This window comes from Carassius auratus, linkage group LG28B (genome assembly GCF_003368295.1).
Source record: "Carassius auratus strain Wakin linkage group LG28B, ASM336829v1, whole genome shotgun sequence".
Classification (NCBI taxonomy): Eukaryota; Metazoa; Chordata; class Actinopteri; order Cypriniformes; family Cyprinidae; genus Carassius; species Carassius auratus.
Window position 1 is genome coordinate 5,030,328 of NC_039293.1, and position 117,054 is coordinate 5,147,381.

At 36.1% G+C, this 117,054-nt stretch overlaps 3 protein-coding genes across 4 annotated transcripts; all 3 read right to left on the reverse strand.

Moving 5' to 3' along the window:
• Positions 1–2,711: 2,711 nt before the first annotated feature.
• On the reverse strand, positions 2,712–5,428 carry LOC113067615 (uncharacterized). The gene is made up of 3 exons (XM_026239969.1): positions 4,592–5,428; positions 3,919–4,232; positions 2,712–3,515 (listed from the first exon to the last, which is right to left on the reverse strand). Exons 1-2 carry the CDS (start codon positions 4,911–4,913, stop codon positions 3,925–3,927), a joined length of 630 nt encoding a protein of 209 aa, XP_026095754.1. The 5' UTR covers positions 4,914–5,428; the 3' UTR covers positions 2,712–3,515; positions 3,919–3,924.
• A 4,552-nt stretch (positions 5,429–9,980) lies between these two features.
• On the reverse strand, positions 9,981–12,487 carry LOC113067617 (phosphoinositide-interacting protein-like). The gene is made up of 2 exons (XM_026239970.1): positions 11,824–12,487; positions 9,981–10,790 (listed from the first exon to the last, which is right to left on the reverse strand). The coding sequence occupies exon 2, from the start codon at positions 10,712–10,714 to the stop codon at positions 10,316–10,318; it is 399 nt and encodes a 132-aa protein (XP_026095755.1). The 5' UTR covers positions 10,715–10,790; positions 11,824–12,487; the 3' UTR covers positions 9,981–10,315.
• Positions 12,488–31,642: 19,155 nt separating this feature from the next.
• On the reverse strand, positions 31,643–111,788 carry LOC113067836 (protein shisa-6-like). Of its 2 annotated transcripts, XM_026240315.1 has the most exons (9): positions 111,378–111,788; positions 109,813–110,630; positions 98,073–98,227; positions 86,942–87,034; positions 83,920–83,988; positions 42,633–42,695; positions 40,484–40,504; positions 38,397–38,522; positions 31,643–32,962 (listed from the first exon to the last, which is right to left on the reverse strand). In XM_026240315.1, the coding sequence occupies exons 2-9, from the start codon at positions 110,355–110,357 to the stop codon at positions 32,337–32,339; spliced, it is 1,698 nt and encodes a 565-aa protein (XP_026096100.1). In that variant the 5' UTR covers positions 110,358–110,630; positions 111,378–111,788; the 3' UTR covers positions 31,643–32,336. The 2 variants fall into 2 exon arrangements, with proteins under 2 accessions (XP_026096100.1, XP_026096101.1); XM_026240316.1 differs by lacking the exon at positions 40,484–40,504.
• Positions 111,789–117,054: the final 5,266 nt, after the last annotated feature.

Below are 117,054 nucleotides of genomic sequence, written 5' to 3' on the forward strand. Positions count from 1 at the left end.
TCTTTGTCCTGAGTGAGCAGGAGTAAGTATTCTGATTAATTATTTTGTATAGTATTTTAAAATGTAACGCCAGTACGCCATATTAAGTTAATTGCCTGTGAGCTTCTCCTCCTGTCTGTACGGTAATACGACAGAGAGTCGAGTGGTTATGACGCAATCGTTAGCCTATTTTTTACAAAAACTGTTTATACGGGGCCATAATGTAACATAGAAGGTAATGGAGCCCTTTATACATTGTCGTGTATCTTTAGAAATAAATAATGCATGACCAACATGCAGTGTGTCAGTAGATCCCAACTGGTTTTGCTTCAGCATCCAATGTTTACATTAAAACATCAAGTATTCATTGTACCGAACAGAAATGTCTTTAGATCTGAACACTGAAATGCAATATTAATATCACCATGATTTACATAATCTGTAACAGACCTGTCAAACTGTTTAGAAGAAGTTTAATCATGTGACAGCGGAGTTCATACTGACACCTGCTGGTGTGGATGCAGCATTATGGAAACCGTCAACCATTATCTATTTATACTGCACACAAAAGGACTTATTGGGTGTTTACTGAGATACGTGTAGTATTGGACTGGTCACATGATCTCAACCTGCTGGACGCCACGACAGGGAAGCACCGTATACAAAATCAGAAAGAGAAAACACTGCGTCATGCTCACAGGGAGGATCTCTCACGCTCACTGCTGATGTTTGGCCTGGCGTTTCCAGTTCATCTGGTTTCCAGAAACACATCTCTGACCAAAACAAAAGACTTTGGAAGACAACACCCCAGTCGTCACTGACCAAACAAAAACTTAATTTTATAAATTAATCTTATGTGTAACATTCACAATAACCACAACATCATTTTATACATAAATTAAATGTAAACAATTAAATAAATAAAAAAATAATTTAATTTAAATGTATGCATTTAGCAGACGCTTTTATCCCAAGCGACTTACAGTAGTGCATTCAGGCTATACATTTTTACCTATCATGTGTTCCCTGGGAATCGAACCCACAACCTTGCGTTTGATACCAATTGAGCTACAGGAACACATTATACATCAACATTATACATCAACATTTTTTTTCTGTTCTTAATGATTACACGGGTTATAATAACAACAGTTTTTGTAAACCTGTAAATAATGGCTGTGGACTGTGGAAAATGCAAGACATTAATCATAAATCAATCATTCGTTTTCAGTAGAGTGCAATAATCATAGTGTCTATGGTCAAGCTCAGCACTTGAGAGGTTCACCTGAGGTTTTCCAACAGTTTCCATAAAGTGCATGACAGGATCTTCCAAAAAGAGGCAGGAACTAGACATGATACTCAAAAAAGAAGTCTTTCACGTTCATGATGTGATCAAAAAATGGAAGATGTAGTTGAAGTAGCTGCATTTTTGGATGTCAAACTGTCCAGTTCTTTGCTACTAAAAATTCATTGACAGGATTTATCTTCATTCTCATTCTTGAGATCACTGTTAGAGTTGAATTTCCCAAGACGATGATGATGAAACGGTTGACTCCAGCAGGACTTTAAGAGACACGTCATTCATTCATTCTGTCAGTCACTTCCCAGAGTCATTTAGTTTTGAAGTTCATTTATTCGACGTCTCCAGTCTATATTCCTCCTCCGGTCCATGCTCACTTGGGCAGGAGTTCACGGTATGGCACTGTCAGGTTCCCCAGGTACCAAAAGATCCAAAACACCAAGCTAAGGAAGATGATGATCGGTCCGGACAGGACAAACAAATCCCAAAAACTGATGGGAGCAAAAATGCCAATGAGGAGGAGAACTAGTCCGGCTACGTCAAACAGAATGGCCAAGAAGAGAAAGAGGAAGCAGCGTCCCACTCTTTCCTTGCAGTCCATCTTGGAGAAGCTCAGGTGAGGAGAGCAGAGGGACGTGTGGCAGGTTGATGAGCCTGAAGAATGAATGACAGGAACGTTCGCTCCACAAGACTTTCAGAAAGCAGCTCTCCCACATTCTTGCGCGGTGCATTTCTTTGACGGCTGGCATGCAACCACCAAAACAAGTTCAACTGCCAGCCGAACACATACTGAAAATCTCAAGACTTACTTTAACGCATATCCGCCGTAACAGTGGATCTACTAAATAAACTCTTGAGAACAGATTCGGAGAGACGTCAAACACAGCTTCGTCAAAGCACCGGCGCAGATGAAGCATTACCAGTTTTGCTGAGTTGTTATCTCAGTTACGTAATACTCAAACAACCAGTATGAGATGAGTCAGAAAAAAACACATTGCACATTTCAGGAAGTCACATGAATTGTGATTCAATTTGAAAATTAACCCTAACACTCAGAGGTTAGGCATTAGATCAAATCACTAACCGTAAGCAAAAGTGACTAATCAAACATCACTAATGAACCAAGAACAGTACAGTCATATGGGTGAAATGTGCTTTAATCGTGTATATCTTTGATACAAACTGAAAACAGCTTTAACTTTAAACACATTTTATATTGCATTGCTCACAACAACAGCAGCTAGAGTGTAGTGAGTCAAAGAGGGAGTGTTTAGTCACGATTTGTTTGTCATGTCAAGATGACATTTATATTTACATACATCATCCATTTTTTATACATGTATACATTTTTATATATATATATATATATATATATATATATATATATATATATATATATATATATATATATATATATATATATATATATATATATATATACGGGCAAAATATATTGGTAGAAAAGTTATTTACATTAGTTTTAAAACATTTTAGAAAACATTTTGACCCTGTTTGTATATTTTGAAATATATATATACATACACCTATGTAAAGTTTTTAAATGTTCGCTTGTGTACCCAGATGAAGCCACAGGTCCCATGTTTAAACTCTCAGTCCTCTGTGTTTGCTTTGGGACTGGTTCGGTCGCTGGTGACATCACTGAGTGTAACAAATGAAATGGCTTGACTCTGGAGGAGTTTGCATGAACTCTCAGCTTTCACTTTGAAAGGGAAATGCATTCCTACAATGCATGAGGTGGTGCGTGAATTCACAAATGAGGATGTGCAAAAAAACAAGGGCTGTACCCGGGTAGCTCTTTACACCAACAGAGAATATCACTGATAACAAACACAACACAAGTGGACACAATGACACACAATGAATGTCTATACATCAGACAGTATTTTGGCCATTTTGAGATGATCAACATTCGGCTGGTGATGTTGAAGCATTATAAATTCTTCTAATGATTTTTTTGCAAGTAGAGTTCATTTCACCAGTTTGGTGTGCATTAAATGTATTACAGTGTTATATCATCCACCCTGCTTTATAGATATCAAGCCATTGAGAAACTTCAACCCCCATATAAACACAACAGACGGTTGTGTTTCACTACATTTAAGCAGTTTTACTAAAGTAATATTGTACCATTTCAATTGCACGCAGTTTCTCTAAATGATGGCAAAAGTTTGAAGACCATTGAAGGTTCTTGGCTGTTCAGTCATTATATTAGGACCTAGAAAAAAAAAGAAAACAAGCTTCTTAAATTTTTCATGAGAATTCACGAATGAATAAGAGAGTGTGCTTTAATTTTTAAATCCATATGCACATCTAAAATGGTTATTAAAATCAAGCGTGATGTTGTTTAAATGATAAATACTACAAAACCAATGCATGCAAGACTGTACATAGAAATACTGCATGTATACAAGAAGTATGATCTTATGCAAATAATCTAAATTGTAGGTTTAGATTTGCAGCTTATCTTGGTAAACAATTACACACCAGTTCAAATAAAACACACGGATGTTCATTTATGAAAATGTCATGTGCATATCATGAAATTGTAAAGATCGAGTCACATACTGGGAGTTTATTCTGTTAAATTGAACGTTATTGTGCTGGTAGTTTAGAGTTACCTCTTCTCAGAGCCGAACATCAATGCTCTCTGGCTGATCGTCTGGCGTCTCCTCCTGAGCTTGATCAGCGTCTGCTTCAGGACCGTCTTCTGACCGGCTCTGGTCTTCTGTCTCCTCTGGAATCGGTTTGCAGGACTCCTCGTCCTCGTACCCTTGGTTCTGGTAGCACATGAACTGATCATCATCTGACTTTTCTTTGGATAGTTCATCACATTTGATCAAATCCGACTCGGGATCTTTGTGTCCTGGGAAAAAGGTGGATTTCCCCCAAGTTACGTTTCGAAGGGTGGAAGCTTTGCTTCCTGTTCTCTCACCTGTGTAAAAATAACAGATGAGCTTCTATTATTAAATCAATATACACAAATAAAAGAATAAACACAGACTGGTAATGGTTATTTAATCAGTATTTAATCTTCTTTTTACTTATTATCCTGAAAGAACTAAAAAAAAAGTGTTTGAGAGTGGCTTTGTATCTTTAGGTTTAATAGACGACTATTTTTATTTTGAAGAACATGTTTGATTTAATAGGATTTTTGACTTTCTATATGGATCTTTGTATATATATATATATATATATATATATATATATATATATATATATATATATATATGTTAAATTCTAGGATTTCAAGTGGGTGTTTTAGCATCTGTTAAATAATAAAAAGCATCTCACCGGTGTTGTCCTTCAGGTGTGTTTTGGAAAGTCTCTGCGTGAGCTTCCTCGCGAGTTTTTTGACGCTGTCTGCGGCGCTCGAGCTGCGCGCCAAACCTTCATCCTTCACCCTGATGTTCCCCACATACCACATGATCCACAAGGCCAGGCTGGCGAACAGGACCAGCGCGCCGGTGTGGATGAGGAAATCCCCGTAAAACACGCCGTGCATCTGCACGTTACCGAAAATCCCGACGAACAGCAGAATCACACCGAGGATGTCGAAGACGATCGCCATGACGAATAACGGCAGGCAGCTGCCGATGGACCTCAGCGCCAGCATCTTCAGGAGGAGGAGGAGGATGCTGCAGCTCCCGTCGCTAGAGGAAGAACTGCCGAGCTCAGGTGAGACGCACCTGGCGCACAGGGAGGGAACGCCCTCGTGACGTCACGAGGGCTGCAAGGCTGCTTACAGGGGGGACTGCGATGAAAATCAAATGGCCTTACATCTTATGTTTAATATATTTATGCAGTATATAGCGTGTAGTCTACATCTCCATTCTGGCTCTTAACCCGTTTAATCCCAATTATATCCCAGACACGAAAATATCCAAAATGATGTGTCATTATTAACCCTTTGAAATAAACAACAATAATAATATATTTATTTTTTTATTTTTGAACAGTGTGTGAAAATTTGTGTTTTGCGTTCGGTCACAATTAATGTGTGTACTGAAATAACATTTCTGCAATCATAAAAGGGTTAGATATCTTAGCCCAACAACTTAAACTTTTTGATCACATTATATTTACATTACATTTACATTTATTCATTTAGCAGATGTATCACTCCCCATATATACACTTCTGTTAGTGATATTGCTATAGGTGTAACGGTACGCAAAAATTACGTATCTGTACGTACCTCGGTTTTAAAGTCACGGTTCGGTTCATTTTCGGTACAGTGAGGGAATGAAATGCAAACATTAAACTGCAGGTTGTTTATTACTATAAACTTTTTTTTAACAATTTGTTTACACTTTTTTAAAGTACTTTTAAATAAAATATCTATAAAATAAAATAAATAATAATAAATAAAATACTGCTGCAAAGTTCTGCACTAAATAAAATACTCTCAGTCTCAAACCAATATAATATAATAAAATATAATGAAAAATATATAAATAAATAAATAAATAAATATGATTATAGTGCAGCATTACCAATCCCATCTTGTAGGCCTGCTCATATTTTAAAAAAAATAACTTTTCCGAAGTGTAAAGTGCACTACCAACAGTTTTTAGACCTGCTCAGGTTTCGTTATAGCGTTGGACCGATCGGAATTAAGAGCAAAGGTCTGTTTTAATGCCGACGGTAGCTGCGTTTGAATTACAATCATTTTTTTTCCTAGTTGTAGTGATGTTCACACTCTCGTGATGCCTTTTGAAAACCTTAGGCTGGTGACACACTGGCATATTGCAATTGTCTTTACTGTTGACGGTGTCCTTTATCAGTAGGCTTTATATTTATGCTCAACATGAAGTATAGATATTGTTGTCGTGAAGACAAGATCCTGGTCTGTCGGCGGCCTCCCTCTGTCACCTACAGTAGCAGCAGCGCGCCAGCGCCACGTCAGTCACGATTCTGGTGTATAAAGACACAGAAAACGCAAAGCAACTAACACGCAGCAGAAACGCCACACTCACGCCACGCAGCCAGTGTGTCCGCCATCTTGTAGCAGAACTTCACTTGCGTTAGCATTCCCATTGACTCCCATTCCCTTTTTGGCGTCACTTTGACGGCGAATAACTTTACATCTGAGGCGTTTAAAGACTCTGTTTGTCCATTATTTATTTCTAAAGATACACGACAATGTATAAAGGGCTCCATTACCTTCTATGTTACATTATGGCCCTGTAGAAACAGTTTTTGTAAAAATAGGCTAACGATTGTGTCATAACCACTCGACTCTCTGTCGCACAGTAAAGAAATTACCTTACAGACAGGTGGAGAAGCTCGCAGGCAATTAACTTAATATGGCGTACTGGCATTACATTTTAAAATACTATACAAAATAATTTATCAGAATACTTACTCCTGCTCACTCACGCCAAAGAACTCCCCGCTCAAGCTCGCCGTCTCTGCAAGATTAACGATGGCAGTTTACATGCACAGCCACAGCCACAGATTTACATCTGTCAGACAGGTTGCTGACGTCGTCAAGCTTCGTTTGAGTCTGCGCGTCAGAAACGGAAGTGCTAAAAAACGCTAAAAATGGGCTTCACTTGTCTCAATTGAGTTCCAATGGGGTCGCTGTGTCCATTTCTTTTACTGTCTATGGGCGGGATTTGCACTGAACGCGGAGACTTCCGCCACTTAATATGTTCGTTTGGAAACACGAAAATGTACCTATTGTTCCACATACAAAATAATGCATTCGGTCATTCGGTACACACGTGCACCGTACTGAAAGCCCTGTACCGAAACGGTCCGGTACGAATACACGTACCGTTACACCCCTAGATATTGCTAAACAAAATTGAATTCCAAATTTGAAAAATAACCATTATATTTCTGAGATGACGATGTAAATTTACAAATTTCATATTGCAGCAGAATAGTAGCCTATTGTGAAATTTTGCGGACATAAAAGGTCCACTGACTGTCCATTAGGCTATTATTAGTGTAGAGATTTAGAAAACATAACTTCCTAAAAGGGATCCTATTACGTTCTTTAACAAAGTCTTGATTTTGTTTTGGGGTGCACTAGAACAGGCTCTCATACTAGGTTGTTCGAAAAACACATTATATTCAATGGCTTGAAGAGTTCCTGTATCGAATGAAGGTCTTCTGAAAAATGAGATTTGTTGTGATTGTTAGCTGGGGCGGTGTGTGTTGTGATTGGCAGCACTCAATATACATTGTAGTCCAAACGAGTTGTTAATTGTAGTTTTTGAAAAGTGATTTTGGTTAAATAAAATATCTTCTTTTGAATAGGACTTTGAGTTTTGAAATTTGCAGATCTTTTATATGCTCAAACAGCAACATTATAGACTAACTAAAGTTGAAAAAGTGAAAAAGCTTAATAGGACCTCTTTAAAATTAGTAACTTTCAAGCAGTTTTCTGTTGGTAAATCCGTTGAATTCCCACCTCCACAGAAAACTCCCAATTGCACGGATTCCTATTTGAATGATTTCGCCCATAAATTTCTCTGAGTAATGGTAAATTTGGCCACACTGCACTAGATATCAGAGCCCATATTCACAAAACATTTTATCTTAACACTAATAGTTCTCCTAAATAGCAGTAAACTTTTTTTTAGCAAAAAGTTTTCTCTTAAAACCTATTCACAAAGCTGCTGAGACGAACTTTTACTAAGGAATAGAAATGTGTTCAGCTAATTGGTACCAGTGAACTCTTAACCCCCCCCCCCCCCCACCAGCTCCCGCATCCCCAGGTCCTTCCACTCCCTCTCCCAATAACAAACTGTGACCTGCGCCAGACACTTTGTGGAGCATTGGTTTGCTCACTACCTCATTCAGTCTCTTCAGTCAGTTTAAATAAATAACTGCTCTCTGACCTTTTTGGCACTTTAATCAGACTGAATAAGCTCTTTTGTGCCACAACAATTTTATCTGCACTGTTTGTTTACTTCACTGGTTTGCAATCTATCTGCCATGTGCCTTGTGCTGTTTTATTTAACTCTTATTTTTTTCTTTACATGCTCTTATTTGTATAGTTGTATTTTAAATTTAATCTGTATCCATCTGTGTTTTATACTCTACTGTCACTGTTATCTGTGTGCACTGTACATGTGGAAGAACTGACAATAAAGCAGACTTTGACTTTACTTCTTGCCCAATTAGTTAATGAAAACAAGGATATAATCAAAAACCAAAGATGATAGTTTTATAAAAGCTCATTACCCTAAGATATTTCTAAAATGCTTACCTCCCGAGGCAGATTACTGGCAACAGTCATTTTAAAAGCCATCTTAGTGACTTAGGAGTCCTCTTCACTACTCCTAACCTTTTACAGATTTAGGAGCTAGTTTTAGAACTAAAATGCTTTGTGAAAAACGTTTAGATAAAAAATTTAGGATTCCTAAATTTAGTACTGACACTCCCATTATTTTTAAGATTTTCTCCTAAATCGGTGTTACTAGCTACATTTAGCCTTAAGATGTTTTGTGAATACGGGCACAGATATCACATATAGACTATGTTGTTGGCTTACATGCCAGTAATAACTCAAGATGGCTTGAGTTTTTTTATTTTTTTTCACATCCTAAAAATTTGCCTGTCAAATGTGGGCTCAAGTCATTCAAACGAGAGATCTGGGTCTGTGTACTAAAGCTGCACGCATCTTTCTCTTCTATTCATGTTTGCGGACTTTAGTTTCTAATCTCTGACACATCCTGATTGGAGGGTAGACTATGATGAGAACACGCAAATTCTAAATATTATTAACCCTATACTAAAAAAGCCTAACAAAGAATGTATATAAATTGCTTTACATATTTCCAGCTTTAAAAAAGATGAAACATTTCTCACAATAAGAATTTGAGACAATACTCAAACACAATTTTAATATTCACATTATGCATGTTTGACCTCAGTTTGAAAGCTACAGACAAAGCAGGCAGGTTAGTCGCCAGGCTGGTTAAGCGAAGCAGAAAACTTTGTAAACGACATTCTAACATTTCTGAAGAATGCATGGTTTCAGACCCAAGGGAAAAAGTCCATCCTTTAGTCTCTGTTTCCTATTGCAGATGTGGAGTCTATCAGATTTTTTGCCCATTTAGTCATCCAAAAACAAGTTATGTTTAATACATTTGTTCAGGATGATGCAGTGATGCAGTATCTCAATTAAGGCAAGACACTAAAGGTGAATAAAATAAAAATATGTTTCCTCAGTTGATTAATTACAGTACATTAAAAGATGACTGTTTTGAATTTGATGTTTTCTGAAATGTTATGTGTAAATATGCAAAAAAGAGTTTCGAGTTAATGGAATGTAATAAAACGGACACTTAAATGTGTGTTTTGGTTGTTTCTCACTATTCTGAAATAGTTTAGCATAATTTATATTATGTAGTTTTTATTAATATTTTGCTTTATTTGCTTTTATTATATTTTCAGTTTTTTGTTTAAATGTTATATTTTGTTAAATATTACATTGAAAAAAATTTGTTAAATGTTTAGTTAATTTATTTTAATTTTTTTGGTAATTTTACTGTATTTATTTTTAATATTACTATTTATGTATGGTTATTCTAATGTTTTGGCTTAAACATTTCAGTTAGTTGCAGGGAGGAAATTTTTATTGTTTTTATTTTTAATTTAATTAGATTTTATATTAGTTTTCATTTTAATTTTAGCAGTAGTTTTGTTGTGTTAATTTATTAAAAACATTATTTTTGCTTATAATTGTTTTATTTCAAGTAACAAAACATGTTTCTAATAGCTTTAATTAATGATAATAACCCTAGTCTGAAAGAAAACAAGCTAAGGAAGCAAAACAGCTCAAAATCACAAAATTGAACAGTGCATAAACAAACAAACAAACAATCAAAAAATTGTTTTGCCTGCAGTGTCTTGCCTTAAAAGGCTATTTCACCCCCCAAAATTAAACTTCAGTCACTGTGGAGGATGAGTAAATGCAGACAAAGGTTTAATGTCTGGGTGAACTATCCTACTATTAAGAAAACTTAATTATCCTACTAGAGAACGATTAAGTTCCCCTTAGATGTTTATTTGAGGCTTGTAGTAACTGCAGAGGTGTTTGGTTGCGCTCTGATCCCTCATTTGTCGTGTGATGGGCATCAAAACCATCCCCACCACCAGCACCATCAGCCCCACAGACAGCAGAGCGGGGCCCAGGATGTTGGTGGCCATCATGGAGAAGCCAGCGAAGTAAAGTCCGCTCAGCACCATCCCGCAGATCAGCACGCTGCCCCCGGAGGTCATGAGGAGGATGGCCTGCCAGTAGTACTCGCAGTGTCCCGCAGCGGGCTGCAGGGTCCAGAAGGTGTCGTTGTGAGCCAGGCTGAAGACCGTGTTCTCGGAGCGAGGAGTGAGCTGCTCGCGGGAATATGAGCGCGGACAGTCACTGAGGGCCAGGTGCTCTGGGACTGATGGCATGTCTTTGGACGTCCCGCACCCCTGCGCCTCACACGGTCTCTGGTAAACAGCACTGTGACGCCTGGTTTGGCCAAGCCTGCGGATGATAATCAAACTGAGATCTTCTGAATTTAAGCATTCAGTCTCACATTCACATAATAAACTAATATAATAATGCATTATTGTTAATGCCGCAGTGCCTCTGTAAAAAAGAAAGTAAAAAATACAACCAAAAAATAAACAAACAAATAAAAGTTGGTATTTGAAATAAAAATTATTCAAAAGTATAAAAAAAAAAAAAACATGTTTAATCTGGGCTAGTTGCCAAATCTGAAATAAATACATAAGAATAGTTAAATGAAATCAAGTAATATTATAGCACAAAATTTAATTATAATGAAAAAAATAAATAAAAAGCATTTCTTGTTATTGAAAGTAAATTAAAATAGACTTCAAAATTAAGAGCAGGGATATTACTGTTAACTAAAATTAAATAAATGTCAATTAAAATAAAAGGAAACATCGTCAAGTCCCGCACCCTCGCTCGGTCATCATCTAGTTTTTAGATGTTGTCCCGTTCCTTCTCCATTGTGCATCTGTGTGATTTAGTCACCTGTTTTCTGGTCCAGCGGGTGCGTCTGATCAGTTACTAAAGTAACAGCACAAACTCTCCTCAACAACACGCCACTCATGTCAAGACCACAGATCTTTAGTTTAATATTTAAAACAGACATTAATAACAGCTATGCTTTTCTTGTCAAACATCACTAAAACATTCCCAACTATAAGACTCTAAACAATGTTAGGATGAATGTAATGCACAGCACAGAAGTTCCAGCAGTCACCCACATGCACTGCTGCTGCTGGAGGAAAATAACTGTGTGTTGAGTTTAAAGAGCACACAGGGCCACACCCTGATCAGCTACTCTACAGAAACAGCCCACGTCTGAATATATCCCACTGCAGTGAACGCCAGTCATGAGCCCACAGCTAGAGGAGGCATTTCTGCATAATGCACAGATTTCAAAACATACACGATAGATATGCAGATCATTTCTGTACTTTAGTATATTGCTGCTCATTGGTTATGAATAAATCAGGTTAAAAAGCCACTGATTGGAAGGTCTTACCTGTCAGATGTGTGTGTATGTGTGTGTGTGTGTGTAATCGTGAGGATCCTCTTGAGTCTGATATCTGTCTGATCTGTCAGATGAGCATCAGTCCTGTCAACTCCTCTGCTGTGAGATGATCCAAGACCTCAGAGGCGTGAGAGAGAGAGAGAGAGAGAGATACAGAGAGAGAGAGAGAGAGAGAGAGGGTAAAGTGCATTAGATGGACACTAAGTGGAATTCTCCCCCCTCCTCTCCTCTTATTTCCACACTCACTCATCCTTTTCTTTCTCCTCCTCTCTCTGTCCATTCACTCGCTCTTTACCATCAAAATATAAAGAGAAGACAGGCAAATGATAGAAAAAGCTACAGATAGATAGAATAGTCAGGAAACCATTAATCAGCGAGGGATTAGGGCAGATTCTCCCCATAGAGTCACTTTCGGTCATATTCTGCTGTTCACATAAAGAATAGTGATGCATTCCGTGAGCTGTATTCAACTTCAGATATGAGAAATGAATCATTCAAACACATGCTTTCCAGATATCTCACACCCTAGTGTTACTGTAGTACTGCCACTAAATATGATTAGATTTGCTCTGTGTGTCTCTGTCCTGAAATATAGATTTCCGTATAATGCATGGAATGGTCTGTGTGATCTGTTATTGAGTCCATCTGCTCTGAAGAGACGGGGGGATGGGGGACAGTGGTGTTACCGTTAAGTAATTGAAATAAAATACATATATAAGATGAAAGACTTCACCTTAAAATAGTAACATTTTGCCTTTGCAACTAACTAAGAGGTTCTTAGAGGACAAAAATATCAACAACAAAAAAAAATGAAAAAATGAAAAAGAAGTTTGTCATAAAGATATATTAATATTTTTTTTCTGCTTTCACTGACAGATTTTTTTTTAATCATGAAAAAAATATTTTTCAGGATTAACCCTGTAAATGCCAGTTTGTTTACATAACGAGATTGAGGTTTTGACACAGTTATGTTTTTTTGGGACAATTAAAGCTGTTTGAAACAAAGCCAAAATAATAAGAAAGAAAGAAAGAAAGAAAGTCCCTAAGCATACATAAAAGTTAAGTGTAAGCAATAAAGTTACTAATACTAAAACTGAAAAAAATAAAGCTTAATATTAACAGAAATAAACCAACAAAAAATTAAACATATACTTATTCTACAACTAAAATAAAGCTTGAAAATATAAAAAGCCAGTTAACATATAAATAAACAATATATAAATATTATAATAATTTAACACTTATTTCCCTTTTAAATAATGAAAATAGAAAGCAAGTACGGATCTAAAAAGTAATAAGTTATGAAGCTCATGCTATAAACCTCAAACAAACCTATTTAAGAAAGACTAAATATTTAACTAAAAAAAAGAATCGGTTAAACAACTTTGAAATGAAAAAGAAATCATTGTTCTAACGGTAATTAAAACAAACAATTTGAAGCAAACACTTCACTGGAGTGAATCAGTGCCGGTGCTCAACACTAGAGGGCAGTAGAGCTGTATTCTTAACCAGCAGCTCTCAATCTAAACCGCGGGAAAACTATGGTCCACTAGTTAAATAAAATCAATACGGTCTGTGTTCTCTCTGAAAGACAGTATTCAGAACACACTTGCTCACATGTGGATCTCTCTCTGTCTTTCTCTCTCTCTCAGACACACATACACACACACACACACACACACACACACACACACACACTGCACACACTTTTACACAGCCAAGATCAGTTGTGAGCAGTTTATCGACAACCTTAGAAATATCATCTTCCTTCCTGCAGAGCAGAACCAAAGCAATAAAAGTCCATCTCTCCATCAAAACGAACCGCAGAACTTTAATGGATCCGTCTGGTCAAAACCCCATCGGAAATGGTTAGTAGACCTATAACCTACATAAAATATTCAAATGCACGCTATAGAAATTTACATTAATATTGATTTAAATATTAAGTGAATTCATTCCCTGAGATTCGAAACAAATAACATATTGTGGGTGAAAATAAAATAGCCCAGGCCAAGGTAGTAGAAGAATGTTCTAAGAATAGTTTTTGGAACCTTGAAGGAACGTTCTAATTGGTTCATTTCAAGATTCGAAAAACAGCTACCATGTTCCAAAACAGCTATCAGTTAAAGATGATTTTAAAGCAGGCGGGCGATGAAACAATGGTGTAAAAATGTAGCCCTAATTTAACGGTAGAGAGTGTCTAAATGTGAAGCGGTGTCCCGCAGAGATTAGCAACATAAATTAAGTTTAGATTGAGTCTTGTGAGTCAGCTCAGGTCTGTGATGATAAAACTATTATGAAACCCTGCAAGCTTATGATACACCCAGGTTCTTCCAGGACTGAATTTTTACCGTCATTTTTTACGAGCCAGCTCATTTTTACGAGCTCTGTAAAACAAGCTGCGGTCACACTGGTCATATCTGACACGGGCATCTCTTATGATGATCAATGAGCTGATTTAAAGCTGCTGGCTGTTTGTTAGGCTCTTGGTAGTTTGTCTTTTTGAAGAGTGATGTTTGCATTCAGACCTGTTGACATAGTTAACTTAATTACATTCATTAATTAAAATACAGTCTAACACGCCGGTCTGTTCCAAACAAGCAGCTACACTGATACAAATGCAGATAAATCCTGAAAAAAAATTAAAAATGAGAGTCATGTTCTTCCTCACCGCAACACGAAAAGCCCTGGAGCCAGACAGACAACTCGATAAATCTGCTTCAAATCAGACAAATCACCCTGCATGCCAGAACACTTCACACCGTGCTTTGAACAAAAACCACACAGACTGAGGAGAACTCATCGATGGACATCTAGATCTGAAATAGGAAAATCTGAAACGGACAAATTTAATCAATAGGTTTTTAGTACCTTTAAAGGCCCGTTCACACCAAAGACGATAAGAATAATAACTGTTCTAGGAGCTCTATGAGAAAAGGGAAGTCCAGATCTCACCAACAGAGAAACATAGTAAATGTTTGAATCACTAATAATAAACAGCCAATCAGAATCCACTTTAAAGAGCGCGAGAAGCCTAAGGAGTGACAGATTTATGCTAAAAACACAAACAACCAAGAAAACGGTCTATAAATCACCCCAAATCATACTAAACAGTGGCTGAAATCTAGTGTGATGCATGGTATCGTACTCCAAATGATGTTGCTTCCTTTAATTTCTCCAAATAAAAGCAGCACTACACATGTCCTTTGTGAAGAAGACAATGCCAGAATGCATGCAATGACAAAAATCCCAAAAATAAAAATAAAAATAATAACTACTATACATAGCTACTTATAACGAAAAGAATGGAAAATAAATGCGCTATTTGACACTATTTGTGTTATTCGCTGTTGTTCTGAATCAGTCAGTTGGATGTTGCCCTAAAATGTCACAGTAGACAGCAAAAGCAGAGGGAGCTCAGATGACTTGTTATTCAGCACTAATGGAGCCAGTGAAGATCACGTCCAGCAGAAAACAAACACTGTTGTCCAGGGACTGAATGTCATCGTTGATCACATTAATAGCACATGCTAATACTCACCGAGAGACCAGCCCTTCTTCTCTCTCGTTGTTAACAGGTGTGGATTCATCATATTCCCTTCCTTTTGACAGGAGCTACTTATTTATTTAACACAGAGTGGGTAGGATAGTGTGTGTGTGTGTGTGTGTTTTAAAGACTGTTACCAAACCCTCACTGCATGGTCCCAGAAGAGCTTTCTCTCTTTCATGGATTTCTTTAACTGAACCCGCTCCCTTTCACTCTTTCAAACGCACATTAACATTTATGACAGCTAGTTGTGCATTTCCTCTTGAGGCTCAATCGATTTCAGTATTGACTCATACCTTCTTTAGTTTGAAAAATCAAGTGAACACGTGACAGTGAAATTTCACAATAAACATGAACAAAATAAGAAAAAGATGAACACTAACAATCCAATGCATTAAACAAATAACCAAAACAAAATCTATTTAAATTTATGTATTTTCTTTCAAAACGAAGTATAATCAATCTTCACAGATCACACGGGGACCTGAAAGCCCCTTTGTTGTTGTTCACCTCAATTTTCATACATTTAAAGAGATTCATAAAAAAAGGCTAAAATGTAATGTATAAAAAAGTTTATTTTGTACATGATCTATTGAAGTATTTAGAAAGTTAACTCACTGTAAGTTTTCATGTAGGGCCAGATTTACAATGAATCAACACGATTTAACGTTTGAGCTCGTCAAAAACAAACAAACAAACGAGGAAGACTTCTAATTACTTTAAAATGTACTGTATTAAGCCAGTACTGTATTTGTATTAAATTGTAAGTAAAATTACAAACTTATTTGAATTGTAAATCCAGTATCATCTAGTAAAGTTTTTTAGAAAGGTCATTTAAAGTTATTTTAATAATATTTACTGTAACTTCTTGTATTTATTTTTATGTGAAATGACTTTTCTTTATCAAGTAAGCCTACACAAACTTCAGATTAAATGTAATTTTGACACCAACTAGCAACCGGAGCAATAACACACAAATCAAAACAAAACAGAATATTTAACCGCTTTATGCAATATTCATTTTTTTTTTTTTTTTTTTTTTTTTTGCAGATGAATTCAAATGTAAATGATGTTTTATGTGTTTGCTCTGACAGTTTCTCGTGTTTCAGAGACTTCACACATCAAGAACCGACAAGCGCTGATGAAGCACCTTGCAGGATGTTTATTTGGTAATGATTGTGTGCTGTGCTATTGTGTCGTGGGGAAACAGCTCATCATCTCTGATCAAACAGCAAACTTTTGAGTCTGTTTGGGTAATTAGTGAACATTCATCTGAAAACCTGCACTAGAGAAACTCTCAGACTCGATTAGACTTTACACAGAGCCACTGTGATGAGTCTTCAGACAGCAAACACTGCATGTTCAACACAATCAGCTTCAAATCAATTCAGTAGGCCAAAGCATTTCAAAAGCAATTTTTCTAATAATATTTCCCATGGAAGCAAGTTTTTAAGAGATGAGAATGATGAATAAAACCTCTGTTTGTGAACCAAAAGCACACTCTCTCTTTTTGACAGGGACATGTTGTAAAACATTTAATGAAACATACAATTATATGACCAATAATAATTTATTCATTCATTGTGCCTTGAAAACTTTCATGTAAACACTGGAAGCAACAAGCAACACATTTTACTGCAGTTTTTGATTCACTGAATGTTTTGTGAATGCATCTCCATGTATTTTGCACTTGTGAGATAAAAGTGAAGAGTCTTTCATCTTTGCACGGTCTCTTTGTCTTCTCTTGATAATATGTTTCTCACCACAAAGCTCACATGCCGGTTTTAGGATTTGTTGCTGGATCATCATTGTATATTTCTATAATAAAACAGATGTTTGACCTCACACAACTGTGAATCTGCTTTAAGAGAAACGTAGCATTATATCACCTGTTCAGCAGTGGATCCTCTGCAGTGAATGGGTGCCGTCGCAATGAGAGTCTAAACAGCTGATAAAAACATCACAATAATCCACACCACTCCAGTCCAGCCATTTATGACGAAAGAGAAAAGCTGTTTGTAAGAAATTAATAGACATTTTTTACTCCAAACATATAGGCCTAGTCCATAATTTAGCTTTCTCCAATGAAAGAGTCGTCTCGTCTGAATCAGGAGAGAAATCTGCACAGATCAGGCACTGTTTACAAGTCCAAAACAGATCTAAATAAATCTGTGGGTGGATTTTGATGTGAGAAGACAACAGGGGGTGAACTTTTTCATCGGAGGAAGCATTATAAGTGACTCATATTTTAACCAGAACAAACGCAAAAAGACATTTCTATGGATTTAATGGATAAAAACTCTTCACTGGTCATGATGGACTGGAGTGGTGTGGATTATTGTGATGTTTTTATCATCTGTTTGGACTCTCATTCTGACGGCACCCATTCACTGCAGAGCATCCACTTCTGAACAACTGATGTAACGCTATATTTCTCCAAATCTGTCCTGATGAAGAAACAAACTCATCTACATCTTCGATGAGGCTGAGGGTGAGCACATTCTGGCACATTGTCATTTTTGGGTGAACTATTCCTTGAACTTGTCTGTTCAAATGATCTAAGACTGACTCATAGTGACTGTAAACATTAAACATACACCACAAAATAACCTGAACATCCTCAAAACACACACTTCATCTTTAAACACCTGAGAACACACCAGTCATCTTCTGAAGCTTTTGAATCCTCCGGATGAGTTTCCTCATTGCGTCTTCCCTCCGGATCCTGAACGTATTGTCCAGCATCTCAAACTGGATCTGAACCCATTGACTCCTGTAACACACGCTGTTCCTCTAAGAGCACAAAGGCCTCTGTCAGCGCTTACCGTGGTAAAGTCAGCCAAAGCAATAAAGAAGAGTTATGGGGCCAAAGACCCCGAACAAGACTCACTTTCTGTGTGGGAGAGATGGAGAGAGTATTACAGAGAGATTCACAGAGCCATTGACTTTCAGAGCATCGGGGCAACAAGAAAATGAACAACTTTACATTGATTTTACCATGGATATGGGTTTTTTCCCTAACTGTGGTAAAGTCAGATTCTTATTGGTTTCTTAAGTATAAGGAAACGGCTAATGTGCAACAACACTGTAAAAAAGCAATTACTTCTAATTAAACATCCAGGGCTTTTTAAAATCACACATGACAACAAATGTAAATGATTATGAATCTGCATAAAAACACATTAGACCAACTATATTCCCTCAGATATCATCTCAAGTAGCCTTACAGAGTCTGCATAAACAATTTAATTTGGATTTAATGCTGCTTATTGGATAAAACTTTGTGAACTCCCATCACTGCATCATGAATAATTTTTTTTTTTTTTTTTTTTTTTAAGATTATTGACTTTATAATGTGATTTTTTTTTTTTTACACTAATATATTTGATTTGCAAGCTGTTTTCTACAGAGGCATTTAGTTCACATTACACATCACAACAAGATAAATAAATAAAAAATAGAGTTGCTGATGATATTTTGCAGCAAATGTTTAAGTTGCCAAATGATAATTTGCTAGAAATCTGTAGTTGCTTTGACAATTTAATGGCTGAAGGAAATATTTGCATTAAGTGAAATAACAAACTGGATAAACAATATAGAGCTCATGAGAACAGAGAGAACTCAAACGCCATCATTTTGCTGCATGGCTTTTATATAATATAAATATATTCAATAACAACAACAAAAACATTTTATAGGCAGTCCAAATGTCACAGTGCCATCACTTTCTTTATTCTTAAGAGCTCTCAAGTTTTACTCCTACGACTTGACCTATAATTTCTCATTCTTGAAATGTGTTTGTCTCTGAAACATTTTTTGGTATAAATGTATCTATGAAGAAATATAAAAAACTGGAGAACACCAGGCTGAAATAACCTTTTTCTGAATTTTTTTTTTTACTCCTACAGAATTTTTTTTTTATAAATTACTTAGAAAACATTATTATACAAATGTTCATATTTGTCTAATTACTGACTTTTTTTGTGTTGCGTTTACCAAATCAGAAGTGTTCTATAGTAAATGTGTCATTTTGTACAATATATATATATATATATATATATATATATATATATATATATATATATATATATATATATATATATATATATATATATATATATATATATATATATATATATATATATATATATATATATATATATATATATATATATATATATATATATATTATTGTAATTTCTTTCTAATTTCTTTTATTTTTATTTATTTTATTTTTTTTGGGGGGGGGGGGGGGTATACATTCTATAGTCTATCATTTTTTTGTACATTATATTGTTTCTTTACATTAAATAAAAAAAAATCAATAGTAACAATAAAAATTTAAACAAAATTTTTTTACTGTAGTAATTTTTTTTTGCACTATTTACTTTTAGTGTCATGTCATTCTGTAATTTTTGTCTCTCTCTCTTTTTTCTTTTTGCATTTATCAAATAACAGTTTTTCCATCGTAACAATTTATGTGATATTTTGTACAGAGTAATATTTTTCTGTGATTGACAGCTTCCAGATGAATTGACCCTCACCACTGGTTTGGGGGTCCAGGGTTGGTGGTTTTTCTATAGTAACAATAAATATGTTATTTTGTTCCCAAATAATCTTAGGCCAACAGCAAACTGAAACTAGCATTTCTTTGTTCCCACAGTTAGGAAATCACAGTTCTAGTCATATTCCCTCATTAGGATGCTCAGTTTGATTGGCTCAAGTGTTTTAATTATATGAACAGGTTCAGCAAAGATCAGTGTTTCAATACTCCGTCCTGGAGTCTGACCTGAGCTCAGTGCATAAAGACTTTTCCAGCGGAGAAGGGTAAAGGTGAATCCCTCGGACTCCCACAGGATTGTAGAATGCATTTTCTCCTTCTGAGGTGAAGAATCGATTCCTCAGTAAGCCCCACAGAAGTTCCCAGCTTCACATTTGGTTTCTCATCTCTATTTCTACACCCACAGGACCCATGATGCCCTGGGAACTGCTGAGACGTGGTCACCCCAGACCACCTTGTCCACAATCAATCATTTGGGTTGCAAAACACTTTAATCTAGAGAAAAAGTTGCAAACATAGCCGTATTAATGATCTGTAAAGTTCTCAAAAGAGAGAGAGAGAGAGAGAGAGAGAGAAAAGAAGAAAAAAAAAATCCCAGAAGTTTGTGACCCATGTAAAATAAACTGAAAAAGGTACATTTTGTCATAATTTTCTTTGCCAAAAAAAAACAGGTTTTCAAATTCAAGTTTATGAAAAGACAGCCATTATTTTTATTTAGATTAGATAAGATTAGATTAAATTTTGTCACTGCACATGTAAGGTACAAGGCAACGAAATGCAGTTAGCATCTAACCAGAAGTGCAATAAGCAGTAAGTACAGAACAGGGTCTACAATATGTGCAATAACTATACAGATAAGTAATATGGACATGATTTACAGATTTCAAATGCTATAAGCATGATATACAGATAGGTGTACTATGAACATACTATACAGATGGATTATATAAAAGTATATGTACATCATGGGCAGAACTATAAACATATTAACATCATTTACACGAGTACAATGGACAGTAAAGTGCATAGAAAATATTTCAGTGTGCAAATGGATTTCTTTGTGTTCCTGGATGAACAGATAGTAGTGCAAGTAATAAAAAGTTTTCAGTTTTTGCTTGTTGTAAATAAATAAATAAATCAATCAATCAGACAGATGTAGTGTTGAAGAGGGGGAGGAGTCTATGTGTGTGGTGTGTGTGTGTGTGTGTGTGTGTGTGTGGGGGTGGGTGGGGGGGGGGCGGGGCAGAGTTCAGCAAGGACACAGCTGTAGGGAAAAAGCTGTTCCTGAATCTTGTGGTCCTTGTCCGGAGGCTCCTGATGCGCCTCCTGGAGGGCAGGAGGTTAAACAGTCTGTGGTCAGGGTGAGAGGAGTCCATGAGAACACTGCAAACTTAATGATGGAGTTGGATCCATGCACAGGCTTGCAGTCGTGGGTGTAAAGGGAGTAAAGGAATGGGGTCAGCACACAGCCCTGTGGTACACCAGTGTTAAGTGTGATGGTGGTGGAGTGGGTGTGGCCTGACCAAACATGCTAAGGTCTGTTGGTTAGAAAGTCCATAATCCAGTTGCGGAGGGAGGTGATAATGTCCAGGTCTCCAAGTTTTGTGGTCAGCTTGGAGGGAATGACGGTGTTAAATGCTGAACTGAAATCAACAAACAACATCCTAACCTACGTGTTGTTATTGTCCAGTTGTGGATTTTGAAAAAGATTTTCAAAAAGGTCAAAATACGGAACAACTGTAATAATAAGTCATCCATGTGATTTACGTACTACAGGATTTAAGTTGAACATCAGCTTTTTGTGAGAGACAATTTTAAGTCATTTCTACTGTTGAAATCCTAAAATATAATTTGTGCATAAAAAAACGCTCGAAACAGCTTACCACACTCACAGTTAAATGCCATATCTAAAATCAGCAACACAATTGGGCATGAACTACCCCATAGATGTTGTTTTTATGCTCAAATAACATTTAATGGCTTTTATTTTGAGTTAGACCAGCCACTGCGCATGCGCTGTCCTAAGCGTGCGTCTCAGAACGCCGAGTGTTTCTATGTTATCAAGAGCTTCTGAGGCAGAGACATTTTCCTCGCACTATTGTGCATTGCACTTTCTCCCTTTACTTTTGTCACTTTCAAGGTAATATGAATGCACCGTACCCTTGCTTCTTCAGCTCAACAGTTTGAAATCTTGCAGAGCAGTTAGTTAAACTGTTGACATGTTTACAGCAGCTGCCTGAATAATAACACATAGCGGCATCTGAATGCAATGTCTCTAGGGATTTATTAGTATTCATAAAGTAAAGGTATTATTCTCTCACTTAAGATAACAGCAAACAAGGAAGTCATTACATGCAAATTCCAGACAGCTGCTCTGATTCATTTTCACAAGTCGCATTTAGATTGGTTGTTGTAACACGTATACGGTGCTGCTTATGGAGGATTTGTGCAGCGCAAGCAGTCTGAGCCGGGTCAAAATAATTACCCTCAGCCCTGTCAGTGTCATATTGCTGGAAGCCGCAACATTTCAGATATCACGCTTTATTATAAAGTAACATTTACACAAAGTGACACGCTGCATTATTCATGAAGTTTTTTTCCTCTCTCTCTCGCTCACCTCCTGGATCTCCAGATCAGAGCCGCTCTGAACTCTGATCAAGATTCACTGGAAACACTCGCTGAACACAAACTTCAGTTTTCTGTTTGCTTATGTTTAACAAAATGTAATCACATTTCTGAGGAGAAAAAAGCATGAATGCGGCCTATACTTTTCGGGGCTGCATAAAGTCAGCAAAAGTGGGATATCAGCTAAAGTGGGACAAATAAGCTTTTGGTGTTGTGCTTTTTTTAAGTATTGCTAATAATGGGTGGTACTGAAATGTTGTAATAACTTCATTTGAATATCAACATTTGATGAGTCCAATGGCATGATTACCACTCAAATGCTGGAAGGTCTGAGAAAGTACACGGTAAGTACCTATTCATAGTTTAAGTCTATAAAATTGTTTAAAATGTATAATAATCAGTATTTCAACCAACAATATAATTTTTTTTGGTTGCACTTTATTTTACAGTACGTGTACTAACATGTGCTTATAGTGTACTTACAGTGTATTTATCTAAGAAAGTTCTGTAACAAAAGGTAACTACATGGGGTAGGGTTAGGTTTAGGGGTAGGTTCAGGGTTAGTAACTAGTTATTACATAGTTATTGTATTTGATATAATAAGTACATAGTATGTACATGAGGAACAGGACTGTAAAATAAAGTGCTACCATTTTTTTTATTACATGTGTTCATGTGATCATTTAATTTTATACAATGATATACATGTCTCTTTGTTCGATTTATGTTCTTTTTATCAAGGTTTGTTACTGTCCTAATTTACCTGAACATGTTAGGTAAATAGGGACAGTAGCATTTACCTAAACTGGGACGTCCTATAAATTAAAAGATAATACAATGAACAACAGGCAGTTTTTACTGTTCAGGTCAAACAAGGGACTCATGAACAAATATCACAAAAAAAAAAAGAAGAAGAAAAAAAAAAATCCCAGCTGTGGATGATTCAGGTAACAACACAGTATTAAGAATCAAGTGTAAACTTTTGAACAGGTCATTTTTAGAAATTCAGCTATTATTTTCTCTTGTGGACTAATATGTAAATGTCTTTAATCTGAAATATCTTATACAGGTCAGCACTAAATAAAAATAGCATGCATTTTGTATGATCCCTCTTGTTTTGTTAAAACAATTAACATTTATATATAGCTATATATTTGAAATTTTTAGCACAACGTGTATATTCGAGCATTTGACATCTATTGTGCACAAACTAACCTCGTACTTTTTTCCCATCTAAATGCAAATGTTTTTGATAACAGCAGGCATCATATCTGTGGCCTATTTACAGTGCTGTCGTGAAGAATTAGAGCTCGCAGGCATTGTTCTCATGTCCGGAAAGATGTATCACCCCACAATCACTGAGTGTAAAGGGACGGAGGCGTTTGTGTTGTGATGGAACAGGACCAGCCGTTCTGCTGCTTTCACATTCATCTTAGACTTGGGCTCTTAAAGGGGTCACACCATGAAAAAAAAAAAAGTTTAGTAAACGTACTGTAAGTTTTGGTCTTACTGTAAGAGCATGCACTGAAACCAATACTGGTTATTTTAAGACTGCACAGAAAGTTTATGCATTTATATCCACATATCCATGCACAAATGTGTGTATATATATCATCACTGTTGTTGCAGTTCAATGTTCTAGCAAATAAATGTACAGTAATATATAAAGCATTATTGAAAAATTATAATTTTTTTTATGACATTATAAAATATTTATGTCAGTTTTTATATAGTATCAATACATTTGGTATGTTGTACCTATTAGCTTGTTTTTTGTGGTTGCAAAAAATGCATTGTTTTATACCAAATATTATTTTTACCATGCCAATTTCGGATTTTTTTTTAAGTACACCATTTATATATTACATTTCTGTTGCCGCAATCAAACATTACAGAAAAAAAGGGCAATGATATGAGACCTCATTAAGAATCACAACTATCCATCTTATAAACATAATTAAAAACTATAATACATGCAGCAGCAAACATCTGGTCCTCATCAGCCGACAGATGCATCACTAAGTAAAGTTGATGATGTTTCCGATATTATGAATAATTTGCACTACAAGACCCGCCTTCCCTCTGAACACAGACCTCAGAAAACACAAACAAAACCGCCTTAGAAGCAGGATCAAACTATCGCATCAAAGGGAAATCAGTGTTCACCATCTGTTACTGAACGAAGACTTTTGTCATCACTTTTTACAAAGCACCTTCAGCGAAACGGCGAAACTCCGGAGGTGTTTCAAAGTCTGTTTTGATGTCCGTATCTTAGCTATGCTAATGTTTAAGCTTATGACTATCTCCTACAGCAGTTTTTTTTTTTAAATGGATCGTAATAATTTTATGGAATTAATTTGATTGTAGCACTTCAGGCCGTTGAGAACACAAGTACTGATCTTGTATTCATGAGAGGAGCTAAACTACAAAGCATCCAATCAGAGACACACAAAACATCTGTAATACATGATACGAAAACCATCCTCCATCAGAAACCAGAGTCATTAACAATGCACAGATGAATAATCTGTGAATGTGTTTGCTGAAAACCATTTTAGTGATTGATCGTATCCTGCAAGATCTGAAATTATATTTAAGTAGGATGGAGAGAAACTCTTTGAAAGGTTTTTTTTTTGTTGTTGATCTCCTCAACATTAAAAGTGGTAATAGTGGCCATCTGGCCATCATGTTGATCATTTAACAGCTCAGACTGAGTCCTTTATGATGTTGATGTCACGCTGACATCCAATAGCTTTGTTCAAACACAAGGCAAAAATAACATTAGTCAGTGCAACCGACTCTGAAATCTGTTTGCAGTCCGAAAAGTAAAAAACCAAACCCAATCCAAACAGCATCTAGTATGTGGTTTAAATGCAGTCAAAACTGAATTTTTGTGAAGTGAATGTGTTTCAGTTTAGATTTGGTATTGTGTGTATATATATATATATATATATATATATATATATATATATATATATATATATATATATATATATATATATATATATAATTTACTCATTACGCTCACATGTGGCTTTCACTACTGAGTGATAAATGAGTGAACGAGTGAGCAGTTTAGGATAAAATGTGCATGAATGTGTAAACAAAATTAATACTTGTCAAGCACCACACACAAATACATTGCTTTGCAAAATGGTTTAAGCCAAACTGCAAAAATAATAGTTCAATCATACATGTTTATGAGCAATATCACACGAGTACCCGTGAGATACAGCTTTATATCAGAATGGCTGTGATATTGTTTACAGCAGTTTGACAGTAGTGTGTAAACAAATAAGGAATGACCACGGAGTGTCTTAAAAAACTTTTTGTATGCACAACTAGTTTCTCAGTCTAAATCTCAGATTAGCACAAGCCTCCATTACTAATTTGAAATATAACTTTAAAATGAGTAATGAAGGAATGTTAAGTTGACAGCTTATTACTGTATTAAAAGCTCACTATTTTGTGAAGTAGAATCAGTGCCGATTCTAGACATCTGGGGGCCCTATGTAAAAACTATGAGGGGTGGAGTGGGGTATGAGTGGTTATGAACGAATTAATGAAACACATTTGTCCATGTTTCACTCTCGCATCGTGGTCGCGGAAAGCGCTTGAGTAACATTGTCTCCTCAATGGCTCGGTATGCAAATACTCCTTTTTGATGAAAGCGATATCTTTGTCATACTACCCTTTCATCTTTTAAGACTAATTTCTGAAGGCAGTGCTGCTCAGTGCATTTGTTGACTGTCCATTTTTTTTATGCCATCCACTCGCAAACATAACTCTTGTTTACTCAGATGTACATCATTGATTACATTACATGAGTGCCCGAATTGTTATAAATATATAGGCCGTTTCTCAGGTTGCATTTGTAGGCTACTGAATAGACTGACTAGCTTGTAGTATCTTGGGAATAAAGAGCTTTTTGTAAAGTACAGTGTTTGTCTTTCAAATGCAGTGAAGTTAAATTTTTCTAGAAAAAAAAAACAAGTAAACTAAAGTAAAGTACAGATACTTAGGAAGTGGACTTAAGTACAATACTCAAGTAAATGTATTTAGTTACTGTCTGACTCTGCTGTTATTCTACAAAGATGCATTAAATTGTTTTTGACTGTGACAGTAAGACATTTGTTACATTTTAATATTCAAAAATGCTATTCTTTTCAATGTTCTGTTAAAAAAAAAGAATGCAGAAGAATAAAATGCATCAAGGTTTTCCAAAAATCATTACTACAAAGTCACACCCGTGGACTCATTATCTTGTGTCATTATGTTTAGGTGTGTCATGTAATTACCCTCATTAATGTTTCCCTTATAAGTTGAATTTAGTTCAGTTTTTTTCCAGTCTCGTCGATGCGTGCATTACATGTGTTTCTGCCTTCTCCCTATGGATTACCACTAAATGGATTATTAAAGACTGTGTAACATCATCTTTCTCATTTGCGTGCTTCTCGTCCGCACCAAACCATGACAGAAGACTGGACCGTGAAAAAGTAAAGTGGTGTGTTTCCCTGCATTTAGTTTTTTCATTTTTTTTTTTTTGTTATGGATGATCCTGCTGTCTTCCTCCTCCTGCTGGAGCAAAGGAGCCTTTCCTTCGAGTATCATACGAAACTATTTGTGGAAATCGACAACCCTACCCACTACCTACTGCGTCTGCACTTTCTACAAAACCAGGCTGAATGATGAGCATAATGATGCTGAAAATTCAGCTGTGATAAATTACATTTTAAACTAGAAATAGAAAACAGTTATTTTAAATACTAATAATGTTTCAAAATTTTACTGTTTTTACTGCATTTTTGATCAAATAAATGAGGCCTTGGTGAGCAGAAGACAAATATTAATTATTACAAATATAGGTGGAGTTTTACTGAGACTGTCTATTTTCTCGTCATTGATAATGCAGATGTTGTAGGGACAAAAAATGCATTTTTATTAAAACATCCCTTCAGGTTGGCAGGGAATAATGAAGGTCTGTAAATACTCAGTACTCAGTAGTTGTGTTTATTCTGTCAGACATGGTGGGATGATATGATGACATGACCGGAGGCAAAATTTCCAGTTTTCAATTTTCTCTTTCCACTCTGACAGCTACTCTATCATGAGTCTGACAGGTGAGTCAATATTACAGCAACTAGTGTTGATATCCGGATATTGACCATAATGAATATAGTCTGATTTCATCACGTAATGACAGTGTGGACAGTCAAAACTACAGATCGAAATCACAAAAAAGTCGGTGCCTGTTGGTAGACAAATCAGGCCTCAAACAGCTGGATGGCACAATTTACTGTTTCTAATAGAAAAGGAGCGACAGCCGCAGTCTTTCAAGTTAACAGCCAATTAAAGGAGGATCTTTCCAGCAGCTGGGAATCTTTAAAAAATGTCCCATATGAATCCTGCTGCTGAAGCTGTCAGAGTGTATCATACACCAGTAGAACAGTTACGCTGAAACATAGCAGGGTCATAAATAAAACCCAAACACAGAAAAACATCAACTACAAGGACAGAAAATAAAAATAAAAATACACGTAGTGATGTCACTGACAGTTTTTTTTGTAAAAGCACATGGAAAAATGTAGATGCTGCCTGGAATAGAAGAAAAGCAAGAAATTGATTAATGATGTAATTCTTATTGGATATAAAATACACTCCATTTCAAAGCATCCACATTTTGTTATATGAGATTAGCACAATAAATTCACTTACCTAGCTTTTCTGTGTGATGTTACAGCAATTTTCTTAACAGCTTAAAAGTGCACATTGTAATGGAACAAAATAATAAAATTGCTTTTAAAACAAATTAAAGATTTAAGAAAGTTAAGAAATGGTTTTCTGTGGTTTAAATATTTTAAATAAATATTGTTATGTTTTATAATTTTTTTTTTTTGGTAATATTATTTTAGGTAACACTTTATGTTGATTGGTCCACAACATGCAACATACTGACTTCAGTATAAAAGACTTTGCAGCTTATTCTAATAACCCTAAAGCTAACCTGACAGTCAACTCTGAGAGTTAGTAGACATGTAGTGTCAAATTAATAAGAATTAGTTGACATGTAGTTGTAAAGTTACTTATAATTAGTAGAATGACTAAAGCGGACTATCAAAATAAAGTGTTACCTTATTCTAGAAAATGCTGCCGAGAGACCTTGTAAGCTTTATAACAACCAATCAAATTAATCCAATTATTAAGGTTTTTAAATAAATAAATAAATAACCTTCACCAAATCATACATTTCTTTAAAACCTTATTTCTTAAGGGGGGGGGGGGATATTTTTCACTCAATATCCTGTTAATCTTGAGTACCTATAGAGTAGTACTGCCTCCTTCATAACTCCAAAAAGTCTTTAGTTTTATTATATTCATAAGAGAAAGATAGTCTGTACCGATTTTTCCTGGAAAAACACGAGCGCCTGGAGGCGTGACGTGTGGGCGGAGCTAAAGAATCACGAGCGCGAGTAGGCTTTTGCGTTGAGAGCGTTTGGAAGCTGTGACATTATCGTGAGGAAAAAACCATCATCCAAAACAAACCATGGCTAACAGTCAGATTCAGCCGTTTATTTATGATCCAGAATCAGATCCTGAGGCTGAAACTGAACGAGAGCAGCAGCAGCAACGACTCGCTCCGAGCGGGGCTCGAACCCGGGTCTCCGATGGGAGGCGGACGCACTAACAAGGAGGCAGAGATATTTGAAGCAGTTTTACTCACCGCCTGCGGTTCCAACACACGATCGTGACCCTTTTTCATTGGGATTGCATCATCCTTAAGAAATAAACGATGTGCAAATCCGTCGTCAAACTGGGCCTTGTTTGTAAAACTAGCATCTTCGAAATGCAGGGAACAAACACAAACACTTGCACAACTCCGTTGATGCTCTGTAAAAATAAACTCCATCCACTGGTCCCTTAATGCTGTTTTTTTTTGGTAATCTGTGCAGGGTTGTCTTGCCCTGGCAACCAAAAACACACTTCTTTTGTGACTTTTCGCGACGCTCTTGCTCTGATCAGTGAATGTCTGTGCTCTCAGTGCTCTGCTATACGGGGAGCGCGCGCTCTTCCGATCCATCTAACGTCACACAGAGCCATACTCGAAAAAAACTTTCTGAAACTTGTGACAAACCGGAAGGAGTATTTTGGGAACAAAAATACTCCTTCAAACGTACAACTTAATTTTTGAAACTTTGTCCATGTTTAGCATGGGAATCCAACTCTTTAACAGTGTAAAAAACTCAGTATGCAAGAAATAGCATTTCACCCCCCCTTTAAGAACCAACAGATTGAAAACAGCACAAATTCCCTGTAGTGTCCTTGTTGTTTCACACAATCGCAGACCATCATCGCTGTGGCAAAGCATCATGGGAATTCCTTGATGGACTCATAATAAGAATTATAGAGAGAATGCTATTAATGAACACCCTTCTCAAGAGTAAACTCCATTTGATTTGGTATAATAGCTTATGAAATGCATATCTTCCATTATCGTTAATCATCCACCACTCATTTTCTTACCATAATTGCTTTCGATTGCTTTTGTCTGTTTGTTCAATGTGTCAGAGATGTTGTGTTGGACAATCAAAAAATGGAAATATGATTCCTATTCAAAACTAGCAGACAATGCGAATGAATGGCTGAATCAACCAAATTTATTCACCATAAGTCTACAAGTACAGATTAGAAAACACACACACACACACATTACTGTACACATTTGTGTCGTCAGATATACTTTGGGTGGGTTGATTATGCTAGAAAATGTCTGAACGGAACCAATGAAAATGCAAAAAGCAACCCAAAACCCACAAAGCTAACTCACTGTTTAACTGCAGCTAACCGAGCGTATTTACAAATCACCTACGCAGAATGAAACACTGTCACAGGTGCACTAAAAACTCAGTGACCGGCGTATCGTAGTAGAAACTCCGAAACCAAACAGAGATAACCCAGCTAACAAAGATACGTTCTAGGAATGTTTTGCTAACATTGCTATTAAGTTTTACAAATTTTATTTCTGAACATTCTCTAAATGTCGAGAGTATTTACCTATTTTTTAATCTTTGTTTCTTGGTTATGCAAACGTTTCAGGAACATTCTATTTTATAATTTTGCAAACATTATGGGAACATTACTTTTGAGTAAATAGTAACATTTAAAAGATATTAGATGAACATCAAACTAAAACATCACAATTTATTATTTTGCAGAGACATTATGGGAATGTTACTTCTGAATATTTGCGGACATTCTAAAGTTCCATTAAAAAAAAAAACCTTTAGATGGGTTTAGGGGGAAAAAAATACACTTTTATAATACATTTTGAGAACATTAACTCTTTCCCCGCTAGCATTTTATAAAAATTACCCAGGCACCTCCAGCGATTTTTATAATTTTGACAAACATTTGATGGCCTCCAGTATATTTTGCTGTATGAATATTTAAATATGCAATACAACAAAATAAAGATCAGAGCCTCTATTTAAAAAAAAAAATCTGTTTTTATTCTAGCTTAAAGCATTCTTTTTTATCAACACTTGAATATAGGTAGGTTTCATAAAAAAATCATAATTCTGCGCAAAAAGGAGAGAAATTTGCATTTTTATCAAAAACTGTGCATCTCTTTACATAAGAGATTGTTTGTTTCTCGTGTGTTTTTGTTCGGGAGGTTTTGTACTCGTTCAGAAGATGTGTAATAGTGCCCCCGAGTGTATAACAGTGAAAACACAAAAAGCCGTAAAAATTCGTCTTTGGCGGGGGTAGCGTTGTCATCTGAATGACGAGATAACTCGTCAATGGCGGGGAATGAGTTAAAGACTTAACTTGAAAAACATTAAGGGAACATTTAATTTTCTTTCAATTTGCTATTCAAAAGTAACATTTAAAAAACATTATGCAAAGATCAGACAAAAATCCAGATTACTTTAATGAACATTCTATAAAGGTTACTGGAAGAAGAACAACAAAATTAGGTTAATAGAGCTTAATTTGAAGAAAACTGGGGAAACATAATTTTTTTTTTTTTAATGTTGCCAACATTATGAGAATGACATAAAAAAAATTATAATAAAAAAATAATAAAACAGATAATCTAGCCAAAATGTTTCAGGAACATATCTTCCATAAACAGTGTATAAATAATGTTTTAGTGCTAATGTTTTGAGAACATTTTGTAAACACCAGATAACTTTAAACAAATGTTCTATTAACGTTTCTGATAGAACGTTTGTTCATAACTTTCCCAGAATGTTCGCTAAAGTTCTAAAAACGATCCCTGTTAGCTGGGAATGTGACAAATGAAAGTAAAACAACGTTTTTCATTTATTGTGCTTTTAAACCCTTTCCCCACTTCGTTATCGAAACGGGACGTGTTTTGAAAAGAGGCACTCTCTAAAGTGCTTACAACAGTTTATATTCAACCGCTATCACTATTGTTTAGGACTCAAGTTAGAAATCATAAATCTATATAGGTTCTGATTTACTGCATGTATAAAGTCAGTGCAGGTTTCACAGCAGTTCTGGAAAAATAGTTTCAGGTTTCTAGTATGGCGTCCATGCGCGAAGCCCTTGCGTTTGCTCTATGTGCGAGACGAAAGTCTAGATCCTTCCCAAGCCGACCCGGAACTGATGGAGTGGAAAGCTTGCGCTGGAAGCGGGAACGGGTCAAGGTGGGACGCTTAAAAAAAGAAACCTGTTGAAGTGGGCCGCCGCGGATTCCTCCAGCTGGATTGTTTGTTGACATCATTCGCTCTCCCGCCTCTCGCCCTCTCAGACAGTTACTTCAGTCTTACTGGCGGTTCTGTACTGATGATGGTGATGTCCAGGGATATACTGCAGGTGGTCCACTGTGTGCATGCGGCGGTTGGCGAACGCCTGCCTTTTGTTGCCCACCTGCGCGCTTTCAACAGTCAGTGTGTTGTAGGACTCATTGCTGCTGCTGGGGTGCGAATGCATCTTCATCATTTTGTAGTGCCGGTCCATGACCGGTGTGGTCGGCACGAACATGTCCGTGTGCGATAGCGCCCGTGACATGGCCTTCTCACGGAAATTGGAGCGCCGCAGGGAGAGCATCTTATCTGGCGAGAGCAGCGGGTCCTGGGAGTGCAGTCGCTCGGCCGACAGCAGCTGCTCCTCCGAGAGGATACGCCCGTGGTACGGGGACAGACCGCCGGTACCGCCGCTATATGATGACAGGCCATAGTCCCGATGTGGTTTGGAGTGGGCGGGTGAGAGCACGTGGTCTTGGGACATGGCACGCTGCACGCGTTTTGGCTTCTGGCACTGCGCCGGTGGATCCACGTTCAACTTGATCATGTGCGTCTGCAGGTTGCCTCCGCGATGCGTCGGATCAGGCAAATGGTGCTTGCGGATGTAATACTCGTCATCCTTGTCACCTGAGGAAGAGAGCAGAGCAGGGCTGTTAACGGTAAAATAAAACGATGGAAAAAACATTTACGCATCTTATTTTTTACTTGTCTCTTTTTAGTTTAGACAAATCTGAAGTATGTTTAAACTAATGTAGCAGAAATGAGTCAAACCAGACAAATCAAAGAGTCTATCAGAGCTGTGTGCATTGAAACGAGAGCCGAACTTCTCAGGAAGTCATAAATCAGTTCTAGTGCCACAAGAACCAAGCAAGATAACCAACCAACCAACTTGTTCACACAACAGCTTTCAACATTAACACCAATAGAACAATTATTAACAATTTTAATTCGAAGAAGAGATTGTCAAATGTATTGTTTGTGATTGGAATGCAACGCTGGACATCACATGTAAACCCAGGAGATCAAGTTAAATACTTGCATTGACTTCCCCCCCCAGCCAGTGAAACCAGACTGAAATTCCTAAGGGGGAAGGGCTTTAAACCTTTGTCTTCACAGAAAAGTCCTTTGCCAGAGAATGGCAAAGAAACTGCTTTTTATACCTTATATATGGACCATAATGAACTCAAAAAGACTTATAAATGAATCGTTCCATTGCTTAACTCCATATTCATTTATGTGTAACCCACACATTTGACTATCATGTATAATCACTTATTGTGTATGTCTTTTGATAACTATAGGATACATAGTCATGTCTAGTATTGACATAATCAAATTTTCTTGCTTGATATTGTCCTGACAATCATTTATTTGTAAAATATATCATAATTGTGTTATAGGAATCATGTCCAAAATTAGATCCTGCGAGGCAAGAACCACATGCTTGGTAAGATAAACAAATGATTTATGACCCCAGACCCAAGACCATATCTGATTGGTCAAGGCAACATTTGAGGGGTGGCCAACAAGGAAGTTTAAATACTTTGGACACGATGTAATTTTGCTTTTAGTCTGCTTTTAGTTCCATCCTTGCTCGTGCTATCAGTCATGCTATTAGTCATGCCTGCTCTTAGCTTTTAGCTTGTAGCTTTGCTACCTAGCTTTAGCTTGTAGCATCTAGCCATGCGGTTAGTCATCATTGTTCTTTGAGCGCGGTTCCAGCGTGCCTGCCTGCTGCTACTATGCCACGATGAGAAGGAACACAACCTAGTCTCGTCAAACTTTATTTCTTTTCTTTTCCGTTTGAGAGTTTCGTGTTCGGAGTTAAGTTTTGTAACGTCGACCTCGTCTGCGCGTTTGAACTCCAACCAGCCACACAACTCCGGCTTCAGCCAACGCCCAAGCACGGGCTCCCCAAGACGTCACTTCAGCCACTACTGAACTTCCAGCCAATCAGCGACACCGGGATACCCCTTTCAACTGGAGTCCCTTTCACAGCAAACGAAGGCAACGTATTCCCAGATATATGTTGTGCTGGTGTATCTAATATAATTTTAACCCCATTGAGGAACTCAGTGCGAGCGCTAATTACGTGATTGATGGTTGTTCGTGTCTATGCAATTTAAGGTATTGCTGTAAACTTGGGATTCCATATTTCCATTCTCTTAAACTCATCTTTCCCTAACTTTCGATCTTCCTGCAACTTGTGTGAATGTGTGTGTGCGTGGTTTTATGTGTTAGATTAGTTTATATGTCTTAGATTTATCTAATAAAGCCTTATTCATATTGAAAAGAGAAGTATCTTGTGTTTTGTGCTTACAAGTTAATGTCTTAAACTGCCGATCTTGTTACTGTGCTAATTGATAGTGTTTTCACTATAGTTTGGATATTAATATCCAGCGCAGATTTGATGTTAAACGGCTCGTTCACTGAACCGCAGGCGCGTCTCCATGAACAGCCGTGAAACAGTGATTCTGTTCAAATTCCCTTTAAGATCTTAAATGATTCCCTTTGAGCTAAATTGACCTGTTTCCCTTACACTAATACTGAACTGAAAAAGAGTGAACAAATTTACTAATGTATTCAAAATAATAAAACACAACAAAAACAATCAAAAGATATATATTGAAGAACATTCACATTACTTGAAGTAAACTGAAACTTAACTAAAATGAACATTTATTTTGTTTCCAAGGGCAAACTACTTAAACGCAAACTATAAAAAAAAACAAAAAAACATCTATGTTATTTGAACTGGTTAACTCATTAGTTATGTGATTAGTTAATTGAAGTTAAAGCTGCATTCGATAAATTTTGACGCTCTAGCGGTTAATAAACAGAACTGCTTGCGTCTTGCGGAAGAACATCATAGTAGTGATGGCCGATTCGTGAACGAATCGTTCAATTTAACCGGTTCTTCTTAGTGAACCGGTTGAACCAGTTCACCAAATCGAACTGAATCGTTTTTAACGGTTCACGTCTCCAATAAGCATAAATCCACAAATTACTTAAACTGTTAACTTTTTTAACGTGACTGACACTCCCTCTGAGTCAGAATAAATCAATATCCCGGAGTAATTCATTTACTCAAACAGTAGGCTACACTGACTGAACTGCTGTGAAGACCGAACTGAAGATGAACACCGAGCCGAGCCAGATAATGAACGAACACGCCAACTGCTGGAGCAGTTCTCGTTCTCGAGTCAAGAACCGGTTGCTTCGGTTTTTGGGATCACCAGTACACTGAACCTAGAATTATTTCTGTCGGATGTGTCCAATTTGAGAACCGATGAGCTGATTCTTGTTCTCAAGTCAAGAAGCGGTTGCTTCGGTTTTCGGATCACCAGTAGACTCAACCGAGAATCGTTTCTGTCGGACGCGTCCGATTTATATATATATATATACACACATATGTAATTTAATTAAGGATACTAAAAAAACCGTATCAGTCACAAAAGAAAACAAACTCAGAACAAACTCTGACTGATAAGAACAAAACTCTGTCCTAAGTTTGAATTTTATGACTTGGAGAAAAAAAGTAAGACTGATGTGAAAGCTCCAGGTCCAGAAACGCTTTTGCTGATGTAAAATACAGCACTAAACTGTGTTTTTATGTCTGTTTCCTCACTTTCTCAGTTTTTATTGCGCTGTTTATCTTTTCCTTGTTTTTCTCAACAATGGCACAGGAAACTCAGAGTCGGAGTTGATGCAGCTATGATGAGTCCCTCTGGATCTGAGTGTGTGTGGGACGTGTTGAGTGTATCGAGGAGCAGATCAACTCAAGAATAGGGCATTTCTCTGGAGATGCTGCAATGTTTTTGTTTGTTTTTTTACTTTACTTACTCATGAAGCAGTAGGTGTTTGGGATGATTGCCGGACTGCATGTGATGTGCTTTATACTTCATTTCAGTTCAAATCAGTACACACACAAACCATTATGACATTTCCTAACACAAAACCAACAAACTTTGATTTAAAGTGTGATTAAAGCTGTGCTTGTTTAATTAAACTACTGTGATATTTTGTAAAATAAAAAATGGTTATTGAGGAATAATAATAAAAATTAAAAGTAAATAATAATTTGATTTATATATGTATTTCTAAATAAAACATTAAACAAAATGAATTATTATTATGAAATTCTTTTTGGTATAATACTATATATTATATAAGTAGCTTCCCTTTTCTTTCTGAGCAGCAGTGGACAGAGACTGCAGCTGCAGATGAATGTGTTTGTGAACAGCTATCGATTCGCTGCTCGACTGTTTATCTTGGAGTTAATGAAGACAGGTTCTGATAGCTGGCCAGCTGCTGGAGTTCAGAATTACCATCACTGACAGCGCAGGCGGCCCAACACGCTCAAAGACCGAGCGTGCCGATGTGAGGCCATGACATTAGACGTGAAAAGGTCAGGCGGACAGTCACGCCGGACCCCAGAGCTCAATTATCTGCTTTAGATCAGTGTACAGTAATGCAATCTTATGCCACAGACTATGAGCTACTGGCCTTACAGGATGAAGTGTGCTGGACGTCCCATCACACGAGGAGCAAGAGTGCTAAACTCTCAGGTCAGCTGCATTATGAGCCACAGAAAGTGACCAATTTAAATGCTTAGTTTGATGATCAATACTCTGTGGTTTAATGCCATGATGTTTGAGAGATAATAAATCTTCAAAAGACGAGATGTGAGATGTTTTGGAGGCTTGTGGAGATCTTTTCTCCATGAGGAACAGTGAACGTGAAGCGTCTGGAAACTAGCGCTCCTCAAAAGCCGGATAATCAGATTTGATGCATTATAACATGATTTTTCTTTAAAATTATGTCTGGATAATCAAGTAAACTTTAGCCGATACAGTCCAACAAGTATTAATATTGAAATATTAGTATAAGTAGTACTGTAAGTTATAAGTGAGGCTATCAATAAGAGTACAGAAGATTGTGAGTTTAACAGGTTTTAACTAGTTTTGATCATTTAGAAATGTGTGTATCAAATATGTAACAGTAGCTAGTATTTCAAGGGTTAATCCTTTAAAATAACATGTTATCTTTCTTCTCCTTATTAAAACTAATTGTTCTCCATTACGGTTCATTACTCTCAGGTCTGCCTCTGGTCGACTCACAGCAGGTGAAGCCCTAAATTACTCAAACAGCACTACAAACAGCCCTTGTGATTTAAGACACCACAAGCACCATTGTTTTAACATCCCGCAGTACAGAAAATCCACATTAATGCTCCAACATGTCTCTTTTTGTGGTTTTTATTCTCTGTCATTTGTGGTTAGTTTGTTGTTGAGATCAGTGTCCTTTTGAAGCTTCATTATTGATTTCTCTTGGTTTTCAATCTTGTCATTTTCTTCATCCGGCTCAGCTCTATGTTAACGCAGCATGTCAATACTTTCGTGTTTAATTTATCCTGCCCTATTGTATTTAATGAAAGCCAGTCAGCTGGTAATTTTTCTATTTAGCAGGTGCTTTTATCCGCAGTGCATGTATAATAGTCACAGTCCCTGTGGAGGCGAGCGTCCTGTGCAAGGACACTGAAGTCACAGCAGATCATACAAACTTTCTCATTTGAGACACAAACCTACTAGGGGTCAGTTTGCAGAGTTTGAAAAAACAGATAAGTCAGTTTTTACCAATTTTCAAAACTCATGTTTTTTCATTATGCATCTCAATGAAACATTGCAGTTGGGTTACAGACAAATAAACAAATAAACTCCTTGTATTTTTTTTTTCATATATTTTGCAAGTCTCTTCAGCTTATTGAGGCTGCATTTATTTGATAAGACATACAGTAAAAACAGTAATATTGTGAAATGTGACTATATTTTAACGATCAAAGCTGAATTTTCTGTATGATTATACTTGTCTTTACTATCACTTTAGTTCAAGTTCACTGTATTTTTGATCAAATGATTGCAGCCTCACTGTTGCAAATCCATCTAATGCAATTCTTGTATAATTTATCATGTGAATTCTGCACATGAATGTATGAATGTATGAAAATGAATCTCTCTGTCTCTTATATAGGGTGGATAATAACGAAGTGAGGAGTATGCACCCAAGTCTGCTTTCATGGCCATCTCGTAGGACGGTGGGAGGTGCGTGAGGTTCTGGAAGGACCTGGAGAATGACAGGTCGTACGGCTCTGTCTGGGATGTCAGGATGTTGTTCATTCTCGGCTTCTCTGCAGGGCAGAAATGAAAAAAAAGAGGCAGAGAGAGAGAGAGAGAGAGAGAGAGAGAGATGAAACACATCCCATATAAGAGAAAGCAGTTCCAGCTCAGTGTATGCAGGCCTCCATGGCATCTGTCTGGAAGTGTGTGTGCTGGACTTGTTTAATGAGGGTGAGTGTTGGTCCAGGCAGCTGCTCAGCCAATAAAACACTTGTTGGGAATGTCGTCCCTCATTTTAACTGGGTGCTCATGGGACTATGAACTGCCAGGCCTGGGATTTGCAGGCTATTTTCAAAGGCTTGTGTTTCTAGACTTGTATATATGACATTTCATAGGCACAAATATACCAGACCACATATACACTGCAAAAAATTATTTTCTTCCACAGAGTTTTTGTTTTGTTTACTAGTAAAAAACTGTCCTGTAGGAGTAGTTCACCCCCATAAGTTGATTTGCTGAAAATGTCTTCACCCTTAGGTCCTCCAAGATTCATCAGATTTGGAGAAATGTATCATTACATCACTTGCTCAGCAATGGATCCTTTACAGTGAATGGGTGCCGTCAGAATGGCATTTCTCATTTCTACAAATCTGAGGAAGAACAAACTGATTTATGTCTTGGATGGCCTGAAGGTGAGCACATTTTCAGCAAATGTTCATTTTTGGGCGAAGCTAAATTCATATCAGACTATCAAAATTAAATGACTTCATGTTTAAATCAAGAATAAATGTCTTCCATTTGGGGCAGGGCTGTGTTAACTGTTTTTTTTTTTTTGTTGTTTTTTTTTTTGCTCAGCGAAGGTTGAAAGTGTACAAATGTACAGGCACAGGCCAAACAGTTGTAGCACAAATATTAAACGTGTGTTGAATACTTTGTTTAATGTTTAATCATGTCTGAAAACAAACACAGGTAAGACTTAAACACGCACTGATGTTCCATACAGAGCACAGAAAATACAAACCAGCACAAAAATGCTTTTTAAATTAAGGTTTTTCTTTATTTGCTAAAAACATAAGGGAAAACATAAGACCTCCTACACCTCATCAAAATATTAAATAATTTTTTTTTAATTGTAATAATTTTTTTTTGTTATTAGAAAATAAGACTGTTCGGTTACCCACATTCTTTAAAATATCTTCTTTTGTGAAATAATTTAATACAGGTTTGGGACAACATGTGAGTGGGCAAATAATGACCTGAATTTAATTTGTGGATAAGTTATCCCTTTAATGACAAACGGTAGCATGTTTAGTTCTGTCACTTTAAGAGCTCCACGCATCCGTTTCTCTCTCAACTGTTTACTTTCAGGTTAGACATGACCAACTGTGTTTATATCTAAAACTTTTGTGTTTTTAACATTATTATATTCAAAATCAATCCGACAAGAAAGACAGCTTAGTCAAGGAATCAGGTGCTGTTTTAGTGTGCGTGTACGTTCTCAGAAAAAGCGCACATCAGAAAAGAACGTGAAAGAAATGCTTAACCGGCTTTAAAGCAGATGCATATAATGTAGTTTTGTGATTGCTCCATGTGCATAACTTTACCGCTAAGTTAACACTGATGTGAATGCATATGGCATTGTACAGTGTATTGAGATGGCGCCAGAACTGCAGCTGTAGCACGATACTATGACATTTCTTCAAAAGCAGACTGTGGAGACATTTTAATTGTCCACAATCAAAATTATAACATTTTGTTCTGCATTTTTCAGAAAACAAGATAAGTAATTACACATCTTAAGTAGACGTATCTAGATTTAAAGTATATTTGTACTGAAAAACAAGACAAAATACTGAGTTAGAAAATATATTTTTGCATTATAGAGACCAACACAGAGAGTGTAAATGTATAGAGATAAGCACAGAGTGACTGCACACAAACACAGACCAACACAGAGAGAGAGTGCACCCTACATTCACAGACATCAAAGAATTGAGAAATCATACACATGTACAACATGTGTACTGCTTACCGTAATACTCTATTCGGTGTCCTAACAAACCCAAGTAAGAAAAACAAAATCAGTAACTTTCTTTTGCATGCTTTTGATTCACGGTGTCACATATTGCAGGATCATTCTGCTTCAATCAAATTCAGAAACATCGAGCCTGTCCTCCAACAAAAAACAACCATATAGCTCGTTTGTGCAAGCACCTTATTACAACCTATATTTACGTTTTAAAGTTAAGCGGCCTCTAGCGGGCGTAGAAATAATGACAGTATCGCGATGCGTCTGTCGTCATGAAATGACGTAACACGTCATTACCAATCAAAACGCACGTTTATTTAAATGCAATGTGTGGACTTTTAACACCGATCTCACTGTATTTCCTACATATTTTACTAGGTAGCTTATTCGTTCGAATGACCACACCTAACCCCACCCCCTAACCCTAATCCTCACAGAAATCATGCTTAATTATGATTTATTGAGCATATAAATTTTCGTGCACATCAGTTCTCTGGGATCGAACCCATGATAGTATCATTACATATCAAGGTATAACGCAATGATCTACTAACTGAGCTACACAAAACGCAAATCAGAGTGCAAATAAAAGAGTACAAAACATTAATATGAAAACAACCTTTTGCCGATAGGGGACAAACGACCTATACGAGCGTATTGGTTGGAGGACAGGTTGGAAACATCCCTATCAAATTTTATTTTATTTTTTGTTCCTGAAGAATGACAAACATGAATAGTCGTGAAAGCCAAAATATTAAACGTCATAGATTAATTTTCATTGTGTAATCCACAATTTTGTAGGCAGAGGTCAAAATGACAATTTTGTCAAATACGATAAGTATAAGCTAAATTAAAAGTGACCCACATTTGATTTGAAATTTAACAATCTGCCCATGGAGATACACTGAGATCCCCATATCTATGGGATTAAACCTTAGAGGACCTTAAAAATGAAGATACCAAAAGAAAAGTTTGTTATTAACCAAAATCTAAAAGCTTATTAAGAAGATATCTTTAATACTGCTTGTGGTACAGGCATACCAACTTTGAAAAAATATCAGTTTTGGCTCTCAGACAGTTAAGATCTATTCAGATGTTTTGACAGAAGTAAATGAGATACAATTCTAGTTTTAACATGATTTGTTCTTAACATAGTCCCCTTTATTATCAGATGTATGCAAAGTGACCACATTTGGGTTTTTTTGACAACTGGAAACGTGTCCAATTTACTCCTGGAGCCATACTGTGATCCGCATATCTCTGAGATTGAACAATGCTGAGCCTTAAAAAGAAAGATCCCATAAGAAATCTTTGTTAAGAACCAAAATCTAGAAAGATATTAAGATATCTTTAATACTTCTTGAGTTACAAGCATGCAAAAATTTGGCTCCAAATTTGGCTCCAAATCTCAGGTCTTTTAATTAAAGTTTTTTTTTTCACTGGAAAGTTTTAGCCAGGGACCTCTGGTGGAGCTGACAAAGCATTATATTAATGGAGTGAGCTGATATCAACTGGTTTCAGTGATATCTAGCACACAAGAAGTTTGATTTAATTGAGTGCATAAGCTAATAGCATTGCCTTTTCACCGCGAGAGATGTGACCGATGTGTGCTTACGCTCTGAAAAGCTTTTTCACTCAAAATCAAATTTAGGAAGACGATATAAAGTCAGAATAAATACAAGTGTGGCTTTTCACAGTCGGCAAACTGTGCCGATCCGATTAGCATACTGTTTTGTTACACAATCCTCCATTTACAGGCTAAGCTTTTAATTTCCTGTCAAGAGGCCGTTTTTTTTTTGTCAAAACCCTGCTTTTTTCATCCCAATCAAATTTTGGGTGTAAGGCGTCTCTGATCTCGAGGGCTGTCGGGGAGTTAAGCATCTTGAGTAATGGAGATTATCAGCGCTCATCTGATGCGGCTAATTACGAAAATCTTTCCTGGCGATCAAATCTAGCTCCATTAATTACTCCAATCTCATATGAAACACCACGCTCTTCACCCTTCACACCATCTGGATGTGGAAGACGCTGATAGTATCGAGATGTCGTCACAAATCAATTAAACTCCGAGCCTCTTTTGAGCGTCAGTTTCATACTGCAGATGACATGAGTGATCGGGATTTACAGGAAACAAAGATATGGAACAACTCACCGATTTTGGGTGTGTGTGACCCGGAGAGATCCAGATGGCTGGTGTAGTCGTGTGGATGGTTATCTGTCAAAAGAAAACCAAGGAAAAACTGGTGTGGTTTAATGTATTCCATACCAATTAATCAGCGTGACAGATTCGGTGCCATTTTTACACGAAAACGCAGCATCCCAGACTCTTTTTCTGACCGGCAGATGCTGTTGGAAGACAGTGTGTCTGTGTTTACATTAGAAAACATCTGTACAGCACCCGGAAGACGAGCAGAAATCCCCCCGAGACGACTCAGGAACAAGCACAGAAAAGTTTTAGAGAGCAAAACAAGATCAAATCAACAAGTAGACTGTAATAACCGCAGCTTTAAGCCCTTTAAACAAGTAAAGAAAAACGAATAAAAGCAATATTGCTCCATTTCTGCTAGACATCAGCGTTTACTCCTGAAACTGAAATGAGAAAAGAAACGAGTGTTGCTTATACAAGTCGTAAAAAGTTTTCAAAATAAGTCTTTTCTGCTCAGCAAAGCAGAATTCATTTCATTAAAAATAAAGCAGAAACAGTAAAGTAGTTTTCTGTGTGAATATATTGTAAAATGTAATTTATTGCTGTGATTTTGTTTATTCATTTTGCAAACAGTTCTTTTAGATTCTTGACAATATTACGTAATTTAAATGTGATTAGTAATTGTGATCAAATTAATGCTTCCCTGGTGAGCAGAAAAGACTTATTAATTATTCAAAAGTTTCTGTGCTGCAAGATAAGTAACAAATTTCAATATTTTAGAAATCTTTTGTTCAATTCATTAACCCCAAGTAAGTCCCAGCAATAGTCATTGACACAGCAATCTCTCTAAATGATCAGCCACAGCTGTGTTGTTATTGTAAATCAATTGATATTCATATTTACTCAGTGTCTTAACATTCAGAGGTTTGGAATTACGCTTATGAATTTCCAAAGACGTGTCTATATATAGCGTCTTGCATTCAGTAGACAAATAAAATCTGTGTTAAATGGGACACGGGGATACTTCAGTATCATTTACACAATTCTATCTCATTAGCAAACACCAGTATTAATATGTGATTAACATCAGCGCGTTTGACCGGCTACAACGCAGTCGCGAATCAACACTGACACGTTTTCTGTTTACAATGATCTTAGCATGAAATAAGTTGGTAAACAACAATTTCGCTCTAAAAAAAGGTTTGGACGTCCTGAGACACAAAGCAGAAAAACATGTCGTGTTTGGTGCTTTCAAGCCATCACAGAGTTGTTGGCTGTCTTCTGCTGTGTGGATTTGAGGGCCAAAGTGAAACAGACAAGCACAGATGATTAGGTGCAGAAAAAACACCGTCCAATTACATAAAGCAATGCTGTATGCTAAACCGCAGGAGCGCTAGCTGCTGTCCCACTCAACCGGCCAGCTTTGATCAAGGGACCAATTATCCCGTCTGCACTTCTCAACCTAAATGAACTTGTTTGGTGCTTTCAGACAAGAAACAGCTTTCCTCGGGCTTCACACGGACACGCGCTTTGCAGCCTCGCTACACAAACCAAACCTGTTTTCATCAGGACTGACAGTGAGGAGAGAGTTTGAAAGAAGAAATATCTCTTTTGCTTTGCATGACGCCTGAAAACAGTTTCCTGAATGCAGCGTTTGTTAAAACCCTTGGAGCGTGTTTCATGTTTCATTGCAGGTACATGCAGAGACGGGATCAATTAGCTTCAAATGGCGATCCCAAACAACTTGAGCTCAGTGTTGACAGAACAACAACACATGCTGTCAAACCCCAGCAGTCCCTCACAGTTTTAGGCCTTTCAAGGGTTTGTGGATAACACACATCGAGCACAGAACAACGGGGACTGTCCACTTGATTTTGCAAGTATTTTTCCTACTGATTTTCTCTGTAACAATATAGCAAACCATTCTTCAATAAAGAGTTGTAAATGTTGAGACACACTAACTATAATATCACTTTAGGAAGCAAACAGAATAGGAAAAGTGTAAAACTCAGAGCTGAAATCCAATGAAGAAAGGCAGATCATCAAAAAAAGGTAGAATGTAAAACATTGACTTTTAGCCATTCTATACTTTAGAAACTTATTTTCATTGCAAAACACTGGCATGCATACACGCTGACGGTCAAAGGTTTGAAATAATGACACATTTAATACTTTTATTCTGCAAGGATGCATTGAATTGATACGAAGCAGAACAGCTGTTTTCAACATTTCTTATAATCAGAAATGGTTCTTGAGCAGCAAATATTAGAGTGATTTCTGAAGGATCATGTGACACTGAAGATTGCAGTAATGATGCTGAAAATTCAGCTTTGATCACAGATATAAATGACATTTTATAATATATTTAAATCGAAAACAACTGTTATAAATTATCCTAATATTTTAGATTTTTTTGCTGTAGTTACTGTTATTATGATCAAATAAATGCACCCTTGGTAAACAGAAGAGACTTTTCTCAAAAACATAATAACACAACACATAACACAAAATAATAATAATAATTTCAATGTTTTGTCCATTATATCAATTCCTGAATTGGATTTAGATTAAAATTGAGGAAGCAAACAGAATGCAGAATTGAAATTCATAAAAAATAAATGAATGTAACTGTCCTTTTAAACCAGAAAAGTTTGTATAGATAGAGAGACAGATATTCAATCTGTGCTGATTTTCTGTGAAAGGCAATCTAATAAAAACATTTTCTAGTCATTACCAAGTAACTTCCTGCGTATTATCACACTAATGAATCCAAAAGTCTGCCAATTTACCAGATCTGAGTGAAGTTTTTCCCTGGGAATTTGCCAATCAAAAAATAAATGAGTAAATGAATTAAAAAGTAATAATTAAAAAGGCCTATATGGTAGGCCTGTCTATAAATACGTCGTTGTTGTTCTTTTTTTAGATGCTGAATAATCAAATCATGGCTTAGGATTTTTGATCATTTAGTGAAAAAAAAAAAAAAAACTGTTGCATGGTGACACATCCTTGACCAATGTTATAGCACTTAAAAAAACACCTTGGCATTTAAAGGAGAAGTTCCCCTTCACCAGGCATCAATTACAAAATGTGCTCTTGTACATGACATGTACTACGCCTTTAAGTGAACCATTCTCTGAATTTACATTTTTTGATGAAGTTTCCCAGGCCTGGTGTCAAAGGAAATGTCAAAGATCCCCTCAAGCGCTGGAAGTTATTTCTACATCCTCTTCTCTCCTAAACAGAGGCTGTTTGCCGACAGAAGTCACAACCCCTGCCCTCTAATTCAGTTATGTGAGACACACGCCGCTAGGTCAGATTCACAGGGGTGTGAATTCATTATACAATCATGCTGAGAAATGAGAATTAGCATTTTAATTTCACAACTTTTACAGTAGAATCCCGACTGCAGAAGAGGGTTAACAGATGCTTTAGTTGCCAACGCATAATGTGATAAATACTGCTTAAAGAAATAGTTCACCCCAAAATAAAAAAATGCTGAAAATGCACTCACCTTCAGGCCATCCAAGATGTAGAGGAGTTTGTTTCTTCACCAGAACAGATTTGGAGACATGTAGAATTACATCACTCATCAATAGTTCCTCTGCAGTGAATGGGTGCCGTCAGAATGAGAGTCCAAACAGCTGATAAAAACATCACAATAATCCACACCACTCCAGTCCATCAGTTAACGTCTTTGAGAGGTGAAACACTGTGCGTTTGTAAGAAACAAATCCATATTCAAGAGGGGTTTTTTTCATTTTAAACTGTCAATTCAGTTCATAATATGAGTCCATAATTCATAATAACACTTCCTCTGGTGAAAAAGTACATTTTTTCCTCAAATCCAAAAATTCATTCAAATCCACTGACATATTTGTTTCTATAATACTTGTTTTGGTCTGTTTTGGCTTTTAAACAGTGAAACTTGATCTATTCATACTTCTCTCTTGATTCAGACAAGATTACTTTTTCACTGGAGAAAGCATTATTACAAATAGTGGACTCGTATTTTAACCAGAAGCAACGGTTTACAGTTAAATTACCGTAATGATGGATTTATTTCCTATAAAAAATGCAGTTTTCTCACTTCACAAGACTAGGATTGTGGATTACTTGTGGATTATTGTGATGTTTTTATCAGCTGTTTGGACTCTCATTCTGACGGCACCCATTCACTTCAGAGCATCCACTGCTGAGCGATATAATGCTACATTTCTCCAAATCTGATGAAAAACAAATTCATCTATATCTTTGAAGGAGTCAATTTCAAACAAATTGTAATTTTTAGCATCATAAAAGTAGTCAGTAATACTTGTGGGCTACAATACAAGTTCTCTGAAATCATTTAATTGTTTTGTCTGAGAAACAGAAGCACATTTCTCTCTCATGTGATGGAGCTGGAAAAGAACAGCATCTCCTTTTGTGAAAATACAAGTTTTGAAAGATATGGGATTGAAACTACTCCTTTAATAAAGCATACAGTGGTGCTGCATATATGAAATATATGTGACATGAATTGTGTGAATAACTCACTGAATCCAGTCAAGGACACAAATGAATCTGGACCTAGAAAAAGGCAGTTATCCAACAGACAGTGACAATATTCCCAAAGGCTGGAACAAAGCCCTTTCTGAAGTGTCCTGTGTGCGGCAGACACTTAAAAACCTGCTGCTGGATGTTAATCAAACGCTGAGAGATCTCAGAAACACACTCCTGCTGACCTGATTAACATGAGCAGGGCTTCTGGGGAATTTATTCATCTCAATACAACACACCGCTCAAAGTATGAGTGACGCTCTGACAAAACGCCACCTTCTCCATCAAATCAGTTCTCCACCATACGGTCACGATTACGGTGACAGAACAACGGTAACCTCATATTAGCTACCTATCATTAAAAATATGACATATTTGTTATGATGACTGGACGATTGTGCTGAATACGGTTCACCCTAACAGCTAAACCAAGAAAGAAGAAATTATATTTTGCATCAGGAGAAAGAAAATGTTTTAGGACCACCAAGTATTTCACCACTGAAAATACATTTTAAAAAATTACATGAATGAATATGAAAAGCTTTAATGCATCCTTGCTGATTGAAATGACAGCAATCAATCAACAACATGAAATAAAAAAATAAAAAACAAATATAATTTTATGCTGAACAAGACAATCATTTACATAAACAAATACACAAAATAATAATAATAATTAAAAAAATCAACAAGATAAATACAATTACAATAACAAAAACAATCACTCTCAGGGTTATTAGCATTACTAAAATGTAAAAACAAAATTAGCATTACTAAAATTTACAATTTAAATATTAATTGCAATAAAATAAACATTAGCTGTATTTTATATAAATAAAATAATATATAAAATACTACTAACTAACTTCACTAAAACTTGATCAAAACTATAAATACTAAAACTTCACTAAAATTAAAATGAAAACAGAAAACAAAAAAACTAAAAATATATTCAAAATATTAACAAAAACTACACTATTATAGCAATGATACTTAAAGTTTCTTAACACAAAACTTATTTTTCTATATGTATTTATCAGTTTAATTTTAGAGTGAAATATGGACATGTTTTTCACAGGATTGCCCATATGTTTGAGCATATGTGTCTGTCTTGATGCTAAGATGTTCTGGGTGTTTGCCAGGCGCTTCTGAGTGGCTTTTAGTGTGTTGCTTAGAGGTTTCTAGATGGTCTCGAGTGAAAAGTGCCCTCCGTTCATGAGTCTCAGTCATATTCTTGTCTCTAAATTTGGCTTGAGTCCCTCCTTCAATGCAAATCCCCAGTATGCTCTTCTACCAAGGACAAAACATGAATCAGATCGTTCATAAAATGAATGGCACGTCAAACTTTATATTCATCTCACAAACACAGCAGGACGAGGAAAGATCTCTTAACTTCACGTTGACACAGGAGCAGCAGCTGTCTGCAGCTTTAAGAGCAAGAGTTAAAGCGCAGAGCTCACATCCAGGCCACTTTCTAAATCTAGTGCCCTACATTGAGTGGTCTGCAAGGGGAACGGGCCGTTTCACAGCTCTCAGCTGGCAACGGGGATCAAACTGCTCTGCAGGCCTTTCACACGAGCTCTAATTTCTGTCCGTAACAGATGGAGGAATCAACACACTTTCAAGTCAAAATCGACCCCGTTTACTTTCTTAATGTGCATTCCTGGTCACACCATGCACAGTTCATCAGCATGCGCTTTAAGAGAGAAAAACATACACGTGATAATCTTATATCACCATGTAACACTGTGCCGAAAACCACCTTTATTTACAAGATCATAGTTTTCAAACCAAGCAGTCCAACAGCCAAACTCAATCCTGTATGTAATCCCCACTTTTGACAACGCAATCAATTCCTGACGGATAAAATCACGTCTCGTCCTACATTCATTCTCGCTGAATTTCCTGTTTTCACCCTGAAAAATTTCTTTTTTTTTCTCGTTATTTCTATAAAGGAGATGCTTTTGATACTAATATATTTAAGAAAGAAAGAAAGAACGATGGAAAATCACACAAAACCACTTAAACTTTACTAATTAATATTTCTGAACAGCAATACAATATATAATACATGCTACCATTCAAAAATTGTGGTCAGTAAAATTTGTTTTTGAAGGAAGTCACTTTTGCTCAACAGAGGTTCATTTCTTGTTAAATGTTCAAATGTAATTTATTCCTGTGATCAAACTTTATTTTCAGCATCATTCCTCCAGTTTTCAGATCACATGATCTTCAGAAATCATTGTCATATGCTGTTTTGCTGCTCAAAAAAATATTTTATAACATTATAAAATGTCTTTACTGTTAATTTTAGTCAATGTAATGCATCCTCACAGAATAAAAGTATTAATTCCTTAAACAAAAACCCTTACCGACCCCAAACTTTTGAAGGCTAAGTACAGAAATGCATTTTATGAACAGCATAATTCATATTCGAGGGCGATACAGGCTGTGAAGCGAGACTAAGCTCTGTCTCAGCTGTGTTATCCGTCATTGGCAGGTCGTGGCGTGCTGGAGCTGGGATCCGGCTCTCATTGCCTTGCTTGTAGAGATAAGCACAGATTTAATTGATGTCTTCCTCAATTTGAAAGAAGTAACATCATTCAAAACTGTGTTTATCTGTACGCAGTGATTTGTGCGACCGCCGGGGTGCAGCGTGAGCCGACGTGACATGACGTCCTGGAGGAGCTTGAGGAGCTGAGATTGAGAAACAACACATGATGTACAAAACAAAGCAAAACAGTCAAATATGCTTCACAGGATACTTGATAAATACTGTCAATATTACAGGGATTTTAAAGAAACGGTACACCCAAAAATTTACATTTGTTGAAAATGTTCTTAATCTCAGGTCATGCAAGATGTAGATGAGTTTGTTTCTTCATCAGATTTGTACGACACCCAGATGAACTATTGATGTAATGCTACATTTCTACAAATCTGAGGACACGTTCAGCTAACTTTTAATTTTTGGGTAAACCTTTCTTTAATACACATTTTTGGCCACATACAATGAGTTCATCTCAACAGGTGATTCACATTTCAAAAGTGAACTCGAGTAATTTCCATGGTTGTCTTCACAGTAAAAAAATAAAAAAAAATAAAAATAAAAATAATAATAATAATAATAATAATAATAAATATATATATATATATATATATATATATATATATATATATATATATATATATATATATATATATATATATATATATATATATATATATATAATAAACAAAAAGATGATTAGAGTATGTTTTACAAGAAAATAATATTTCAGTATTTTGTTGCTTGCCACACCTTTGAAATTCTTTGAAAAATGTTCTAGGCATTTCCAAGTGAAAACTCTTTTTACACCAATGTCTTTTTCAGTGCACATCAGATCTCACTCTTTCATTCAACCAGAGTGTCTCTCTTAAAACGCTTGGCACGCAGAGCCACAAACTCAATCTTGTTCCCTCAACCCTGCTGCTACTGGGAAAAAAAAATGGTCAAAAGATTGCAAACCAAGTGAATGAAGCTCTCCGGCAGCAGGGAATGATAAACTACTTTAATTCTGTGTGGCTTAATCAAAACTTTCCAAACCGCCACAACAAGCTTCCCACTCGGTTAACGGTGCGTAACGGCATGAGGATAGAAAAAACGTAAAGTGGATTATTTTCATGAATTTCTCATTGGCACTAATTTTGTTTGATTAATTGCTTTGCATGTTTCCTCCCAATTAGGCTGGTGTTTGCGGCACGAGGCTAGGCACGAAATATAAACTGCTCTAATGAGGGAGAAATGTCAGGCTTTGTGAAGACGCCGCAAACTGGAAAATTGCACCACAGATCTGTAAATGACTTGGCAATTATGGATTGCCTTTGACTGCGTACTGACATTTCAGTGAGTAGACTTGAATGCATAATTTGCATGCTTACATGCGACTCTTGTTTATTCTGTGATAATCACATGAAACCTGCCAGGAACGTCAGGCTCTCAGGAATACTTCGCTCTGATTGTGAACAATAATATTTGTGCATAACGATGCTAGAATACAGTACTGCTCAAAAGTTTAGTTTTTAAGTCTCTTCTGTTCATCAAGGCTGCACTTATTTGATTAAAAATATTAAAACAGTACAATTGTGAAATATGATTACAATTTAAAATAACTGTTGTCTATTGTAATATATTTTAAAATAAAATGTATTCTTGTGATGCAAAGCTGAATTTTCAGCATCATTACTAGAGTTTTCAGATGCTAGCAACATGCTAAAAGATACTAGCAACATGGCACACTGAACATGTTAAATCATGCTAGTAATATGCTAAAACATGCTAGCAACCTTTTTAAATATCCTAACAAAGTGCTAAACCATGATATTTGCTAGTGAAGTGTTACATCATGTTAACATGCTAAATTATGTAAACTTAAATCAAGGAAGCAAAATGCTAAATAATGCTATCAACAAAATAAAACATGCTAGCAGAGTGCCGAATCAAGTTTGAAACATATAGCTACTCACAACAATGTGTTAACTTATGCTAGTAACATGCTAAAATATTCTTACAATGTGCTTAATCAGGTTAGTAACATCCTAGAAACGCTATACCATGTTAATAAATCATGCTAGCAACATAAGTAAGTTAGCAGTGTTAACTCCTGCTAGTAAGTCTCTGACAACTCATTAAAAGATGCAAACAAAGTGCTAAATATTGATCAATTATGGTAGCAAAATAATAAATCATGCTATCAGCATAGTAAAAGACGCTAACAGAGTGCCAGATCATGTTCTAAACTGACTAGCAATGTGTTAAATCATGCTAGAAACATGCTAACAACATGATAAATCATACTAGTAGTATGTTAAAACATGTTAACATTGTGGTAAATCATGCCATCAGTATGTTAAATCATGTTAGCAAAATACTGAAAGATACTATCAAACTATCAAATCATGCAAGCAACATAGCAAATCATATTGAGACTAAAAACAGTGTGCCAAATCATGTTAGAAACACACTAGCAATGCGTTACATCATGCTAGCAACATGTTAAATTGTGCTGGCAAAATGCTCAAATATTTTAGCTACACAGATGTAGTGTTAAATCATGCTAGCAACATTTTATTGTTTTTTTTTTCTTACTTTTCTGAGTAAAAACTTCAAACTTTTCAAAGTTATTTTAAACTTTCAGACAAGACTTTGTCAGGCCAACATGAAAATGTGAAAAGTTTAAAAAATAAAAAATAAAAAAGCCACAGAAGAGCTAAAAATCTCTCACATTTAGACCAGATTCAAAAAATCTCATTCCACATTGGTCACTCAATTGATCCATACTAATCCAAGTCAATCATAGTATGTTTGATGGCGTCACTCGGGCATCATTTGTCGTCTAGAGATGAACACACACGAGTGAATCTGCTGTCGCTATCAAATATTGATCAAACAATCAATGAAACATCTAGAAAAAACACTGGCAAGCAAACCAACAGCATTCACATCAATAAACCGCAATCAACACCAGTTAGTCCAGAGTTCAAGGAGTCACGGGAAGAAAGTCTGACGGCTTGGACGACTCAGCTCTGTTCTGGAAGACCTCGCAGGATTTAACCTAGTTTGTAAATTTAACACCTTCCACCCTGGAGCTTTATGACAAAAGAGCAAGATGTGTCATTGCTGTCAAGACACTTAATAATTAGTCATCAGGTCCTTCTGATGAGGCTCGAGCTCGTGACGCTTCTGCAGGCAGGGATCTGTACGTGTGAGAAAGACAAAGGAAAGTTGTTTTCTGATTCAGTCCACCTCCGATCCATTTGTTCTTTTATTTTATGCCAACACAAGTCCACTTCCTGATGGGCTGCTGTCACAGACTGCACAGTCTCCCTCATCATTTACTGTAATCAAGGGTTTCCTCAGTAGTGTACACTTTGTCGATTATAAGCGAATGTCAGTACAATACATTGACATTTCATTCTTTGGGATGAATGTTACATACATTCAGATTTAATTTGGATGCACACAAGTATTTCATTCATTAAGCCGTGATGAAGGCCTGTGTGCCACAAGAACTTATTCACCTGGGGCTGGATTCACGAAAATCCTCCCAAGAAATAAATAAAGACATTTCTTAAGATAAATTCCACAAAGTTCGTACATTAACAGTCAACGGTGTCCCTTCAGTAAACTCCTGCACATCCCTCAAAAAAAATCTATAATAACAAAAAAATATTAACAGAATATAATTAAAAATATGACGTTTATATATATATAATATATATATATAATAAACAAACAATTAAAAGTATGAAGGGAAAAAATAATACTTTTTTTAAATATAAAATAATTATAAAATAAACAAACAAATAAATTATAAATAAAAATATGAAAAATGAAAAAATAAAAAAAACACAATGCGAAAATAAAAAAAATAAATACTTTTCCTATTTAGACTTTTTGTCTTGTTTCTAGCCACGAAACAAAAGTATTTTTTGCAGCGCACAAACTATAATAATAACAAAAATATCAATCAATCAATCAATCAATAAGCACAAGGGTAATCTGCAGAGCTACTAGTAGCAAAGCTGAATGGTCATCCATAGAAGTCATATCTGACCTTGAACTGAATGAAGCATGAAGTTTGCGAGCATCTGGCGTCATCTATCTGCTGTAATAAATGACAATCGATTGCTTGGGACATCTTTTAAAAGCTCTTCCCAACAGCTTGCCAAACAGCCCGACGTAAAAGCTTTTTAAAAGCCCCTCACATTCGCGCATGACCTTCCCGTTACGTGCCTCTCCAAAAACGTCTCTTTTTAAATAAGCCAGGTTATCGGCCACCCGCGCACGCCATCTGGTACGAGCCGATTGATTCGTGAGACCTAATCGAGTGTCTCCACGCCGCCCCATCGACACGGAGGAATGGAGCCAATTAACGCAACGAAATCCGTGCGCATGACTGGCAGAAACGTCCAATGATCGTCTCCCGCCATTTATTATGAGTCGTGATTTATGCGCCACTATCAGGCTCCCCGGACAGACGCGTTGTGATGGAGTGGAGCGGCTGGACGAGGAGCTATAAGACGCTATTGATTATCTGCCTGTATTAGTGCAGCCGCTCATAGAGATGAGAGACTCTTAGTGCTTCTCGAACAAACACAAGCACTCCAGCACAGGTGATATCAGCCATTAATTAAAGGCTGCTGGCAGCAGACCAAGACTTTTGTTTGAGAAAGTGTCACTGAAGCACCTTTATTAGCATACTGAGGGAAATAATTGGCATCTGGTGCTGTGGAGTGGCTCGCCGCGGCGAGGGTCACCAGGGCCCGACGTGTTTAAGAAGAACTGTGACGGATTTATTTATAACAATAATACACCATTCATAATAATGCGCTGAAAAAAAATTCATTTCAAACAGTTTAGAATTTAGAAATTGACAGTAAATTTGAAAAATAATTAGAGATTCAATTTGAAAAAAACTGAAAAACTTTTTAGAAAACTTTTATAAAACATTGTTTGTTTACTAAAGTTGAAATTAAATTAAACCTCTAAAATTTAATCTAGGAACAATTAAAATGGGGAAAAATGTAATCAAAAAAATAAAAAATTAAAATTATTTTTTATAAAAATAAAAATGTATTTTGGGAACCAATTTAAAGCTTTTGAAGTGCTGCAGGTGCAGCTGGGTGTTTGTCTAAATAAAAAGTGTGATGCTCCTTAAGCTAACAACGGCAGCTGCTGGGTGGTCTGTGGTGAAACAGATGAGTGTCCAGATGAGCAGCGTTTCTTCGCCTAAAACCATAATCAGCCGCTAAACGCTTAATTAGCCACCAGCGGCAGCTCACACAAACAAACATGAGCGTCTGATTTAACATGACTACAGTCTTACTCTTTCCAGACAGAGCTCTGGACTGATTCATGATTACATGTGATTCCGACCATTATAAATGTTATTTATAAATGTTAAATATAAATAAATGTTCCTGTGGCTCAAGTGGTAGAGCATTGCATTAGCTCGACGCAAGGTTGTGGGTTTGATTCCTAGGGAGGACATGTTAGGTAAAAAATATTAGCCTGAATAAGTCGGTTTGGATAAAAGCGTCTGCTTAAATGCATAAATTTAATAAATGTTTTCTTAATGTTCAAACGTCCAGTTAATTGATTTATCTGTTTTGAGTTTTTTTTTTTTTTTACGTATTTTTTCTTGGTTATACAAACATTCAATTTGATCATTTTGCAAACATTATGGGAATGCTACGTGACTGTTCATTTAGTCGTTACATCGTAACATTAAGAAAACGTTTCATGAACATTGAACGAAAGTGTATAAATAAACGTTTTCTGCTAATGTTTGGAGAACATTATGTGAAAGAGAACTCAGAATCAACATTCAAGTGTTCCCTGTTATCTGGATCTTACCTGATTGAGATTAAAAGGCCTTTTATTTCTTTCCCTGAGGTCTAATTATCAGCCAAGGCTTTTGGAGTATGTTTTTACTACAAGGATTGCTTTTACTTCAAAAGATCAAGTAGAATTTGCTTTCTCTTGATAGGAGTCTTTAAAAGTGAGGAAGAGACTAAAGCGAGAGTTTGTGAGGCATTCATTCAGAAAGTGAGTCCATCTCCATTTACTCCAGAGCCACTGATACAGAGACAAGACAGAGTCAAAGAGCCAGAAAATGAGAAAATAGAGGAGAGCGCTGATGCATGATACAGATACACACAGCTGACTGCAGTATATGCAGAGAGGAGATCCACACTGCTCACGTTAGAAAAGAAGAAATAAAACCCTCGCTAAAGTGATGTCCACCAAACCTGACAAAACCATTCAGTTTATCTGTCTGTCAGACGCCACACTACCCAGTGATGCCTAGAAATCCATTAGTAAGGACCAATCAGACTACCCCAGCAACTGCCTAGCAACAGCTTCAAAACAGAACTCCTAAACAATGCCTCAGCAACCACCACCAACAACCAGGAATCCCCATCAGAACATTCTAACAACTGCCCAGCAACAGCTTCATAACAGAACTCCCCAGCATTCTAAACACAACAACTAGCAGAACACTTTTTCCAGCTTTTGAATGATAACAACATTGACAGCCAATCAGAATCCACCCAACTTTAAAGAGCGTAAGCATTTAAAGCGGCAGATGGCAAAACTGTAGAGTGCAGTAATTATAAACAAAAAAGTTATTGTGCATTAGTGTGGATAATATTTTAGTTGTATCATTCTTGGTGTGAGCGAGCCTTTTCACTCAAAATGTTCACCAAAAAAAAAAAAAAAAAAAACTTTTTTTTAAAAGTAGTTATTTTTCAAATACAATTCTCAAGAAAATATATGGTTATAAAAAAGATAGATAGATAGATATATAGATAGATATAGATATTTACAACAACATTTACAACAAAACTATTCAGTTTTGTAACATAATTGTCAGTATATTTAGTATATTTTATTGTCAAATAAAACTCATTTATATTTTGAACTAAACATTTTAATGAGAAAACAGATAATTTTACATCAGATAATTTGTTTTAGTAACATTTTTCTGTAGCAATATATTCACCAAATATATAAGCCTCAGAAAATAACATTTAAATTTTTTCATTAATTATTTGTTTAAAAAAAAACATTTTGTTTTAGTAACAATGTTCTTTAGCAATATATTTAATTGTCAAATATAAGTTTTATTTATTATTAAAACAGATTAAAACCATATATTTATAATCATTTATGCTTTTAATTGCTGGAAAAGTTATATCTTAACTTTACGACAACCTCAAATTCATACACAAAGCTTTAAAATCCTTTTCATCTCACTCTAAATGTTGCTTCTAAGACTCTATCTCTTTTGCTTTTAGATCATCTCACAGACTCTTTTATTGCAGAGCAAGGAAAATCCCATCTGCACGACACAAGTGCTGTAAAGATCTGGCCCATCTGACACCTGAGATGAACGGATAAACGCACGGCTGTCTGTGTGATTTCATCTGTGTTACTGCGATTCATCTGACCGCGCGCGTCCCCAGGAGTCAAACACCTTCACCAGACACAGCATGAAGCGCCGGCTGCACACGGGCCGCAGATATCAGGAAGCACACGGCAGGAGAAGTCCGATCTCAGAAGAGCGGCGCTCTGAAACGCTCGACTGATAAAGCCTGGTATTTCAGTCTGGCCTCAGGAGGGATGCCGTATGCTGCATGGTAATATATTTTATCTGTGCTTTTCAGAAACAAACATCTCTGACGCAAGGCTGGGCTTCTGCGACCTCGACCATCCGTTTAAACCTGGAAAGACAGCGAAGGACTGATTTCTGCTTTATCAAATCAAGACACTCTACTGAAGCTGAAAGATCACTAATGAATACAAATATCTCAATCGCTTTTCCTAGACACCAGTACCATTAAATGGAGATGTTTGCTTAAGCCTAAAAAAGCAAACAAATCTCACATCACCCCACCGGAGTTTCAGAAGAGATCTGACATTATATTCATATCTGTCAATATACTAGAATCTGTTAACTGTATCAATTAATTATTTCTCAACAAATTTTCAAATTGAGATCTGAACCATGCTCTCCATATTACTGTCAAAAATATCTAATTTGTATAATTTTTTTATTTATCCAACGTTTTTATTTTATTTTATTTATTTTTTATTTAATTTAATTTTATTTAATTTTTTATTTATTTTTATTTATTTTATTTTATTTATTTTTTAAATAAACTGGGGGTAAAAACAAATAGTTTATCGTCCAATATTACAATTAAATGCTTTTCTACAAGCTGTTAAATTAAATTTTAAATAGTGATGAACATTAGACAAATGTCTCTTACAATATTACATTAAACATTATACAATATACAGTAATTTGTTAATTAATTCTTTTTAAATTACAAATAAATTAATTGAAAAATGTTTATAGTTCAATTTTAGAATTAAATGCTTTTTACAAGGAGTTAAAAAAATGGCAAGTATTTTACAGCAAACAATACATTGATATATTAATAATTTTGCACCTTGTTTAATTAAATGAATGCAAAAAGCATTTATATACACACACACAAATCATTTTATTTAACAAGGGAACCTAAAATGAATCAAAAGTGACAGAAACATACATTTATAATGTTGACAAAATTAATAATTACTCTTAATTTTAAATTTCAATTAATAAAAGAACCTGACAATCAAATTAAAGCATACGATAATAAAAATTTATTATTTATTATTATAATTTTTTTAGTAAACTATTTTTAGTAAAAAAAAAAAATATATATATATTTCACAATATTACTCTTTTTACCTTATTTTTGATCAAATAAATAAAGCCTCGGTGAGCAGAAGAGACTACTTTCAAAATATTAAAAAGCCTTATTCTGAACTTCTGAACTGTAGTGAACAGAATACCATACTGTATCTTCAATAAAAAACAAAAAAACATCTAAGACCAATATATTATTAAACACAATACAACCAATAACTCCTTAAAGTCTCCTGAGCTCTAAAAGAGCGACCTCTGAGCTAATAAAAGTCGATATATGGCACACGCATCTCTATACAGGTCACAATGATCTGCAATGCAGTGCCTCTGATCTAGAATCCTGGGCTTCACGTGCTTCACGGCTTCACGTGCTTCTCAAGGGTAAATATACCTGTGTAATTGCACAGGTTAATGCGTGCAGGTGCCGTCGGATGCCGCGCGTTCCAGTTAAACACAACCCACTAATGATTCACTCTCAGACGAGAGCAGAATAAACTCACACACCTGCCGCAAAAGCAACACTAATGGCGTCTCACTTGAACTCGCCGGCTCTTCAGTTCACAAGAAGGCTTTCGTGTTTATGATCGCTGAACGAAGCCGGAAAACATTGCATCCAATCAAATTCCTCGGGCGAAAGCCTGTCCTTAGTGAATGGGTGATACGCTGTGATTATAATCACGTTGGCACACGTCCTAATGGAGGCAGAAGTGCGATGGCATGACTTTCTGGGCGGCTTTTCTCCTTCACTTAAACGCTTCGGGCTGCAGTCTAATGTCAGAAACACAGGCGACATAATAACATGATATGATAATATGATAATATGATAATAATCTCATTACAGAGACCTTGAGCTTTTGTAGGGATGTAAATCAAGCGTTTATCGGCTGTAATCTTTTTTTAAGGATGAAGAGGGTGAGCATGAGATGCTGCAGGAGCCACAGCTGCTCTATATATCGTGTAACATGCTCTTACACTTCTATAAACTTAGATGTGAGGGCTACTGAAGGACATATTGCTGCTCCGGGCTTCTTAGATTGCTGGGATAGAGAAAGAAACACACATAATAAACCAGATGACTGTAAAATCAACTGGTCTCGTGTTGCTTCAGCTCAGTTCAACTCCTCACACATCTCTGATTACATTCAGAGAATGCAGTAAACTTCTCCTCCCACTCCTGACCGTCACGTCACATTAACCGCCCGGCTGAGAGGGGCGCGCAGGACCCCCGCGGCCCCCAGGGGCCTGAGTCGGCACAGTTTACCCTGCTAAATTGGATCTTAAACGCAGATAATTGTTGTTTGGGTGAGAATGCAGGCTTTTCTAAAGCTGCATCGTCCACACAAACCACAGACAGTGATTCATGATCGTCTTCCAGGGATTCACAATTAACCCAAGCTGGTCCTGGTGGAGACTCGGGACTATAAACCACTGCACGCTTTACTTTATCTGCTCTACTTTTACTGTTAGTACGCCGTCGTCATTAGAAAGGCAAGCAATAAACACAGCGGATCACAAATAGGGAAATTGAGCCTCTCGTCATAATAATGTGAACTATAACAGCACAACACGAGAAAAACTGTGCGGCACTGAACATTTCTGCACGGAATGGATTTCTTTGTGCTTTCAGATGAGGCCACTTTCCCAAATTTTGCATTTGGATGATATGAAAGTATATATTATACGTACTCTAATCGTCCTCCGAGGAGATTTCCTCCCGCAGAACTGGCTCAAATCTCTTAAACGAATCAGTTCATACGGCTGACGGCAGGACTTTATCGGCGTGCTGTGAACAGGTTTTACTCCTCAAGGTATTTGAGTCTCAGTATCACCTGCCAAGACCCAGATCCGTCGAGAAAATAACCTTGACATTAGCCAAAGAGGAATCGATGCAGTATTTAGGATCAGTAACAGTGGGTCCTCTGCGTTACTACAGACACTGAAATGAACTACTTTACATGTTTTATGTCACAAAAAATCAAAACTATATAAAAGCCATGTTCGAATAATATAAAAAAAGAGAGATATTTTACAGTGCTGTTATTCTGCGTATATTAACCTGTATTAAACACACTCTCAACCGTCTGAATGATTGTTTTCTTTCATTTCCCATCTGCCTCAGTGTCGTAGGTCTCTATCTTTTATCGTTTGATGAATGACGCGATATAAAGCATGTGCTGTGATAAAAGATCGGGGAGATATTGGACCTTGTGAGATTAATGTCAAACTTATTTTGGAGCTCCCAAGCGCTCGCTGAAGATCTGATGAAACGACTCTCGGCTGGGCCGTTACCACGTCCCACCAGGATGAAGTATTTCTGGATTTGGGTTATTCCACCCCTTCCGACATCCATTTAATGTTTCATTTCTTCCATTCGGTTAACATTAACACTATATTTCATTTCTATTGCCTTTCTGTCAGGGACAAATTCAATTAAATGAGAAAAAAAAGTTGTCACGGAGAAGAATTCGGCCTTGAAATAATGCAATTCTCCGAGATGTCTCTCATAAAGTTCTTTATGAGAAAATAAAAACAGAAACACGTGAGAACACACTGTTGACTTACAGTATGGGTATACAGCTATTAATATAGAGCTGGCCATCAATTGACAGCAAACAGCAGATTATTTCATAAAAATAAATATACAAAATACAAATACTGTATATTAAGATTTACAAGCATCTTCTAACCATCTTAGATTACTTTTGTGAAACAGCCCCAAGATGCAGAACTGAAATTTGAATGCAAATATAAGGAAGCAGAATTACAACTAACTGAAACTGGATGGATGAACGGATAGATAGATAGATGTGGGGTCTGTGAACAGGTTTTCCTCCTGAAGGTATTGGAGTCATGGGGGCCGCTCTCAATATCTCCCGCTGACTCTTAGAAACCCATCTTAGTAAACGGAGCTTCATTAGGAGAGGAACAGGTGCTGGTCTGAACGCTCACAGATACCACACTATAACACAGAAGTGCATGACGTCCGCAGATTACAGCAGGTGACAAAGCTGTGTGCACCTCCTGCAGGGTGTAACAGTTCAGGGTCTTTAATTACTGATGCATCAAAGTGTGAGATTAACTCTTTTAACAGTAGTTTATGTAGTCCTTTAAAAAATAAAAAATAAAATAAAATAAAAATAAAGTGAGATAACACTATTATATTTTAAATTAGTATTAAATAAAAGTGCAATTATTTTATAGTGCACTTAAAAATACAATGCTAATATGTATACTTTATTTCTTTATTATATTATATTATATTATATTATATTATATTATATTATATTATATTATATTATAAACAAGCAGTTGGTCCCAAACTACAAAATCAAACCCTTAAAAAATAAAATAAATAAATAAATAAATAAATAAATAAATATATATATATATATATATATATATATATATATATATATATATATTTGGTTTGGTTATACTTGTTATACTATTATTGTTATTCATATTTAATATTAGTGTTTTATTCATAGTGTATATTATTAAGAATTATTGAATTATTAATGTAATTATATTTTAACTACTTGTATAGTTTATAACAATATTTCTGTTTAATAATTCATTTTTACTTTTATATTTACATTTTAGTTATATACTAAATTTACATACTCTAGTTCACAGTATATATCTAAATTAATTAAAAATGACAAATTATATATATTATTTTATTTTATTTCTTTTAACATTTAACTAAGAAAATGTAAAGTTTTTTACTAGTTCTGGTTTTAGTTTGGTGAACTTTATATAACCCCGCTAAGTGCCTCCTGTCAACAACCATTAGTTGAATAAGAAAACAGGGTGTCAGGCCTTATTTTGCACCTAAGTCACAGACAGCAGTTTTACATAAATTGCTATAAATAAAGTTATGATCATGACTTCACAAAAAAATAAACTGAATGTGATTGTGGTCGTCATAACTCCTGATTACAGCGGATGGGCGTTGAGTGTCATCACGAGCGATGGGAGGTGTTTCCCTCTGGCCAGTTTATGATTACACTCCTTTAGCACCTGCTCATATCTCCACAGACATCAGCCTCCCTGAACACGTTTATCCCCCCGCTGCATGAAGTCCTGCCATCACACCATTATTTCCCCCCGCAACCAAACGCTCTCCACTCTCTTATTTCCCAGAGCTCTGACCCCTGAGAAATCTCATCTCATTTAAAGCAGGCGTCCGAGGTGAAGGTGAAATCTGCGTCATGAATACCAATTTAATCTGCGGCACAGCTGGAAGTGCAGTGCATCATGGTAAATGAAGGCCTTTACCTGCTGCCTGCTGGGGAGAATTTCATAATAGAGTGTTTGATTTGAATAAATGTCTCTCTTGCTCGCTCTCATCCAGCCAAAGATTCACATTCATCTTGTTATGCTTCTGAGATATTCGGTAATAGTGACAAATGTGCTTTGACTCGTGCGGTATGACCACATAGTTGTGCTCACACACCCTCACACACCCTCACACACCTGCTCATTCATCTTAAATATTACACAGCACAGACACTCACCACAAATCTTCTGCATGTTCACAGAGCTGCTTTCTGTCAACGCTCGGTTCTTTGTGTGTGTGTGTGTGTGAATTTGATGGTAAATTTTACTGGTAATATTTAATTATGTCATATTCAACATAAAACCATTATAACATACAAAAACATATAAAAACATTATATTTTTACTTTTTAATGTGTGGAATTTTAATTATGTAAAATTGATCATATTGCTAATTTTGAATAATAACAATCCATTTGTAGTTTTTTATACAGCATGTGGAATTTTGAAGATCTATATGATGATCCAAAATTAATAATGCCATTATTGATTAATAATGTGATTTATATAATAATGTGATTCAGTGTTTAATTTTGATTGACAACATTATGTATTTACTTTTTATATGTGTGGAATTTTGATGATCGATCATTATAATCAATGAAGATCCACAGTTTTGTTACTTGATAATATAAAAACATTAGAAAAATGAACGTTTACTGTGTCTTGTGAGTGAAATAATTCATGGGGAGCAATATTTGTGTGGAGTGTGGAGTTGTTGTCTAGTCACTTGGTTTAGAGTTTACATCCACACTTGTCCTGAAAGGAGAATAAAACACATTTACGCTTGTGCTGCTCTGTGTTTTGGCACAGGGGTGCTGGGTGTTAAACCCAATCTGAAGCTGCTGTTCCTGTCTTTGGCCAAACATCACACCTTCCAGATTTGACTCGCTCATACGACTCTCAGGGGCTCAAAAGTGCCACTCTCAGTCCTCCTGGAACATCCTACTTAAGAGTTCAGATGTTATAATTATTATTTCTGACATTAAAAGCATTTTAGTGCTAATAAATTAGTGTATTATAGTAATACACTACAATACATTTAGTAAAATAAAAGATATAATAATAATAAAAAAATCAATTATTGTTAGAATTTAATAATAAAAGCATGTAACAAAGCAGACATTTCATGTTTCAGCAAATATTTTTTCTTGGTTTAAGCATACCAGTTTAAATAAATATCTATTATATTTTTAATAACAAAAGTGCGCAGTTGTTATATCTTAAATAATTAGAATTTATTTATCTTGTTTTAATGATTCGCGCTGCTGAACCAACAGAGGGAGGGACGGGTGTGAAATGGGACGAGGCTCAGGAGGAGGTTGGACACCCGGAAGGAGGCCGGCAGACAGAGTCAGGGGAGGTGCCCACGGAGGGAGGAGCCAAGGAGGAAAGAGGAGGAGCCACGGTGGATCAGATGGAGGAAGGAGTCAAGGAGATGACTGGGGGGACCTGGAGCATGCGGTGCCAGGTGGGACCCAGGCCACAGCCATAATGGCGACCCACAGTGGAGGGAGGAGCCATGTTGGAGGAAGGGCTGGATGACTCCAGGGGGCGGACCAATGGTGTCAGAGGAGCCTGAAGCAAAGACAGAGCACGCAGCATGCTAATAGTGGGCTGAGGGCGAGCAGAGGGGCTGGCAGACGACAGTGGAAGAGGAGGCAGGAGCTGAACTGAACATAGCAACGGAAGCCCTCTCTGGGCTTAACTCAGGAACAGAAGCCTTCTCTGGGCTGGACATGGAAACAGGAGACCACACAGTGTTGGAATTGGGAACCGGAGCCCTATCTGGCGCAGGACATGGAAACCGCAGGGAACGTGGGAACAGGAGTGATAGAGGGCTTTCCAAGCATCATCCCAGTCGATGAGGCCCTCTTCTATATCCTCTCCCTTGCAGTCCAGCAGTCCCACACCTATTATCAGCTTACCCTCAGCCACGGTGCAGGGGGCGGAGCTCTGGATCGGACATAGACACTCTCCAGACACCAGATGATCGCTTCCCTCCAGCTCAGTCCGGTGGTGTCTGGGAGGTCTACCGGGCGCTAGTGATTAGCTCCGATCCAGAACGAGTTCAGCGCAGCATCGTCTGAACTGAACCGCTTACTCCAACAGGGAAAGTCTTTGCGGGAGAGGGAGGTGAACTTTGTGGTGAAGGAATCCATGGGGCAGGAAACACCGTACACAAACTAAATGATCATAATTAAAGGATGTTTGAATATTTCTAGATGATTAATGAATATGGTCTTTCCTTTTATTTATCCTTAATTAGCTTTATCTGGTCTGGTATGTTCTGTCCTCATTTAGACAGCTGAGTAAACGAGTGCGTATGAAATCTCAGTACAGGACCTTGAGCTAAACCACCCAAACCTCCTCAAATCGTCCTAGTTAAGAGAATATTTTAAGAGCTCCCAGACGGGTTCATTTACTTGCCACAGGAAAATCTCTCTCAAGATGTCAACCACGGGAGACAAGACAGACTTCCAGAGAGCAAGAGTGAGCGAGTTTCAATCAAACGTCAGTGCTATATATATCAACTAAACTACACAATGACATCCGAGATGGAAAAACTAAGTGATGAAGTAGCGACAGAAAGGACGCTGAAGAAAAGAAACTGATGAGTGTCTATTGAAGAACTTCGCTAATGTGCTAATAACTCACACCATGCATTTTGCTGATGGCGGCACAATGATTCGCATATGAAAACAACATATGCTCAAATAACTTGAATAACATGGTTCTGTGCTCAGCTTCTTTCAAGGAAACTGTTTAAATAGAAATCTGCATATTAACCACAAGCAAACAGGATTGATTATTCGAGCAGGAGCCCGCTACATCCCATATCAAATAACTGATAATCAATGTCTCAAATGCCACCCACAGAAATTTGTGTTTCACATATACAGTATATGCTGATTCAAGTGGCATGATGGAAGAAATTGCCCATTTCCCATAATTTCCCATTCCAATTCACATACTTGTGCAGTAATTAATGCGATTTTATAGTATAAACAGTGTGAGTAGGCAAGAAGTGCACTTCAAATATCCAATGATGCACTCATTCAACTGACAAAATCAAGTGTGAAACGCTGGACACTTCATAGGGCACAGCAAAAGAGCAAAGTGTACAATATGTCATTTGTGACACAACTAATATATGCCAAAGATTCAAACATTACAGACAAGGCATTTTTTGTGGTGCTATCTATCTATCTATCTATCTATCTATCTATCTATCTATCTATCTATCTATCTATCTATCTATCTATCTACACACTAAAATAATGTGCCCAACATGATTAATTTATTGATTTTTATATTTATTTACGTATAAATATTTTAATTATTCAGTTAGGAACCACTCGTATACGTATATAGATTATCTGACTAACATTTATTTATTTATTTATTTATTTATTTATTTATGTGTGTGTGTGTGTTTGTTTGTTTGTTTAAAAGGGTTTTTTTTAGTTTAGAAAGGTGTCCTACATTTATTCATCAAACAAACCACTCATTTAGACATAAATAATCTACCCAAATCTACTGATTTAGACAGGAAGAAAGTACCTGTCAAACATGTATTTAAATAAATAAATAAACTAATTATTTACATAAGAAGAAAGTATCTCTATATCATACTTTATGTAATCAAACAGACAGACAAACAAACAAATAAATAGCATTTTGGTCAGATGGAAATTTTTCTGTGTTTACCACAGACTACTTATTTTAAGTAATCTTTTTTATTTAATTATTTTAAGCAATCTTAATTGAAATGACTAATTTATAAACAAACAAACAAACAAACATGTTGTTCAGTCTCTTCCTATCTAAACCAGAGTTTCTTTGTCAGAAAACCAGACATTAGTGGAGAAATGTTTTTTTTTTTTTTTTCATATGATTCAGTTACGCACTATTATTATTCAAATGTGTGTGAGTAGAGCTTTTACAGTATATCCCTTTTTTGAGGATGCTTGATTTGGTTGTTTTTATCTGACAGTGTATGAATCAATCTATCAGCTGTTCCTAATGACCCGTCATACGTCTAAAAAAGAAAGCGTTGTATAACTGCGTTCATCAATGCAGCTGTTCTTTTTCTCTTAGAAGTACAATGTGCTGTTTATTTCTTACACTACAGACGTCAGCACTGGCTCTATGAATAGAGATATTTTTCAAACAGACTAATGACAGCGCTGCTAATGAGGCTTTCTGTGGTTTTGCGAGTGCATAGCGAGCATTAGGGCTTTCCTTTGCATTGTAATCTGCCTTCAGGAACGCCAATTCAAACCCAGCCGGCACTTTTACACCGTAATTTGCTTGTTTTCTACACGACCAGTGCTTTCATCATGCGTCTGCTCACCGCAGATATGACTTCAAGAGAGACACGGTCATTTCACAAGGTGTTGTGCTTTTAAAGCTACATATTGAGAACGCTGAATTATTGGTCTTTGCAGCAAAATGCTGTTGTTTTTAAAGGGACAGTTCACCTAAAAATCTGAATTTTTTCGTATTTTTCCAAAGTCAAAAGTTACTCTTTCTTTGAAACACTAAAAAAATTAGCACTGTTTGTTGTTTTGGTGTGGCGTTTTTAAATCCGGACATGAAAATACGTTTTGACGTAATACTAAACTGGAAAAATGGTTCATTATAAGACCCTCTGAAGCATTTCACTATCCAAAAAACCTCTCAGATTGGACTTCATTGTTAAGAGGTTTCTCTTTCGGCAAACATTTCATTTATTTATCGTATCAACTTTATCCAATATGTAAATTACTGAACCTCAAATAAACCAAAGTAAAATACAACAAAATACTAAATAATAATAATAATAAATTATTCAGAAGAAATCAAAACAAAGTGGGGAAAAAAAAGTTATTAAAATGATTTGATTTCTGAAGGATCACATGGCACTGAAGACTGGAGAAATGTTGCTGAAACTTCAGCTTTACGTCACAGGAATAAATTGCATTTTACAATATTTTCACATAGACATTAAACATATTTTATTGTGATAAAATTTCTAAATTGTACTGTGTTTCTGTTTTTTTTCGAGGTGGCTTATTCGTACGAATTCGTACGACCACATTTGTACAAATTCATACGATTGTTGTCAAATCTTACGTATTTTACGAGTTCGTAAGAATTTGTACGAATGACCTACACCTAACCCCGCCCCTAAACCTAACCATCACTGGGGTTTAGACAAATCAAATCAAATCAAATCAAATCGTACGAGTGAGGTCGTACAAATTCGTACGAATAAGCCACCTCGTAAAATACGTACAATTTGGCCGTGAGATAGCGTTGGTAAACCATGAACAAATCTTAGAGTCTCTTGACGAATGTGTGCACAGTAGTGTGTCTGTGTTGTTGAAAGCTCAGTGTCTGTTCAGTATTTGGGTCGGCACAGATTGTGTCTGTGGGGTTTCGGTTTGTGCTCAAGTTCTGTGAGCGCTGAAGATCATCCTCCTCTCTGCATGACTATCCACACGTGTATCCGCTTTCCTAACCTTTCCACTCATTTTACTTGCTTTGGAGTTATTCATATGTGTGTGGGAATCAGTGTTGGGGAGTTACTAACTAAATGTAGCAATACTACTAACTGACAAGCGTTAAATCACTTGACATCTTATTTCGAGACAAAGCCGATGATGCATTACCAGAAAATACTGCTCTTATTTGATATTTATTAAGGTTTGTTCCCTTTTAATAGCTTGCTAATTTTAGTAGCTACAGTTTAGAAGTAGCTTGCTCATCACTGACTCTCTTTATGCTCATTTCTTTTCAGGTCAGCAGAAATGCGCTCGGTTATTTGCAGCTCTTTCTCAGTTTCAAAGGAATAAGAAGCAGGTATTTTGTGATTGATCTGTAACATAAGAGACAGCGGGTGATGAAATGGACAAGAGGAAGTGATGTAACCATGTGGGACGGACATGCCGCACTGTGTGAATCTGACATGGGGGGCTCTTTGTCCTTCAGTGCACTCATTAACAACCAGTTCTGCGTTGGAATGCATATTTAGCATTTGATATCCAGTAGTGACCTCTTTAAAAAAAAAAAAAAAAAAAAAAAAAAAAACATCAGGCTTGATTGGCATGACGGTCAAAAGGACTTCATCATTTGAATAAAATAAATAAAATAGAAAAATAAAATACAATAAAATAGAACTTTTAATAAGAAATAAATAAACCAAAATAAACAAATAAAAATGATTCTAAACAAAAATACAATAAAATATGAAACCTAAACCTCCAAAATATAATAATCTGAAAGAAAATAAACCATGAATAAATACATAAATAAATACTAATCAAAGCAAAAACACTTAACAAAAAGAAAACTCTTAAAAAAATAATAAATAAACAAACAAAAAATAAACAAAATTTAAAAAAATAAATAAAGTAAAATAAGTCACAATGATACATACGACTCACTATTTCATCCTTGCCAATGATACCAACCGGCCCAATCCCAGGTGACTGACTGCTGAGACGGAGAAATGGTGTGTTTCTACACCCTCAGCTAAACAAGCTGTGCATGTTTTGGGGAGTTTTCAAACACTGAGGACAGAAACATTTCACATCCAGAATGACCTGCTTTGGATGGTCAGCGCGTGGGGCTCTTTGACTGGACACTGATGCCTGCCCCTCAGACCAGGAGCTCAATTCATTTCACAGTGGGAGACGCTCAGGGCTGTGGGCGGAAATCAGCTTCCTACCGCCTCTGTTTCTGTCCCGGGCCAGATCTGTTCAGATGAGCACCTCCTCTGCAGTCAAGCAGAAAAGCACAGCAAATCACTCGCAAAAATACAGGTTATACTGGAATATGTGCTTCCGTGAGCCTCCCTATGCCACAAAAGCTTCTTGAAATTCTTTTTTTTTTTTTTAAGAACTGTTTGCTCAAAAGTTCTTTGAGAAACCAAAAAAAATTTATTTTATGACATTTGCTGTGAAAAGCCCTCTTAAAATCTTTAAGTAGAGATGGGTATCGTTAACATTTTATCGATACCGATACTTATTGATAATGTTATCGATACTATTTGGTGCAAAAAGAAAATTAAGTGAAAAGTTGTTGACCATTTGAAAAAGTTATTGTATTAATGCTGAACTTTAGCAACTGTATTAAGTTCTTCAGTCAAGAGCAGGGAGTTATTTTTGTCTCTGTTTTATTTTATTAACATTAAAGGAATAGTTCACCCACAAATGAAAATTGAAAACGTTTCACCCTTGCCATGATGACTGACTGCGCGCAGACACACACACAGCACATGTGCTGGATATCACACGCACATCGAGCAAACATCGGACACATCATTCAGTGAAGGGAAATGACAAGCAGCAGCTTCTTATTTGTTGTCAACATTGAAGTTTACAGAGATAAAACAACGAAAGTATCGATAACAGTATTGTTTGTCCTGAAGCTTATCGGTATTCCGATATCGACCCAATTACATCCAAAAATTACCGGTTTTCGGCACCCATCCCTACTTTTAAGCATTGCAAATTGATTTTTTTTCTCTTTTTTACTTTCAAGTGTTCCATAGGGACCTTTATTTATTTATTTATTTATTTATTTACAGTGATGCCATTGGAGATCCATTTTTATTTCCCAGTGAACTTTCACTCAACCTACAGTGTGACGTACAAAGAACACAATCTTTTTTCTATGAAGAACCTTTCGTGTAATAGTAATGTCCCATGGATGTTAAAGTTTCTTCATGGAATTATAGATGAAGGGACAGATGGATGAAGGAATGAATAAATGGATGAAACAATGAAGGAAGGAAGGAAAGAAAGAAAGAAAGAAAGAAAAAGAAAGAATGTTAAAGAAAGAAAGAAAGAAAGAAGTAATAATGAATGAATGAATAAATGAATGAAAGGATGGACAGATTTGCTTCTCCAAAGAAATTTCAGTGAACAATTTTTAAAGGAATCTGTCTCTTAAAGGCGTTATATGAAGTTGTTAAAAAGAACATACTTTTGTGTATTTGGTGTAATGAAATGTGTTTATGTTTAAAGTTAAAAAAACAAACAAACAAAAAATATTTTCCACTTAATGTACATTATTGTTGCTCCTCTATGCCCTGCTTTTCTGAAAGGCATAGATTTTTTTCAAAGCTTATCGGTCTGAAAAGCATGGTGCGCTGTGATTGGCCAGCTATGCAGTGTCTTGTGATTGGCTGAATGCCTCAAACATGTGACAGCAACAGCGAGAATAAAAGCTAAACCTTCTTTCATTGCGTGAACATTTGGGCGGTGTTATGCAAATCTTCCCACTTCGTGACATAGACACGTGGGGGCGTGTTAGAACGAGCCGTGTTATGTAGGAGTGGTTGACCCTTAACTTTGATAAAGAATATCTCTTTGGATTTTAGACTTTAGTCTTTGCAACTTTACAGATCTTCTTCATTCACGAAGAGCTTGTAACACTCCAAAGAGAAAGGAAAAACTGAAATCGCATCATATGACCCCTTTAAAATTCTATATTCTTTATTGGCTTATGGTTCCATGAAGAACCTTTAACATCCATGGAATTTTCCATTTCACTAAAGGTTCTTTATATTAGAAGAAGGTACTTTGGATCATTACACTGTTCTTAACACCAAGAAAAAATTATAATAAAAGAACTGAAAAGTTCACTGAAAGGTTCTATAGGGAACCAAAAATAGTTATTTTATTGCATCACTGCAAAAACCCTCTTTTGTAAAAGTAATTTTTAACAGTGTAGTCTGAATACTTAAAAAAAAAAATCTAAAGAACTCTTTTCAACTGTAAACAATCTTTTGTGTAACAAAACGGCTCCGCGGATGTTAAAGGTTCTTCGTGGAATCATAGACATTAATTAAAATAAAAAATACAACTTTTTAATGTTTTTGAGTGCACTAGAGAAACTAAATGAAGGAATACTGCTGATGAGATCTATAGAGCAGCATTATGGAGCAGCAGGAGGAAGATTCCTCTGTCCACAAACTGTGTGCAGAAGATCATTACGACTGACGTCACCTTCACCGCAGTGCAATTACAGGCTGTTTGTGCTGGGGACAAGAGAGGACACTCCTGACAGAAGATCAGCATCAAGAGAAACAGCTCAAAAACATACAGCATACATGATGAGTGATTCACCTTAGAAAACACTCCTGTCCTACACACAGCTACTGAAGCAGAGAAGACTCCAACCGTCATTTCAAACACAACATTTTCCTCAATTTATTTACATCCTCCCAACATCCATTGAGAGCTGTTTTGTCAGTTCACTTTGGGTTTGTTTTCCTATTTTGAGGCACAATCAATCTGTTGGTGGCAAACAAGGGAAACTGCTTGGTATTCGTGACCATTCCTTTGCTTGGAAGCACATTTGTTATTGTCAGACTGTGTTTGAGTGTGTCCTAATGTGAGTTTCTCTGGTGCTGTTGCTGCTTTTTGGAGATAAGCGGAAACTCAAATAATAAAAAAAAAAAGACAAATAAATAGGAACAAAATAAAATGAACAAATAAATATAACTGGCACATTTTGTATCATTAGACGCTGTATGAGTGTATCCTAAAGTGTGTTTCTGTTGCCACATTTTGGAGATAACTGAAAATTAAAATAAAATAAAATAATTTGAAGGATTTTTGCTATTGTCAGGTCGTTTTTGTGTCCTGCTGCATGTTTTGCTCTTTCTGTAACTGGGATTAAAAAAATTATAATAATAATAAAATAAAATCACAAATGGTTGCATGAATGGTGAGGCTTGCCTTGCCCCCCCAAAAATAAAAAAATAAAATAAAATAAAAACCTTTAGTTGTTATCTAACACAATAAAACATTTGCTGTTAAACCAATGATTACAGTTTGCTTATTTTCATTATTTTTTTTTTAATAAAATACACTAATCTGACCAGCTTTATCATCTCTGAAACTTTCGAGGAGCGAGACACTCATAATCAGGCTCTCAAAAAGCCAACTTTCTCTTCAAAAAGTTCAGTTTAGTGCTCTTCATCAGAAAGCTGGCTTCATGAATAATTCATAGCTTTATTAATGAGCTTATGGAGCATAGTAAAGTAATGCAGCTCTTGAATGATGCTCTCCTCTTCTACAAAAAAGCACACCGAATAAGTAACCCGAAATGAATGTGTGCGTTTGCCTGCGCTCAGAATTAATAATTAAACTGCTGACCCGTATGACTTTCAAGCTAAACATCCTGTATATACAAACAGAAATGTATTCGGGGCACGGTGTACCAAAACTTTCCAAAAAACAAATGAACGGAGCACTCGAAACTGCAATTTCACAGCATTAAACGATCAACAAGACACTCATGAAGCTTAACAGAATGTCACGCATCATTATAACCGTGATGTCATAATACGCTTGTTTATTGCCATCTAACGGTAAATCGCTTGTTGCATTCCTCAGTGGACGAGAGCATCTGCCAAATGAATAAATGTTAATGTGAATGTAAATGTGTTGGAATGTCCTTCCCACAATGTTCCGATGTTTCCTTATAGAACATATGGTGATAAAGTCATCACACTCTCCTTGAGCTGAACTCTTCTGACGGTGATGCCACCTCTCAGCAGTGCATTTCACCTATAGACTTTAGCAGAGGAGAGCGGACCGCAGTCTTCAGGATAGGAATTTACATTACTTTCAGAAAGTTTGGGGTGGGTAAGACTTGTAAATGTTCCTGAAAGAAGTCTCTTCTGCTCACCAAGGCTGTATTTATTTGGTCATGAATACAGTAAAAACAGAAATACTGTTAAATGTCATTACGATTTAAAATATTTGTTTTCAATATATGTATTGCTGTGATCAAAGCTGAATTTTCAGCAACTCTTCAGTGTCCCACGAAATTTTAATGTTTCTTAAAAACACACAGCTTTTCACTTCACAAGACATTAACTGATGGACTGGAGTGTGTGGATTACTTGTGGATTATTGTGATGTTTTTATCAGCTGTTTGGACTCTCATTCTGACGGCACCCATTCACCGAAAAAGGAACCATTGCTGAGCAAGTGATGTAACACTACATTTCTTTAAATCTGATGAAGAAACAAACTCATAGCCATAATCTTGGATAGCCTGACCTGAGTACATATTGAGCTATTTTTTTTATTTTTATTTTTGGGTTAATTCCTTTAAGGAAAACGAATTAAACCAATCAAAAATTTACTTTACTATGACATCACAAACAACTTAAGGTGACATCAAAAGGTCACATAAGGTAGTTTTGGTAGCATTGTGTGAAAAAATATTTTGTAACATTATTAATGCCATGTTTGATCAATTTCATGTGTTCTTGTTGAAATATTAATTATTTATAACAAAAGTGACAAACTTCAGAAGATCAAAGTTTTTTTTTTTTTTTTTGAAAATGTAATCATCAAGGTAAGCATTTTTGAATCTGATTGCATATTATTGTGATGATGCTATGCAAAAAACTACTATGAACTACTATAGGCTAATCTACTACTATAAACATTATCATCAAATCTTACTTCTTTTTTTAAGATTTCTGCCATTTTTAGTTTATGAAAACAAGCTTTTAGTTCAATTAAATCTCTCTACAGTCAAAATATATCCCTCTATACTGGTAACCAACTGGAAATATCAACTATGAAAAAAAAAAAAAAATGATTCACTATATCCCATCTACATAACTACGTAACATTTCATGAGTCTAAGACTGTAGATCAGTTACAGCTTCACACACATACTTTGAAACCCTGTACATTTATTCATTTAGTTAGTTTACAACAAAACATTATTTCAGTCTTTGAAAGGACATGTTTAATTCAGTATTGTTTCTTAGAATATTTGTGAAATGTATTAGTAATTTCTAAATGATGTAAATCCTTATTTATTTTTATTTTTTTCAGTTTAGTAAACAGCATCTGTATTCAGCGGTATATGAAGGCTGGTGCACTCAGGATGACGCTTCTGAATTCTGATGGCATGAATGCATTAGTTTATGCTTCTCCTTTCGGCCCATAATGCACCATGCTATCAGAATTCTGACAGCATCAGTGAGCGAGTGTGCGATGATACACACGCATGCATACAAACACAGTCTGATCAGCGGTCTGATATAACACTGTGCTTTCACTGAGTAAATAGTCGTCTCGCTGCTGAATAATGCATTGAAGAGCAGGACGGATACGTCAGACTCCACTAATACAACCACAACTACAAAAATCTACAGTGCAAAGTTTAGATGAATTCAGCGAAGAAGCTTCAGGTTTGTTCACAGGGATTGCAAGCAGAAATTTAACCAAATCAATTCACAACGTTATAGGAATAATTCACCCAAAAATGAAAATTAGCTCAAAATGTACTCATCCTCAGGCCATTCATGATGGGAACACATTTGGAGAAATGTAGCATTATATTACTTGCTCAGCAATGGTTCCTCTGCAGTGAATGGGTGCCGTCAGAATGAGAATCCAAACAGCTGATTAAAACATCACAATAATTCACACCAAGTAAAAAACCTTTAAGTTAAAAACCTCTTAATGATGGATTTGTTTCTTAAAAACACACAGCTTTTCACTTCACAAGACATTAACTGATGGACTGGACTGTGTGGATTACTTGTGGATTATTGTGATGTTTTTATCAGTTGTTTGGACTCTCGTTCTGACGGCACCCATTCACTGCAGAGGAACCATTGATGAGCAAGTGATGTAATGATACATTTCTTCAAATCTGATGAAGAAAACAAACTCATTAACATCTTGAATAGCCTAACCTGAGTACATCTTGAGCTATTTTTTTATTTTTATTTTTGGGTTAATTCCTTTAAAGAAAACAAATTAAACCAATCAGAAATGTACTTTACTATGACATCACAAACAACTTAAGGTGACATCAAAGGTCACATAAGGTAGTTTTGCTAGCATTGTGTAATATTTGAATTTAGTTAAGTGTACAGGGAAACATAACATACTGTTAATAGTGATTTGAACGCCATAGGAACCCCTCTGCATTTCATCTGTGTCCTGCAGGGGGCACTTTATCAGCGTCCTGCATGGCTCCCAATGGTCCAGTGCAGTATTGAGGACACAGGGCAGAGGAACCTGCTGTCCTTCGGACGTAATTTCACACTGTGCTCCCTCTGCGGACATTAAACAGGTCATCTTCTATCAGGAGCTTCCTCAAGTGTCCAGAGCACATTTTCCTACATGACCATTTCAATCACGGCCTCCTGACCTGATACTAACAAAGCAATTCCTTCAGACAGCTGACCGAGGAAAACAGAGCCTGCTTCCTTATCGCTATGCGCCAATTATCAACGTTTTAAAAGGAAATTCTAGATCTAGGCCTAGGTCTTTCTCTGCCACTAAAAAAAAAAAAAAAAAAAAAAACGATGGTTTTGATTAGGAACAACATGAGCTTGAGTGTTCAGTATTGGGTAAACTGTCCCTTTAAGACCCAGTTTGTCATAGAGTTAAAAAAAAAAGTCTGTTTTAATTCTGAGATCAAATTCAAACATGGATTCACTGTGAATAACTATATTTTTGCCTATTATTGACGTCTATTATTCAGCATGTTATTTCACAAATTAGCTGGATATTAGAAATTGCTCTTGCGTGAATGTCAACATAAAGATCAGTTTGTTTTAGTTTGAGTGCAGTCTCTTTTCTGGGACAATATTTCTCACTACTTCCATCCGTATGCAATGTGAAAATACACATTAGCATTCAAAATATTGGGGTCAGTATGGGTTGTTTATATATATATATATATATATATATATATATATATATATATATATAAACTTACTTTTATTCAGTGAGGATGCATTAAATTTATCAAAAGTGACAGTAAAAACATTGATAATGTTGCAAAATATTTATATTTCAAATAAATGCTGCTCTTTTGAACATTATATTCATCAAAAAATCTTGGATTAAACAAAAGTATGAAATAGCTCAACTGTTTCCAACAATAATCCAAAATGTTTTCAGAATATTAAAATGATCTATGGATCATGTGACACTAAAGACTGGAGTAATAATGCTGGAAATTCAGCTTTGATTACAGAAATAAATTATGTTTTGCATTATATTCACATAATAATATTTAACAATAACACATTTTATTACGGTGTTATTTGTAATCAAATAAATGCTGCCTTGGTGACCAAAATAAATTTATTTTGAAAACATTTATAGAAATATATAAAATATAGAAATTAAATAACACTGATTTTATTATTATTATTATTATTATTATTATTATTATTATTATTATTATTATTATTATTATTATTATTATTATTTTTTTTACTGGAATTATAAAAAAAGTAACAAAACACTATTAAATAAATATGATTTTGTCTCATCATAAATAATTTTATGATTCATGAAAATAGAACTTCAATTATATCTGTTCCAAATCTTGTAAGATTAATATATCTGTATATTGCAAAAACTATTCATCAAAAAACAGACTGCTTTACCCATTTGTTATTTCTGAGTGCTATTTTTATACTTATTGGAGCATTAAAGTGTTAGAATAGCAAAAAGATAACGTCAAACACTATTGAAAAAAAAAAACATGGAATCTAATGATATTTTCATCACGTGCAGATCTGATGTCTATTGATATCGTTTCAAATCAATCACATATGAGATTCAGGTAGAAAAAGAGCTGTGTTTCTGTGAACGCTTTACTTTGAACACCTTGGAAGAGGGAGAAGCCTGACTTCATTTTGAGTAGTTTAAAAACATCCAGGCTAATCAATAAACCTAATCAATTGCTCAGACCACTCTAGACGTCGGTCTGGAGTGACATATTTCCTGTTAAAACGACTCCAGTGTGGCGTTCCACACCACAGCCGTCAGAAAGACCACACACAAGCTCATGAGAAACAGACGAGAGCCTCTTGATCTTCCGCCGTGTCATTTAGACAGATGACTTGGAGTGGCCCAGGTCTTTACCGCCTGACGTCTCCCTGGCAACACTGTAAATCAGCATGACAGTCGGTGAGGAGTAAGACAGGTGGAGGTGTCTCTGTGGTCTCCTGGAGTCTCACAGTCCTACAGTGTCTATTGCTGGTGTATCAATATTAGGGCTTATGGATTTCTTTATGGTTTTAATTTTTGATGAACTGATATCAATTCTTAAATCTCAAGATCTTGTGATATTTTTTGAATGAAATTCAATCAGAGTTTCAGGCGCAGAAATGTGTCAATAAACTGGCTTGTAAGCAATGTTACGTAACATTGCATTTACCTCAGGAAAGCCATTCAATGCCCAATGCATGTGTTTGGATAAATCTGTCATGAAAAGGTTATGACCACCATCGTTTCAAAATATATATGTGCATGTGTGTGTGTGTGTGCATAAGAAGCAATATTGAATTGTATCAAATCACAAACTTGTGAATCAAAATTAAATCAAATTGTGAAATTTGTGTAAATGCCCAGACCTTTATAAATATCAGTCAATAAAAAAAGTATTTTAATGTCCTGACATTATTTTGGCATAAAGGCATAAAGCTCTTCAAAGAGCTTGAAATGGCAAAAACAAAACAAAACAATCAAATATTAAACTTTATTGTCAAGTGTTTAGATGTGCTAAATGTTTTAAGTGTGTCTTAAGTATTTGGTAACTACTATTCAGCCATTAAAAAGAGTACATCTGGTATTAGACGTGTGTAGGGCTTCAGAACAGTTGAATGTTTAGGTGTGAATTAATTAAAGTTTTCAGGGTTAAGAACTGAGCGCATTGAAAGAGTTGTTTCTTCTAGACAGCAATGAAATGAAAGAGTGCTGTGGGAAATGCCAGACATTGTTTCTGGGTTAAGAGTTTCAGGGTGCTTGTGGAGTTTGAGGTGTTTGATGTGTAAATTGTTACGCCGTTCAAAACATGGAGTGTCTCCTTTACTACAGAAGATTGATGTGAGCGGCGTTATGTAGCGAGGCAAGGTTACACGACTCTACAGAGCCTGTCAGTCAGTCTGCCACTCTTGGTGATTGACGTCTGAGTGGATCTGACCACTGCTTGGCACTGATCTCTGCATGCCACAGTCTGTTTGCACATCAAAACAGGTGCAAGGCTTCAGCTGATGATAACTGAGATATAACCTTCCTGCTCGCGGGGTCGATTACTCACAGAGTCCTTATAGACGGCCGTAACGCATCTACCGGAGACGTTAAAATACAACACAACAGCTGTAAAACTGTTTATTCTCTCTGACTAGACCAGTGGGACTCACTCTACCTGCAGTGCGTGCATGAATATGAGTATGCCAGGGTTATCATAGCTAACTAAAACTAGAACAATATAATACCGTTCTCACATGAAGCTACGTTTTGTATAATGCTTTACATTTTTTAATTAACATTAAAAAGCTTTCTTTCAGCCAATTGTCAAGGCATCAGTTCTCATTTTCACTTTAAGTTGGGGTAAAATTAAATAACTAAAACTGAAATAAAAAAATTATAAAAACTGTATAGACATAGAAAAAAAACTGAAAATAAATAAAAAAGAAAAAAATAATTATTAATACAAATTAATATTAGATAAACATTAATAAAATGACAACAAGACTCAACAAAATAAAAACAACTCTAAAATCAAAAAGAAAAGAGAAAATATACAAATACGTCTAACTTAAAATATCAATGCTATCAAATATCAAAAATGTCTCTGTTACATATGAAACACTGGGAAAGCGTACCCAAGTAGGGGAATGCTATGGAAGCCACATCCTGCGTATAGGAGGTATTATGTGGCAATTACACATATGGATTGGCCATAGGGCAGTGCTACACATGGAAGTCCCTGTGGTAGACTCAGCCAGCCTGGGGTGAGATCAGTACGCAGCAGAGATGGCTGGGAAGTCTCTGCCAGGGAAAGTCTTAGGTTCACCGAGAGGGAAGCTGTACCATTGAAGAATACACATGTGGGATCACCCAAAGGGGGAATCACTACACACAACACCTAGCCTAGCACAAGGACTGACCTTGGGCATATACACGAGTGCTGGACCTGGTGTCCGGTGTTCCACTATGCCTGAACGCCGAGGGTATGGGAGGAACTTTAACAGGGTTCACAAAATGGGTAACTGAACTGAGAAGCACTCAAGCACAGAGATTATAGAATCTCGCAAACATGCTAGGTGTCGCCCAGCCGGCAGCTCTACTAATGTTTGCTATAGTGTGAAATAGACAGAGCAAAGCAATGGCTAGGTCTGTCTCCTCCCAGAGTAGTGTTTGCAAGGGGATTCAGCCTCATCATGCCTCTAAGAAACCTGATCCCCCTGCTTCCCCATGGACAGGTTGTTCACTGCATCGTGATGTGCACAATCAACAAACTGGTTCCACTTCAGTGCATAGGCGTGCCTCGTAGATGGCGCTCTAGCTGAAGTGATGGTGTTTACTACCGCTGGGAGTAGACCATCATGAACCTCCATATCCTCTCCCAAGACCACATGTGGAGACCACATGTCCGGACCAGTACGTGCTTGTCATGTAGCAGTGATTTGAAGCAGCACAGAGCAAGGCAAACTGCTAGTAACTCAAAGCAATTGAAATGCCACTGCAGTCAAGGCCGCCCAGGCACCCAATGCTGCATGCCCATTGCACAAGGCCACAGCATCTGTGGCAGGGGCATCTGTTGAGACAACAACATGTCTGGACACTTGCACTAGGGGAACTACCACCCGAAGAAAGGCAAGGTCTGACCAGGGGCTGAAAGTCTGGTAGTAGGATGAGGTGACTGAAGTCCGGTGAGTGCCGTGTTGCCATGCCCATCTCGGGACTCGGTCATGAAGCCAACACTGAAGTGGTCTCATATGAAGCACTCGAGCAGAGTCACCACGGCATTCATAAATCTGTTTCTGCATTAACATCTTGAAAGGGAGCCTGTGAAGGGCTTGGTTCAAAATGATCAGGTTAGGGTTGGTCATAACCCACCACCTTTCTTGGGTACAATGAAGTAAGGGCTGTAAAACCCAATCTTCATATTGGCTGGAGGGACTGGCTCTATCATTCTGGTCTTGATTTTCTTCTCGCAAGATGGCAGCGTCATTGTTCAGCACAGAGTTGAACCAAATGCTCCTGAACTAGAGAGAATGCCAGGCGAACTGAATTGTATATCCCAGTCTGATGGCTCTCATGAGTCAATGAGATGGTGTGGGGGTGCTAGACAGGCCCCCAGAAACCGAGCAAGCAGGACTAGGGGAACCATCGATGTACTCACAGTGGGGCAGTGAGGTGGAGCGCAGGGACCCAACCCCGAAGGCAAAGCGCTACTTACCTGTCTCCATGGTTGGACAGGGCCATGTGAGAAGGAACTGGGATATCACTTCCGATTGGCACCGCAGATGGCAGCCAACCCCCTGGAAACCCCCCTGCTCTCTCCACACTCACCATCATGGACAGCACTGTGGCTGCAGTGGAGTTTTTCAGGTTCCTGGGCACAACCATCTCTCAGGACCTGAAGTGGGACACTCACATAGACTTTTTTCACATTGTGAAAAAGGCCCAGCAGAGGTTGTACTTCCTTCGTCAGCTGAAAAAGTTCAACCTGCCACATGCACAGATGGCACAGTTTTACTTTGATATTATTGAGTCTGTTCTGTGCTCTTCTATAACTGTCTGGTTTGGATTATCCAGCAAATCAGATTTAAGAAGACTTCAATGGACTGTTAGGGCAGCAGAAAGGGCATTGCTTTGCACCTGCAGGTAACATACTCAAAGACCTGACACAACCTGTTTGCACTTCTCCCCTCAGGCAGACGCTACAGATCTCTGTGCACTAGAACATCTAGGCATAAAAACAGTTTTTTCCCCAATGCCATCTCCAGCTTAAACTGCTAAGTTATGAATCATTATCTGTGTTCTGTAATTCATTCAGTAAATCATTCTGCATCTTAAATGATTGCCTTTCTCAAGTATTATGTAAATACACATGCATATCTCTTTATTTATACAGTTCTGTATAGAGTAAAATTGCACAAATGTGTACATAAATGAATATACTGTTCCAGATTCATACACATTATTTATGGCTAAGTCTTACCAATTTTATTTTTATTCTGTTCTCCTTAAAAAAAAAAAAATTCCTTGTGTGTTCAAAACTGATCTTTTGTTGAATGTTTGGGTACCACTGGCTGAAGAAACAAAAAAGACCCCCCCCCCCATGTATACATATTTAAAACTATGCAAAATACATCAAAATTACTAAGAATAAATAAAAATAAAAACTGAAAATATGAAAATAAAACAAACTAAAATATTAATAAAATTATAGACATTAAATAACTGAAGAAAATGACAAAAAACAACAAAATTATTATAATATCAACAACAAATATAAATATTTATAGCTACATATGAATACATATAAATGAAAAAAATGTAAATAAAAAATTAGAACATATTAAAATAAAACTTAAATCTGAATATTACAAAAAACTATATATATATCTACATTTTTAAAAATATATTATATTTTATTCTAAATATTATAAACAACTAAAACTGGTGTTACACTGTCCATCAGGCAAAAAGTCTGATCACTTAGAAAGTAGTAGCACAACTTTCCTCATCAACAGTTTATAGCACAAACTCTAAAAGCTTATGGGTTTGTTACAGTCACGAACTATAAGTATGAGCGATAGCTTCTGTAAACCGCACTAATAATGTTTGTTGAAGGTTTGCTGTATAATTAAAGCTCTAATTAGCGCAGGTCAGAGGAATAATCCCAGGGTTTGAATATAGAGGGATTTCTGCTGGTTCAGAGTCAAATGCTGTTGTTAAATTATATGCTACAGTGCATAAAAGGATCACCATGGTAACAGCAAGGAGAAACCCGCAACAACAGTCATTAATAACCCAGAGATACTGTACTGGGAAAAAAAGCAGAGAAATGAACCAACAGCAAACTTACTTCTGCTGCTGCAGGAGGTGAAATGAATCAAAAAATAAATTAATATGAAACACAAGGGAGGACATTAAACCACAACTGCTGCTTTCCAAACAGGAAAACGCCATTTACCCTGCATGCATGATTACAATCAAACTATAAAACACTATATCACGTACTGTATATCTCAAATACAGACACGAGAACACACAACCCAATATTCAATCTGAGCAATTTCAACATATAAAAAAAAAACATCTCAGCATGTCTTCTGCAAAAATTCATACTTTGAAACGAACTAAAAATAAAATAAAATAAACTAAACTAAAATAAAATAAAATATGGTAAGTATAATAAGTAAAATATGAAAATAATAGGATCCAAATACTAGAAATAAATGCTTAAATATTGTACTAAAAATGAAAAAGTTTGGGGATTTTTCAATGAAATTAAATGTAAAGATTTAAATTTACATTTTAAAGATTAAATTTAAAGAAATTAAATAAAACATGCTTAATTTTAATTCTCAGATGATGCTAACCCTGAAACAACAAACAGAACAAACAAATATTACTACTTACTATGCAATCACATTATAATTCCTGTTAATAGTGTTAATCGTCTGGTACATTTAGCCCTGTGTGACATCAGTTTTTATATTGTTTATCAACAGTATACATTTTTATATTGTTTGGATTAACTAGCCAAGCAGACAGATATGAATGTTTATTCATAACCATAATGGAAGTAAGTAAATATTGTTAGCTGATGCTAACTGTCTAGCTAACTTGCTGGTGCTAAGTTGAGGTAATGTTTTAAAATAAAGTCAAAATATTCAACCACCTATATAGATTCCATCTGGGTGGAAAAGAAAGCATGTGATGTTCAGAACATGGTACCTACAGTAATTATCAAAGTGGGAAGTGAGGTCCTCTGGGGGATTTGGCCAGGGCTCTTTTTTACACCACAGATAAGGTTTGAGAAGGAAACAAATCATTATGAAAATATAATTACCGGTACATTTTCCTTAAAATGTTCTTCCTAACTTCAAGCCTTATTACAAAAAAAATTGAGTACTTTTGTACTTTCGCTCGAGTAAAATTGTCCTGGAGTAATATTTTACTATACGTATCAGTACTTTTACTCAAGTAGTTGATTTGTGTATCTTGTCCACCACTGCTTATCACACAGTTGTTTCATAAGGTGCATGGCTTCCAAAAGACTCTAGAATATCTAAACAGCAGTTTTGTAGAGCGCAAGGGTCACCTGTGAGCAGGAGGAGCGTGTGTGTGGTGTTGAAGCCCAATACATACTGTAGGACAGAGGAACGTCCAGGTCGCCCTGCCAGGACAGCTGCCCGAGATCATCTACAGAGTGCTGCGCTGCAGAAGCACAAACACACACAGACACACACATTAACACAGCTCATGCTAACACATGCACATACAGCTGACAAACACCGAGAGGGTCACCGTCTGAAAGTATAAAGTCAACATCAAACAGGCCTTTTACCATTTTAGCATGTATTAAACGTCATGCTTAGATGACATTGACCACATTTGTTACAAAAATAGAGAAGAAAAAAACTTTTTTTTTTTTTTTTTTATCAAATAATGGATGTGTGTGTGTATATATTCAATTTTTTTTTTAGATGCACCTGTAATACTGTATCCACCAAAAGTTTGATTTCAATTTTGTTTTCGTATTTACCATGAATCTCAATCTCAATAATAATATTATCATTGAAAAAGCACGTATATATATATATATATATATATATATATATATATATATATATATATATATATATATATATATATATATATATATATATATATATATATATATATGCCTATTTACTGCTTTAATGCAAAATAAACATTGTCTACATAGATATTTCGCAACTGGTTAACATAAATATACTGATAACCAGCTCAAAAGTAAAGTTGTTTCAGAGTTATTTACATGTTAATGAACGATTTCAAAGGCAAACGTTAAAAATAATTCACAAGAAGAGCGGAATGATGCAATAATAAAGTAAAGCGGCTAGGTTTTTGATTTGACGTCAACTTGAACAGGCTCTCAGCTCAAATCAGCTGAGAGTTTGAGGAGCAGCTCCATCGCCTCTGGAGAGAATCTGTAAAGAAATTCAATCAGGTGGAATTAAACAGGGTGAAGATTAAGGCCAATTTGCATGAACCGCAGGGCTTCGGAGCCAAGTTGAATAAGCAAAAAATACTTAAGCAACTTATTAAACTCTTTCACCTTGAGGAAGCGCGGTGCGTGGGGGTATTAACTTCATCCTCTTTTACAGTTGTATCCGAATCACACGCCATCTGCAAATCTGCCATCAGCGTCGTGCAATTAGCTCAATCAATAGAGGATTCAACACACTGACATCCTTTATTAACCGAGGAAACCACAGTGGTTATTTTGCAGCAAAACAATAACATGTGATGTCATCGGCGCTCGCACTGATGTCACCGATATTCCTCAGCCGGTCATTAATCTAAATGTTATTGCTCGTGAATGTGGAAGCGGGTGGATTATGTTGTTGTAGTGTTAACAATCGGCCCTTGGCGTGCTGATTATGCCGTATTATGTGGGCCGCGCTGATTCACTCAGGAGAGACAATGAGGAGCGGAGACGAGGCCGCAGACGCTTGGCAGCTGCTTTCTTTCCAACAGGCTTCCTCTGTCTGTTAATTAGCTTTAGGAAAGCTGTCAACAGCTCAATCTCCCTCTAGAACACGCACTCGGCAAATGAAACATGGCTAAAAGACATTCGGGGGCTTTTAATCGTGTACTTCTTTTCGGAGGTGAGTGATTGAAAAGGGAACATCCTTAAGGTCTTTGCACATTGAGTCAGAAATTTTCGCCGGATAATTTCTCGTCAAAAACCTCACGTAGTGTCAATCAAGTTTACAAACTGCCTCCGAAACCTTAGGTCGTCACCAAAAATGTTTAAACAGGTTTCGATTTTCAGAATTTTTTACATCCGTAGTAAGCATTTTGAGAGGTGTTTTGATGCAAGATCTGACTGTGTGCAGGGTTTGGATGATGAATACGAAAACCGTATACGAAAATATCAGACTCGGTGTGCAAGGACCTGTAATTAATTTAACACTTTCAACACAAAAGTGTTGTTTTTGTACAATAAAACTACTAAAACTAAAACTACAAATTTTTCAACATTTAAATTTTATTTCAGCTTTATTTTTGAGTAACTTTTTGTAACTTTAAAAAATATATATATATATACGTACAATTACGTACAATTTAGAAATGTTATTTGGCAACTAAGTGAAATAATTACTGAAATAAATACGCATTGCTTAAGTACTAAGATGACAAACTAAAATTGAAATAAAAATAAATTAAAGCTAAATAGAAATATTAAAAACTAATTAAACATTTTTGTTTTAAAACCAAATTAAACGTAAAATAAAAAAGTGTAAATATAAAAATAATGATTCAGTATGAATATAAACTACAACTTTCAGCTTCGTTTCAAGTAACCTTTTGTAAACTTTTGTTCAAAAAATAAACAAACAAGCAAACAAAATAAACACTTGGAATTAAACAAAAAATTGATATGTTCTTTGGAAACTAACTGAATTTTATTTTTAATAATTTTAATTAATAATAATAATTGTACATTTAATTTATATATATATATATTTATTTATATTTTAACGTAATATCTTTTTAAAACCTAAAATAAAACGGGAAGAATAAAAATTAAAGGATAAAAATAAAAGATAATTAAAAAAATTGTATATAAATAATATGTAAACATACCCTTGTAATCAACATGATGTAGTGATAAATTGGCCCTAAAAATATTTGGGCACTTTTGGACATTTAAGTCTAATTTAAATACATCTAAATTTCACTTTTTTCACTTAAACTTATTTTGTTTCTAAAACATAGTTCAAAACATTAACAATAAACATGTTTGATAAAGTGTGACTACCAAAAAACATCTAAAACATTTTGTCTTACTTTTAAACAATAAAGAACATTTAGAAAATTCTTTTAAACCCTACTAGTCAGAATTTTAGAAAAAATTAACAATGTTTTTTTTAAGTCTCTTCTGCTTATAAGGATACATTTATTTGATCAAAAATATAGTAAAAAGAGTAAAACTGTAAAATTATATTTTCTATGTGAATATGTTCAAATGTAATTTATCTCTTTGATCAAATCTGTATTTTCAGCATCATTCCTCCAGTCTTCAGTGTCACATGATCGTCAGAAATCACTCTGATATGATGATTTGCTGCTCAAGAAACCTTTCTGATCATTATCAGTGTTTCTGCTGTTGTGTGATTACCTTTCAGATGGCTCCTGCCGAGCGTCACAAAGCCGGAGGAGATGAAGTTGTGCATGTCTTGCCCACTGCGGAAGTTTTCTTTCCCATAATGCCCTGCAAAGACAGACACAGCAAGTGTTCTTAATGAAATCATTCCTTTATTCTTTCGTTTGTGTTTTACATTATTTCATTTCCTGTCAGATGCACTGTTTCATTGTATGACAGTTGCAATATATTTTACAAGTCAGCAAAAAACTCAATAGAACGACGTGAAGTATAAATGAATGATATATGAACAAACACCTCTGTAAAAACACTCAGAATAAAGACTGGTTTATGTACAGTAAGTGCTGCTAAAAAAATCATTTTGAGAAATCATCCTTTATTGTAAATGAAATCAACAGACTGAAATAGATAAAGTGTAATTAAACAAATGCTTGAATTTGTACAGTATCTTTTATGTTGTCTTTACAGTACAAACAGTCAAACTGTGACATATCATAACTATTTAAAATACCTGTTTTCCATTTGAATATATTGAAAAATTAAAATTATTACTGTGATTCAAAGCAGATTTTTCAGCAGGCGTTTGAATTGAAGTATATATAAGCAATACACTTAAATGTTTTTTTTTTTTTTTTTAATGTTGAATTTCCATTATCCTATTAGCCAAATTGACCAGTGTATAAATAACCATTGGTTTTGCCTGTAGTGTCTTGCCGGAACTACTCTTTACACCCCACATCCATCACATCAGGGCCTTGATTTCAAGCGTTACTGAGAAGTCATCTCAGCCAGCGAGCGATAAAAGGCGCTCAGAGACGGAGGTCAAGACAAGGTGCTGCATTAAGTATTAATGGGACAGAGGTTCTGCTCATGGACTCGAGAGGTTTTAGAGGTCAAAACAACACACTCTCAACACACACACACTCATCTCGTATTCGAGCCCTGCTGGGTTAGAGGACACCGGGAAACTTCACCTTCTTCCTCTGGCCGTCTAATTGGACAGTAATGGCATCCCTGACCAGAGCTGCTGACCTCAAGGTCATGAGATGAGAGGGTTGAGAGGTTTGTGTGTGTCACTCTCATCTAGTGTTCATTCTGTCAGCTATTTTTAACTTAATTTTTATTCCTATGTCAAACACACTATTTTTTTAACCATATTTATTCAATCAATGAAAACTGAGAATATTCTGAAACTCAGAATAATGGTTAAAAAAGATAAAAATGAATATGTTACTCCAAATTATAATTACCATGATTGTTGTCATTTGATAAATGTATTCTTACATTTCATTAGAAGTATTGCACTTTTACTAATAAGCATAAATCAATAGAATGTGGACTCGTACACATAGCTCTGTTTGGGGGATTTGAACTTTTTATATCTGGCAACCGCAAACATGAATTTCGATAAAGTTTTACTTTTTTTTAAATGTCTTATTCTCGTCTTTTATTCTCAATAGTATTGCATGTTGATATAGTAACAGTTATCGCTTAATGACCTTTAGTAAAGGCAAAAAATCATGCGCAAAAGAACATTTTTTGTCATAGATTTTGTTAATGAAATTGACAATACTGTCATCTTATTTAGAAAATTGGTCACTATTTTATAAAGCTTTAGTGAAGTAAACCCTATAAAGCAGGGATCGGCAACCTTTTCAGCATGATATGCCATTTTTTATTTTCCTGGTTAACCACTGTGCCAACACCCCCAAATGAATTCTGTATTTAAACGGTACATACACCATTTTTAATTATACGATAAAAAACAATTTGATGCAAATATTTTCTGAATATTTTTTACACTTTAAAAAAAAAGTGAACAGCAGATACACAATGTGCCATGTGTGTGTGTGACAAGGCCAATGCATTAAAACTGTTCAGTTTAATCAACATTAATGCACTGCTTTAATTGATGCACGTGCACACACACACACACACACACACACACACAACACACATCACTCGCACACAAGGATCTGAGATCGTGCTGTGCAAAAAGTAACATTCAGAAGCTCATGAACTTATAGGTGCTGTCACGCTACTTTTATTAATCGATACTGAATCGCTACATTATATTTCTCAACAACAAGAGGGCAAAATCACTTCATTGTCTGCAGAGAGAGACAGACGCAGACAATTTACCCCCTCCCCTCATTTTCTTTCTCTCAAAATGGCCATATTTGAGAACATTTTTATCACTGGATATAACTTTAGGTCATTTAACATTTCTATCGTAAAACGTATTATTAAAAGTTGACATGTTAAATGATCTGAAGCTTCATCTTACCCCACTCTCTTTAACGTCAGTGAATAGTAAACCCCGCCTACTTTGATCTGATTGGCTGTCTCAGTCATTTTGACATTGACGAGTGCTGTTAGACCGAGGCTTTGATCTAAGTGCAGTGTTTGCACGTGCATCCATGCAAGTTAATTCTCACACTTTAATAGTATTTATAGCTCCTAACAGGCTGTGTGACTATGAGAAGTTATTATTACCTCTGTAATGTACTTCATTATGCAGTTTTCCTTATTGCACGCGTGCCAGTGATTATCTCTCTGCATGCCACTATTGGCACGCGTGCCGTAGGTTGCCAACCCCTGCTATAAAGCCCACTGTATCATATTTAATACCCAAATTTCTAAGGTCTCTAAATGATATACATGATCAAAGATTTGGTGAAAATCTACTAAATGCCTTCTGTCATCTAATTGATAGTTCATACTTTTTGGCAAGTAAAAGTCCTTTCAATTGAATTGAGTAAAAAAAAAGTATATATTTAAAGTTGTCTTTTTGCTGTGAATTCTTTAAAAAAATTTAAAAAGTAAATATTTTTTTACATTTTTAGTGACATTTCACGATGGACACTTACCGGCCTAAAGCAACTTGGCATTCACATGACTATCCATTCATCATTTTTAGGAACATCATATTTCAGACTTTTGGGGAAGGTTTTTTATCTCTCAAAGCTCCGATCATAAAACTCAGCATTTATCATCTTACTAAGACCAATTATTGGGAGATATAGAGTGATGACTGATATTTATATCATTTTATGCATGTAGTTTCTGTTATGATGATCTTGGCTTCTTTGATTTACGTTACAAGCTATAAGGATTGCATCTTATTTTTGGCCAGATGAATATCATCATCTACATCAAATTGCACATTTTGCTCAGTTTAAGTCTGTATTTTCCTAGATGAGCCATAAAAGCCCGATGTATCAAATATAACACACAACATAAAACACATATGCATATTTTCACATTATTCCTGTTTAATAAACTGTTCAAATTTCTATTTAACACGTCAGGTTTTACAATCATCAATGTTATGATGGTTTAAATAGATGAATAACTGATTCAAATGAACCACTTGAATGAACCAATTCACTAAAATGAATCAGAATTCTCAAAGCTGGTGAAAAGTGCTCCTCATAACAGGAAAGTCACTCTGCAAAGTGTTTTTTTCTCAAATCAAAAGAAAACCGAAAGACACACGCACATAAAGAGAGATGCACAGACATGTTATTGCTCCATAAATCAATTGCATGCTGTGCAATTGTGTTGAGACATTTCTCTGTGAAGGTTTGAGGTGGAATAGAGATTACGGTCAATACTAACAGCAAACGAGAGAGAGAATCAGTCTCTAGAGGTGTCAAAAATGCCCTGTTTTTTTTAGGCGGTCTCTCATTTTGAGCCCTGTATTCCCATTTTGTGTTATTTTGTCACAAAAAAAATATTCTTTACTTTTTATATGGTAGCCACCATATGCTTTGTGAAACATCAGCAACTTTGTCTCAGTATTATAATAATGCCCACAATTTTATCTTAATTGTCGCAGAACAAAAAAATGGATACAAATAAGATTGTTCTCAGATTTCGACTAAATACTCAGGTTTAAGCATGCTAGATATTTCATTCAGATGTAAGGAATCACAGGTCTGTGTGGACAATTCGTTCCCAAGTGTCCCTTTCTGAATGAAATCAAAGATAAGGGTGTAAAGATGAACCGGGAACACTCGAAACCAGAGATCAGACTGCATTAGGAAAACCGTAATGAGAACAGCAGATGGGACCATTTGCCATCTTCATTTCTCTTACTCTCTCTTTATTTTTTCCTCACAGTGGCTGATCTGTCCATCAGATCAGATTTTGGTACATTGCTGCATGATGAAAGTTAATATTTGATGACTATCTTTTATTAAAACAAGACCTCGTTGAACCGTATTGTCTAATCAAACTGAGTAAAACTGAATGGATATGCATGCTAATGTTTAATCTGAGAGATCTGCTTCAATTTAGCTCCTGACGTGCATTAAATCTTCATGTCCTGGTTTAAAGAGCCTGAGGCAAGGTTAAAGAGGCCACATCCTACAATTTTACCATCTAATTTTCTAATCTGGTTTCCATTAATAAAGCCAGCACCAAAAACTTCATAATTTAGCATTTCATGACCATTTTCCAACAGACTTTTTTTTATTCTTGCTACTGTATCTATTAAGGAATAGTTGAAAATTTGCCCCAGTTAATGACTCATTAAGTGAAAAGCTATGTTTGTAAACAAATCCATCAAGACATTTTTTAGCTTCAATAATTTAAGCTTCCATAATGCATAATAACACTTCCTCCAGTGAAAAAGTCAATCTCCTGTTATTTTATCACATTAAAATGTGCACATTGAGCTGTTTTGGAGTGTTTCTGCTTGTAAACAGTGCTTGATCTGGGCAGATTTCTCTTCTGATTTAGTCAAGACAATGTTTTCACCAGAGAAAGCAATATTATGGATTATTACATTCATGCATTTAGCAAACGCTTTTATCCAAAGCAACCTACAGTGCATTCAGGCTATACGATTTCTTTTTGTACCAGTATTTGTGTTCTTTGGGAATGGAACCTATGACCTTTTGGGCAGCTTATGCAATGCTTTTCTTTTTTACTACTTCTTTCAGATTTCTATGCCTGTATGCAAATTACCCCTGCTGTGATTGCCTAAACTCTGTATACTGATTGTTCAGTTTTGAGTTCTGAAATCATCCGAACAGTGAACTCAGGAAGGGAAACATACTCTTTCCCATGTGAAAAGTGAAAACAGTGTGACTACAACAATCCTGTCAGCTAATATACCATTTGCGGAGTAACTGCGAACATAAATAAAACTTCATTCAGTGATTCCTGGAATCAAGTCAGCCGCAAAACACTATTTTAAATAAGCATGTAATGCGCTCACAACAGGGATAATTATACGCTTTAAATCAGTGAACACGAGGCCTCGGACCATATCATGCAATGCACAGAGGGAGAAAGGAAATCTAATACAGCATGACTTTCCACCATTAAAAAGCAATTTTAACTCAGCTAGGGGTCAGAAAAGGAGTACAAATGCAAACGCCTAATTCAGTTTATATACCTTGGCATTAATAATAACATTTTCCCCTAGTTGAGCAACAAAAACACATGCAATACAACTGCATAATGGCTTGAAAATAGAGATTTTGGTTTGTTTGAAAGTATATATATAAGGGGTGGTGTTGGCGCAGAGGATAAGACACGTGCCTTTGGTGTGAGAGACCCGGGTTTGAATCCACTGTGAGACACAAATGTGTCCCTGAGCAAGACACTTAACCCCTAGTTGCTCCAGAGGCGTGCGACCTCTGACATATATAGCAATTGTAATTGAATAAATGTAAAAAAAATATATATATTAGGGCTGTCAAATGATTAACATTTTTAATCAAATTAATCCGAATTTTCAGTGGATTAATCAGGATTAATCACTATTTGCAATTACACCTGAATCCTAACCATTTTTTTCTGAAATGCATACCAAAAGATAAATAACAGGACACAGATACATAATTTTCATGTATTGATTCATCAATATGTGGTTCTTTTTTTCTGAATTTCAAAAGTTTAACATTTACTTAGATCAAACTAAGTGATCGGTGTTTTCGTCGCGGCACTCGCAGCTATTTTTTACTATCTTGAGAATTCAAAGATCGATGAGACTTTCCTGACCTGAATAATTTGTCACACTGCGCATGCGTGAAATGCGTAAAAAAAAATTGATGTAATTAATGACAAACAACTAATTAACGTCATTAACGCGCTATTTTTGACAGCCCTAATACATAGATATATATAATAACAGCACTAACCCAAAGGAGAGTGACTGAAGGAGCTGAGGTCACAGTGGTCAACCAGACGAAGAGAAGGACAACCAGAGGAGTGAAAGCAAATCTCCACATGGGGAATCAATAAGAGAGTCCAAAGAGATTGAATTTCTTTCATCCAATTAATCAGATGAACAAACATTCAAATATCTTCCAGTTTGAAGGCTTTTTTTAAAAAACTGTGTGCCCTATTTAAAGGCATTTAATCAATAAAAACAGACATTTTATGGATCACAGGAGCACTTTGTCACTAGCTCTTAGGAGAGGAGAGAAGATCAAACGCAGCAGCATTCCTCTGATGCAGTCTCTCTCTCTCTCTTTCACACACACACGTATGAAGATGGAAAAGATGCCCACCTTAAGCCCACCTTTAGCTATAAGTTTAGCATGTACAGAATCACAATTCATCAGATAATGTGCTATTATAGGAAATACATAGAAATATTTAGTAATTTAGTTGTAAAACTCATCAATGAGGCCTATGTTAAATTTTCCGTGTCCACGAGTCCGCTAGGGACCGCTGTGGTATGTGTGATGTAAAAATCGTTATCAGAGAGTGTGCGCAAGGCTCTGAGCGGACGACTACATGCCTCCCATTTTTTGTGACCACGTGGACCAGTATGCGTGGTTAGTATGCTTCAAAAGCACCACTGCACATGCACAGACTGTGTGAAGAAGCCCGTTGCTACTCGAAGCTGTACAACTCGTCAATAAAACAATATAAAGACAGACAGATTTGCAATAACTCTAGGCAATTGTTTGTTCACATGTTTGTTATGCAGCGGACCATCAGTGTATGTTTTGGCAGTATAAATACAAATAGTCCTCGTTCACGCTCTCTGTGAACGCGTCCAGATTGGTCATGCAGAGAGTATAACACAGACTAAACCCCACTACAGAAAAATTATATTTGGGTAACTACAAAAAACTACAACAACAACAACAACTACAACGTAGTTTTGGTTAATAACAACCAGTAGTCAGTTTTCCAAAAATCACAACACATTGCAAAGTTTCTAACAAAAATAAATAAATATATATATGAAGAGTTTGGTTTCAAAACGCGATAAATAAATATTAGTTCCTGCCCAAAATCTGTATTTTATCTGGTTGTTATTGAATAGTAAATTTAAAATGTTTTGATTTATTAGGTCATATTTTCTCCCCTTTTCCCAAACCACGACAAACGCCAGTCTCCCTTTTTTACAGAATGCGATATATCCTCTCAACCAATCACAGCACACCATTCCACGCACTGTAAACAGTAACAGCCAATCACAGCACACCATTCCACGCACTGTAAATGGTAACAGCCAATCACAGTGCACAATTCCACGCACTGTAAACGGTAACAGCCAATCACAATGCACAATTCCACGCAGTCTAGACAGTAAGAGCTCTGAATACATCCGGAATCCTAATTTGTGTATAGTACTGGTAAAGCTGATACTGTGTATAGTACAGGTAAATCTCCCTTACGTGCTTTCAGATGGAAATTATTCAGATGCATTTAATACACAGAGCCATAGATCAAGCCACACTATATCGTGTTCATTAGATGAATCGCATTCGATTATGAAAGTGATATTGTGTAATGTGACGAGTGGGGTGGGGCCGAGAGCCATGGGAACGGGTCGAGGCCGGTGGAGTCATTGGAAATGAGCAACACCTGCACCACTCACCGGTCTCGAGTCCCATGGAGGAGATCCAGAAGGATAAAAGAGGAGTTACGACAGTGAAGAATGAGAGAGGACCAGGTCTGGGTTTTATTTTGTGTTTTAGTTTTGTTTGTGCACGGCAGTCGTCCGTGAGGGGCTGTCAAGCTGTTTTGTGATATTATTAAAGCTTCATTTAAATGTTCACCAGTTTCTGCCTCCTTCTTCCCGTTTTACAAACTAGATTACGCGTAGCTTGTCAGTGTTAGTGTTTTTATGAATGCCATTTATGTTTTTGTTAATATAGTACATACCTGTAGCACTAGTCAATTAAATTAATGTAACATGGCAAAGAAGAAAGCATTTTTGGAAACAGAATGTAAAGGAAATGTTATTTGGAATTTCTGTGGTCTAATGTGATGTTGTTCTTGATGAAATTTTATTTTATTGTTGTAATTAATTAATGAATTCTGTTAATAAATATTGTTGTAATTGATTAATGACCCAATGAATTTATTTTGGAACCCATGACTGATGAATGTATTTTTAGTCCAGTGCCTGTATATAAGATTAGTATTTACCAAGTTCAGAGGCTATCGTATGTGAATCAACTTACTGTGTTGTGTATTTTCAGCAGTTTCAATATTAAAAATAACTTTCATATTGATTCAATTGATTTATTGCATTTTGAGAAAGAAAAAAGTATCATGGATTTATAGCATTTTGGGAAAAAAATATAAAATTCGATAATAAATCTTTGAAAATCTTTGAATGTTTAATGTTATTATAACCTAAAGATGTTATGTAAAAGTTTGAAATGGAAAATAGTGATTTTCATCTTGCCACTTTCTTGGTAAAGAAGACTAATTTTTACTCAAATTAATCAAAATGGATTTATTGTATATATATATATATATATATATATATATATATATATATATATATATATATATATACACGCAATAAATACATTTTGATTAATTTGAGTAAAAATATAAAGTAATTTGAGTATATATATATATGAAGTATATATATATATATATATATATATATATATATATATATACTGTATATACACATATGTACTTTAATATTATTCTTTTAAACAATATTCCCAAAGAAACATGCTTTCTTTCTTTGCTAATTTTAATTAGAAAAATAAATATACACTGGAGGAATTAGGGTTTCCATCTAATATACTCTAAGCTCTTTATTCAGTATAATATATTATTCAGTATAAGAGGCCATATAGGACTGGGACATGAAAATATACTCCCTAGTAGAAATGACCCAGATTCAGTCAGCATCTGACATTAAAGTCATCAAAGGGTTTGTTTATCAGTCATTCATTACTGCCTTTTTCCTGTTATTTTAATTAAATTACAGGACAAACTTTCTAAATGAGGCTTTAAAGGTTTGAGTCATGAATGCTGCAGTGAGTGAGTAAACTTTAAACTAGCGTCTCGCTCAGACAAACACTAATGTTCAGCACGAATCCCAACAGCTGACCTCATTCAAATACAGCTGCGCTTAGTTTATTCACAAGCGATTTTAATATTGATGTACAAAAAGCCAAAGCACTGATTAGCTCAAACACAAGCGAGACAGTACATCTGCATTGAAGCTAACACTGAACTGGAGTCAGTGAAAACATGTCGACGCATCAAAGGAGCGTGTTTTGATGGCTGTTTGTCTGCGGCGCTCTGTGTGCATGGGGAATTCATTCACATTTGAGTTCTGATATTAGCTTGTATGGCGAACAGCGTGATGTTGAGCTTTTAAAATATGAAACAACACACTTAAGAAGCGTTGTTGGAGAGAGTTTGAGAGAGAAGTTTGGGTCACGGCAGATGTTTCCTCAAACGTACAGATGCAAATAAACTCCTGAGCATATGTGCACACCCACACACATGTGCATATACAACTTCATATTTGCATTTATGCATTTCGCAGATGCATTTATTCAAAAGACTCATACTGCAGTTATGCATTTTATCAATTCTCGCGGTCCCTGGGAATCAAACCCATGACATAAAGTTACTCTACACAAATGCACATTATACAGTAAACAACATACAGAGATGGAGTTTGTGTGGAGCAGCATTTACTGTAAACCAAGCCGCACTGAGACACGGTGAACATAGAAACACGAAAGGGCGAAGGTAGGCGAAAAACAATAAGGCAAAAGGGTAGTATTTATAGTATTTGGGGGAAAAAAGTGTCCCAAAAGTACCCGGATGACCTACTACTTCTGGCTATTTTCTGAAATGTGAATCTGATTGCCATTTTATATCCCATGAGGCCATGGGAGAGGATTTATGAATGGCAGTGGAGCGATGCAACTGACACTGGTGGGTAGCATTACAGTGACAACAGGGTGGATATAATTTTAATGATTATTTTATGATTAATTTGTCATAAACTGTGACTGCAATCTGAACTAAACATTTTGTCTTGGCTGCCGAAACATCCAAGCAAAAATAACAAACAGTCCACAGTCCAACTAAAATAGCTACCTTTAAGGGTGTTCACATTTGGGTTCAATCTTTACAAGAACCAGATGAGATTCTAACCAAATCAAGCTCCTACTAGACAGTGTGGATTTCAGACTTAAATCAACACAGTAGCCTATTTTTTGAACAGTTCATCAGTAATATTCAGGGAATAATAGATGACGTAATGAACATGACGTAATGTTGGTCTAGAATCTAAGTACTGCATACCTGCCATATAGTGGTAGGGTATACAAATTAGATATTACACCATATTATGAACTACAGTCTATTTTTGGGGGTGGTGTTGGCGCAGAGGATAAGACACATGCCTTTGGTGTGAGAGACCCGGGTTCAAATCCACTGTGAGACACCAATGTGTCCCTGAGCAAGACACTTAACCCCTAGTTGCTCCAAAGGCGTGCGACCTCTGACATATATAGCAATTGTAAGTCGCTTTGGATAAAAGTGTCAGCTAAATGAATACATGTAAATATTTTATTAAGCATGATGTCTGTTCCCAATATTGCGACTTTGGCAATTAGAGGGTTAACTCAACATTTTATTTTTTTATTAATAGCCTTTCATCAGCTCCCCAACTCCATTTCCCCATTTTGCAACCAGAATGCTAATTTTCTCGTCCAATACCTATTACACTTTAAATATTTAACCTGTTGCCATGGTAACTTATTTTAAATGTTCGGAACATTCCAAAATGATTTCCATTTTTATGGAATAGAACTAGAGCTAAATCTTTTTTTAAACCACAATTTGTTTTCACAATTTAATACCATACTACATCTAAGTAGGCAGAAGTGGTGGCACCTACCGTGGTTGTTTTTGTTGTGCACCGGTGTGTAGTGGTTCTTGGACGTTCGCACAGGTGTGTTCTCTTTGGGTGAGGTGTCTATAGCCGCGATGTTTTCATGCTCGTACTGTGACACGGGAACGGGCCCCTGCTGTCTCAAAATGTCTGCCAATGCTCTGTGGAAAAAAAAGAAAAAAGTAGAAGTTCATTTCACTGCTCTCCAAAAAAAATAAAAAAATAAAATAAAAACACCATGCAAATTCAGCTCTGCTTTGAAATAAATCCTTGTTTAGTGTTTCATCCAGTTTAAAGATACAAACACACCAGCCCCCAAGAGGTTTAACCAATTTGCCCCGTTTAGGAGATTGTTTCTTTTTTCCAATTTGTGGAGGTTCTTGCCTCTCGCAACCAGCAATCCTTTTCTCTCTTTCACACACATACACAACTTTAATTGCGCTTTGTGTTATAATAAGCAAGTTTACTCTCTCAGGTTTTTAGGACCTCAGGCCTGCGAGCTCTACAGCAGCAAACAAAAGCCATTAATCAATGTTTCTCCGCAACATGGCGTTAGAGCAACACCCCACCCACACCAGCCTAATGGGATTCAGATTCTATTAATGTTTTTGCTCTTTGGCCTGAAGGACATGCTTTCTGCCTCGAGACCCAACTGCCTCATGGATTTTCTGCGCAGCAGCAATCTGAGATTCTGTTGGCTGGAGTTAATAGTGTTTTCTCACTAATGCAGTTTTCGGAGTGGAGGCTTCTTCTTAATGGCAAACTTTTTTAATTCAAGATTAACTCTGTAGAAGTGCTTAAAAACAAATGGTGACCAAAAAAGTTGGTGGCTAAAAAGGATGAATAAGTAAATGTGTGAATGAGATCTCAAAGATGTAAAATGATCTTAATTTTAATGGTAAAGACGACAAAAAATGTTATGGTTCCCTAAACATAATTTTAAAAATAATATATATATATATTTAAAATATATATATTTTTTATGTTTATTTTACTGCAAAACACTTATACATTTACAACTTTTGTAAGTGAAAAAGAACAAGTCTTCTTATAAACATCTATAAAATGTACAACTATTTCACTGCAGATGATCTTTTAATTTTGGTATTGTGTTGCCTTAATCGGTAAAAATCCTTTTCGTTGAATGAAATAGGAAAAAAGTCTTAATATTAACAGTAAAAACCATATATATATATATATATATATATATATATATATATATATATATATATATATATATATATATATATATATATATATATATATATATATAACCCTGTAAATTATTAATCAGTTCACTGTAAATTTCCTAACTATATGTGGTGAAGAACTGTAATAGATCTAATGGGGCATTTCATGTAATTTTGCAGTAAAATATTGTTCAATTAAAAATTTTTAAAATACTTTAAACAACTCTATTATTTGTTAATTCATTTATTTATTACAAATAATAAATTAAAAATAAATCAATTAACTTTTTTACTGTCATGTTTATTTTGGTATTATTATAAGTAATGATCTTTTTAGTTTTAGTTTCTGTTTCAGTTAATTACAATAACTCTGCTTCATAAGACTTTGAGTTTAGTGCACAAGTCATTTCAACAACTTTGATGCCTATTAGAACCAGATGATGCACCATAAACAAGAATAAACGTTTTCAAGCAAAGTCCAATAGTAGAAAGTGCATCTCTGGGAGACTGTAAGGTCAAGGCAAGGTGCTCTCTGGTCTAGGGTTTGTAAAAATCCATCAAAGGAAACTTTTTTTTTTTTTCATGATGTAGCCATCAAAGGATTTTTTTAAATCTGAATGAGTGCCATGGCCATCCTAAAGATTCCTTTGATGAATAAACATTCATTCAGAAGCAGAAAAAAGGTTGAACCAGGTTGGACCATGAGTTCTTATGGCACACATGGATGCGGCGGGATCCATCTCTCCTCACATGAGGTGCCTGAAATGGCGTCTTAACTGTGTCAATGTCAGCGTATTCGCTCTGCCTCGCGGTCCACATCTCTGAGCGCGCCACAGAGACAGATAGAAAGAAAGAGAGAGAGAGAGTGACTTTGGAAGGAAGTATAATTAGTCTTTCCCTTCCAGGAGAAGGCCTTTTTTTAACAGAAGTTCTCCTCACGTGGGGGCGACCTGGTTTCACTGCCCCAGTTGGCTGTAAGGCTCTGAGCGCAGCTCTACCGATCCACCTTCTTCAGCTCAAGCACCGCAGGACTGGGGCCTGGCTACATTAAACTACTTGAGTTTGCTCTTTTACTGTAGTTTTTACACATTACGTTCATTCCCTTAGAGATTTCTAAAAGTTGAACTTTATACATCCCATCACAGGTAAGAGTTTCACCAGCTAACCAGCATACTGAAGAATACAACAATGCTCCAGGTTCAATAACTTATGATGTTAGTAACCAATCAATAAAATAAAAATCCTTGCGGATACAGTAACATACTCATAATAAAAGTATACTGTTATAATACTGTGAAATAATCATGCAACAGTCTTTTCTGTATTAAGTTATATTCAGTCATTCAGCTTTAGTGTCATGAGCCATGACAAACTGGTGAACAGCAGTAATTTGAACAGAAAGTAAATTGATTTTTACTTTCTTTCATGTAAAGCACTTTGAATAACCACTGTGTACGAAATGTGCTATATAAATAAACTTGCCTTGCCTTAATTTTCATGAACCCTACAAACTAAAGAAGATAATTTTAAAAACTTTACAGGTCAACAACAACAAAAACAGTCACTAAATAATCATGCTTTTGAAAACTATGAGCTTCACATTTCTGTTTTTAAACCCTCATGAATAAGTGGGAAGTTTATTATTATTATTATTATTTATTTATTTATTTAATATATTATCTTAACAATCGTAATTTTAATGGTAAAATACTGTAAAAATTAAACAGTAAGCATAAGTTTAAAAAGTAACAGATCTAATGGGACATTTCAAAATACTGTTAAATTTATTTATTTATATTTAATTATTTATTTATTGTTTGTAAATGAAAAAAAAAAAAAATCTCATAATTTAAATTGGGGGGGAAATAAATTGTATTAAAATAGTAAAATTTACATTTCCAGAAATTTTAACTGAATACACTTGGAGTCACTTGGAGATTTCCTGTGTTTCCACCGTGGTGTAAAGTACCGCAAAGATTAGGTAGTTTCTCAATACAAAGTATGCTGATTTTGGACGTGCATCCTCTGTAGTTCGGACTTTGTGCATTCGACTCGGGAGTGTGATGTCCGCGACGACGCGAATCCGGTAATACTGCAAACTTCAGCGTACTTGATAACTTCAGTCAGCTCGCCTTAGCTACTGCAATTTCCCTCTCTGTATATTTTACAATAAAACAAAATAGAATATAAAATACAACTGCCTTCTTTCGTTTTCATTTAAACATAATAACAACTGCAGAAATGTACTTAGGGATGTATATACAGCCATTACAATGAAACAAAATATTATATAAATTTGCCTTTTTTTATTTTCATTTTAACATATAGATAAATTGAATACAGACCAAAGATAACCTGTTAGATTTACCCAAAACGAATTATATTTTATGTTTAACCACTAAAGAGAAATCAAAGCCAGCAGCACATGAGGGGCATTCTGAGGGGGATTATTTTACTCGGAACTTTATTTAGTTCCTGGTTCCTGCGTTGGAAACACACCAAGTACCAGGCCAAAGTCCCTAGTTCCTGGGTAAAGTTCCTGCGGTGGAAACGCGGCATAAGTTGGTTAAAGCTGCAGTAGGTAACTTTTGTAAATATATATTTTTTACATATTTTTTAAACCTGTCATTATGTCCTGACAGTAGAATATGAGACAGATAATCTGTGAAAAAAAAATCAAGCTCCTCTGGCTCCTCCCAGTGGTCCTATTGCCATTTGCAGTTATGGACCGCTCCCGGTAAGAAATCAACCAATCAGAGCTGCGGTCCGTAACTTTGTTTGTGTTCAAAATGTAGAAAAATGTATATAATAAGCGAGTACACTATGAATCAATTTTCCAAACCGTGTTTTTAGCTTGTCCTGAATCACTAGGGTGCACCTATAATAAGTGTTTATATTCGGACTATTTTAGATTGCTTCGGGGGTACCGCGGCGGAGTAACCCAGTACCTTTGTGATTCTTCATAGACATAAACAGAGAGAAGTAGATCCGGCTACGATGTTCTTCCACAAGACGCAAGCAGTTCTGTTTATTAACCGCTAGAGCGTCAAAAGTTCCCTACCGCAGCTTTAAGAATCAAAGAGTTCCACAATTTTACAGTTTAAAAACAAACAAACAAAGAAGATTTTTTGTCACTAAGCTTCACATTTCTGTGCATGGCATTGTTTACATTTTATATATATATATATATATATATATATATAAATTTATATCTTATAAATAAAAATTTATTAATAATTTATTGAATATTAAATTAACTTAAATGTTATTTTATTAATTTATCAATTTGTTGTGGTTATTTATTATAGCTACAAATAACAAATGATGACAATAATAATAATAATAAAATTATATTTCTCACACACACAAACCTGACTAAAATAGATAGATAAATGAATAGGATAAATGCATTGTGCATGTCCTAATGCCACACATTTAACCTTCTCTGTCTCTGCAGATCCTCATCAAAAGTCATTCAGTCATCTGGTGTTAAAACATGCAAGATGATGCTAGTGGTAATTTGTGCCTAAGTGCTATCCTGTTTGCTCTAAAGACACATCTAAACATCAGTGTGAGTTAATTACATCCTCACCAACCCCGTGATGCAGCCTCTGGGGATGGACGAGCACCGATTCCCAACAAATCGAGGCCAATTTTCCTCATTCCACACCTGAATTGGGTTGAATAGTTAAACATACGGCGGCTTAAGAGACCTGATGTCGCTACAGCTCGAATTAAACACACTGTCTCACTTATTCAAACTCTGGTTGTGTTTAAAATTTATGTAAAATGACCAGTAATTCAACTAATGATGCATTCAAGGAAAGAAAAAAATACTTGTCAATTAACAATATAACATTTACCTGCATGAATACATTTTGCAGAAACTTTCATTCAAAGTGACTTCAGGCCCATTTGCACCAAAAATGATAACTATAAAGTCTTAAAAATCATTCACAAGTATAATGATAACAATATAGAAGACCGATATTGTTGGAATAAGTTTCAGAACGATTCTTTCCATTTGAAATTTGATAAAAGCACCGACAACCAATTAGAATCCGCCTGGCTTTAAAGAGCTCAAACATTTAAAGTGGCAGACAACAAAACAGTAGCTAACTTATAATAAACAGAGGCGACAGAGCATCAGTATCCATTGGTGTGGATGATAATATTGTTGTTATAGTTGCATTTATATTTCTTGGTGTGAACGGGCTCAAATGTTACAGCAGAACATGCTTTAGAACCACTTTGGACTGTTGATGCTTGCTATTGTTTAGTAGCATCAGTTCAAATATGTGCAAAATGGGTCAATCAGAGGACTAGTTTATTTCCAAAGCAGTGAAATGGAGAACGGCTGTGACAGAGTGGCGTGTCTGGGTAAAAAGTCCTGGTCTTATGTCAGCGCACGCTCGGATTGCATCGGCGCGTGTTCCCGAGGAGACTGATCAATACGAGGCGCTCGGATCACCCGTGGAGGCTTTCAGACCGCGGCCTCTCTGTCCTGCTGAAGGTCACCACTGAATCTGCATGTGCTGAAAACAGCAGCCATCTCTTTTAACCTCTTCCACCTCTCACAAGCGGCTCTCACAGACCTCGCATGTCTCAGGGGGGCTTGAAATGTACTGTTATTCAAACCATGGCTTTTCGGCACTGAGCTAATCTTGTGCTCCACTCAAACTGCTCACACATGGCTGTCAGGTTATAAAGCATAAAGCTTTAACATTACCGGCAAATCGGCTCCGGGCAATCTGATTGGCAGGATTCAAAACTCCCAGAGTGCTTTTCACTGGACACAATAGGTATTCTGTTCTAAAATAAAAAAAGCTACTGTGTTTGAGTTTCCACGGAATCATTATATGCTCATAGACCTCAGAAAGTAACTTGGTGCTAAAAGTGCAGGATGTAAAAAACAACTCAAATCTTTTCAACAAGTGCGAAAGTGGATGGAGAGGATTTAGTTTGGCCTCCTAGCACTGTTGCATGATGTTTTCAGCTTTAATCTTTAAAAGGTTAGTTAGATTTTTATATACATATATATATATATATATATATCAAAATCTAACTAACCTTTTAACCAGGCTACACAATCATGGGAAGACTATTGATCTGACAGTTGTCCACAAGACAATCATTGATACCCTTCACAAGGAGGGTAACCCACAAACATTAATTGCAAAGGAAGCTTGCTGTTCACAGAGTGCTGTATCCAAGCATGTTAACAGAAAGTTGAGTGGAAGGAAAAAGTATGGAAGAAAAAGATGCACAACCAACCGAGAGAGCCAATTCAAGAATTTGAGTGAACTTCACAAGGAATGGACTGAGGCTGGGGTCAAGGCATACAGACATGTCAAGGGATTTGGCTACAGTTGTCATATTCCTCTTGTTAAGCCACTCCTGAACCACAGACAACATCAGAGGCGTCTCACCTGGGCTAAGGAGAAGAAGAACTGGACTATTGCCCAGTGGTCCAAAGTCCTCTTTTCAGATGAGAGCTAGTTTTGTATTTCATTTGGAAACCAATATCCTAAAGTCTGGAGGAAGGGTGGAGAAGCTCATAGCCCAAGTTGCTTGAAGTCCAGTGTTAAGTTTCCACAGTCTGTGATGATTTGGGGTACAATGTCATCTGCTGGTATTGGTCCATTGTATTTTTTGTAAACCAAAGTCACTGCACCCGTTTACCAAGAAAATTTGGAGCACTTCATGCTTCCTTCTGCTGACCAGCTTTTTGAAGATTTGGCACCTGCCCACACTGCCAAAAGCACCAAAAGTTGGTTAAATGACCATGGTGTTGGTGTGCTTGACTGGCTAGCAAACTCACCAGACCTGAACCCCAGAGATAATCTATGGGCTATTGTCAAAAGAAAATGTGAAGCAAGAAACCAAACAAATTCAGATGAGCTGAAGGCCACTGTCAAAGAAACCTGGGCTTCCAGACCACCTCAGCAGTGCCACAAACTGATCACCTCCATGCCACACTGAACTGAGGCAGTAATTAAAGCAAAAGGAGCCTCTACCAAGTATTGAGTACACGTGTAAATGAACATACTTTCCAGAAGGCCAACAATTCTCTAACTTTTTTTTATGTTATGAAGTTAGGTTTTATGAAGTATTCTGATTTGTTGAAATAGTGAATTGGTGGGTTTTTGTTAAAAGTGAGCAAAATTCATCACAATTAAAATAACCAAAGACTTAAACTACTTCAGTCTGTGTGCACTGAATTTATTTAATACACAAGTTTAATAATTTAAGTCGAATTACTGAAATTTTTCCATGACATTCTAATTTATTGAGATGCACCTGTATGTTTGGGTCATTTTGAGCCAGAGAGGATTTTCTTTTTATCTGAAAATGATCACACGTTAAAACAGCTCACATTGTAAAACATATTTGATTTTTTTTTTTTTTTTTTTTACATTTTAGGATTATTTTCCCACCTTGTTATGTTTCCAGTCAAAAAAATAAATAAAACAAATATTTAAAATAAAATTGCCATTACCTATTCTTGGATTCAATGTTTGTATCAACTTGTTTTCCATCATTTAGCAAAGGTTTTATATTTCTTTTTGGAATTGATTGATCGTAGGCCTCATCGATCTGAGCTTATTTAACTCAGTTTTGGAATGAACATTTTCCACAAATAATGATTTATTCATTCCAAAACCAAGGTGCATAAGCTCAGATCAATGAAGCCTACGATTACAGTTGACAAAAAGATCTTTGACCATAATTCTTCGAAGAACACAAACTCGGACACATCAAGCCTCATCCATGAAACATGAAGAGCAGAACACATTTCTGTGTAAATCATTTGTAAAACCTTGCATGAACTGTTTGCTTTGCTCATGATTTCATGTAAGGCTCATGACCAGTAAGGCCCTACCTACACTTACCCCTGATCCTACAGGGTAAACACCTATGAGGCACTTTATTTTACAATTTTATCATATGTGCTTAATTATTATTGAAAATTCATACCTTTCCGATGTGATATGTGATGTGAAAAGGGAGGAGAACAAGTTTGGCTTCAGGTGGATTCAAACTTGTGTCAATATCGTATAAATTTACTGTGTGTGTGTGTGTGTGTGTGTGTGTATATACATATATAGGTCTGATGTGTATGTATTTTTTGTTTTTTATTTTTTTTACACACATTCCATCACAATTTTGTCTCTTAGTTATAACATATAGTTGTACACATATAGCATCACATATTCATGGCACCAGCACTCATTATGTCTAAACTTTAATTTAGAATTTTTTTTTTTTTTTTTTGCAAAGTCATGTTCTTTCTGCCTTATTCCCTGACTGCTGAATTTCTCTCAAGGACTTCTCTCGATTCTGATGTTTTCTCCCACAGGCTGATCATTCCCTGGCCATTTCAGCAGGTGTCTAAGACAGCACAGCGGCATCAATATTTAAACAAAGAGAGACAACACGCTGAGACACAGCAGGGGTTTCTGGGTAGCTGAGAGTTGGACTCATCACACAGGGAAGATGCGATCGGACAAGACTGCAGCTGCTTGCCCAATCACATTCCTGATTATGTCATCAGCACCAGATAATTAGACGGTATTATAATCAAACTCCTCATATGTCATGTCACTGTGATGCAGAGAAAATAGTTAAAAGAATTACAGGCTTGTTGTTGAATTGACAAATATGTTTGTGTTTTAGATAGCTTAGATTTTGGCCAGTAGTCCAAAAAGGAAAGTAAGCTAATTAAAGTGGGTGAATCTCATTAAGAAAATTTCAGGTAATATTTCACTCCAGAATGATACAAAATATATATATATTTTGCCCAAGTAAAAATATGTTTCTAGGAGCTGTAAGAGTTAAGATTTTGATTATTTTTAAGACAATTAAGCACCCAAATAAAATCTTGTTTAGACACAATATGGATGTGTCTTTAATATTAAAATTGACATAAAATTACATAAAAATAATACAAAATAATAGGGAATTTATCACATAAAAGAGGGGAGGGGGGTAAAAATAATGGTGCCTTTTCTTTTCTTATGTAGGCATTATATTCTTTTTTATACATTTTCATATAAATATATAACTTTTAATTACTTTTAATGAGACTTTCACCCAAATAAGCTTTGAAAAATGTAATTATGTAACACAATAGTACTGGGGCTCTTTGTTGGCACAAATGAGTCATAAGTTACATGAGCATGAATTACAACCCATGATCCATTTGAGCTAATCCATTTTTTACCCAGTATGAGGTAATTAAAATACTTTAGTCCTCACTTTGTCATCAGTCTCAAGTATAACTATAGATCATGAGGTCAAACCACAACCAAGCCATAGTGCACTACTTACAAAAACTCTAGAGTCCTTGTAATCGATTCATAATGAATCAGCCAGAGAGGCGTGAGGCAGATCTTGTCCCTCATTGACCGAGTCCTCATCTCCAGTCATACAGACGTTCTCCTCAGAGAAACGGCATTTCATGCGCCTGTGCTCTTCAAACACACAAAAACACATCAAGAGCCTTCCAGCTCGGAGTGGTTTCACTACACATCTGAGCCTCTGGGTAAACACACTCATAATATATTTAACTGTATTTTGGTGCAAATTACCACCCTCTACACACAGCCTAAATGAAGCCGAGCGGATTTAAAGGGTGGAAATGTTAAAACAAATGTTCTGGAACATTCTGTACCCTCACAGCTCACACTGTAGTATGAAACTTCACTGGCATCTCCCTGTGAGACAGTGAGCAGCAGGGATATTTTATTTTTATTTTTATTTTTTATGGGGCAAGTATTGATCGAGAACAAGACAGATCTAAAATGGGAGTTTAACCCCAAAACCCTCTGAGAAATGTTCAATATCAGTTCAGGGAAATATATGAATAGTCAGGGGCCTCTAAAAGTAAAAATCAACACAATAAATGCAATTAATGACTGACACATACTTGTCAGAGACTTTAAAATCTGGTAGTGTGTGATCCTTAGTCGTGTAGTGTACGATAGCCAGTTTTTCTCTGTAACCATTTACATAAGTGTAAGATAGCGTTTTAAAATCTGTTCAGATTTGTGTAGTGAGGTGTGTAGTGTATTCCAGTCTTAAGTCCAATGGACTTCTTTAATGGTGTTTTCTTTGGGCTCATCGTCAGCCCTTGGTCACTTTGCTTTGGTTTCCAGTGAAGAACGAAAGTTCCATTGAAATGCCATGAGTAAATAACAACAGATTGTTAATTTTTTAGTATGCCAATCCCAAGTGTCAACTGGCTGTACAGAATGTAATTCGTTCTTCACAAATCCAATAAACCTCATTGTGAGTGCCAGCCAAATTCTTATCAAACTGCCTGAGCTTGACTCATATTTGCAGCACGGATCAGTTCGATAAGAGAAGAGCAATGTGCCATCTTTAATACTCTCAACAGCTTTGCACATGAACGACTTTGCCTTGCCGGGTGACTGGCTAAAATGGCTATAAAGTCACTGTTATGTAATATTTACTATGAAAATTCAACATTTCCTTTGCCGAAATTAAATGAATAAGCAATAGAGATAAAACATAACAGCATTTTTTTTTACCTTCAAAACCAAAGAAACCTTTCTCTATTTTTGACACTGACAAACCGGAGCAATATAAATCTGTCTTATTGACAAACTGCGCCATGAAGACCTAGTTTCATCTACTACGATGGTTTCCTGTTGACCTCTATCTCAGCACAAGACTAATGAAATTCAGAATCAATCCCTCCTAGACGCAGATGAGTCCTAGATTTGATACAGTATGCAATTAACTATTAATATTCCATCTTAACCCAGAACCCAGCACTTATTTTGTGATCAAGACCACAAAAGCTTTCATTACGGTCTAGTTTATGTACTGTATGTTATAAATGAAATGTGTTACAAGGTCTCGTTCATTTCTGGTTTCTTCATTCAGCCTTATTCACTAAAAATGACAAATCACTCTAATTTTACACACAGTCTATGCTCTTCAAACAGTTTTGGTGTATAAGAAGTAAAGTGTCTCTAAAAAATACTGTGTTTATCTGAATTTCTTTCCACTTTTATCTTAATAAATTGTTTTGAAATGCTAATAAGAAAAAAAATACAGCCTTTTCATATTTTTGATTGTTATATCCTCATAATTTCTGATTTTGTGAATGTAAATGTGAGTTAATGAGCACATTTTTTTGGGTAAACACAATCACCCAAATGACTAACAGTACAGGTTCAGTTTCTCTTTCTTGAATGGTTATCCATATGCCACATTTAGCACTGTAAATTTGCCTAAGTATCTTATGCACTTTCACATGCACTAACGTAGAAATAGCTTCTTAAGGGGTCAGTTCACCCAAAAATTCCCAACAAAAATGGACCCCATGGAGGTAAATCATTACAGAATTTTAAATCTTAGGTGAACTATCCTTCTTATATAAAAACTGCACATTTTTGCATAGTACACACTTTGGTTACCAGCCCTGGGGTGGTTGAACCAGGCTACTTCACTTCTATACAACCACTACATCACGCACTATGCATTAACCAAAAGCTAGCATTTCCAAACACATCTCTTGGGCTTACCTCTGGACATTCATTTCTTGAGGTGGTCTGGTGGCTTTATCATAGGCCACTTTGGCAGAAATCCCCAGGATGATAATGAGGGTGATGACCCCACAGGTGATGTAGACGGTGGTGTTGGTCTGGTCCAGCGCTGGGTCGTACGTGTCCCCTGTGGGTGCGGGTGAGGGTGGTTGGGTTTTGATCCAGTCGGGGGTGTTGTAGTTGGTACAGACTCTCTGATCCACTCGTTTGGCTTTCACGGGACAGCAGAAGCGCAGGAAGCAGCTCCCGCAGCAGTACCGGTGATCGGTGTTGTTGCAGGAGAACTCTTTATCGAACTGACCGCTCACATCGTAGTAGCCGAGACAGGTGTCATGATCACCGATAATGGGCGCCTGGACTTGTGTGATCCGTCGGGGTGCAACTGTTGGAGCAACAGTGCTGTTGACCTCCTTTACTTTGGGGGGTCTCTTTGGAGAGGGTTTGCTCCGCTTGGCCGTGGATGCGCTCAAGACACACAGTGGGTCTAGATAGACCAAAAGAAGCAGGAGGTGTCGTATCCCCATGGCTTCAAGTGGTGATATGCGTTTTTCCTCTATTTATAATTTCTTCAAACCAGCACTGACCCGCTTGTCATGCACTCTTGTGGGTCCTCCTTTCTCCATCGCCGCATAGCATCATTTCAACAGTCTTACTCCCTAAGATTCTCATTCTTTAAGGCATAAGTGCTTATAGTGTGAGACCAATATTTATGCAATGCCCATTTCGTTGAGTGGAAGGAATGAAAAGGTTTTCAAACTTGAAATCTACTTATTCAAGACTGACTACATTATGTTTATCTGAAAAACAAACAAAAAATGAGAGGGAAAGCAATGAAACTCTTCTCAGTTAAGGTCCGAAAAAGCTACAGTCTATATGATTTCAGCACCATGGACAGCACACATCTCCTAGTTTGTTTGTTCCAGCAAAAATCATTATACGTTGTTAACAGAAACAAAATGTATACTAAGTTAACACAAATACTGTCAACACTGCTTAAAAAAACGCTATGAATACCGAATCTATCGGTGTGAATCTGTTGTATAACAGCATTATATACTGCATAAAAAATAGAGATATGAAAAGAAATCTCTTTACATGTCATCAGTTTACACATTCATGTTCAAGAATGAACAAATAAATCAAAATTAAAATTAAATTAATTAATCAAATTAATGAAACATACTACAGTACTGACGTTAAATAAAACAAATAAATGTATATGTAAAAGCGGGGATTTCCGTCAAGTAAACCTAAACGTGTTCCATGTGGTAACGTATAAGTTAATAGGTTTTAAACATATGATTTACCATAAACTAATCAGGGACTACGTTGGATGACACCAGCAAAAGTCATTTTTAAAAGCCATGCTTTTACACCTATCCCCTCTAGGTAATGTCTGCACATTTTCACTTTTACTGTGTAGTAAAGCGAATAAATACTCACATATTAAATTACAATCTACTCATGTTATCGCTGACATCCGACATTCATTCAAGAAGAAGATAAAAAGTGGCTTTAACAATGCAAAAAAGGACAGAACTTACGAGTCCAGTGCGCTCAACTCCGGGATGTCCGTCACTGCGTCTCCGAGACGAACAGAGCTGAAAGAGAGATGCTGCTCCGCTGTGACCCGCCTCCATCGATCCCGCGCTCTCTCTCTCTCTCTCTCTCTCTCTCTCTCTCTCTCTCTCTCTCTCTCTCTCTCGAACGTTGTTCTTCTACAAGTCAGGTAATTACAAACCCGTCTCCGGTAAACGCACGCATACCTGCAGGCTTGAGCAACCTACACGACCTCTCCTACAACTGCATTAGTGTCATGGACAGCCTTTGAACACACAAGACATGTTGCTTGATCAACACTACTGTCAGGAAAACACAGAATCGTACTTTTAGTGCAATCTAGTGTTTAAAAGCAGCAAATCATCATCATTTAGTAAGAATGTATTGTTCGGCTGTGAATTCTATCTATTTTAAGTCTACTCTTACAAATATGATCAACTGTGTCAAATCTTTTATTAAAATCTCGAACATATACATTTAATGTCGCAATAAACATCCACGAAGATAAAACATCCAGATCCATCGATAAACGAACATAGCCGTTGTGACCGTTTACTTTTGAATTTTGTAAGCCCGCGAATTCCTGTGACTGGATATGGCGGGTATAAATACCGGAGCAGTGATTTAAAGAATATAAAAACAACCAATGAAGTGCTTTTTTCATCCTGATTTTACATTATTATCTCTATAAAGTCGAATTTAACATATATATTTTTTTTTGATATTAGGCTATAATTCTACCTGCAATCAACATTCGGATTACACATCCTAGCATGTGCACTATGCAAAGGCATACAGAACAATCTATATAACTACAATATCGGTGACAGCTTATTTCTGTCAAGAACCATGCACCCACTGACTGACATTAGAGGTGGGCAGATCGATACTAATATCGATAATATCGATACCAACGTTGGTATCGGTATTGATCGATACCAACGGGAAAATATCGATACTTAAGTTTCAGTTTCTCTCGTTTTGCCACCTGGCCGTGTTTGTCAAAATGCTGCTGCTGTCACAGAGCAGAGCAAGCTCTTAAGAGTGCTGCTCGTGCTCGACACTGCTCTCCGCCCCCTCTCCTGTGTTGTACCGTCACGTGACTCACCACTAGCGCTACCACCAGCAGTCAGGCGCGCGCACCGCTCAGCCGCGCATTTCTAACAGCAGTCAGTCAGAGGCGGAGAGAAAGAAGAGCGTTGTATGGCTGTATTTTCAGGCCGATCTACCCTTTTTGTGTTAGCTGTGAAAGGGATACTAGTTTCTATATTTAAACTTCACCTAGATGTGCACCAGAATTAATTATTTTTTTATTATTTTATCAATAACTGATTCTCCAAGAGCAGTGGATATTACAAGGCGCCTATCAGAAATGATTGTGAAGGACCTGCAGCCTCTTTCCATAGTGGAAGATGTCGGCTTCAGGAATTTTGTATAAGGAGAATTTGTTTTACAATTGTGAAGTAAAACGTTGTGACTTTAAGAAAACAATCCTGAAAAGAAGTGCACAAGAGGAGAAACATTTTTTTATTAACATGCTACTTGAAAAGAGAATTTGTTTTTACATTTTTTATATTTGTGAAGTAATCATTTTGTAACTTTGTTTATTTAAATAAATCAGAAGTAACCAAAAGTTGTTTCTGAACAAAAGCTTTCGTAGTACTGATTAATAACCCAAAATGCAAATCACAAAAACAAATTAAAAGTCATGAAAATTCACTTAGATTTAGGTTGAAGACGCATCCACCTTAATTATTAAAAAGTATCGATATTGGTATCGGTATCGGCGATACTGGCCCTGTATTTACTTGGTATCGGATCGATACCAAATCTAGCGGTATCGCACACCTCTAACTGACATGTAGGCTAAAGTAGTCAATCACAGTTCAGTAGACTATAGGGGCCATTTGAGGGGACAAGGTTATCTGAATTAGCCTTTATGTAGTGCCACTGACGAACGCTTCTGAGTGAAACTGGATATTCAATATGAGAAAAATCTAAGACAGGAATGGATTGGATTGTGAGAAGTGAACATTCTTTGCCAGAAATGAGACAGACGTGGCCTAGTTTTCAAAATATTTAGAATATAATTTATTTCTTTTTTCCTCTTTGTATTATCTGGTAGAAAATGAAAGGGGCATTTTCTGGTAGTTTTGTGAGATTCATCCAACCAATTAACTACCCATGAAATCAAAATGATAGGTTTGTTGTGCAAGCCCCTGACCCTCAGCATTTCCAAATCCCTGGATCAACAAGAACATACACAGGAACAGTACGCTATGTGATGCATCATGAATGTGACGCAACTCGTTCAATGCCGTACAGAGCATTGAGTTCAGCTGAGATTTGACACTCTACGATAACAGAATAATTAAAGACAGGCAGATAGATATAAGACCTAGATTTAAGACTTCTTTAGAAGTCAGAAAGTTCAGGAAAAGATTATGAAACCCTGACTCATCGTTATTGGGATGAGTCTTGAACTTGGATGTGTTGGACAGCAAAATAATAAATATCAAAGAGAAGAACATTATGAGGAAAACATTTAAATGAAAATTCAGACTGTTATGCATTCTAGACTTCTAAAGGAGTGAAATAGAAAAGGAATGTTGCTAATGAGAAATAACTAATAATAATAACAACATTTTGTTAGGAATAATAGTTCATTTGCTGTAAGAAACAGCTTGTAAAATAAATATTATCTTTTTTTTTTTTATCTGCATCAAACAAGTAACCATGAAACTCTTAAGTATTTAAGCTTAAATGTATTAATTGCTCATAAAGACTCATTCTGTGCAAAAATTTAATGATAGTATTATTTTATATAAATAGAAGAACATGCCTTTTTTTGCATGTCCTTATAGCCAGTTAAAGAAAATATATGTATTATTTATTTGAACAAAACACCATGTCCCTGGCTTTGAATAAAAATAAAAAAAAACTTTGGTTTTCTCATCCACATTAATGAAAAAAACATTCATTAGAAACATTAAGTACCTTAATAGTAATAATAGAGCTGTAATTTGAGTGGAAATCGAAACTGCACAAGTTTTGTAGCATGTCTCTCAGAAGAAAATTGTGCATGTAATTTGCAGACACTGTTAAACCAGGAAGAGTTTGAGTAACTTCTCTTATTTTATGAGTTCTTTGGTCCGAAGGTTTGCAAGCGAGCGCTGTCTTTCTGTCAATCAGCATGTATGGTGAGACAGACGCACAGTGGGAGGACGGATTGTCCATTAGATGTTAACTGCTCCCACCTCAGAACTGCGACCTCAGCAAAAAAAAAAAAAAAAAAAAAAAATCCCTGACAGGTAACGTCAGTGCTGACATTGGCTAAGGAATTATGAGGCAGAAATTTCAGCTCTCTGAAAAGATGTAATTAATCACAGAGGAATATTCAGCTGTGAAGATGGTGCGCCCACACAAGCTGTTCCTCCACGGGACCTCCTATAGTTACATACACCACTGGACTGTAAACATTTCAGCATTGATAACTGCTTACCGCTTGATTGATAAACTGAGAACACTTGCTGACTAATCCAGAAGTTCAAACTTTGCTGGTGTCAGACTTCAGTCTTGTTGATTACATGACTACTAATTAAAGCGCCAAGCTTTCTTTCAGAAACTACGAGATAAAAAGGAGAACATTCACTTTTAAAAATAAATTAAGCTTCCAAAGGGAGGTTTAAGAAATCACATATAGGTTCCCTAAAGAACCCTTCATTGAACAAAACAAAATATGTAAAGAACGTATAAATAATTTGAAGATTCTTTTCTTGAGCATAAATAAACTTCAATGAAACTTTCCATGAATGCTTATTAAGGTTGTTCGTGGAACCACAGAAGTCAAAAAGAACCTTTATTTTTAAGAGTGTAAAAGCATGGGCATGTATACGCAGATGCCAACTGTTTCACCTAAGCCGTCCACCATATTGTAAAGGTCAACTTGGCGTCATTCACCATAGTAACCAATGAATTCGAAGATGCCACAGTCCTGCGATGGTGAATGATGACAAGTTGACCGTTCCAAGATGGCGGACGCTTCTACTATTTGGAGCGGTCAAATGGGGCATCTATATAGTAGATATATATGTTGTAAAACACCCTTAACTATGTTTTGTGCGCATTTTAGCATGGCTGAAATATTCCATTGACCAATACAAATCTAATACCATGTCTAGGAACCAAAATATAGGAGAATGTTTTCCATTACATTACAATTTGGTGGATAGTTTGCATCCTATAGCTTTGTGTAAGAGAGATCAAAGATTACTTTTAGATTACTTTTGACATAACTTGCATGCTAATGTGTTATGAAATTAAATAATGCAATATTATTAAATATTAACAGGGGAACTTCAAGTACCTGCATCACATTTAAACTTAGGAAAGTATTGGGGAGCATCAATAAATTATTCATATTTTAATGCCATTGTGTGAATAATTTGTAATCACGTATTCCATAATAAAGTTAATGGTTATACTTTATTTCAAGGTCAAATTCTCACTATTGACAAACCATTAACTATATGACTTTTGCCTCAATAAACTCCTCATTTGCTGATTGTTAATAGTTAATTAGGTAGTTGTCAAGTATAGGCATTGGTATGGATTAGGGATGAATGCAGAATATGTGCTTTATGAGAACTGATAAACAGCCAATGTGTTAATAGTAGGTTGTTTGGAACTGCTAATGCATTCATTTCAGGTTTGTGCCAAAACAAATAAAAAAAAATAAGGATACAAAGCTATAAAATGAATGTGGAGCAGCTCAGAACAATTGATGGCAAACTTTTGTATCTGAGCACATTATTAAACCTCTTTTTTCAAATTCCAGATGATCCCTGTGATCTCAAACGTGTCTCATTTTCTCAGAAGAAACATCTGAGAAGCAGATCCATGTAATTATTTTGCCGTCTAGAAGAAATGATTGAAATATTAAAGAGATCTCATTTATTTTGTCTTCCCTGCATGCTTTTGAGGAAGACCGAAGATGTCCTCAGAGGAACCGGTGCAGTAGTCGGTGAAGTTTGTCACTGAGTCGCTGTGAATAAAAAGCATCAGTTGACATGACAAGCAACTAATTAAGCATCAAACTAAGACTCTATCAGAGCCTTTTCTGCAAGCTAAGTGCAAATCGAGACTTCGGATTTCCCTCCACGGGCTGTGAACCCTCCAATTGCATTAGTGCGTTTGCGTAGAGAAGGTTTTTGGCCCTGCAGTTTTATCAGAGACGCTCACGCTTACATCTGTCGAGATGTGGACACATGTAGCTCGGTATCTTGTAACAGCAATGAGCCGGATCCACCGCAGAGTCCTTATGAGATAAGACGAGGGAAAATTAGCATGGTCTTATCATCAGATTGCCGCTCATCAGCGCTCAGAAACACAGGTGTGGTCTAAAGGAAGATCACAGTGGTGGATTCAAAGAAGTTTACCTCTGACCCAGCATCCCCTGAGACACAGATACAAGAGACAAGCATTGGAGACTGACACTAGAACAACCTCAAAAATGCCTTACATCTAAGAGACTGAATCGCTACAGTATACTGTTTACAACGCAGGATATACTATATATTCTTCTACTTAAAAAGTATTATGGAAAATGCTATTAAAAACTAATAAAGCTATTGATTAAAAGATGGTTATGGGAATAAACCA

Coding starts and splice junctions, on each gene's coding strand:
- LOC113067615 (XM_026239969.1), bottom strand. CDS start 4,913: ATGCTGGCGCTGAGGTCCATCGGCAGCTGCCTGCCGTTATTCGTCATG. Junction 4,233..4,591: donor ACACCTGAAGGACAACACCG/GTGAGATGCTTT, acceptor ATTTTTACACAG/GTGAGAGAACAGGAAGCAAA.
- LOC113067836 (XM_026240315.1), bottom strand. CDS start 110,357: ATGGGGATACGACACCTCCTGCTTCTTTTGGTCTATCTAGACCCACTG. Junction 98,228..109,812: donor CAAGAAATGAATGTCCAGAG/GTAAGCCCAAGA, acceptor TTTTTTCCACAG/AGCATTGGCAGACATTTTGA. Junction 83,989..86,941: donor CGGCAGGAGCCATCTGAAAG/GTAATCACACAA, acceptor GTGCTTCTGCAG/CGCAGCACTCTGTAGATGAT.
- LOC113067617 (XM_026239970.1), bottom strand. CDS start 10,714: ATGCCATCAGTCCCAGAGCACCTGGCCCTCAGTGACTGTCCGCGCTCA.